Raw genomic sequence first — 121,576 nt, forward strand, 5'->3', positions numbered from 1 at the left:
TATTCTTGCCTCATTAAAGGAGCTTGGAAGTCTTTCTTCCTCTTGAATTTTTTGAAATAGCTTGAGAAGGATAGGTGTTAGTTCTTCTTTGAATATTTGATAGAATTTGCCTGTGAAGCCATCTGGTCCAGGGCTTTTGTTTGCTGTGAGTTTTTTGATAACTGTTTCAATTTCATTTGTTGTAATCGGTCTGTTTAGGTTTTCTGATTCTTCCAGATTGAGTTTTGGAAGATTATATGTTTCTAGGAATTTATCCATTTCACCTAGGTTGTCCAATTTTTTTGGCATACAAATTTTATAGTATTTTTTTTACAATTTTTTGTATTTCCGTGGTGTCAGTTGTTACTTCTCCACTTTCATTTCTAATTTTATTTATTTGAGTCCTCTCTCTTTTTCTGTTGATAAGTCTAGCTAAAGGTTCATCAATCTTGTTTACCTTTTCAAAAAATCAACTCTTGGTTTTATTGATCTTCTGTATTTTTTTTTTAGCCTCTATGTCATTTATTTCCACTCTGATCTTTATTATTTCTTTCCTTCTACTTCCTCTAGGCTTTATTTATTGCTCTTTTTTTAGTTCTTTTAGATGCAGGGTTAAGTTGTTTAATTGAGCTTTTTCTTGCTCCTTAAAGTATAGCTGTAATGCTATGAACTTCCCTCTCTGGGCTGCTTTTGCTCTGTTCTATAAATTTTGAATTGTTGTAAGTTTATTTTCATTTGTTTCAAGGAAATTTTTTATTTCTTCCTGATCTCATTGTTACCCCATTCATTACTTAATAACATGCTATTTAGCCTCCAAGTGTTTGAATGTTTTTCAGTTTTTTTATTGTAGTTGATTTCTAGTTTTATGCCATTGTGATCCAAGAAGATGCTTGATATGATTTCCATCTTCTTAAATTTATTGAGGCTCATTTTGTGTCCTAACATGTGATCTATTCTAGAGAATGTACCATGAGCACTTGAAAAGAATGTATATTCTGCTGCTTTGTGGTGAAAGGTTCTGAAGATATCTATTAAATCCCATTGATTTGGTGTGCCATTTAAGGCCACTGTTTCTTTGTTAATTTTCTGTCTGAAGGATCTATCTATTGACGTTAATGAAGTATTAAAATCTGCTACTATTATAGTATTGCTGTGGATCTTGCCCTTTATGTCCATCAAAATCTCCTTTATATATTTAGGTGTTTCTATTAAGTGCAAAGATATTTACAACAGTTATATCCTCCTGTTGGATTGCTTCCTTTATCATTATGCAGTGACCTTCTTTATCCATTACTATAGACCATCTGCTTCTCTCCCTTATTTCTTTTCCTCTCCCTCCCCCTTCTGTCCCTCTTTTCCTCCTACAGCCAGTGGCTCAGTTGGTTTGAACATGGTCCCGGGTGCTGAGGATAGCACAGTTGGTCTGAGTGCATCAACCTCAGGCACTAAAAATAGCTGAATACTCAAGCATTGGCCCAAGATGAGGTTGTCAAGTGGATACTAGATGGGGCACATGCAGGAGTATGTCTTATTACTTCCCCTCTTCTAACTTAAAAAAGAAAGAAAGAAGGAAACAAATGAACCTCTCATATTGTAATTGGCCCCAGAAGCATGTGGTCATCATTGAGAATCAAGGGTTGAAATGTATGGAGACAGGATCTATAAAAGTACTTCCAATATCAGACATGCAAAATGGTAGTGGGAGATTCAGTTCTCATCTATATTTTCTCAAAACAGAAGTTCTCTCCTATCAAGATTATATGCTCAATGATGCAGCATATATAATTATAAAAATGAAAATGGCATACTTGATAAAATCAACTGCAATTTGGCAAGAAGTATAGCTTAGTTTTTTTTTAAATAGTGAGAAATTACAATCTTTTGACTTGGTTTTTATATAAAGCATAACTTGTTTTATAATTTTAATTTATAAGAATAAAATAAATTGAAATTAATTCAATGTTGAAAAGAGAACCGTAAAATCTTTTTCAGATTATATCAAAAGCAATTAATTAAGATACAGTGATAAATTTTAAATAGAAGTGGGAGGATCCCAAGATGGCAACAGAGTAGGCAGATGTTCCAACTGCCACTCTTAGGATCAAATTAGATTACAACTAAATTTAAGAACAATCATCTTGCAAAAACAGCTTTGGACTAAATGAAGAGGAGTTCATAACCAAGAATCACAGAAGAAGCCACATCAAAATTGGCAGCAGAGGGCCCAGAGGTACTCTTACTGGGGGGAGGTATACCCGAAGAGGTGTGAGTTTTAAGTCCCAGATCCAGCACCCCATCCTAGAGCCCCAGAGCCTAGAAAAGGCACCCACACAGCACTTGGTGATGAAAAGAGCCAGGGTTTCTGTCTCTGAAAAAAAAGACAAGAGCTCTCAGAGATTCAGGCTCCATATTAAATGGCTCACACAGAAAATCTTGTTGACCTTGGCTGGTTGGCTCAGTGGTAGAGCATTGCCCCAGTGTGTGAAAGTTCTGGGTTCAATTTCCAGTCAGGGCACACAGAATTTACCATCTGCTTCTTCCCCTCTATCTTTCTCTCTTCCCCTCCTGCAGCCATGATTTGAATGGTTCATCCAAGTTGGTCTCAGGTGCTAAAGATGGCTCCATGGCCTTACCTCAGGTGCTAAAATAGTTCAGTTGCCAAGAAATAGAGTAGCAGTCCCAGGCAAGCAGAGCATCGCCTGGTAGGGGCCTTGCTGGGTGGATCCCAGTTAGGGCATATGTGGGAGTCTGTATCTGCCTCCCTACCTATCACTTAATAAAAAAAATTTAAAAACTTGTTCATAGCCACTTACCCTGGGCTCCAGTGGAGGCAGAGTTGACATAACTAGAGTTGCATGAGTAGAATGTGAAGTTGGTGGCCTAAGGAGAGACATTGTGGTGATGGCCACTGGAACCCTTGTGCTGAGTCATTCTCCAATACTGCAGTTGCCATCTTTCTTGAGTGGAGCAGTCTCCTCTATGCTGCATCAACCTGGGGGAAAGTAATTGCCCTACCCTCGAGAATCTCTCCTGTCCCATCCTATGGAGACTAGGCTGTTCTGAGAAGTAAGCCAGGAAGCAGGGGAGCCTTCATGACTCAGTTATTTGGCATTGAGGCTGGAGCTTCCCACATATACACACATTCTGGAGACTATGACTGGAGCTTCTGCCTCACGGGAGACTCAGTAGAAACTGTCCAGACTGTAAGCAGACCTCATCTCTGGGCCTCAGAGGCCACACCCACTGGCTTCTTGGTGGCCACATCTTATTGAGGTCTGTGAAAAAAATCTAGACAGACTGATACCTGAAGCCAAGGGGTGAAATCCACACCCACCAACCTTCCTAATCCCTGAACAGTCCCTAGGCTCTAGACTACACCAGAAGTCTTATTTCTGTGGTCAAGCCCAACAAGCAGCCAGCAGATAGAGGTTGCAAGATTCATGTCTCAGGGACCCTTGGCCTTTTGCTGACCTTCACCCAGGCCCAATGTGGGTAAAAACCAATCTAAGTGTGCAGCTTGGTATGTCCATGTGCACCTGGGCCCAGCAGAGGCAACCACAAGCTCAGATTGCTTGTTGCTGCAAGCAAGCTTCAAGAAGGTTGCTGAGGGTTAACGATGGGCAGTGTCCTGCACTGGTCTATGCCGGGTTCCCTCCAGGGAGGCCCAGGGAAGGCACATCCAGAGGTCAGAGGCCAACTGTGGAGAGCTGATATCAGTTCTGGACCTAACAACCCTTGCTGGCGGGATGTCCTAAGGGAGGGCTCAGCAGACACTGGGTCCAGCTGAGGCAAGTTCTGCTTTCTGTGATCAGCACCTTGTACATATTGGAGCTTCACAGTCAGCCAGCCTGGATTCTGGATAATCTGTCCCGCTGAGCTAGGTTCCACAGGGAGAAGGGAAAGAAACTTGGAACACAGACATTCAAAGCGTGAATCCCCACGAGCCCATTGTTGGGTTCGGTTGAGGGACTTAGCCACTTAGACTTGGGGGGGAGCACAATCAGCCACAAGGGAGGAGAATCTCATCCTTCCGCCCTCAGACCAAGGGCTCACCAAGTGGAAGAACTTCTGCAGAGAAAACTGTCGGCCTCACCCAATCAGAATCTGCTGCTCACCTGACTGGGGAGAAATAGAACTGGAGTATCTAGCACTGCCTGAAGGATTAAGCTCTAGAATAAGGGCCACTTTCTCCATACTGAGCTCCTGACCAAAAGGTCCCTGAAATAGGGGGTCTCACTAACATTGTGTTCCCAACCTCAGCTTCCCTAACCCACCAAACATGTGATCTGTAGAGGGGTTAGTGGGCTAAGGCCAGTCAGAACCCATACTACAGTCTTTCTACAGAAGACTCCATGGAAAGACCATGTAGCTGCAAGAGGAGGTGGAACTTGGGGCTTTTATGGAGATGCTGCTATCTCTAAGGAGGAGGAAGCTGATCTTTATACACAGGTTGGCCCCTCCCACACTACTCAGGCACAGAAAATGCAGACACAAACTGTGAACATAGCAGTAGCTCCAGACAGGTAACCCAAGGCAGATTACAAACAACAGTTGATGGCAACCCAAAAAGACCCAGAACCAACACAACCAGTAGTAGGTAGCAGATGGCACCCATGCTAGACTCAGCTAGCTGCACAAGCTGTATGCCAAAAGGAGGATTCCAGCAAGCACGAGACACTATGGAGAATAAATACGTGCAACAGGACAGACACTACACAAAGTCTAATACACATGATCTAGGTTGATCCTTAGAGCCAGTCAGCCTAAAGGGATAACCACACCCATGAAAGGGCCAACTGCTTTCAATGCTCACATACCACATGGGAGTAAATAATACCCTCATGAAGCAATCCTAGAGCAAGAAACTCAGGAAGCCTGGAGGTCAGTACCACTGAGCTCATCTTTCTTATGAAGGCACAACAACAAATTTATGTCAGAAAAGAGATACCTAATACACAGACAAAATGGGAAGACAAAAAATATGGCCCAAATGAATCAATAAGAAAAATCCCCAGAAACAGAACTAAATGAAATGGAAGTAACCAAACTACCAGATGCAGAGTTTAAAATAATGGTTATTAGGATGCTCAAGGATCTTAGAGCAACAATGGATGATCACAATGAGAAGTTAAACAAAGAGCAAGCATCAAAAAAGACTTTGAAGTCATAAATAAGAACCAGTCAGAAATGACAAATATAATATCAGAAATGAAGACTACACTAGAAAAAAACCAAGAGCAGGCTGGATGAAGCAGAAGATTGAATCAGTGATTTAGAAGACAAAATAAACATAAGCACAGTGGCAGAGCATCAAAAAGAAAAGAAGCTCAGAAAGACTGAAGAAACTCTAAAAGACCTCTGCAACAACATAAAGAGAAACAACATTGCATCATAGAAGTTTCTGAAGGAGAAAAGAATGAACAAGAAATAGATAACCTGTTTGAAGAAATCATAGCTAAAATTTTTCCTAAATTGATGAAGGAAAAAGTCACAAAAGTTTAAGAAGCACAGAGTGTCCCATTAAAGAGGAAGCCTACACCAGGACACATCATAATTAAAATGCCAAGTTAAGAGATAAAGAAAGAATACTGAAAGCTGCAAGAGAAAAGCAGTTAATTACCTACACAGGAGTCCCCCTAAGAATGACATCTGACTTCTCAACAGAAAGACTTCAGGCCAGAGGGGTTGGCAAAAATATTCAAAGTGATACAAAACCAGAACCTACAACCATAAGAACTTTATCCAAAAAGGCTATCATTTAAAATAGGAGAAATAAAAACTTCCCAGACAAAAAAAATGACTCAAGGAATTCATTACAACCAAACCAGAACTGCAAGAAATGTAAAGGGGCTGCTATCAAAACAACAAAGGAAAAAAAATTGAGGGAAAGAGGATTGTAGGTTAGAGAATAAAATGGCACTAAATAAGTGCATATCAATAATAGCCTTAAATGTAAATGGATTAAATGCTCCAAACCAAAGACATAGGGTAGCTGCATAAATAAGAAAATAGAACCTGTATATATGCTGTCTACATGAGACCCACCTCAGAACAAAAGATACACAGACTGAAAGTGAAGAGATGGAAAAAATATTTCAAGCAAATGTAAATTCAGGAAAAAAATTTGTCTTAGAAATACTTATATCTGACAAAATAGCCTTTAATGAAAAGGCTATAGAAAGGGACAGAGAAGGTCACTACATAATGATAAAAGAAGCAATCCAACACAAAGGTAGAACCATTGTAAATATTTATGCACCTAATATAGGAGCATCTAAGTATATAAAGTAGCTTTTGATGAACATAAAGGGCAAGATCAACAGCAATACTATTATAGTAGAGGATTTTAATACCCCACTAACATCAAGGATAGATCCTCCAGACAGAAAACTAACAAAGAAACAGTGGCCTTAAATGACACACTAGATCAACTGGATTTAATTGATATCTTCAGAACATTTCACCTCAAAGCAGCAGAATATACATTTCAAGTGTTCACGGTATATTTTCTAGGATAGACCACATGTTAAGACACAAAACAAGTCTCAATAAATTTGAAAAGATTGAAGTTATATCAAACATCTCTGATCACAAGGGTATGAAAATATAAATCAACTACAATAGAAAACTGAAAAACATTCAAACACTTGGAGGACAAATAGCATGTTATTAAATAATAAATGGGTTAACAACAATATCAAGGAAAAAATAAAAAAATTTTTTGAAACAAATGAAAATGAATATACAATAATCCAAAATCTATGAGACACAGTAGAAGCAGTCCTGAGAGGGAAGTTCATAGCATTATAGGCATACAACATTATAGGCATGCAACACTATAGTTTTTCTTAAGAGCAAGAAAAAACTAAAAAAAAAACAAAACAGCCTAACCCTGCACCTAAAAGTACTAGAAAAAACAACAACAAATAAAGCCCAGAGGAAGTAGAAAAAATAAAAAAAGATTAGATGAGAAATAAATGACATAGAAGCTAAAAGTCAATACAAAAGCTTGATGAAATCAAGAGCTGATTCTTTGAAAATGTAAACAGGATTGACAGACAACCTTTAACCAGACTTATCAAGAAAAAAGAAAGAGAACCCAAATAAATAAAATTAGAAATGAAAATGAAAAAGTAACAACTGACACCACAAAAATACAAAAGATTGTAAGAAATTATTATAAAGATCTATATGCCAAAAAATTGACAACCTAAGTGAAATGGATAAATTCCTAGAAACATACAATCTTTCAAAATTTAATCTGGAAGAATCAGAAAACCTAAATAGACTAATTACAACAAATGATATTTAAAATGTTATAAAAAGCTCCCAGCAAACAAAAGTCCTGGGCCAAATGGCTTCACAGGTGAATTTTACCAAATATTCAAAGAACTAACACCTATCCTTCTCAAGCTTTTCCAAAAAATTCAAGAGGAGGGAAAACTTCCAAGCTCATTTTATGAGGCAAGCATTATCCTAATAAAGGCACTACAAAGAAAGAAAACTATAGATAAATATCCCTGATAAACTTAGATGCTAAAATTCTCAGCAAAATATTAGCAAACCAGATCCAGCAATACATTGAAAAGATCATACATCATGATCAAGCGAAATTTATTTTGGGGAGGCAAAACTGGTAAATATTTGCAAATCAATAAATGTGATTCACCACATAAATAAAATGGATAAAAATCATATGATTATATCAACAGATGCAGAGAAAGTATTTGCTAAAATCCAGCACCCATTTATGATTAAAACTCTCAGCAAAGTGGGAATACAGGGAACATACCTCAATATAATAATGGCCATATGTGATGAACCGACAGTCAACCTCATAGTCAATGGCAAAAATGAAAAGCCATCTCCTTAAAATCAGGAACAAGAGAGATTACTCCCTTTCACCACTCTTATTCAAGATCGTTCTGGAAATCCTTGCCACAGCAATCAGACAAGAAGAAGAAATAAAAGGCATCCAAATTGGAAAAGAAGAAGTAAAACTGTCATTATTTGCTGAGGACATGAAACTGTACATAGAAAACCATAAAGTCTCAGTCAAAAAACTACTAGACCTGATAAGTGAATTTGGCATAGTGGCAGGATATAAAATTAATAGTCAATGAGAAAGCAATCAATGAACAACTAAAGTACCACAACAACAACAAAAAACATTGATGCTTCTCATCTCTCTCCCTGTCTGTCTGTCTCTATCTATCCCTCTCTCTGACTCTCTTTCTGTCTCTGTCAAAAAAAATTAATATTCAGAAATCAGTGGCATTTTTATACACCAACAATAAACTGTCAGAAAGAGAAATTAAGAAAACAATCCCCTTCACTATTGCAACAAAAAAATAAAATAAAGTACCTAGGAATAAATTTAACCATGGAGGTTAAAAACTTGTACTCAGAAAATTATAAGACATTGAAAAAAGAAATTGAGAAAGATACAAACAAGTGGAAGCATATACTGTGTTCATGGATAGAAGAATTGACATCATTGAAGTGTCTATACTGCCCTAGCTGGTTGGCTCAGTGGTAGAGTGTCATCACATCATATGGAAGTCCCAGGTTCTATACCAGGCCAGGGCACACAGGAGAAATGCCCATCTGCTTCTCCACTCTTCCCCTTCTCCTTTCTCTCTCTTTCATCCCCTCCTGTACCCACGGCTCCACTGGAACCAAGTTGGCCCTGGCACTGATGATAGCACCATGGCCTCCACCTCAGGTGTTAGAATGGTTCTGTTGTAATGGAGCAATGCCCCAGATGGGCAGAGCATCGCCCCCTAGTGGGCTTGCCAGGTGGGTCCTTGTCAGGCGCATGCGGGAGTCTGTCTTTCTGCCTCCCTGCTTCTCACTTTAGAAAAATACCCCCCCAAAATTGTTTATACTACTCAAAGCAATCTATTGTTTCAATGCAATTCCTATTGAAATACTAATGGCGTACTTCACAGATATAAAACAAATATTCCAGAAATTTATATGGAACCAAAAAAGAACCCAAATTGCCTCAGCAATCTTGAAAATGAAGAACAAAGTGGGAGGTATCATATTTCCTGATATCAAGTTTTACTACAAGGCAATTGTATTCAAAGCAGCTTGGTGCAGCTTGGTGTTGGCATAAAACAGGCATACAGATTAATGGAATGGAACAGAGAACCCAGAAATAAACCCACACCTTTCTAATCAATTGATATTTGACAAAGGAGGCAAGAGTAAACAATGAAGTAAAGACAATTTTTTTAATAAATGGTGCTGAGAAAATTGGACAGGTACATGCAATAAAATGAAACTAAACCAACTTAAACCATTCACAAAGAGAAACTCAAAATGAATAAAAGACTTAAATGTAAGTTGTGAAACTATAAAAGTCTTGAAAGAACACATAAGGCAGTAAACTCCGAAATCTCTCATAGCGATATTTTTGCCTATATATCTCCACAGGCAAGTTAAATAAAGGATAGGATGAACAAATGGGACTCTATCAAACTAAAAAGTTTCTGCACAGCAAAAGACACCATTAACAAAATAAAATGACAAGCCACTCAATGGGAGAACATATTTGCCAATACATCTGATAAGGGGTTAATAACCAAAATCTAGAAAGAAAGAAAGAACTTTTTTTTTTTGTATTTTTCTTTTTTCTGAAGCTGGAAATGGGGAGAGACAGTCAGACAGACTCTCGCATGCGCCCGACCGGGATCCACCCGGCACGCCCACCAGGGGCGACGTTCTGCCCACCAGGGGGCGATGCTCTGCCCCTCCTGGGCGTCGCTCTGCCGCGACCAGAGCCACTCCAGAGCCTGGGGCAGAGGCCAAGGAGCCATCCCCAGCGCCCGGGCCATCTTTGCTCCAATGGAGCCTTGGCTGCGGGAGGGAAAGAGAGAGACAGAGAGGAAGGAGTGGGGGGTGGAGAAGCAAATGGGTGCTTCTCCTATGTGCTCTGGCCGGGAATTGAACCCGGGTCCCCGCACGCCAGGCAGACGCTCTACCGCTGAGCCAACTGGCCAGGGCCTAGAAAGAACTTCTAAAACTCAACACCAGAAATGTAAACAATCCAATTTAAAAAATGGGTAAAGGAGCTAAACAGACACTTCTCCAAAGAGGACATACAGATGTCCAATAGGTATATGAAAAAAATGTTCAACATCACTAATTATCAGAGAAATGCAAATTAAAACCACAATGAGATACCATCTCACACCGGTCAAAATGGTGCTCATTAACAAATCAACACCCAACAAGTGCTAGCAAGGGTGTGGAGAAAAGGGAACCTTCCTGCACTGCTGGTGAGAATGCAGACAGGTACAGCCACTGGTGAAAACAGTATGGCGTTTCCTCAAAAAATTAAAAATGAAACTGCCTTTTGACTCAGCTATTTCACTTTTAGGACTATATCCTAAGAATCCCAAATCACTAATTCAAAAGAAGAAATGCACCCATATGTTTATTGCAGCATTGTTTATAATAGCCAAGATCTAGAAACAGCCCAAGTGTCCATCAGTGGACAAGTGGATAAAATAGTGTGGTACATATACACAATGGAATACTACACGGCCATGAAAAAGAATGAAATCTTATCTTTTGCTATGACATGGATGGACCTGGAGATTATTATGCTAAATGAAATAAACCAGGCAGAGAAAGACAAATATCATATGATCTCACTTATATGTGGAATCTAATGAACATGGTAAACAGAAATGAGATAGAGGCAGAGGTGGGGTCACAGGGAGCAGAGGGACAGCTTCAAAGGGAAGGGAGATGAGGAGACAAGATCAGAGAAGATGAAGGGATTATCAAAGTTATATATACACAACACATAGATACAGATAAAAGGACAACAAATCCCAGAAGGAAGAAGGGGAGGTAGTCCCAGGAGGGGGCAAAGGGGGTGTAATGGTGGGCACATTTTGGGGGTTGAGGGTATTATATTGAGTGAGACAGTTGAATCTATGCTGACTCAATAAATTAAAAAATTTAATTAAAAAAAGTAACTCGTAGACACTTGTTGAAAATCTAAATAATGAGAAAAGTAAGTCTTTGGAAAATGTTTTCAATTTTCTTTTTGCAGATTTGACATCTACAAAGATGTAGCAATAAATCAATAAAATTAAGACAGACACTAGTTTAATGTGTTACCAATTTAGAGTTATTTACAATTAATCTTTACACAAAGAAAATTTTAATGTACTGACATCTTTACACTCATAAATGAAAGAAATTTGAAGTATATATTTTTTAATTTGACAATGTTATGGATTAAATTATGTCCCTTCAAAATTCATATCTCAAAACCCTAACAACCACTCTCCCAAGTACCACCAAACATGACTGTATTTGGAGATAAGGACTTCAAAGAGGTCACTGATTTAAAATGGGATCATGGGGCTGAACCCTAATTCAGTGTGACTGCTGTCTTAGGAAAGGGAACCCCTATGTTCATTGCAGCATTATTTCCAATAGCCAAGGTCTGGAAACACCCGTCATTAATGAGTAGGGGAAAAAAGCTGTGGTGCATCTTCACAGTGGAATACTATACTACTCAGCAGTAAAAAAAAGAAAAATAGAAAATTTTCCTTTTGCAACAGAATGCATGGACCTGGAGAGTATTGTGCCAAGTGAAATAAACCAGTCAGCAAAAGATAAATATCATATGATCTCACTTATGTGTGGACTATAATGAACAAAATAAATTGATAAACAAAATAGAAACGGAGACATGGATATGTGGAACAGACTGACAGCTGTCAGAGAGGAGGGGAGTTTGGAGGACTGGATGAAAGAAGGTGAAGGATAAAGCAGAAATTATATATATATATATTTCTATATATATAAATATACTTATATATTTATATAACACATAGATACAGTCAACAGTGTGGTGGGGAAAGGGAGGTGGGAAGTAGATGGAGCTGGAAAAGTGGGGAAAACCAAGACAGAAGACTTTGCTTGGAGTGGTGGGCACATGATGCAGTGTGCAGATCATGTTTTATTGACTTGTATACTTGAAAGCTGTATCCCAATAAAATCAGTTTTAAAAAAGAAAGAGAGATTAAGACACAGACAATAAAGACAGAGTTGCAACCTTATGAGTTTACAGCAAGAAGGTAACCATCTGTGAGCCAAGGGGAGAGGCCTCAGGAGAAACCAAACCTGCTTTCATCTTGACCTTGGACTTTCAGCCTTCAGAACTGTGAGAAAATATTGTAAATCTTTGTTATTTAAGACACACAATCTGTGATGTTTTGTTATGGCAGCCCTGGCAAACTAATACAGGCAGCAATCTAAAAGTTTTACATACAGTGTGTCCGTAAAGTCATGGTGCACTTTTGACCGGTCACAGGAAAACAACAAAAGATGATAGAAATGTGAAATCTGTACCAAATAAAAGAAAAATCCTCCCAGTTTCTGTAGGAAGATGTGGTAGCATGTGCGCAGGCGCAGATGATGATGTATCACCGTGTATACAGCGGAGCAGCCCACAGCCATGCCAGTCAAGATGTGGACGGTACAGAGAAAAGTTCAAGTGTGTTCTGTGGCTCGCTAACTTCAAATCCGTGGCCAAAGTGCAACGTGAATATCGGTGCGTTTATAACAAAGCACCACCACATAGGAATAACATTACTTGGTGGGATAAGCAGTTGAAGGAAACCAGCAGTTTGGTGGAGAAACCCCATTCTGGTAGGCCATCAGTCAGTGATGAGTCCGTAGAGGCTATACGGGATAGCTACCTAAGGAGCTCTAAAAAATCTGTGTGTGAGCCCACATGGAACTGCATTGAATAGGTATGAAACTGGGAGAGTTTTCCTTTTATTTGGTGCAGATTTCACATTTCTATTGTCTTTTGTTGCTTTCCTGTGACCGGTCAAATGTGCACCATGACTTTACAAACACGCTATATATTACAAGAATTTGTGACACTGGAAGAAAGTTTTCTCAACTATGTACTTTTTTTTTTTTTTTTTACAGAGACAGAGAGAGAGAGTCAGAGAGAAGGATAGATAGGGACAGTCAGACAGGAACGGAGGGAGATGAGAAGCATCAATCATCAGTTTTTGTTGCAACCCCTTAGTTGTTCACTGATTGCTTTCTCATATGTGCCTTGACATGGGGCTATAGCAGACTGAGTAATCCCTTGCTCAAGCCAGAGACCTTGGGTCCAACCTGGTGAGCTTTTGCTCAAACCAGATGAGCCTGCTCTCAAGCTGGCGTCCTCGGGGTCTCAAACCTGGGTTTTCCGCATCCCAGTCCGACGCTTTATCCACTTTGCCACCGCCTGGTCAGGCATCAACTATCATTAGTAAAACCTAAACTTCAACGAAAGATCACATAATTGTTCTATTCTCTCTAAACGTAAGTCAAAAAGTATGAATCTAATCAATGTAAAATAGAACATATTAAAGAGTCATGTAAGGCAATAATGAATAAAGACATTTTATGGAATTTTTTATGTTTGTGAAATTTGTAAGCTTTTTAAAATTTGTAATTTATTGTGCTTTTTCTTTATTCTTCTAAAACACTTATTTTCTTACCTAATTTTGGATTATTTTTTCTTTAAAAACACTCCAAAATTACACAAACTTCAGGCTTCACAAAACCCAGACCCTCCCCTACACTTCACTATCTTAATTCTCAGCCACAAATGAAGCCATTCGAGCCACGCCCCTAGACCAACTGCATTTCCAAATCTGTCACGTGAAAAGTTTTTAAACTTTCCTCATGACTCCTTGGATATTCTGAGTTAGTAAGTCTTACGTGAGACCTGGACATTTGTACTTTTGAAAAGTTTCACCAGTAGTTTTTATGTTCGGCCCAGATTCAAAGCCACTATCCTGAGATGCTCGGATGCCACATTTGATGGTTCTTTACAGAGAGTGGCTCATTCTAATCATGTGTTGTGAGATCAACTTAGTGGTTCCCAGAATTGTTTTAACGGGATGGAATCTGTTTGTATGTGTCACAAGGTTAGTGGTTCTCGTCAAACTTTTGTTTCAAAAACAAAACAAAATCTGCAATATTTATATTGTACTGGGGACCCATTTCTTAATATCAGGATAAGTTTCACAGCATCTACAGCAGGAAAACTAGACACTGTTTAAGTCAAAAAAGAACCGTCTGGAATTTAACTAATAGTAAACAAGCCTACCTTGCTTATTCATTTAAAGCACTTGAGGGAAAAAAACTTCAGAATAAAACTATAAGTTCATAAGACTTTTTTTTTAAGAGATGGTGATTGTGGTGTGTGTGTATGTGTGTGTGTGTGTGTGTTTTCAAGTCCTAAAAATACTAAAATAGAAAGAGGAAATGCAACTTGAAATTTAAAAAAAAAATTATTGTTTTACTATGGAATGTGGTAAGGAAAGGAAATAGGAGTTTGGAAAAGCTTTCTTCATACAAGCAAAAGTTTCTATCTGTGTACTTTAGAAGAAAGCAATAATCACAGACAAAAGAACATGGTATAAAAGCAAATGGTGTGACATTTGTAAGTCAAAAAGACTAAATTCTTTATACTCAAAATAAAATGCTTAAGTTATGCTGTCTGGCAAATCCCACTGAGAGTTGGTAATGTGCTCATACCTGGATATCTTCGCTTCCTAGAGCCTCTAAAAATAAAAAGACATTCTATGTTCCATTTAGATTTAGTCAGCAACCAGCCCTGGACTGTTTTTGCTAAGAGGTTGCTGAGCTTTAATTTAGGCAGCAATGAATCACCTTTTCTCCTAGCATTTGTGAATGGATAATCCCGAATTTGGAAGACCTTGAAAATTCAAGGCAGCAAGTTTTTTGACAAGAAACTAAAATGTGGGTCAGTAAGAACTTCTACACTTTTCTGTGAGAAAGAGTATTTTCTGTGTTTCTAGTTTTATTACTGTGGGGCAATATTAGGACATTACACTATTAATTGCATTAGTGTTTACTGAAGACAGTATTGCAAATGCATTAAAGCATGAGCTCAGGGACCAGACCACTTTGGTGACAATCCAACACTGTACTTATTATCTGCAGGAAACTGTGCCTTCGTTTACCTATTTATAAGTGGAATAATAATTACTATAACTCATATGAACATTAAATGAATAATACAACATGCTTAAAATTGTTCTTGGCATGCAGAAGTATTGAATAAATTTTAAAATTATTGAAAAATTTAATAAACATTAATAGCACACACAGGAAAGTCAAGGAAGAGATTTTTATGCTCATTAAACATTCTTCTAACATTTTCGTCCCATTTCAATATATCAGAAACAAACAGTGTCAGCAAAATGGAACTATTATTAAAAAGGATCAAATAATGATTTTTAAAACAGACTAACACAATGATTCTCAAGCTGAGGCATTAAAGATTCTTGGCATTTTATTTAACAATTCTATTTTTTTAAATGCTTTTTTATGTTTTTAAGTTAAGTATGTTATCAGTAATTTTATTTATTACTTTGTTAACATTTTATAACCTAAGATTATTTGAACTATCCTAGGATAATCAAACTAGGAATCACTGGTATATAAGAAATGTTCCCCAGTAGAGGTGGTTGGGATTGAGGGAGGGATATCGGGAGGCAGAATTACTTGGAAAACTTACTCAGAGTACAAATGCCCGTGTTCTCTACCACTCCTGTACGTGGGGAACCAGTGACACCAAAGAGGTAGAGAAACAACTTCATAGTTGAAGTGTTGGGAATATAAGTGTAGTAGTCCCAAGTTCTCCAACTCTTGGAATTAACTTTTCTTTTAATTTACAAACTAAGGGATACAAACCACATTCTTCATATGATGGGCAATCCAGAGTCTTCTCCAGTGTTCTTATGATATGCTGTAAAACAGAGTTATATCCTCCTAAACAGACATTTGTTACTGCAAAGTCCTGCTTCTGCAGAATCTGGAATCCCCATTCCCAATCTCCATCCGTGTTCTCAATCACCGTAAAAGTAATCATCTCTGTGATTGTTTTCTCTTTATTTATTCCAAATACCACTATATACCAATGTCAATCGCCTTTACTTCTGGCTCTACCTCTCCTTTACTCTGCTTCCTTTATTATTGAAATTATCGGGGTGACATTGTTTAATAAAGTTATACAGATTTCATGTGTACAGTTCTACAATACACCATCTGTATATTGTGTTGCGTGTTTATCACCCCAGTCAAGTCTCCTTCTATCACCACTCATCACGCCTTTATCCTCTTCTACCTCCCCCAACCCCCTTTTCTTCTAATAATCACCATACCATTGTCTGTGTCTAGGAGGGTTATTTTTATTTAATTCCCTCATCTTTTTCACTCAGCCCCAAACCCCACTCTAACAGTTGTTGATCTATTCTCTGTATCTGAGTCTATTTTGTTTGTTTATTCTGTTCATTAGATTCCACATATATGTGAGATTATATTGTACTTGTCTTTCTCTAGCTGACATTTTTCACTTAGCATAATACTCTCGAGGTCCATTCATGCTGTAAGGTAAGATTTACTTCCTTTTTATAACCGAGTAGTATTTTATTGGATAAATGTACCACAGCTTTTTTTATCCATTCATCTTTGCATTTAATGTCATCTGGAAAATTATATATTGACCCCACTAGGACAAAAACTTGATTGGTCTGGTTTGCGGCAACATCCATAGTATTGCACCCCACCCAGTAAGAACTCAACAAATATGCGTGTGATGAACAAGTGATTGAATGAAGACTTTCATTATTATTATTATCTTATCTATGTAGCTGACTTTTACTGTCAGCTTTGGATAATTGAGGTTACTTATACCAGAGCTGAGAACAAGAAACAACTTAAAATGGGTCCTTAAACATCTGTTTTCCAAGGTCCCAAAGGGAATTTCTCACAAGCTTTCCTACTTAGGCCATGTTTGTGACTTTCTCGGGTCCTCCTTCCTCTTGCCTTTCAGACCCCATCCTGTTTCTCTTCCTGTCCCAGGTCTTAGGTTCTTCTCACTCCCGATGCTGATTCAACCAGAAACATCTCTGTACAACCAAAAGTCCAGGTGTTGTGTTTCTAACACTGGGTGCCTAAAATTTGACTAATCACAACACTTAGTCCATGACAGAGTCTCATTCTTTATCTGGGCATTGCTTTTATTTATTTACTTACTTAGTTACTTATTTATATACTTACATAGTTACTTACATATTTGTTTGTTAACAATAAATACCTGTGTATGTACCACCTAGCATGAAAATGAAAATATTTATATTTTCTAACCTACATTCTCCTCCCTATCCTGTATCCTGCTTTTTCCACCAGAAGTAACCACTATTTTACAACTTCTACTATTTTTCCCTTTGCCTTTTATAACTACAGTTTTACCACAATATAAATATTTCTTTCTTTTTTATTTTATTTTATTTTTTGTGGCAGAGACAGAGAGAGTCAGAGAGAGGGATAGATAGGGATAGACAGACAGGAACAGAGAGAGATGAGAAGCATCAATCATTAGTTTTTTGTTGCGACACCTTAGTTGTTCATTGATTGCTTTCTCATATGTGCCTTGACGGTGGGGCTACAGCAGACCGAGTTACCCCTTGCTCAAGCCAGCAACCTTGGGTCCAAGCTGGTGAGTTTTGCTCAAACCAGATGAGCCCACACTCAAGCTGGCAACCTCGGGGTCTTGAACCTGAGTCCTCCGCATCCCAGTCCGATGCTCTATCCATTATGCCACTGCCTAGTCAGGCAATATAAATATTTCTTAAAAGTATATGGCTACTTTTGTTTGTAACTTTTCTTAATAAGGTGCATTAAGATATATTTAATCTTTAAAGGCTTAAACTTTATTCAAACTATAGGGTAGATTTACATTCAATTTTTGTATAGAAAAATGTTGTATGAATAATACTGTGTGAACATACCACAACTTACCAGTTTTCTTGTCATTGGCATGTGGATTTTTCTTTTCTTTTTTTTTAGTTTTTGCAATTTCAAACAGCAATGCTTCTATGAACATACTTGTGTTTGGTTCCTAATGTACATACATGTACAAGACTTCTTTTGAGTACATATATCTAAGAGTAGAATTATTCATCATAGGATATATAAATATTCAACTTTAAAAGAGAATGCCAAATATTTTTCTAAAATAGTTGAACCAATTTATACTCTTACCAGTAAAGTATAAGCTAATTTATTGATCAATATGCTCCTTAATATCTTATGGTATTAGACTTCTTCAGTTTAACAATTTACTGGGTTTTAAATGATATCACATTATGGTCTTCTTATTAGCATGTAGATATCTTTTATATTCTTACTATCAGTTCTTTGTCAGAGTGTTACAAATGTTTTATCTCACTTTATTTTTTCACTTTCTTAAATATATCTTTTAATATACAGAAGTGTTTAGTTTAATATATCAAATCTATTATGTAAAAGAAATCTGCTGTCATAGATATTCAAGGGGTAGTCTTGAAAGAGAAATCCTGTAAATAAGCAAAGCTTTACTCAGCAACAAACAAGCAAACAATCCAATTAAAAATGGGGAGAGGACCTGAACAGACTCTACTCCTACGAAGACATACAAACAATAAATAAATATATGAAAAGATACTCATCTTCACTAGCTACTAGAGAAATGCAAATCGAAACTACAATGAGATACCACCTCACAGCTGTTAGAATGGCTATTGTCAATAGACAGGTAATAACAAGTATTGGAGAGGTTATGGAGAGGTTATTGCTGGTAGGAATGTAAACTGGTACAACCATTATGAAAGACAGTCTGGAAGCTTCTCAAAAAATTAAGAATAGAATTACCATATGACCCAGCAATCCCTCTACTGGGTAGCTACTCAAAAAACTTGAAAACATTGGTACACAATGATACATGCACCCCCATGTTCATATTAGCTTTATTCATTGGCCTAGACATGTAAACAACCAAAGTGTCTTTTTATAGAGGATTGGCTAAAGAAGTTGGGATACAGCTTAACCAGGCAGTGGCACAGTAGATAGAATGTAGGACTGGGATGCAGAAGACCAAGGTTAAAAACCCTGATGTCACCAGCTTGAGCACAGGCTTATCCAGCTTGAACACTGGCTCACCAGCTTAAGTAAGGGGTCACTGGCTTGAGCGTGGGATCATAGACATGACCCCATGGTCACTGGCTTGAGCCCAAAGGTTGCTGGCTTGAGCCCAAGGTTGCTGGCTTGAGCATGGTGTCACTCGCTCTGCTGTAGCCCCCCGGTCAAGGCACATATAGGAAAGCAATCAATGAACAACTAAGGTGCTGCAATGTAGAACTGATGCTTCTCATCTCTTTCCCTTCCTGTCTGTCTGTCCCTGTCTGTCCCTCTCTCTGTCTCTCTCTCTGTCACACACAAAAAAGAAGATGTGGTACATATATACAATGGAATGCTACATAGCCATAGGGAATGAGATATTGCCATTTACAACAACATAAATGGAATTTGAGAGCATTATACTAAGTGAAATAAGTATCAGTAAATCAGAAAAAGCTAAGAACTGTATAATTTCACACATAGGTGGAATATAAAACTGAGACTCAGGGACATAGATAAAGGTGAAGGGTTACCAGGGAGAGGGGAGCAAAGAGGGACAAATACACAGTGACAAAAGATGATTTGACTTGGGGTTATGGGAGCACACAATGCAATCAACAGTCCAAATGCTATAGAAATGGTTACTTATAACCTATTTTATCTTATTGATCAATGTGACCCCATTAAATTTGATTTCTAAATTTAAAAAACTGTTATGCATAAAAAATAGGCAGAGCTTCAGTCTATGGAAGCTCTAATTGCCCACTTTGTGTGAAGAGAGAAGTAGCCCAAGGTAGAACATACATGGACTGAAAGATGTTGGCAGATGCTTGGCCAGCTGATCAGGGACCATGTCAGTCTCCTAGAGTCGCCACACAAATGGCCACAAATTGGTTAACTTAATTTTACTCCTTCATAGTTCAAGGAGGCCAGAAGTCTGAAATGAAGGTGTCAGAAGAGTTGGTTCTTCTGGCGGCTCTGAGGGAGAAACTACCCCAAGTCTCTCTTATAGCTTCTGGTGATTTCCAAAAATCCTTGACAGTCCGTGGCTTATAGCTTTATCACTTCTATCTCTGCTTCTATTGTCACTCTGCTTTCTTCGCCCTCTATCTCTGTGTCCTGTCCTCTTCTATAAGAGCACCAGACATTGGACTTACAGCCCACTATAAATCTAGGATAATTTTAACTCAAGGTTTTTAACTAATTACATATATAAAGACAATATTTCCAAAGAAGTTACATTTTGAGGTTCTCAGTAGGCAGGAATTTTGGAGAGACACTGTTAAACTCCAAGGAGAAAAACTGGAATATCAGGGAAAAGGAAGTCTAGGAAACAGGCATACAGTGAACATTAGAGACTGAGCATGAGGCCTGAAGAGCTTCCTAATACAAGTAATACATGTGAACCCTCACCCAGGAGCACCAACACGGAAAAGTACTGAACAACCAGGTAGACAAAAATGACTCTGCCCGTTGACATTAACCATCCTCTGCCAACAGCCACCCACTGCTAGCACAGCAGCACAGCAGGCAAGTGGATGAAGTAGCCTTGAGTCAGAGAGAGAGGCTATGCATGTGTCCAGCTTATGCTCCTATTCTCCAATACTGATTCAGCTGCTGCCCCTGCCCACTATACAACCTGCAAGCAAGAGAGAGTAATGTTGAGGGCTCTATAAAAGCAGCACATTCTTCTGCATCTTTTTTTCCGTCTCAACAATAATTTACAGAAATTTCTGAGAATCATTTGGATTAGCTTTAATTCATTATTTTTAATGGCCACCTAATATTCCAGGGCATTCCAAAGTCTTTCATGCTATGGCCTCTTTTCACATCACAACTCCCTCAAATTTCCTCCTGTGGTAGGAAAATGGGACAGGAGCCAAGAGCAATCGATGGTGAGGACACCTGAGAAGATTCTGTCTGACTTATTTCCCCACAAACAACAGACTTCCTGCCCTGCTGCTCCAGTTTCACATTACACATCCAAATTTACCAGTTCAGAGAAAAGTTGGACTTCTGCAACTGATAAGTTTAATTCCAGGAATTGTTATATTTTTTAAGATCCATTTTTTTTGCCACAGGCTAATAAAGCTCCTGTTCTCTCAAATAAATGATGAAAACAGAGAAACTCTTTGAAGAACTTTTTAAGAAACTTGGCAGAAAGATAGTAGTGTTAGAAAAAGTTAGCTGTGAAAACATTTTTAGAGTCACTGTAAGCAGAGGAAGGTCAAAATCAAGTCTTCAAAACACTGGTGTGAAAGTTCACGTAAGTCCCTTTGAAGATCACTGCATATACACAAATTTTTTTTAATGATCAGCCTCAAATTCATTTAGGAAGGGGAAACGGAGAACACATCTGCTTTCAGTTGTCCACAGAAAAGTAGCAGCTACTACAGGATGTCCTTACATGGCATTTGTTTCCTGTTGTCCCTGAGTAAGGGTTGTGGGGACACACTAGGGCAAGTGGTACTTGCCATTTCCTGGAAGACAACCACAAGGCCAACTCTGTAATTACTCGGAGGTCCTGTCTAAGTACCACAGTGGTAATCAGTCATCGGTCACCGGAAGGAGAGAGTTATTGGGGCCCTGGGTAGATGTGTCGGCATGGGGAATGAAGGGACGGGTTACATCTGGTCAGGTCTTACCAGGGAAGCCTTGCCTCCACAGATGTTGGAAGGAATACTTTCATGTGAAGTGGTTGTCTGCCAACCAAAATCTCTGAAAGAGGAAAAAATTTTGTGGAAGCAAGAAAAGATTTTTTTGGAATGTTCAGAGACGTAGTTTATATTGGCAACAAATCCTCCGTTAGGCTAAGCTAAGTAGTTTTGTAGCTGTCTTGTCTTTCCTAGCAAGATTTCAGATTGAAAAAAAAATCAGTGCTACTAGCTAACTGCTAGCTTTAAATGACTTCTAGAAAGAGCCCATCAATGATTTCATTTCTCTGCACTGCAACAAGCAGTGTATTAGCTATGATTAACATCAGCGGCTATAATTTCATAGCAGACAAATCAATTCTACTACCATGTTTAAAATAATGTGGTTATTCACAATCACTTCCCTTAGAAGCTAAACCCTTTGTTACAATGAATAATCAAATTGCCTTCTAAAGCACACCACACTTACTTTTCTTGATTAAAAACTAAATGATTGCACATTATTTGATTATTATTTTCTCAAAAAATTTCTATAACCTTTTAGAAATGGTTTTCAAGCTTTATCGCAGAAGTTTTCTATTCATAAGAAATCTTCCCAGGGGGATAAACAGGAAAAAGCAGAACTGTTCTGGTTAAAGCAGTTGGGAATGCTCTCCCCTCCTTACCTTACCCTCATAAAATACAATAAAATTTCATAGTTGGTAAGCTAATGTAATCATTGTCTTTTAAATTTTATTTTTAAAGATTTTATTTATTTATTTTTAGAGAGGGGAGAGAGAGAGAAAAAGGGAGAGAGAAGGAGGGAGAAGCAAGAAGCATCAACTCCCATATGTGCCTTGACCAGGCAAGCTTTGAACCAGCGAACTCAGCATTCCAGATGATGGCTTTATCCACTGTGCCACCACAGGTCAAGCAATCGTTATTTTTAACATTTTTATTTTTAAATAATATAGATTAACAAAAAGTTTAAAAAAATAGTACAAAGAAGTGCTATGAACCCTTCACCCAGCTTCCCCCAAAAGTAACACCTTACATGAAAACCAGAAGCACTATTAAGTAGACTATAGACTTTACTGAAATTCCACTAGTTTTCATGTACACTTATTGTTTCATATAGTTCTATGAAATTTTATTACTGGTATAGATTCCATGACCACAAAGTAAACCTTCATGGTATCCTTTATAGTCACCATCCTTAATTCTTAGCAACCATTGATCTGTTCTCTGTTAATATGATCTCTATAATTTTCCTATTTCAAGAATGTTATACCCATGAAATCTTACAGTATGTAATCTTTTGAGACTGGCTTTTTTACTTAACATAATGCCCTAATCCATCCAAGCTGGTAGCTGGTACATAAATGATTGATTCCTTTGTATTTCAAAGTAGTGTTTTGTTGTATAGATTTACCTCAGTTTGTTTATTCATTCACCCTTTGAAAGACATTTATGTTGTTTTCAGTTAAGCCTATTATAAATAAAGCTGCTGAGAACATTTGTGTACAGGTTTTTGTGTGAACATAAGTTTTCATTTCTCTAGGATAAATGCCCAATAGTGCAACTGCTAGGTTGTATTGTAAGTATATCCTTCATTGTATAAGAAACTACCAACTGTTTTTCAAAGTAATTGCTCCATTTTGCATTTTCACCAGGAACATACAAGTGATTCAGTATCTGCATCCTTGTCAGCATTTAGTATTATTAATATTTCCTCCAGATTAATTGGTTTATAGTGGAGTACTCATTTCTTTTCAAAATAAATATAACCCTTCCTTTCTTTATGTCTAACTGAAATTGTGAACTATTTAAATAATGAAAAATAGTGTTTCCCGTGTAAAAACACAAGTGATTATATGAACCCAAGGATAGCTACTTTAGATGAACTCTCAGTAGATGGATTTTACTGAGGCCAGTAATATGGTCTCAGCTCTAAAGATTCAGAAACTTTATTTTATTCATTGACCTAGAAATAAAAAGCTATACAAGTATTAAACCATACCAAAAAAACTCCTAAGACACTTACCTGCAGGCTAGAATGTCAGACAATACCAGACAAACATGGCCTACAGAGAAGGTATTATCTCCTCCGACATAGTCTACCCAAGAGACCAAACCTCAGAGTGAATGTTTACAGAAGGAAAGCACAGGACGTGGACATTCTTACAGGTGTTTTGGTAACACATCGCTAGCCTGAGAGAGGCTCTCTTCACTTTAGTTATTCCCAAATGAATCACAATCTACACGATAAAATAATCCTTTGGCTATGACCATGCTAAAGAAAAGACCCATTTTTAATCCCCTCCAATGTTGAACCTGGACTGTCTCCACGATGCTCTGACCAAGGACAGTGGGGAGGAGCATGCTGACAGGGTCCCCTCAAGCTGTACCCAGGCACACCAAAAGGATTTGTGAGTCATAAATTGCCTGTGTGATTCTTGCAACTGACTTATGTGTCAGCTGTGTCTTTCATCCGGTGGCAGTTGGTCTCGGCAGTGATAAGTAGAATTCTCATAGCTGCCTCAAGAGTAGTCTTCAAGAGGCTGCCAGCCCTTCTGATAAGCAGGAGTGTCCCACTGTGCTGGGAAGTCGAATCGAGGATGCCTGAACAACATAGAGCTCAGGCTCTACTGGGACAGGCACACATCACTTCTGTCCCCATTCTTTTGTCAAGAACTTAGTCATAAAGATATATAGAGTTTCAAACAAATCTGGAAAATAGAGTACCCAGCTGAGAAGCAGAGTGTCCAGCTATGACCCAGCAGTTTTAATACAATAGACATTGACAAACAACTCGTAATTTCTCCCAAAGTGACCAGTTAGTTATTCCTCAATTATATCCAGCTTCTTACCTTTTCCATTATTTCCAGTATGTCACAAATTCCAAGTCCCAATGAAATAAACTGAAAAACAAGGGTTTTTTTTGCCTTAAACATGTTGTTCAAATTACAATCTAAGAAACTCCGTGAGTGCTTCTAGAGTCAAGAATCTGAAGGGTATTCTTTAATACAGTTTCTTGATAACATTCACTAATTTCTATTGATGTGATTATACTTGAGTGATAAACAAATGAATATAGATAGGAACATGAGGGAAAGTGTTTTTAAAAACTGTAAATGGAGCCTAACCAGGCAATGGCAACAGTGGATACAGCCTGGGACACTGAGGACCGAGGTTCAAAACCTCAAGGTCACTCACTGGCTTGAGCACAGGCCCAAAGACATGACCTCATGGTCACTGGTCTGAGCCCAAAGGTCGCAGGTTTGAAGCTCAAGGTCGCTCACTTGAGCAGGGGGTCATTGGCTTGACTGGAGCCCCCCAGTCAAGGCACACATGAGAAAGCAATCAATGAACAATTAAGGTGCCACAGTAAAGAATTGATGCTTCTCATCTCTTTCCCTTCCTGTCTTGTCTGTTCCTCTCTCTCTAAAACCAAACAAACAACAAAAACAAAACAAAAAACCTGTAAATGGAAGTCTCTTTGAGAGTAAATTTAAGGGTTTTCCCAACATTCTTATACTAATAGCAATAGTAATTGTAGTGGTAAATAAAATAATACAAGTTGCCTTTTTTTGTTCACTTGCCATGTGTCAGGTCTTTCTCAAGTTATTTGCTAAAATTATTTTGTTGGATTCTCATAACAATCCTAAGTAATTTGCTTGCTGATAATGAAACTAAGCCCTGGCCAGTTGGCTCAGTAGTAGAGCATCAAACCAACATGTGGATGTCACAGGTTTAATTCTAGTCAGGACACACAGGAGAAGCAACCATCTGCTACCCTACCTCTCCCCCTTCTCTTTCTCTTTTCTTCTCCACCCCCCACCACCTCGCTGCCATGGCTCAATTGGTTTGAACGAGTTGGCCACGAGGTGCTGAGGATGGCTCCCTGGCTTTTACTTCAGGCACTAAAAATAAAATGGCTCGGTTGCTGAGCAACAGAGCAACGGACCCAGATGGGCAGAGCAGTGCCCCCTAGTGGGCTTTCCAGGTGGATCCTGGTTGGGGCACATGCAGGAGTCTGTCTCTCTGCCTTCTCTCCTATTACCAAACATTTTAAAAAAGAAAAGAAAAGAAAAAGAAAAAGAAGCTAAAACAAAGTGAGGTAAAGTATTTTGACCCAAGTTGCATAACAAGTAAGTAGGAAAGCCAGAATTTTAATACAATATTTTAATATAGACAGTCTGGCTACCTATATCATAGGGCATTCTTAAGAGATATTCTTTATTTTATTATTATTTTCTTTTAAGTGAAAGGAGGAGAGATTGAGAGACAAACTCCCACATGTGCCCTGACCAGAATCCACCCAGCAACCACTGTCTGGGGCCGACATTCAAAACAATCAACCACTGGCTGCAAGATGGGAATAGGGACAGAAGGGGGAGAGGGAGGAAAAAAGAAGCAGATGGTCACTTCTCATGTATGCCCTGACCCGGGATCAAACCCAGGACTTACGCACGCTAAGCTGATGCTCTATCCCAGGGATCAGGAACCTATGGCTTGTGAGCTAGATGTGGCTCTTTTGATGGCTGCATCTGGCTCTCAGACAAATCTTTAATAAAAAAATAATGTTAAAAATATAAAACATTCTCATGTATTACAATCCATTCATTTCCTACCGCTCATGTTCATAGTTGCGGATGGCTGGAGCCAATCACAGCTGTCCTCCAGGACAACACCAAATTTTTATTGGATAATGTGTAACATACATGAGTCGTTGTGTGGCTCTCATGGAATTACATTTTAAAATATGTGGTGTTCATGGCTCTCTCAGCCAAAAAGTTTCTCGACCCCTGCTCTATCCACTGAACAAGCGGGCCAGGGCCAAGGTCCTCTTTATGAAGACACTATACTTTACATGTATTTTAGCTCATTTTATCCTCATAATAATCTAATGGTAATAATTACAGATGAAGAGACAGGGTTAAATGGATTAGATAACTCTCCTTAAGTCACGCAGCTATTAAGTAGTGGAGGCAAGATTTAAACCTAGGCAGTATGATTCCTATTCTCCAAACTGATAAAGCTCATGCTCAGAGCTATGTTCGCTCGATGCATCCTCACACTGGGCAAGAGAGCATAAACTAACATGACTTGATTGCCTTCTAGCAATCTTCCCATTTTGCCTTCTAAGTCAGCCAGTGCTACTGGAATATCAAGTTAAAACAACTTCCCAAAGGGAACAGGTGGGTTTGGGAAAGTACATTTGCTTTGTCTGATGATTCATCTTTGTCTTGTGTCTGGTAAAAATGAAGTTGTTTTGTCTCATTGTGGCCCTAGTTATATCCAGAGATATAGAGTTTGTCATCTTTGTCTGGTTATAAAAATAAAACTAGATGGCATGATGCAGGTGGGAGCACGCAGAGTAAATATAGAAATGGAAGGTCGGAGAGGTCAAGTGAGTGATAGGAAGTTCCTTAGTAATATCATTGCAATGCCTTCCTGCCCCTCTCCTCTCTCTCTCTCTCTCACACACACACACACACATACACAAATACATACACACACTCCTAAAATACAGGGTGGGGCAGAACCAGGTTTACAGTTGTTTGTATGTAAATTTATAAATAAAACTACAAGGATAAACTTTGTTTCACATACTCACAACTGTAAACCTACTTTTACCCCACCCTGTACACTGGAGGCAACTGTTTATGAGCACCTATATCCAATCATTTGCCTACACTTCAGATACCTGCCAGCAAGGTCAATCCTAGAAAAACTGTAAAGTGCAATATATATCACCCGCTCTCCCCCATCTGTTTGTCTTCTCTCTGTCCTTGTTTTGTTGTGTCTTCAAACTGCACTCTTGACATTTGAAAATTCCTCATAAAAGCCCCTGTCCTAACTACAGAATTCTGTCTCCACCTATGGTTAATGAACCTATTCATTTATTCAATAAATATGTCTGGAATGGTTACTGTGAGCCAAGTACTGTTCTGGGTTCTTGAGAGACATTAGTAAGCAAAACAGATCCATTTCTTTTTTCTTCTTCTTTTCTAAGTGAGAGGAGGGGTTATAGTCAGACTCCCACATGCGCCTCAACCGAGATCCACCCAGCAACCCCCATCTGGGGCTGATGCTCTGCCCATCTGGGGCCATGTTCACAAATGAGCTATTTTTAGCACCTGAGGTGGAGGCTCTACAGAGTCATCCTGAGCGCCCAGGGCTGATGTGATTGAACCAGTTGAGTCATGGCTGTGGGAGGAGAAGAGAGAGAGAGAAGGGGGAAGGGGAGGGGTGGAGAAGCAGTTGGTCGCTTGTCCTGTGTGCCTTGATTGAGAATAGAACACAAGACATCCACATGCTGGGCCAGTGCTTTACCACTAAGCCAACCAACCAGGGCTCAGATCAATTTCTTACCATTCAGAAGCTTACATTTTAGCAAGAAAAGGAAGAAAATAAATACAATGCATTATAAATAAGTAAATTACTTAGATTGTGAGAGCATTATTATTGTATAAAAATATAATATGTTGGGACTGGGAGAAAGATCAAGAGAACTCAGGGGCGAAGGCAAAGCTGTGGTTTGCAATATTAACTAGCACGGCTAGAGGAGGTCTCACTGAGGAGAAATTGGAACAAAGACTTGAGGTTGAGAGAGTGTGAGCCAAGTGCATAAACTAGAAAAGAACATTGGAGGTTTAAGAAAAAGCAAGTATAATGGCCCCAGGCGAGAGTATGTCAGAAAGGTTTGAGGAGCAGCAAGTAGGCCAGTGTTGTGAAACAGAGTGAGTAGCAGGAAATGAGGTCAGTGAGGAAGGCAGCCATAGCTTCTAGACCTTGTAAGCCAATACAAGGACTTTGGATCTTAAATTGGGTCAAATGGAAAATAAATTACACTTTCTCTTAAATTTAATTGCTATAGGCCCTGGCCGGTTGGCTCAGTGGTAGAGCGTCGGCCTGGTGTGCAGAAGTCCCAGGTTTGATTCCCAGCCAGGGCACACAGGAGAAGCTCCCATCTGCTTCTCCACCCCTCCCCCTCTCCTTCCTCTCTGTCTCTCTCTTCCCCTCCCGCAGCCGAGGCTCCATCGGGGCAAGGATGGCCCGGGCGCTGTGGATGGCTCCTTAGCCTCTGCCCCAGGTGCTAGAGTGGCTCTGGTCGCAACAGAGCAACACCCTGGAGGGGCAGAGCATCACCCCCTGGTGGGCAGAGCATCGCCCCCTGGTGGGCGTGCTGGTCAGGCGCATGCGGGAGTCTATCTGACTGTCTCTCCTTGTTTCCAGCTTCAGAAAAGTACAAAAAAAAAATTTAATTGCTATAGACAAACTATCTCTCCTCTTTTAAGAAAACAAATAAAAATCTAAGAAAATACATAATGGGGAGGACCAACGCCCTATCCAACTAAATCTTTTATATCTAAAGTGCTTCCAGCTTGCTGAATAGAAAAGCCGTGTGCAATATACTGATCATGAAGCTCCCTTTTAACATCTATCAGACACTTATAGAGAAATGCACATAATCCCATCTTAAGATATTGTACATTGTTTTAGCCTGACCTGGAGTGGTGCAGTGGATAAAGCATCTACCTGGAACCTGAGCTTGCCAGTTCAAATCCCTAGGCTTGCCCAGTCACGGCACATACAGGAAGCAACTACTATGAGATGATGCCTCCTGCTTCTCTCCTCTCTCATTCTCTCCTCTCACACCTCTCTCTAAAAATGAAAAAATAAAATTTTAAAAAATATGTATTCTTTTAGTTTGCATAAACAAGAAAGATGATCTGTATGTTGAGGATAGAAGGTTCCAACCCTTAACGCTTACCAATTGTGTCTTCCATTTGTAGCAGCCACTACGCCATGCCAACCTTCTGTCTCCATAACCCAAGATTCCTATAAAACTGAAAAGCAAACAAACAGTTTTTCCCAACAAGTTTGAGGATTTAGGTGTCTCAGACTTTAAGAACCTGGTTAAAAGTCACAAGGTTCTCTTTTCAGCACCAATAAATAATTCGATGAAATAATTCTTCTCTCTGGTTTCAATTTTGTACTAATTATTATTTATCCATTGCTTAATTGAGAAGGTCTAGGTGGATAAAATTATTAAACATTCAAGAGGAAATATTTATATTGAGAAAAAAAACATTTTATTCATGTTGTAAAGGCACTGTATTTATTCAGAAAAAAATGCTGATAAGCTATTTGGTGAAGGGTGAAATCTTGAGTAATAGAAGAAAATTGATGAAATGCCAGCAAATTAAGGGAGAAGGAATGAGAGGCTGGAGGAAAGCTATCCTCCAGTGGGAGAAAGGAGCCAGGCAGGCAGGCACAAGGACAGGGAGGAGAAACACTCCAGAATAAGGCAGCCCAGAGAAACAAATAAGAACAAACATGTCAGCTGTGATTTTTTTTACCTGGATTTCTGCATCTTGTGTTCTGTGATCTTCTCTCTCTGAACCCATAAAAGGACAGCCAACACATTGGTTTTTAGCTTTCCTAAATTATTTAAACTTATAAAAAGCAGCCCTGAGACAAAATAGCCATGAAATCTAAAGACATATAATTCTCTCCTAATAAATAGAAGTAACTTTTTTCCTTAGGAATTTTTAATGTTTAAATGCTTTATGATGCTTTATGTTCGTTATTATTTTCTCCCAATAAAGAAGGAAATAGGCACTTATTGTTAACCCTAGATTGTATGTGATGACATCACCAAAGCAACAAGAAAGCAAATGGTTTAGAAAGGAAAATGTTAACTGTGTTATAAAGCAGAATTTCTCAACCGTGGCACTACTAATATTTTAGAAAAAAAGAAAACCTTTGTCAGAATATAAGGGAGTAGTGGGGACCTATTCTAGGAATTGTAGAATGTTTAGCAGCATTACTGGCAATGCTAAGTAACATTAAGATGCCAGTAGCATCTTCCCCAGTCATAACCATCAAAAATAGACTTTGCCAGCCTGACCAGGCAAGTGGTGCAGTGGGTAGAGCATTGGTCTGGGATGCTGAGGACCCAGGTTTAAAACCCCGAAGTCACCACTTGAACGTGAATTCACCAGCTTGAGCATGGTGTTGCCAGCTTGAGCATGAGATCATAGACATGATCTCATGGTCGCTGGCTTGAGTCCAAAGGTTGCTGACTTAAAGCCCAAGGTTGCTGGCTTGAGCTGGAGCCCTCCAGTCAAGGCATATATGAGAAAGCAATCAATGAACAACTAAAATCATGCAACGAGTTGATGCTTCTCATCTTTCTCTCAATCTGTCTGTCCCTGTCTGTGTCCCCCTTCTTCTCTCTCTCCCTCTCACTTAAAAAAAATAGACTTTGTCAAAAGCACAATCATCCCCAGTCGAGGACTGGCTGTCATAGACAACCCTGTCATGTCATACATAACTCTTAGTTCATGTTCACCCTCAAAAACTATCCAAAAAACAATAAGGAGACTATTATCTCTGTACTTTTGAAAACTACAACTGAAGTAGAGATTGAAAGTCAGCAGAAATAAAAAATATATATGTATATTTCAGATTTCTGGTTAGATGCAATTTAACCTTATGCTTTTGCAATTAATATGAGGATATTTTGCATAAATAGATAAGAGACTACTTCACATAAATTTCTGTTTGTTGATGTGATCAAGAAATGTAACCCATATGAAAAAATGTTATCAATTGCTGAGGAACTAGAAGGCTGAAGCTTTTATTTCCTTGGTCAAAAGGTGAGCCTATCCATTCCCCTCTTCTTTTAAGTAAAATAAAGACATAGTTTGAAAACACACCTATCCATTTAGCTCAAAAGTTAAGTCTTGTCTGGCTGAAATGTAAAAATAGCTATTCCTCTGTCTGAACATGAAAATAGCACTTCCCAACAAAAACCTAATGTCTTAGAGCTGCAAAAGATGTTTACTTTCACACACACACAAAAAAAGCCTTTTCCTCTAGTGTTTATTTTGGAATCCTGTAGGTGTTCCAGTAGAGGTAAGCAGGTATATAAAGCTCAGAAACAAACCTATAAGAGTATGCTTCCTGCAGTAGCTGAGAAAGGCTTGTTATATTCAAAACTTTCTACATGTTAGGTTGAGAATATATGCTGGTGTGATGTATATCCTCCCCTTTTGAAAAGGTGTGGATCAGGCATCCCCAAACTACAGCCTGTGGGCCTCATGCAGCCCCCTGAGGCCATTTATCCAGCCCTCTCCATACTTCCAGAAGGGGTACCTCTTTCATTGGTGGTCAGTGAGAGGAGCACTGTATGTGGCGGCCCTCCAACAGTCTGAGGGACAGTGAACTGGCCCCTTGTGTAAAAAGTTTGGGGACCCCTGGTGTGGATCAATTGAAAAAATGATAATGACCATAACTAATTGTCTAATCTTTGAATTACATTTATATTCATTCATTCATTCATTCATTCATTCATTCATTCATTCAGCAAATGCATATTGAAGACCTACCATGTACTTTGCAGGCCACATAATCTTGCAGCTCTGCTACTGTAAGGCAAAATCAGCCAGAGTCAATACATTAACAAATGAATATGGTTGTGTTCCAATAAAACTTAATTTTCAAAAACAAAGGGTCATAGTTTGTCAACCTCTGAAATAGAGTAAAAGGAATCAGGAATTCAAATGTGTCATCAATTTTAAATAGGATGATCAAAGTGAGTCTCATTGAGAAGGTAATATTCAATAAAAATCTAGAAGTAAGTGAGCAAGTCAGACTTGTGGCTATATAGTGGAAGAGGATTCTGGGTTGAGGGAGCAACCAGTGCCAAAGTCCTGTGGCAGCAATGTGTCTGGTGTGTTTGGGGGCTTTGAAGCAGCTCAGTCTAACTAAGAGAGACTGTGGGGTAACCCTATTTGTAACCACTTCAGTTGGTATCTCTAATTCATTTTCTCTCTCTTCCTTTTTTCCCCCTTCTGTTAAATGAAACACGTTCTACTACATTGAGTAAGGATTCAGAAATAGACCTTTTCCTGACTAATAAAGGTAACATTGATATGTTTTGTTTTGTCCCCATTAATGCCTTAGTTTAACTCTATATCAAGACAACAATGATAGATGAAGAAAGAACACCTAACTGCCAAGGTTTCCGCTAGGAATCTTTAACCAGCACATTCTAATATGTAGCAAAGCTGGCAGAATAAAGGTTTATATTCAGAAAAGCAACTATCAATATAAAATACTGCCTTTTTGTACAGTTGCCCTTTTTGTTCCTGAATTGCTTTTAAGGGGCAGCTGTCCATGTTTTTACGGAATCAGAAGGTGGGCTATTTCAAAATATTAGAATTCTAAGAATCTTCCAAGAAGAATTCTCTGACTCTGGATCCTGATATGCCACAGAGGAAGAGTAAATGAGCCTCCAGAGCAAAGCCAATGTGTGTTCTCAAGTTCACAGGCTCATCCAGAGTGGGCCAGTCCACCTGTGTCCATAACTAAGGGCCTGCGGATGAGCCTTGTGGTGGAGATGTATGTGTGAAATTGTAATGCAACTTGGAATAACCACTTTTAATTTATATCCTATCTTGTTCCACAAAAGTATAGTTACTATGAAAGGATAACACAGACAAGAGAGAGAGAGAGAGTAAAACAAAAGCCTGGGTAAGATTAGCGAGCAGAAACGCGTGTACAGCTGCCAGCGCTCCTCTGCCCTCTCAGCCTTGCCCAGGCCTTCCTCGCCTTGTCCGGCCCTTCAGTCCCCCTGTGATTCTTCTTCCAGCTGCCAGATGCTCAATGGTGCTGTCTCCTTCTGCTCAGGAATGCTAGTGCCCCATCCCTATCACTCAGGTAACTCTTATTCATCCTTGGGTTCAAAAGGCACTTTTTTCAAATTAAGTCCAGTCCTCCTGCTTTGCACTCTCATGGTATAAAGCTTCCTTTTTTCATAGCACTTTTCAGTGTGTAGTTTACACATTTATCTGAGTGGTTAATAAATATCTATCTGTCTCTTCCACGAAAATGGAGGCTCCATAAGGACAGCAATCCTCTCCCTGTTTGCTTCCTGTGACTCCAGCAGTGCCTGAAATATATTGGCCACTCCATAAATATTAGTTAAATAGCAGAAGCTTCCCAGTATTCAAAGGAAATAAATAAGCATAAGTTAAAATAGTCATGAGGTCAATAAGTAAAAGCAAACAGCTTTTCCTGCATTCTGAGATTTGAGCAAAATTTCTCCGATGGGTCCTCAAAAACATAACATTATGTGATTTTGTACACTACATCTTTACATTGATATAATACATTTCAAACAACTATTTCTTACCCCGTCCCCCAATACAGGCCTATGACAACATTTTAATGACACCGTCCAATATGTAAAACAAGGTGATTTGAGAACACAGTTTTCTCAGGGTTCTGATGCAAAGGTTAAATAACGTTAGTGAAATTGAGGGAGAGGGACTGCACATCCTTTCAGTCCTTTTCCACAAATCTTTCTTCCCAATGAGATTATGGCATTATTGGACAGCTGAAAACTGAAGATTATATTCTCTGTGATGACATAAAGGGAAAACTCACGTTCATTCTTTGGCAATCAGCTGGAAGAAGGATGATTACTCAATGGACTATTGTTCAGAGTAGAACAGGCATTCAGCTGGTGGTTCATCGGGTCCATTCATTTGTGGAAGAAGACCATGGTTCATACTCCCCTCTTGTGGCCACTTGCAAGTATACTAGCTTGCACACAGGAGCATAGTAAGGCAAATGAGCAATCCCCATTTTCTTCTTTCAAGTCAGGTATCCTGAGAATGACTTATTCTTTTGTTCTCCAAACTGTCAGATCAATTTTTTTTAATTGGCATGAGGGTTTTTTGTTGTTGTTGTTTGTTTGCTTGTTTTTTAAATGAGAGGAAGAGAGATAGAGAGACAGACTCCCACATGCACCCCAACCAGGATCCACCCAGCAACCCCCATCTAAGGCCAATGCTCCAATCAACCGAGCTATCTTCAGCACCTAGGGCCGATGCTTGAACCAATCGAATCCCTGTCTGTGAGAGGGGAAGAGAGAGAAAGGGGAAACTGAGGAAAAGAAAAACAGATGGTTGCTTCTCATGTGTGTTCTGACCAGTGATGGAATCCTGGACTTCCTCACACCAGGCCAACACTCTATCCACTGAGCTAACAAGCTAGGGCAGTGATTCTCAAACTTTTGGAAGTCGAGGCACATTTAAAATCCTACAAATAATTGTAGGCACACTATATATAAATTTCTGAGAAATATGTTATAATAATTAAATCCAATATTAAATAAAAAATATGAAGTCCAACTGTGCTTTTATGATAATTAAACAAAATAAATATGACAAAATTAAATTTATTCTGACATTAAAAATATTTTTATGTTACATTTTTTGAGTTATGCTTTTTAGAATTCATAAAAAAGAAGGGTTAAAAGTAAAAAAAAACACAAAAAAGTTATCTTTTTATATATATAGATACATTCTTAGGAAGATTTAGTAAATTCAGGTCCCAGCATGAATGTGTTAAGTTTTTTTATAACTGAGTTTATGAGAAACATGAGCCTGATGTGTCCTAACAATTTCTTCAATGTTTGGGCATATATTTGAAAGGCAAATGCTCATTTCCTCATCAATACATGGAAGAATTCCTCTCTTTTTACTCTTAATTGTGTTGAGTGCAGAAAATCCCCACCATACATATCATCTGAACTTTACATCAAACAAAGGATATAAGAAACTTGCCTCCAGTCGTTCTGGGGAACATGAGGGGTAGTGTAAACAATTCAGAACCACAGCTTAACAGCTTTTGCAACCTAATCAGGCAAGTGAGGTGAGGGGTTGGGCAGATTGTCAGTTTACAGCCAAATCCCCACACCTCTGTCCCCCAAAAATCTAAACTCCAAAAGCCCTGTTGGTTTTTTGGTCCTCAACAGGCACATATTTCTCTGGAATACCATAGGGCATGCCTGGAAATCTTCTAGGGTGCACCAGTGTGCCCTGGCGTACACTTTGAGAACCACTGAGCTAGGGCCTAATAGGCATATTGTTTAATAGCATCTTAAAACAAGGGTTAATAGACATTACATAGATGATACTTGGGCCTGATCATCCCTTGCACATTACTCTTCCTTAATTATATTTGTCTTTTCTCAGTCTGTGCCTTTCAACTAACACACCAGTAGATTTGGAAATTTTAGAGAGTGTAGGAAGGAGTAATCTAGTGGATGAAGCAATCAATAAAGTCATAAAATGCTCATTTGACATATATTTTTTTGAGTAATTACCACTGTAGGGAAATAAGGTTTTATGAAATAACCCCTGCTTTAAAATATTATCTAAGAAGAAAGAGAGGACATTTTATAGTACTGTAACTATATTATATGATAAATGTCTTAAATGTCTCCCAAGTTAAATTAGTATGTTAGACGAGACCGGGCGCGTTCAGGGTGGTATGGCCGTAGACGCCTAAATTAGTATGTTATTTCCTTATTACACAGGACAAAACCAGAGATGGGAAATGAAGGAGGATAGATGATGTGATATTTCTTCTAAGTCAGTACATTCTAGTGCAGGAAAAATATGGACATAGCACTTAATCAATGTCAAGTGCTCTAAGCACTTTATTCAAAAATATGCTATTCCCCTCAGACCCATTAAGGTATGTGTATATTCTGTGCCATTGAATAAGCTCTAACTCCTGATGACCTTTTGAATGAGTGATCTACACAATGTTCTGTCCTCAGCCCTGCTCAACTCCTGTAGCATCCATTAGAATGGCTATCATAAAAATAAAAAGAAAAGAAAAGAAAAATAGAAAATAACAATTGTTGACAAAGGAGAAATTAGAACCATAGTATATTGTTGTTGAAAATATAAAATGCTATAACCACTGTGTAAAACAGTATAACCATTCCTCAAAAAACTTAAAATAGAGTTATCATATGGTCCAGCCATTCTTTTTCTGGATATATACCCAAAAGAATTAATTACAGAGTATTAAAGAGATATTTATAAAACTATGTTCATAGCAGCATTATTTACAATAGCTGAAATGTGGAAGCAATACATGTATCTATTGACAGATACATGAATAAGCAAAATATAGTATATACATACAATGAGATATTATTCAGCCTCAAAAAGGAAGGAAATTCTGACACATGTTACAACATGGATGACATTATGCTAAGTAAAATAAGCCAGTCACAAAAATACAAACACTGTATGATTCCACTCATATGAGATACTTAGAGTAGTCAAAATCATAGAAACAAATAAAAATGTTGTTGCCAGGGCTCTGAGGGGCAGGAGAGAATGAAGGTTATTGTCTCATGGATATGGAGTTTCAGTTTTACCAGATGAAAGAGTTATGGAGCTAGGTAGTGTTAATGGTTGCATGACACTATGAATGTATTTAATATCACTTAAAATAATGCAGGTGCTACATTTTATCTTATATGTATTTTACCACAATGAAAATTCTTTTTAAAAATATGCTATTCATCGGTAGAGCATCGGCCTAGCGTGCGGAGGACCCGGGTTTGATTCCCGACCAGGGCACACAGGAGAAGCGCCCATTTGCTTCTCCACCCCTCTGCCGCGCCTTCCTCTCTGTCTCTCTCTTCCCCTCCCGCAGCCAAGGCTCCATTGGAGCAAAAGTGGCCCGGGCGCTGGGGTTGGCTCTGTAGCCTCTGCCTCAGGCGCTAGAGTGGCTCTGGTCGCAACATGGCGACGCCCAGGATGGGCAGAGCATCGCCCCCTGGTGGGCAGAGCGTCACCCCATGGTGGGCGTGCCGGGTGGATCCCGGTCGGGCGCATGCGGGAGTCTGTCTGACTGTCTCTCCCTGTTTCCAGCTTCAGAAAAAATGCAAAAAAAAACCCAAAAAAAATAAAAATATGCTATTGAAACCAAGACCTAATACTTAACCTGAATTCAGTTTTAGCTTTTCCCAGGAAGGTCATTTAAACTGGTTAATCTGGAATTTCCTGGTCAATATCAATGAGGTAATTTGCCTAGTAGCTCCTAGAGTCCTCAAATGCGGTGACCTTTCCAGAAATAGTCTTTTTTTTTTTTTAGTTTGTGACTTCCTTGTCTCATCATGCCTTTAATGCCCTTTCTTTTTCTGTAGCTCCTTGAAGCTCTTTTCTACTTGCTAAATGGAATGCTTCCCAATTTGTAAATTATTCAGTAAAATTGATTAGATCTTTAACATTTAAAAAATAAATATGCTGGAGGAGTGGCAAGATGGCGATGGAGTAGGTGGACGTACCAACTTCCACCTCCCAAAACCAAAGTGGATTACAACTTAATTTTAAGAACCATCATATGGAAAAACCAACTTTGAACTAAACTAAGAGGACTTTTCAACCAAGGAACACTGAAGAAAGCACGCTAAGACTAGTAGGAAAAGCGGAAATGTGGAGAGGGCTGCCCAGCTCCCTGGAGCGAACGGCAGCCTAGAGAGACTTGCGTGGCAGGAAGTGAGTTCAGCAGAGAGGGGAGGGTCCTCAGCCCCAGGAAAAAAGCCCCAGCCTGCAGCCCCAGAGCCTAGAAGAGGCGTACAGACAGTATTTAGCTGCGAAACAAGTCAGGATACTGTTTGTGAGAAAGAGACAGATTTCTCAGACCCAGGATTCTTCTTAAAGGGACTGCACAGAAAACCTCTCTCACAACCACCCACCCAGAGCTCCACAGGATGGAGAGAGAGAAGAGGACCAGAGCAGCAAGAAGAGAGTGTAATCTAGGAGGCATAGGGAGAAACACTTTGAGGGACAGCCACCCTAACCCCTGAGCTGAGTCACTCCCCAAACCTGAAGTGAATATTTCCCCTGGAGACAGCAATACCAGCAAAGGGAAGCAGGACACCAGTCAAACAAGCTCTCCCCTGACACTCAGAGCAGAGTCACTTAAAAGGAGGGAGCTTTCAGCCCTGGCCGGTTGGCTCAGTGGTAGAACGTTGGACTGGCATGCGGGGGACCTGGGTTCGATTTCCGGCCAGGGCACATAGGAGAAGCGCCCATTTGCTTCTCCATCCCCGCCCCCCCTCCTTCCTCTCTGTCTCTCTCTTCCCCTCCCGCAGCCAAGGCTCCATTGGAACAAAGATGGCTGGGCGCTGGGGATGGCTCCTTGGCCTCTGCCCCAGGCACTAGAGTGGCTCTGGTCATGGCAGAGTGACGCCCTGGAGGGGCAGAGCACCCCCCCTGGTGGGCGTGCCAGGTGGATCCCGGTCGGGCGCATGCGGGAGTCTGTCTGACTGTCTCTCCCCGTTTCCAGCTTCAGAAAAATACAAAAAGAAAAAGAAAAAAAAAAAGGAGGGAGCTTTCAAGACTAGAGTATAGAGTGTTAGGGTCTCAGCTGCAGCACCCCCACACACACAGCTGAGGGCTTGCTGGAGGGCAGGTGGCGGTGGGACGCAGAAGCACGGTTCTGTCAGCAAAGGCAGAAGCTGATGGCCACAACTGAGGCCTGAGTGTAAGCTCAGTCTTGCCTGGTGGGGGCAAAGGGGATGTGGGAAAGCAGTCAAGCCCAGCTGTGGGCTCGCCTACAATCTCACCTGCAGGGGAAGGGCAGGAGCCCTTGAAGGGTCAGAGACCCGCTGCTGAGCAAAGGCATGCAGGCACACAACATCACCGGCCCGTGGAACTCAGGTTTGCCGTCCAACATGTGAGCCAGCTCCTCATGCAGGGGTGGGAAGAAACCCAGAACAGGTGAAGTCCCATGACTAAGCGCTGGTGTGCAGCCCTGCCCGGTCTGTGGAATCCAGGCTTGCAGCCTACCCCCAAGTGGGCTCCTCCTGTGGGGGTGGGGCAAAAGCTCAGAAGAGGTGGAGTCTCTGAGGCCCACAACTGAGCATGGGTGCACAGCCCAGCCTGACCCGTGGAGTCAAGGCTTGCAGCCCAACCACAAGCCAACTCCTCTTGCAGGGTCAGGGCAAAAGCCTAGAAACGGGCAGAGACCCGCAGCTGAGCAAAGGTGCTACCTAAGGCCTCAGAGCTGAGTCTTGAAGGCCCCAGGCATGATACATAACCCCACCTGCAGGGACGGGGTGAAGGAAAAGGCTGCCAAAGCTCATAGAACCAGACACGTGATCAAAGCCCTTCCCATGGAGAAAAGGCAGAAACCACAGCAACAGCCTACAACCCCAGCGGGCTGGAGCCGGTAACACCCATACCTGAATGCCCTAGGCAGCAGCAACAGAGGGGGTGGTGGGCCTGCAGACAGACCACACCTAGGTAACACAGAGGCCACAGCCATATGACTCCAGTGGCCAAAACCTTCTTATACACAGACAAAATGAGAAGGCAGAGAAATGCAACACAAATGAATTAAGAGAAATCCCCAAAAAATGACCTGAATGAGTCAGACATAACCAAATTACTGGATGCAGAGTTTAAAATAATGATTCTTAGGATGCTCAAAGATCTTAGAACAACAAAGATGGTCATTACGAACACCTAAATAAAGAGATAGCAAATATAAAAAAGGACATTGAAATAATAAAAAAGAATCAGTCAGAAATGACAATTACAATTTCAGAAATGAAGACCACAATGGAAGGAATTAAAAGCAGGATGGATGAAGCTAAGTATCGAATCAGTGAGTTAGAAGACAAGATAAATGAAGGCAGAGAAGCAAAGCAGGAAAAAAATAGAGACTTGGCCCTGGCCGGTTGGCTCAGCGGTAGAGCGTCAGCCTGGCGTGCGGGGGATCCGGGTTCGATTCCCAGCCAGGGCACATAGGAGAAGCGCCCATTTGCTTCTCCACCCCCACCCCCCCTTCCTCTCTGTCTCTCTCTTCCCCTCCCGCAGCCAAGGCTCCATTGGAGCAAAGATGGCCCAGGCGCTGGGGATGGCTCCTTGGCCTCTGCCCCAGGCGCTAGAGTGGCTCTGGTCATGACAGAGCGATGCCCCAGAGGGCCAGAGCATCGCCCCCTGGTGGGCATGCCGGGTGGATCTCGGTCGGGCACATGCGGGAGTCTGACTGTCTCTCCCCATTTCCAGCTTCAGAAAAATACAAAAAAAAGAAAAAAAAGAGACTCAAAAAGTCTGAGGAAACTCTAAGAGAGCTCTGTGACAACATGAAGAGAAATAACATCTGCATCATAGGGGTTCCTGAAGAAGAAGAGAAAGAACAAGGGATAGAGACTTTGTTCAATCATATCATAGCTGAAAACTTCTCTAAATTAATGCAGGAAAAAGTCTCACAAGTTCAAGAAGCACAGAGAACGCCATTAAAGAGAAATACAAAGAAATCTACACCGAGACACATCATAATTAAAATACCAAAGCTAAGTGATAAAGAGTAAATATTAAAAGCTGCTAGAGAAAAAAAGGTTATCACCTACAAAGGAGCCCCCATAAGAATGACATCCAACTTCTCAACAGAAACACTTGAGGCCAGAAGGGAATGGCAAGAAATATTCAAAGTAATGCAGAACAAGAGCCTACAACCAAGACTAATTTATCAAGCAAGGCTATTATTTAAAATTGAAGGAGAAATAAAAAAGCTTCACAAACAAAAAAAAAAAACTCAAGGAATTCACTAGAACCAAACCAATGCTGCAAGAAATGCTAAGGGGTCTGTTGTAAATAGATCAAAACAGGAAAAGAATATAGCAAAAGAAGAATGCAGCTTTAAAGAATAAAATGGTAATAAACAACTACATATCAATAATAACCTTAAATGTAAATGGTTTAAATGATCCAATTAAAAGACATAAGGTAGCTGCATGGATAAGAAAACAGGACTCATACATATGCTGTTTACAAGAGACACACCTTAAAACAAAACATGCACATAGACTGAAGGAAAAAGGATGGAAAAAAAAAATTTCATGCAAATGGAAATGACAAAAAATGCTGGGGTAGCAATACTTATATCAGACAAAATGGACTTTAAAACAAAGGCTAGGGGATGACGTCAGAGTAATGGCGGGGTAGGAAGCGATACCGATAAATCTACCCCAAAACTCAACAAGATCTTCAACCAGAAACAGAAAAACCTATACTTGGAGCTTCCAGATTCTTCGCAATACACCCAAAGGTATGATTGAGTGAAAAATTGGCTAAATATATAACCAAACCCCGAAGGAAATAGGGAGTAAGAAATGCTCTGCCTTCCTCACTAACCTAAACAGGGCGGCTTTCTCTGGTAACTGTGAATATAGAAACTGAGGCGGGCAAAGGGGGTGAATAGATCCAGGCCACCGCAGCACAAACGGCCGAACCAGGCTGTGGCTCGGAGATCCAAGCCGAGGAAAATCTGATCCTGTGGCAACCCGGGCAATACAAGCTAACACTCGCGCCAAACCCAAACAAAGAAAGACAAGCGGAGCGGCCATTTTACCCAGTCTCCTGGTCGGTGCGCAGTTAGTGGGAGAGAGATTTCTTCCTAAGCCCCGGAAGTGGGTGCCCGTGTTGCCCCACGAAGAGGCAGGGTCAGAGGCCTTTCTGTGGGCTGAGGGCAGAGTCTCTGGGCAGCCCCAGTGCCCTGGGAAAGCCACGCACGGGAGGGAGTGAGAACTAATTCCAAAGGTGGAGATTTTCCGTGCTGGAGGGTGTTTCACTCAGAGGGAACCGCGGCCGGCCTCATATCCTGGTTTGCGCGCGCAGATAATCATGCGCGTGAGCGATTCCTCTGAGTGCCTCCGCAGTGCGCGCATGTGTTATCGCACAGAGGGGCAGAGTCAGGGGCCTTTGTGTGGGCCAAAGCAGAATCTCGGGCCGCCCCAGCGCCTTGCAAAAGCCGCGCACGGGGACGGAGCGAGACTCAATTCCAACGCTGCAACTTTTCCCTGCGGTTGGGGGTTTCACTCAGAGCCTGAGACTGCTGGCCGGATATCCTGGTTGCAGACAGTGAGTGAGAGTTTCCTTCAAGTGCCCCGGAAGTGGGCGCCCGCTTGTGTTACTGGATAGAGTGGCAGAGCCAGAGGTCTTCGAGTGGGCGGAAAGCCCGCCTGATTATGCTAGCAGCTCTGACTGACTGAGCCTTACCCAGAGCCCTGTGCTGAGTGGAAATAGAGTGGGGAGTTGCCAGCTCTTTGAGCCTCTTACTATACAGGCAGAGGCAGCAGCAACCCCATAGCTGGATTATCAGGCTACTAATTGAGGAAGGAAAGACTAGGAGAAAGGCTCCAGGAACACGGACTCTCTCACTGTCGGAGCCTATAAATGCTAATGAGCCTCGACTCCCAACGAGACTAAAGCACAATACATGACATTGCCATAGAGACTTATCAACTGCAAACCTCTACCTGAGCATGCCAAAGGGGCAGAACCCGGGGTACAGAGTCACCGACCAGGAAGAGGGAGAGAAAAGAAAAAGCAAGAAGATAACCTCTCAAAATCAAGAATAATCTGCAGACTTTATAACCTATCCCATTTTATTATATTTGTTCGTTTGTTTCTCTTATCTTCATTCTTGAGACTTTTTTTTCCTCCTCCAATTTGGCCGATTAACTCTCTACCGGTCTTACTCTCTCCTCTCCTTGAACTACACTACCCATAAGTGTTACATCTCCCATTATCATTTCTCTTCTCTTCCTTTCTCTCTATGAGGGTTGCACTCCAAAACCCTTAACTCTCTCTCTCTCTCTCCTTTCTTTTTTCTTCTTTTAGTGGTTCCCTCTTTTTTTCTCTCTCTCTCTTTCTTTTCTCCCTCTATATTAGTTTCTTCCTTTCTCCTTTACATTTCCTCTCATTCAAACCTCAATAACAAACAAATTATCTTATCTGGGACTCAAACCTATGTTTGTGGCATTTTGGGGGGTTTTTACTTCACCTTTTTAACTCACTAGCAGTGCTCCCATCCCTGGCTCTCCATATTATCTAGTTCTTGTTCCACTAAATACAATAGTAAGTTTTTAATTTGTCCCCCCATTTTTCCATTTTCCTCTTATTCCTCTCATCATAACTCTTAGAAAACCAACACCTAAAAGCAAATCATTTTATTCTTGACCCAAATTTTTTCCTTATTTGCTTTTTGTGGGTCCATACGCTCTTTTCTTTTTCTTTTTTCTTTTTTTTTTTCTTTTTTTTTTTTTCTTTCTCTCTTTTTTGCCCCTTTATTACTTTTCCCCAATTCAGGCCCTCCATCACAGGCATTGTTTGTTATAACTCACAGTCCACCACAAGATTTTCTCAAGAAAGAGGGGAGAGGAGAGGAGAGGAAAAAAGAAGGGGGGGAATAATTTCCTTTTTAAAAAAATTTTTATTTTATTTTATTTTTCTTTATTTCATTATTAATTTTTTTTAAAAAAAAACAACTCTTTTCGATTTGTTATTTTTTTATTTTTTTTAACTTTTTATTCTTTATTAAATCTCATTAATACTATCAACAAAACCACCCTCAGATGCCATTAAGGAAGAGAAAATCGAATATCATGGATACAAAAGAAAGAGAGGTAACACAGCTAGATGAGGAAAAATCTATGGAGAAAAAATTTAATATATTGGAAACCTTGGAGCTAAATGACAGAGAATTCAAGATAGAAATACTAAAAATCCTCCGAGATATACAAGAAAACACAGAAAAGCAATATAGGGAGCTCAGAAAACAACTCCATGAACACAAAGAATATATGTCCAAGGAAATTGAAACTATAAAAACAAATCAAACAGAGATGAAAAACTCAATTCACGAGCTGAAAAACGAAGTAACAAGCTTAGCTAATAGAACAGGTCAGATAGAAGAGAGGATTAGTGAAATAGAAGACAAGCAACTTGAGGCACAACAGAGAGAAGAAGAAAGAGACTCAAAAATTTAAAAAAATGAGATAGCCCTACAAGAATTATCTGACTCCATCAAAAAGAATAACATAAGAATAATAGGTATATCAGAGGGAGAAGAGAGAGAAAATGGAATGGAGAACATACTCAAACAAATAATAAATGAGAACTTCCCAAGCCTGTGGAAAGAACTAAAGCCTCAAGTTCAAGAAGCAAACAGAACACCGAGTTTTCTTAACCCCAACAAACCTACTCCAAGGCATATCATAATGAAATTGACACAAACCAACAGCAAAGAAAAAATTCTCAAGGCAGCCAGGGAAAAGAAGAATACAACATATAAAGGAAGGCCCATTAGATTATCATCAGATTTCTCAGCAGAAACTCTACAAGCTAGAAGAGAGTGAACCCCAATATTTAAAGTCCTGAAAGAGAGGAACTTTCAGCCACGAATACTATACCCATCAAAGCTATCCTTCAAATACGAAGGAGAAATAAAAACATTCACAGATACAGAAAAGATGAGGGAATTTATCATCAGAAAACCCCCACTCCAGGAATTACTAAAGGGGGTTCTCCAATCAGATACAAAGAACAAAAAAAAACAGAGCCACAAGTAAAAGCTCCAAGAAGAACACAATAAAACCAAATTTAAACTGTGACAACAACAAAAAGAAAGAGGGGGAGAAGACAGAGATTAACAGTAGCAAAGGACGATGGAGTGCAAAAGTACTCACAAAATAGTTCACTACAATGAACAGGGTAGGGACCCTTTTCATTACTCAAAGGTAACCACCATTGAAAAAACCACCACAGAAGCACATGAGATAAAAAAGATAGCAACAGAGGAAAGATGTATGGAATACAACCAAATAAAAACAAAAGATAGAAAAACGAAAGAGAAGGATCAAACAAGACACGAAACTAACAGAAAGCAAGATATAAAATGGCAATAGGGAACTCACAAGTATCAATAATTACACTAAATGTAAACGGATTAAACTCACCAATAAAAAGGCACAGAGTAGCAGAATGGATTAAAAAAGAAAATCCAACTGTATGCTGCCTACAGGAAACTCATCTAAGTAACAAGGATAAAAACAAATTCAAAGTGAAAGGCTGGAAAACAATACTCCAAGCAAATAACATCCAAAAAAAAGCAGGTGTAGCAATACTCATATCGGATAATGCTGACTACAAGACAGGAAAAGTACTCAGAGACAAAAATGGCCATTTCATAATGGCTAAGGGGACACTGAATCAAGAAGACATAACAATTCTTAATATATATGCACCAAACCAAGGAGCACCAAAATATATAAGACAGCTACTTATTGATCTTAAAACAAAAACTGACAAAAATACAATCATACTTGGAGACCTCAATACACCGCTGATGGCTCTAGATCGGTCATCCAAACAGAGAATCAACAAAGACATAGTGGCCTTAAACAAAACACTAGAGCACCTGGATATGATAGACATCTACAGGACATTTCATCCCAAAGTGACTGAGTATACATTTTTCTCCAGTGTACATGGATCATTCTCAAGAATTGACCATATGTTGGGCCACAAAAACAACATCAGCAAATTCAAAAAAACTGAAGTTGTACCAAGCATATTTTCTGATCATAAAGCCTTGAAACTAGAATTCAATTGCAAAAAAGAGGAAAAAAATCCCACAAGAATGTGGAAACTAAACAACATACTTTTAAAAAATGAATGGGTCAAAGAAGAAATAAGTGCAGAGATCAAAAGATATATACAGACTAATGAAAATGACAATACCACATATCAGAATCTATGGGATGCAGCAAAAGGAGTGATAAGAGGGAAGTTCATATCGCTTCAGGCATATATGAACAAACAAGAGAGAGCCCAAGTGAACCACTTAACTTCCCACCTTAAGGAACTAGAAAAAGAAGAACAAAGACAACCCAAAACCAGCTGAAGAAAGGAGATAATAAAAATCAGAGCAGAAATAAATGAATTAGAGAACAGAAAAACTATAGAAAAAATTAATAGAACAAGGAGCTGGTTCTTTGAAAAGATCAACAAAATTGACAAACCCTTGGCAAGACTTACCAAGGAAAAAAGAGAAAGAACTCATATAAACAAAATACAAAATGAAAGAGGAGAAATCACCACGGACACCGTAGATATACAAAGAATTATTGTAGAATACTATGAAAAACTTTATGCCACTAAATTCAACAACCTAGAAGAAATGGATAAATTCCTAGAACAATACAACCTTCCTAGACTGAGTCAAGAAGAAGCAGAAAGCCTAAACAGACCTATCAGTAGAGAAGAAATAGAAAAAAACATTAAAAACCTCCCCAAAAATAAAAGTCCAGGCCCTGACGGCTATACCAGCGAATTTTATCAAACATTCAAAGAAGACTTGGTTCCTATTCTACTCAAAGTCTTCCAAAAAATTGAAGAAGAAGCAATACTTCCAAACACATTTTATGAGGCCAACATAACCCTCATACCAAAACCAGGCAAGGATGGCACAAAAAAAGAAAACTACAGACCAATATCTCTAATGAATACAGATGCTAAAATACTAAACAAAATACTAGCAAATCGAATACAACAACATATTAAAAAAATAATACATCATGATCAAGTGGGATTCATCCCAGAATCTCAAGGATGGTTCAACATACGTAAAACGGTTAATGTAATACACCATATCAACAAAACAAAGAACAAAAACCACATGATCTTATCAATAGATGCAGAAAAGGCTATTGATAAAATACAACACAATTTTATGTTTAAGACTCTCAACAAAATGGGTATAGAAGGAAAATATCTCAACATGATAAAGGCCATATATGATAAACCATCAGCTAACATCATATTAAATGGCACTAAACTGAAGGCTTTCCCCCTTAAATCAGGAACAAGACAGGGTTGTCCACTCTCTCCACTCTTATTTAATGTGGTACTAGAGGTTCTAGCCAGAGCAATCAGACAAGACAAAGAAATAAAAGGCATCCATATCGGAAAAGAAGAAGTAAAGGTATCACTTTTTGCAGATGATATGATCCTATATATCGAAAACCCCAAAGAATCCACAAAAGACTACTAGAAACAATAAGCCAATACAGTAAGGTCGCAGGATACAAAATTAACATACAGAAGTCAATAGCCTTTCTATATGCCAACAATGAAACAACTGAGAAGGAACTCAAAAGAATAATCCCCTTCACGATTGCAACAAAAACATAAAATAGTTAGGAATAAACATAACAAAGAATGTAAAGGACTTATATAATGAAAACTATAAACCATTGTTAAGGGAAATCGAAAAAGATATAATGAGATGGAAGAATATACCTTGTTCTTGGCTAGGAAGAATAAATATAATCAAGATGGCTATATTACCCAAAGCAATATACAAATTTAATGCAATTCCCATCAAACTTCCAATGACGTTTTTTAAAGAAATAGAGCAAAAAATCATCAGATTTATATGGAACTATAAAAAACCCCGAATAGCCAAAGCAATCCTAAAGAAAAAGAATGAAGCTGGGGGCATAACAATACCTGACTTCAAACTCTATTATAGGGCCACGACAATCAAAACAGCATGGTATTGGCAGAAAAATAGACACTCAGACCAATGGAACAGAATAGAAAGTCCAGAAATAAAACCACATATATATAGTCAAATAATTTTTGATAAAGGGGCCAACAACACACAATGGAGAAAAGAAAGCCTCTTCAATAAATGGTGCTGGGAAAACTGGAAAGCCACATGCAAAAGAATGAAACTGGACTACAGTCTCTCCCCCTGTACAAAAATTAATTCAAAATGGATCAAAGATCTAAACATAAGACCTGAAACAATTAAGTACATAGAAGAAGACATAAGTACTCAACTCATGGACCTGGGTTTTAAAGAGCATTTTATGAATTTGACTCCAATGGCAAGAGAAGTGAAGGCAAAAATTAATGAATGGGACTACATCAGACTAAGAAGTTTTTGCTCAGCAAGGGAAACTGATAACAAAATAAACAGAAAGCCAACTAAATGGGAAATGATATTTTCAAACAACAGCTCAGATAAGGGCCTAATATTCAAAATATACAAAGAACTCATAAAACTCAACAACAAACAAACAAACAATCCAATAAAAAAATGGGAAGAGGATATGAATAGACACTTCTCCCAGGAAGAAATACAAATGGCCAACAGATATATGAAAAGATGCTCATCTGCTTTAGCTATTAGAGAAATGCAAATCAAAACGGCAATGAGATACCACCTCACACCTGTTCGATTAGCTGTTATTAGCAAGTCAGGTAATAGCAAATGTTGGAGAGGCTGTGGAGAAAAAGGAACCCTCATACACTGTTGGTGGGAATGTAAAGTAGTACAACCATTATGGAAGAAAGTATGGTGGTTCCTCAAAAAACTGAAAATAGAACTACCTTATGACCCAGCAATCCCTCTACTGGGTATATATCCCCAAAACTCAGAAACATTGATACGTAAAGACACATGCAGCCCCATGTTTATTGCAGCATTGTTCACAGTGGCCAGGACATGGAAACAACCAAAAAGCCCGTCAATAGATGACTGGATAAAGAAGATGTGGCACATATACACTATGGAATACTACTCAGCCATAAGAAATGATGACATCGGAACATTTACAGCAAAATGGTGGGATCTTGATAACATGATACGAAGCGAAATAAGTAAATCAGAAAAAAACAGGAACTGTATTATTCCATACGTAGGTGGGACATAATAGTGAAACTAAGAGACATTGATAAGAGTGTGGTGGTTACGGGGGGGAGGGGGGAATGGGAGAGGGATAGGAGGTGGGGAGGGGCACAAAGAAAACAAGATAGAAGGTGACAGAGGACAATCTGACTTTGGGTGGTGGGTATGCAACATAATTGAACAACAAGATAACCTGGACTTGTTATCTTTGAATATATGTATCCTGATTTATTGATGTCACCCCATTAAAAAAATAAAATTATAAAAAAAATTAAAAAAATTAAAAAAAATAAAAATAAATAAATAAAACAAAGGCTATAGTAAGAGATAAAGAAGGCCACTACATAATGATAAAGGGAGCAATCCAACAGGAACATATAACCATTATAAATATCTGTGCACCTAATATAGGAGCACCTAAATATGTAAAGCAGACTTTGATGGATATAAAGGAAGAGTCAACAGCAATATCATAAGAGTAGGGGATTTCAATACCCCACTAACATCACTAGATAAATCCTCAAGAAAGAAAACTAACAAAGAAACAGCAGACTTAAAAGACCCACTAGATCAACTGAATTAAATAGATATCTTCAGAACCTTTCACCCTAAAGCAGCAGAATATATATTCTTTTCAAGTGTTCATGGTACATTCTCTAGGATAGACCACATGTTAGGACACAAAAGTGGTCTCAACAAATTTAAGAAGATTGATATCATATCAAGCATTTTCTCTGATCACAATGGCATGAAACTAGAAATCAACCATAGAAAAACTGAAGAATACTCAAACACTTGGAAACTAAATAGCATGTTATTAAATAATGAATGGACTCACAATGAGATCAAAGAAGAAATAAAAAAAATTCCTAGAAATGAATGATAATGAGCATACAACAACTCAAAATTTATGGGACACAGCAAAAGCAGTCCTGAGAGGGAAGTTCATAGCATTACAGGCATACCTTAAGAAGGTAGAAAAAGCTCAAATAAACAACTTGACCATGCATCTAAAAGAACTAGAAAAAGAACAGCAAGTAAAGCCCAGAGGTAGTAGAAGGAAGGAAATAATAAAGATCAGAGCAGAAATAAATTACATTGAGGCTAAAGAAACAATACAGAGGATCAATGAAACCAGGAGCTGGTTCTTTGAAAAGGTAAACAAGATCGATGGACTTTTAGCCAGACTGACCAAGAAAAAAAAAGAGAGGACTCAAATAAATAAAATTAGAAATGAGAGTGGAGAAATAACAACTGACAAAACAGAAATACAAAGGATCGTAACAAAAAACTATGAAGAACTGTATGCCAAAAAATTAGACAACCTAGATGAAATAGACAAATTTCTTGAATCATATAATATTTTAAAAATCAATCTGGAAGAATTAGAAAACCTAAATAGACTGATTACAACAAATGAGATTGAAACAGTTATCAAAAAACTCCCAACAAACAAAAACCTGGGCCCCGATGGCTGACATACTTCAAAGATATAGAACATATATTCCAAAAATTTATATGGAACCAAAAAAGAACACGAATAGCCTTGGCAATCTTGAAAAGGAAGAAAAAGTGGGAGGTATCACACTTCTGGATATCAAGTTATACTACAAGGCCATTGTACTCAAAACAGCTTGGTAATGGCATAAGAACAGGCATATAGATCAATGGAATAGAATAGAGAACCCAGAAATAAAGCCACACCTTTATGGACAACTGATATTTGACAAAGGAGGTAAGAGCATACAGTGGAGTAAAGACAGCTTCTTAAACAAATAGTGTTGAGAAAATTGAACATCTACCTGCAAAAAAATGAAACTAGACCACCAACTGACACCATTCACAAAAATAAACTCAAAATGGATAAAAGATTTAAATGTAAGCCATGAAACCATAAGCATCTTAGAAGAAAACATAGGCAGTAAGCTCTTCAACATTTATCACAGCAATATATTTGCCGATTTATCTCCATGGGCAAGTGAAATAAAAGACAAGATAAACAAATGGGACTATATCAAACTAAAAAGCTTTTGCACAGCTAAAGACAATAAGAATAGAATAAAAAGACAAACTACACAATGGGAAAACATATTTGACAATACGTCTGATAAGGGGTTAATAACCAAAATCTAGAAAGAACTTGTAAAACTCAACACCAGGAAGATAAACAATCCAATCAAAAAATGGGCAAAAGAAATGAAGAGATACTTCTCCAAAGAGGACATGCAGATGGCCAATAGGTATATGAAAAAATGCTCAACATCACTTATCATTAGAGAAATGCAAATTAAAACCAGAATGAGATATCACCTCACACCAGTCAGAATGGCGCTCATCAACAAAACAACACAGAATAAGTGCTGGCGAGGATGTGGAGAAAAGGGAACCCTCCTGCACTGCTGGTTGGAATGCAGACTGGTGTAGCCACTGTGGAAACAATATGGAGATTCCTCAAAAAATTAAAAATCGAACTGCCTTTTGACCCAGCTATCCCACTGTTAAGAAATATACCCCAAGAACACCATAGCACTGTTTGAAAAGGAGAAATCCCCCCCCCCATGTTTATAGCAGCGTTGTTCACAATAGCAAAGATCTGGAAACAGCTTATGTGTCCGTCAGTGGATGAATGGATTAAAAGGCTTTGGTACATATATACAATGGAATACTATGGGGCCATGAAAAAGAAGTAAATCTTACCTTTTGCGACAACATGGATGGATCTGGAAACTATTATGTTAAGTGAAATAAACCAGGCAGAAAAAGAAAAATATCATATGACCTCACTCATTTGAGGAATCTAATGAATAATGTGAACTGAGAAACGGAATTGAGACAGTGGAGAAATCAAAGGGACCAAAGAAAAAGAGGACAGAGGGAAAGGGGATGATAGGATGGGATAAACCTGAAGGGAAGGAGGGAGGGCACTACGGGGAGGAGGGGTAGAGATCTCCCTTGAGGGGAATACCGGGGAGGGGGGAATGCATTTGGGGCAACACTAGAATCTATGTAAATATAATCAATTAAAATCAATAAAAAATATATATATGCTATTGAAATTCAAAGATTAACTTCTTTTGTGTGACAGAGACAGAGAGAGGGACAGACAGAGAGGGAGAGAGATGAGAAGCATCGATTCTTCGTTGTGGCACCTTAGTTGTTCACTGATTGTATTCTCATGTATGCCTTGACTGGGGGGCTAGAGCCAAATGACGGACCCCTTGCTCAAGTCAGTGACCTTGGGCTCAAACTAGCAACTTTGGGTTTCAAGCCAGCAAGCTTTGGGCTCAACCCAGCAACCATGGGGTCATGTCTATATCCCGCATTAGAGCCAGAAACCCCGTGCTCAAGCTGGTGAGCCCGGGCTCAAGCCCACATCCTTGAAATTTCAAACCTGGGTTCTCTGCATCCCGGTCTGACATTCTATCCACTCTGCCAACACCTGGTCAGGCCAAAGAGTAACTTTTATCGGAAGTAGCACAGAAGGCTTCTTGGAAAGGATGCATCTATGTTGGACCTTGGAAGATTGGTAGGATTTAAGCATGAAGATGTAAGGCAGAAGAAACTCCTAAGCAAAAGCATCATGGCAGAAAATTACAAAGCAAGGAAAAGAGAATAAAGGGAAGATAATATCTAAAGTGGCAGATGGCTTTAAATGCCTAGCATATGAGCTCAGAACTGACTTGATAGGCAGTGACAGCTATTGAAAGCATGTGCAAGAGATATTTGTTCTGCTATTTTTGCTGAATCTCAACCAACTATTAACATACAATATGGAGAAATGCTAACAAGATCATAACTATGAAAATTTTGCATTTCCTCAGAAAATGCAACTATAATATTACCAAAAAGTTATTCTGACTTGTTTCTTTTTAACCTTTTTAAGGGTAAGGAATTCGATAAGTATAGTATAGAGTTCAACAGGAAAACATGAATGACTCAGTTTCTCCAACCATAGTAATTGTTTATACCACAATAATTAACTTTTATGCATGTATATTTTTATTTTTATGCATGAGTTCTGTTTCTGTCAATTGGTGAAGCTCATTAGTCAAGGGGGCAAAAGCAGTTCTTGGGAGGGGCAAAAAATCCTATTATGTTTAATACATATATATAATAAAATACAGCTGTAGATATGGTGCATAAGTGAATATACAGTATATCTGTGGTATTACAATTTTATGGAGCAGGATGAGGGTAGGGACACAGGAAAAAATATTCAAAAAGATCCCTTGGGAAAATGATGATGAAAAGAAATTTTTGAGAAAATTAAAGTGGAGAGAACAGGTATAAATAATGGTGCAAATCATGCATTTTGTCTCCATTTAAGTGGCCAGCAAGTTAATACCAGTGCTGGCTCTAACCAGTCCTAATCTCATTCTTCTACCACTTGTTAGAGCTTGCGCCTCAGTGCAGTGCCACCTACACTCATCTGCATAGTCAGACCACACAAAATCTCTATGACATACCCAGTGCTCTTTCACATCTGAAATACTGACAAAAATACAAATGCTACTGCTCAAAACCAAGAGGAAAGCACTACCACTGGGACAAATTTCCAGAATAGGATTGCTTCATTACGTAAACAGTACTTCTTAGTTTAAAACATCTTGCCCTGGGAACTTAATACAAGAGCCAAGAAAACATCAGACAGATTTGGAGCAGGACAGCTTTTGGCTAGCAACAGCAAAGTGACCTCACTCATGAGAAGGCTGAGTATAAACTTCAGTCTTGGTGAACAAGACACATCCTGCAATTCAGACGTGCAGAAACATTAAGAAGCCCAGCTGCCGCACACTTGAACAAGAGATCTGCACACCAGGCAGTCTGATGGATTGGGCTCTGTGTCTATCCCAAGGTGAGGTCAGAATGAGAGAGCAGCTACCCAGCTCACATCGCTAGTGTGTGGCCCACCCAGATTTCCCCAAATTCAATGCTGGTTCTGTCTGAGAAAAGACGGTGACATGGGACTCCAGGGATTGATGTGAGCAGCTGCTGTGTTTACAGAGCTTGAAGAAAAGGATATGTTTCATCCCTCTGCCTGGAAGCCATCGTCCCTCAGAGTATTTTAGCAATTTGTGTGGAAAGAGAAGGCATTCTAATTTCTGTTACAGAAGGCTTCATGGCAATCTCCAGCAACATTCAGCTTTCATATTAGTGACCTTCATCATCATCATCTTTTATTATTTATTATTATTATTTATTAAGCCCTAGTCCAGTCATGCATTGCACAAAGCACTATGCAAACATTATCTCTTTTCTTCAAAATTATTCTAAGAGGTAGGTATTATTATCATCCTCATTTGACAGATAAAGACATGGAAACACAGAGAGGTTAAGTAATTTTCCCAAGGTCACACAGCTAGAAAATCTCAGCTGGGACCTTAAATCAGATCTGTCTGATTCATTAATTCTCTACTATACTTCAACCAGAGAGAAGAAGGATTTTGAACATGTGTTCTATCCTTCAGTGACTTGGTTGGTACAATTTAGACTGAGAGGTAGTAGAATTCTTTTGGGCTACTATTCAATGGCATCAGTGATTATCACGATCTTATCAGGCCTGCCTGACCAAGTGGTGGCACAATGGATAAATAGAGCATTGGACTGGGATGCGGAGGACCCACGTTAGAAACCCCAAGGTCACCAGTTTGAGTGCGGGCTCATTCAGCTTGAGTGTGGGCTCATCAGCTTGAGCGTGGAGTTACTGGCTTGAGCGTGGGATCATAGACATGACCCCATGATTCTGGCTTGAGCCCAAGGTTGCTGGCTTGAGCAGGGGGTTATTCGCTCTAGTACAGCCCCCTGGTCAAGGCACATATGAGAAAACAATGAATGAACAACTAAAGAGACTAAGGAGCCGCAATGAATTGATGCTTCTCATCTCTCTCCCTTCCTGTCTGTCTGTCCCTATCTGTCCCTTTCTCTGTCTCTGTCTCTGTCACCAAAAAAAAAAAAAAAAAGCATGTCGATATTTACATACATGTAACTTTTTGGGTTGGGACAACTAGGTTCAAACCCACAGGCATTATGAACTGAAATGTGTCCCCCCCCAAAAGTTCATATGTTAAAGCTTTAACCCCCAATGTCACTGAATTTGGAGAAAGGGGCTTTAGAAAGCTAATTAATGTTAAATAAGATCATAGGATGAAGCCACAGTCCAAAAGAACTTGTGTTCTTGTAAGAAGAGGAAGAAACAGCAAGGGTGCATGCACAGATAAAGGCCATGTGAGCACACAGTGAGAAGACAGCCACCTGCAAGCTGAGGAGAGAAGTTGCAGAAGAAATCAACCCAGCTAGCACCTTGATCTTGGACTTCTAGCCTCTGGAACTGTGAGAGAATAAATTTCTATGCAAGCCACCCAGTCTGTGGTGTTTGTTATGGCAGCCCTAGCAAACTAGCCCACAGGGTAAGCAAAGGGGAGGGTCCTACAGGCCAGGTCCTAGCCAAGATCATGATGGACACTATTTTCATTGCAGCTTTCCTCAATCTACACTCACCCCCAGGGCTTTCCATTCCTCCAAGGGAACCACACCCACTTCTAACAGCGAGTGCATGTCTCACCTCTTAGACTCCTAATAAGCAGGAATGATGATATATCTCTCATATCACCCAGAAACTTGTACTGTGTATAACAAAAGGTCTTACTCAATACTTGAAGATTAACTTATGGGTTCTCTAGTCCTTCACTTGAATCAGAAGTTCTTCACTTCAGGAACCCCTGAGTGCGGAAGTTCATAGATGGACCTTAGGAACTTGCCCACAGCTTTCATCAAATTTGCAAAGGGAATCCTAGCACTAGGAGGTTAATAAACACTTAAGCTTTGATGTTGGCTTTTGTTAAACCCTTCTCTCCAATGCTGATGTTATCTAGGTCAGTTCATGTACAGTAATGGAATAAGCTTTTTATTAGTCAAAGTTCTCCCATCACATTTAGACACTGGATAAGCTTCTAAATCTGAGCTACAGCTCCATCTGCTAAATGGATATTGTTGTAGGTTTATTGTCCTTGGCTTCATGAGCTATATTTTATAAATGACAGCTTCAGAAACAATAAGAGTTTGGATATTTGCCCATGAGCGCTCCCAAAATAAAGCCATACTTAAAAGACATTGTGGATTACAGGTCCTTTTATTTTTTCCAAAAATTCCATATTTTTTCTTTACAAGAAATACAGTGGATCATTTTAATCATATTATAGACTAATAAGAACTAGAGAAAACATCAAATATAACAGTTAAAATCCTCAAGCTCTGCCACCAATAAATGAACCGTCCGTCTGATACATATTTACATTTAAGATATAAATCTAGTTTGCTTTAACCAAATTATTTTTATATTAACAGATTTCTATAAGAAATCTTATTTTGATCATTTCATAGAAACATAAAATACCAGTGTTAGTGTTAGAAAAAAATATTTTGGTTGGTTAAGTGTTTTTTCTATCTCCCTCTAGCTAAAGCTTTCTCTATATTCTCATTGAATTGGTTTAGTCACCTAAAGTAAACCTCATAGAACTATTTGAAATAAATAGGGAATGGAGTTAGAATAATGAGTTAACATTTTGAGTCTCTGAGAACATTTTCTTTAGCTAACCTTGGCAAAAGTCTTGAGAAATGCTTGTCCTACATATCCTGCAATAGTCCCACTACACCCTCGGGAGCTGTTGGAGAAATGGTGCTTGTGTCCCCCACACTTCTCAGACCCAGATGTGCACAGAGGCAGAGGAAAAGCAAAGTCAAGTACAGCCTACCCCTTTGATTTTTCCTCTGAGGCGTCTTAGCTGAGGAAAAACATCTCATTGTCTGAGGCAAAAGGACATCACGTCATTTCATCCTGTGCCTGGAAAGACAGTTTGAAACAAGTCATCCTGATTCTAGAGATGTAAGACAGTTCCCAGCTGCGCTGTGACTTGTTTTTGGTACCTAGGCAAATTGCCCGGTTTCCTCTGCGCCTACATTTCCCCAACTGCAAAAGAGAGATAATTCATGTTACCTTTCTTTTTGTGGTGTTCTGAAAAATAAAGGGTAGATGTTTGTAAGGTGCTTGGAGACAACTGTCTGTGGGCAGATTAACCTAAAGAAGTGGGATTTTTATTTATTTTTGTTGTTGATTTTCTTTTGACCTGACTTTGGCATAAATGTAGAATATCCAAATTAAATTCTATGACAACTATTCATCTCATGTTGCTGGAGCATCTACACTATGTAAACCTAAGCACATGGAGAGCACAGAGGGGATATGTTTCTACCACCAACGAGCTCATGGCTCACTCAGAAGGAGATATTATAAACTAGCAGTTGAATAATAAATACAACACACCCTTCAAGGAAGCTGGTTTTATTTTTTTTTTTAATTTTATTTATTCATTCTAGAGAGGAGAGAGAGAGAGAGAGAGAGAGAGAGAGAGAGAGAGAGAGAGAGAGAGAGGAGAGAAAGACAGGGGGGAGGAGCTGGAAGCATCAACTCCCATATGTGCATTGACCAGGCAAGCCCAGGGTTTCAAACCGGCGACCTCAGCATTTCCAGGTCGACGCTTTATCCACTGCGCCACCACAGGTCAGTTTTTAATTTTTTTTTAAATTTTATTTATTCAGAAGCTGGTTTTAAATCTCCCTCTGCAACTGATCAGCTAGAGACCCTGGGAGAATTACTCAGTTTCACCAAAGCTTTGGTTTTCTCATGCAAACCACAATAGCTGGGTAGTAGCAGGGGTTCTATGCACTAGAATTTACTTAAAGCAATAACTTTGATAAGTAGTATTATTGTCTTCATATTTGTATCTCCATGTTATAGGAATGGTTGCTGAAGGTTCCATAATTTGTCTGAGGTCATACAGTTAGGAAATAGTTAAGCCAGGATGCAAACCCAAGATGCGTGGCCTCAAAGTGTGCAGACTTTACCACTGTACTACAGTCAAGTGGAAACATGGTGATACCTCTTATAGACTTGTGAGGACCAACCAAAATAATGCATAAAAAATGTTAGTACAGTGTCTGAAGCATAATAAATGTGCAATAAATGCAGAAGTGTCAGTAAAAGAGATCAGACACCCATATAAATGACAGAATGTCAAGTCAAAAAACAAATGCATGCCTCTAGCCCATTTTAGAGGAAAACTTACAGATCAGTCATTATACAGGGGGTTTACAGTAGGGATTCGTGTTGGGGGAGGAATAGTTCATGAACTGCAACATTGTGAGTCAGCACACAAGTGATATGTAAAGTGAAGGGGTGGTGCTTCATACATGTGTAAATTTCTGAAGGTCATTCACAGAAAGGTTCAAGTATCTGAAGTACCATGCTATTATTAAAACTCAAACTGTTTTCATGAGGACAATTTCTAATGAAGCAATGTGAAAATGCATCTGCTACAGTTCTTCTCCCCTTCCTCAGCCCCACCCCCCCAATTTCCTTTAGGAAGAAATAACAGAATGGAGTTTCTTTTCCAAGTCTTAAAATAAAAATCCCCTAAAAAGGGATCTTGCTTATAAAACCTTTCAGAGTTGTTTGGGGAGGGGGGGGGGGAATTACATAAAGAGCCAAGCGCTTATATTCTGGCCAAGTTGTGAGCTTCTGGGAACAAGAGCTTAAGGGGAAGGCTGTTAACTCTTTCCCTGTTGGTCTGCACTGCTCCTGAAGCTCCTCGCGCGAGGCCAGCCTGCCAGAGAACTGCAGGATTCTGCGACAGAAACGATGACAGTCTGAAATACTCCCTACTGCTAACCTGCAAATCGGCCCACCACCTCAGACCCTGACAGAACAGTAGAATTTCAACTCCAAGCTCGAGTGTGTTTGTTTCTGTGCAAAGAAGCAAAGCTAACGAGGGAAAAGATTTAAAGAGTGTTGTGTATTTGTCAAACTTCTATTCCCTGGTTGTGAGCAAAGAGGGGATTCAACTCCCATTTTCTGCCAACACTCTGGATCCAGCCACCTACCTGAAGGTAAATTTTAATAAGTTTACTGTATCATCGAATTGCATTTGTTTAACTAATTTGCATGATCTAGTAAAGATAGCTAAGATTTTTGTCTAATACAAAGCCATTCATTTATTTTAAAAAAGAAAACTTTTTGTGTGATTTACAGAAAAGCTACCTAATAGAGGATTTTAACTATTCTATTTATATTTTCTTTTTGTCTCCAAGATTAAATAATAAGTACTAATAAATAATGGTTTTAGTATAGAGCAAGAACACAAATGAAGGACTATTGTCAGTTAGAATTGCATGCAGATTTTGGTTAAGTCTAAACCCTGAACTGTGTTTTGTAGAAATACTTTACTAGTTATATTAAATAAATCATAGGGAAAGTAATTTTTATAAAGAACTTGCAAATCAAAGTAATTTGCATGTTTTCCATGTCTAATTCAAGCAAAGTTATTCAGTCACCACCATTGTCCCAGTCTGTACCTAATAGCAATATAGAAATGGAACATTTTGCTTTTCCAAAAAGTAGTAAAATCTCTAATGCTATATTCTTCTTTGATTATTTTTTAGTTATTGTGACTATTATTCCTTTCCTGATTTCTTTTTTAGTTTTATGACTAATTATCTCTTGTCTCCTTCTTTTGTTTTTAAGATATTCAGACACATACATACAATTTCTCTAATTCCAAATGATGTCTTATTTAACAAGGGGAAATAGAAGGACAGGACTCAAAGAGCTAAAGAGATTATGATAACTCTTATATTGTAAGGGACTATCATTTCTGGCTCTATCTTCTAAAATAAAAGAAATAATGCAAGTCATGCTCATTCGTGAGAGGTCAGCCTGCAGGAGAAAACCATGCTTTCAACTGCAGATCGATGCTGTTGATACTATAACCAAGAAGCACTGCGGAAAGAATATCTCCTGTACGGCCTTTAATCTGTTAAGAGGTTAAATATGTCACCTTGGCATTGTATCTGAGCTGTCATCTGGCTCAGGGCCTAAGTACACTGCCTAGAAATATTACCTCGGTCCAACTCAGCAGAACTCATTCCTTTTTAAATTCCCCTTTCTCATGGATGACAGTTTTTGGTTTTAGTTGTTGTTGTTTTTTTCAGTTCACAGTTTCCTCAGCTAAACTTTGATTGTTGTGACCATTATTAACTATGACTATTTTTTTTTTAAAAAAGGACACCTATTTTAGGAATGATTTAAGTACATATTTCTGTTCATTCAACAAGATCTAGCAAATCAAAGCCATCTGTTTTATCTACTTACCATCCAATCAACTAATGCTGCTTTCCACATTTTGAAAAAGACTATGTAGATATTAGTAAATCTTGCCTTTTTTCTTTCAGAGAATTTTTGTCCAGCCATTTAGCAATTTGAGTACTAGGTTTCCTTTCCAAGTCCTTTAGGATTTAATCCCCAATTTCTCATGCACAGTGTCACCTGTCAACTAAGTAAAAATAATAAATAGCAATAATAAAAATAAAATGAATACTGACGTATCCAGGAAACTCCAAAACATTATACAGTTTATTTTCCTCCCAACTGTTTGTCATTTTTATTCAGTTGATTTGTAAGAGGACACAAACACTGCTATTTTAATGAAGTTTAGCACGATGGCTAGAACATGTTGGGAATCTTCCCACCATGACCATAAAAAACTGTTGTTAAGACTTTGGGTGCCCTTTTCTCTCACATATCATTCTGTAATGACCTTTAGTGAAGGAGAAGGGGCCCCTCAAAACCATGAGGAAGAATTTCCCCAGTAGGCCTGGCTGGGTAAGAGATGCCCAACTAGGCCAGGGTCTGGATCACGCAAGGCTCACAAGCGGTGGTGGGATTCAAATAACTTAACAACCAGTTTGCTGCCCTGATGACAGACTGTTTTAAGTATAAAAGAACAATATATCGAAAGATAGTTTATTATTTCATGCATTTAATACTTAAATAAGAACAATAAAAGAAGTATACAAAATTAGATTATGTTATAAGTTTTAAAGTATTAATGAAAAAATATAAAATAACAGCTGACAATAAACAATGACTGTTATTTAAGTAATTTCCACATTGTTTCTTGATTGGCCTCCTCACTTGCAATTTTTTTCACTTATGAACAGCATGAACATTACTACGGGCGCTTAGAACATGTTGTTGCTCAGATGAACATTAAAAAAGAGTAAGGAATGTAAATTTGTAATTTCCACATTGAGTGGCTGCCCAGGCGCCTACCTTAGAGAGAATCCTGATTACAAGTGCCATTTTAACAACTGGTTCACCAAACTCAACAAAAACTTAATATTAGTTTTACTGAACCAGTGCAAACCAGCTAAATTCCACCAATTGCCCACAGGGCTTTCCCCCCCAAAAGCTGAGCCTGCAATGGTGGTCCACCTGGGATAACTTGGTTTTTGTTCTGAGCATCAAAAAGGTAGACAGAATTCTGGAGGACAGAGTGACTACAAAGAGACGGTACAATACAGCGACTAAGACCATGCACTCTGGAAGCCTTGCTGACTGGGCTTTACCAGGCTCAGGACAAATGACTCTTTGAACATCAGTTCCCTCATTTGTGAAAATGGGGATCCTAAAATTAGCTGCTACCTCAGAAATTAGTTGTGATAATTTAGTGAAGAAAACAGCTATGCCTGGTACATATGAAGCAATCAGTCGGCTACAGCTAATATTAAAACCCTAACCCACCTATATGTCCTGATTGGAAATCTGAAGAAAGGGAATTTAAGCTAGGTTTTTCTTCAGGTTTCTTCTTTATACTTACAAACTCTGCTCTATAATAAAATGTCAATGCCAGGTCTCTGGCTCAGAGTCTGGCCCAGCAAAGTGGACAGAATTGGTTTCAGAGTCTTGAATTTGAACCCTGACTCCGACTCTTACAGGTTGTGTGAGCTTGAGCAGTCACATCTCACCTCCAGGCCTCAGTTTACCCATTTATTAAGCAAACAGTGATAATATTACCCACAAATGGGGCTGTTGTAGAAATTAATATTTTTAATGCTAAGTATAGCGTTGGCAGAGTACTAAATACACAGTGAGGAAGTGTTTGGTTATGCATTTAGAATGATTTTTTGGTAGTAAAATTGGGGATCAAGAAGGAAACATTTGCCAGACCTGTGGTGGCGCAGTGGATAAAGCATTGACCTGAAACATTGAGGTGGCTGGTTTGAAACCCTGAGCTGGCCCAGTCAAGGCACATATGAGAAGCAACTATGAGCTGATGCTTCTTGCTCCACACCTCCCCCTTCCCTGCCTTTCTCTCTGCTTCTCTCCCCCTAAAATAAAAAAATATCTTTTTTTAAAAAAAAGAAACATTCCTTTGAGTTAATTTTGTTTTATCTAAAGAAATAAAAAAATAAATCTGACACTACTGCATTCCCCTGGGGGCCTCAACATGAAGCATTTATTACTGTGAGTCTTTATGCTTCATCAATTAGTTGCTTCTTAATGACCAAGTCAAATGAAACCAAAGGGAGTTTTCTGTTTCAGATTGCCATTAAGGAGAGTGAGAGAATTTCTGCTTTGCAGTCCGTTCTCTCTCATTGGCCTACTTGGACAGGGGTGAAGGCCCCCAGCATTTTACTTTTCTTATCTTTTCTAAAGGCAATAGGGGTTTGACTTGCTCTAGGGGGTATTTTTCCTCTCTAACTGAAATTCAAATGAGAGGGTTTGTTTTTCCGTCTTTGTAAATCTCGCCCCTATGTTCCTATCATTGAAATGTCAGCTGCTTTTTCTGGCTAGATGTAGCAGGCGAAGCCTGTCGTCATAGCAATGAAAGGGTATGGAGAGACTAGAGTTTCATGACCCACTCTGTGAAATAAATCTTAGTCTGCTTTAAAACCCTTCTTTAGAACTGAAGTCTTTAGTCCTGGCTTGTTTCCTTCAGATCATGCCACCAACTTATGTATACCAATTGCGGTAGCTAAATGTTTCCTTTAAAGATTTAATGAATAGATGTTAAGCAAAAGAACAAGGAAACTACTTAAGTGGTGACCAGTTAACTGGGGAGTGCAGGGGAAAACAACTGGGAAGGCAACGAAAGAGAAACAGAAATGACCTCACTTCCTAGTACATACTTCACACTTCACAATAATTCCAGTTTCCAAGTTCCTGCTGCCTCCACCCAACTTCATGATGTACAGTGGATATCTAGGGGACTTTGGGGCCAGGCAGCCTAACCTCAAATTCTGGCTTTCATTTCTAGTTTGTTTTAATCTTGTCTATTCTTTGCTTCCATCTTTTAATATATAAAATGCATATGATAATAATAGTCATGAAAATGTCTTGGGAATTGAATGAGACACTGTATGTAAGGCTCTTATTACAGTATCTGAAGGTCATAATGGTTGGCTGTTAAGCTTGACAAGCTTAAGTTTCCCCTAATGGTTAAGTAGAGATAACAGCAAATTTATAAAATTGTTGTAAGATTAACTAAAATAACTATAAATGCTCAATAACTGGTAGTTCTTTTAATATTTTCCATCATGAAGTCTAACTCTAATAAGAATAGCTTTTTTCAACGTGTAATATCAGCCTCAGAAGTATTTTTGTATAAATATGAACCATTGAATTGCTGAAGAGAAAAAAAAAAAGAGATAGGGGTTTTTACATTTATAATGAATAAGGAAAAGTCTTCTTATCTTGATTAGCACTAAGGCAGAGGTATTAACACATCTTATCTTTCATTAAAATGTTTTTAGGCCCTGGCTGGTTGGCTCAGTGGTAGAGTGTCAGCCTGGATTATGGGAGGCCCGGGTTGAATTCCTGGTCAGGGCACAGAGGAGAAGCGCTCATCTGCTTCTCCATCCTTCCCTCTCTCTCCTCTCTGCCTCCCCTCCCCCCCACAGCCAAGTTGGCCCGGGCAGTGAGAATGGCTCCATGGCCTCTGCTTCAGGTGCTAGAATGGCTCTGGTTGCAATGGAGCAACACCCCAGATGGGCAGAGCATTGCCCCCTAGTGGGCATGCCGGGTGGATCCCAGTCAGGCGCATGCAGGAGTCTGTCTGACTGCCTTCCTGTTTCTCACTTCAGAAAAATAAAAAATAAATGATTTTTATTAATGTTTCCTTTTTAGTTTCTCTAGTGTCATGCAATTATGTAAATAAGTAATATTTTAATCTTCTGTTTCAAACAATTAATGTATTCAGTGTTCTATCTGAAATGCCAGAGACATTAAATGGAGCAAAAATTGAGAAGGACTGTGTTCCTGTACAGCTTACTTGCTATGTATTGTAGTTAGGGAGATAGTCATTAATCACATCATCGCATTAATAAAAAGCGCATATGCTCAAACATAAGGTGACCTCGTTACAAAGCATCATCATTTTTATGATGAAAAAAAATCCTCAGCCAAAGTCTTTAGCCAACCTCAACGCACATATAGGTAATACTAGGATTCTTACCCTGTTGTTACACAAACATATTTCAAATCTGTTTTATTTTAAATATTTTATACTTATAAAAATGACTTCTTCCATTCTCACATTTCCTGAAACAACTTTGTTAAAACTTTCGATATGCATCTTTAACATCAGTGTCTGTGTTCACTGGATCCACTCTGCAATTATCTAATACAGAATATATCATCAATCCTCTGAATGTTGTTTATAACTATGTCTTAAAAATCTGCTGATGTCCCACATTTGATCCCTAAGCAGGAATTCTTATCTATGGTGAGTTGCTACATGTTAGTTGCTTACTATATTGTTTTTACCAGTGCTCTTTAAAGGACTTATTTGAAACCACTTTAGTCTCTAAAGTGTGGCTTTCTAAAATTGTTTAATGCCAACATTTGCAATGAAGTCATACCTCAAGGGTAATTACTAAATCTGCTTTTAATATCTTTGTCTCCTTTTCTATTGTCAAGGTGACCTCTTAAGAACAAAAAGAAGCATTGTTTGAGATCATCTTAGCTGTTTTCTTGAAATGATAATTTGTTGCTCAAAATGAAGTATTTAGGAAAATGACTTTTAATGTGAGAGACCTTGGAATTGCTGGAATATAAAGCAAATTCCTCTTGTTTACAGCACAATTTTAGGGGGCAAAAAAATTCAAATTATATCCAACATGTATCGTATACAATTATACACTGAAAGAAGAGTTAAGAAGGCAAAGTACCTTTGTTCTAAGAAAGTACAGTGAGGAGCCTGACCTCCACTCAAGGTCAATGATGGCCTTTTTTGATCCAAAAATTAAATAGAGGTTAACTCCATGGGGGGGGGCGAGGTTGTGTATGTGTGTGTGTGTCAGGTGTCGGTAGTTGGGTCAAGTGGATGCTGGCAAGAGGGTTCTGAGAGTGTGAACGCCTTGCACAAAGACCTTGCAGCAGGAAGCATCATGACACATTCCAGGAATGGAGAGAAGGCTAGCATCCACTCTCCCCAACTACTCATCTAAGTTAGGGGTAGAGCAGTGCGAGATTCAAAGCCCATTATGTCCTCCTAGCTAAGCACTACAGGAATTTATCCCCTGCTTGATTCATGTTTAGTGTGTATCTTTAAGTTCTCTATTGAATTCTGGTTAGAGTAAAAATTCTAATGGGTATGAACCTTGTCTGTCCCTAGCTCAGACTCACATGGTGGTAGGTCCAGTTAGGAAAAATGACAGCCGGTTGAAAGTCAGAGTTCCAGAAAAGTCTGTACCTTTAAAACTGAGTATGTTATATACCCTCATAAGGCTGGTCATCTTGATGTCAGATGGTGGTGACTCAGCAGAGAACTCAAAATGGGAGAGCATATTTTTTAATCCTTCAGGTGACTTTAATCCCCAGCTATTGATCTCACCCAGGAGACTCATTAATACTTTAAAAGCCCTGAAGCATCAGTATTAACCTTGGATCAGGTAACAACATGTCTATGTGAGCCAAAATAGAACTACAGGATTTGCTCTCTGATAACAAAGGCTTTGGCTATCATGTAAAATAAGGGTGAAGAAGAATGTTGTTTGGGTCTGATTATGAAGTATGTATAATAATCATTTTGCTTACTACATTTCCCTGAAAGGAGATTTTTTCATAGTTATAGTGATTACTAAAAATAGCAACCTGCAGGCTTACTCTGATATAAACAAAGTCGACAGAAGATACCTGTCCTTATTTGGAAGTGTGGATGTACATGCTCTAGGAAATGATGTGCCAATATTAAGGAGAAAAATAAAATAACAGGGAAAACACTCAATGCAAGCCTGTCCTTCTAGGGTATGGGGTATGTCTTCCTCAGGTCCTTTGCCTTAAGGCCAGATAGGATGAACAGATCAAGTACTAACCATCTGTCTTGAAAACCAACTCTCTGACACAAGTGTCCTTGGTCCAGAAGGAAAGAAAGGAGAAGGACTTGTAAGTTTGGATGAGGCTGCCAGCCAAGGAGCCAACGACTGGGGAGTAATTCCGGCAAAATGAAGAAAATTCTATTAGAAGCACTTGGAGCAATAACTACCAGCACTAAAATTTCCAAGGAGTCATTGATAGAGCCACAGCAAGAGATGGAAAAGAGTAGACTTTAAGTGTGTTCTTCCCTTTAGAGGTGTGGATGGCCATGTTTACCCAGACATTCAGTAATCAGACAGCTTGTTAAATGCTTAGCAGAAAAGGAAAGAGAAGGAAGAAATAAAAAGAGAAGAGGTATAGTGAGAAAAAGTGATCAGTGGATGGTTAGGTTAAGTAGATTTAAGTGGCAATACAACACACGGACCTTCAAAATTAATGTTTGCCATTTTAAATGTAAATTTAAAGATCTAAATTAATTATATTGATATTTTTAAAAGCAACAGGAACTGAAAAGAAGTCAAATACTTTAATCTACTCTGACCTAATTTTATTCTAATTTAAACTTCTAGAATATATTATGAAACCAATTACAAATAAGAACTCAAAATCAACCAGAATACCCAAAGTCTATTCTGGTTTTTGTGAATTTTTTTTTTTTGGTATTTTTCCAAAATCAAAAGTGGGGAGGCAGTCAGACAGACTCCCGCATGCACCCAACCAGGATCTACCCGGCATGCCCACCATAGGAGCCATTCTAGAGCCTGAGGCAGAGGCCATAGAGCCATCTTCAGCGCCCAGGCCAACTTTGCTTTAATGGAGCCTTGGCTGCAGGAGGGGAAGAGAGAAACAGAGAGGAAGGAGAGGGGGAGGGGTGGAGAAGCAGGTGGGCACTTCTCCTGTGTGCCCTGGCTGGGATTCAAACCCGGGACTTCCACACACAGGGCTGATACTCTTACCATTGAGCCAACTGGCCAGGACCTCTTTATGCAAATTTAATCCTAAATCTAGATGGAGAATGATATTCTAGATATGCCAAATTTTTCTTTTTTTAGGATGTGCCCCTCTAGGACAGGGGTCCCCAAACTACGGTCCGCAGGCTGCATGTGGCCCCCTGAGGCCATTTATCCGACCCCCGCTGCACTTCCGGAAGGGGCACCTCTGTCATTGGTGGTCAGTGAGAGGAGCGCATTGACCATCTCATTAGCCAAAAGCAGGCCCATAGTTTCCATTGAAATACTGGTCAGTTTGTTGATTTAAATTTACTTGTTCTTTATTTTATATATTGTATTTGTTCCCATTTTGTTTTGTTTTTTTTTTACTTTAAAATAAGATATGTGCAGTGTGCATAGGGATTTGTTCATAGTTATTTTATAGTCCGGCCCTCCAATGGTCTGAGGGACAGTGAACTGGCCCCCTGTGTAAAAAGTTTGGGGACCCCTGCTCTAGTAGATAAAATTTTTAGGGCACCAAGAGTCAGAGTTTTATTCAGAGGAATATCCTATGTTCCCTACAAAATGCAATGGCTAAGCAATACTTGCTATTTCATGCACTGTTTTTCATGCACCTGGAGAGCCGTGCATTCTGTCTTGGGGCCCAGAGCTGATACTGCTCTGTCAGAGATCAGAGGTGGCTGACACGCAGAGCCCTTTCTGACAGTGCCTTTCAGACCTGTTGCTGCGGGTTTGACCGTGTTACCTTTCCAACTAGAGGGAAAAAATATTCAGGCCCTTTTCCTTGTTTTTCCAGGGACAGAACTTGTATACCTGCTGAGAAATCTAATTATAATGTCCTTGTACGGTGAAATCCAATTACAGCCTCTTTCCTGGTGGAAACCAGTCCTTTTGATGCAAAAGGAAACAAAGCAAAGGAGTTTCACGCAGGGAATGTGCCTGTGTTCTGCCTTCTCTCTTAAGCAACTATGCGAAAAGGTTGCCGTGACCTTGGCTTTCTCTGCTTGGAAACAATGGTCATAATCTATTACTACTATTCTCATAAAAAGGACAACTATCTTCATATCTAATGCCAGGATTTGGAGGAATTTTTCAAGGATTCATTTCTGGGGAAAAACAAATTTTGAGCCACCCTCTACACACCCATTCTTGATTCAGTAAATTGACTTCTCTTATTTATTTGACTTGGAATGTAGTGTTACACAGGAAAAATGGTAGTGAGTCACTTAAGCCTCCTGTAACCTGTTTCTGACATTTTTATGTTCTGTGCCACCCTTTCCGCCAATCTCTTTTCTTGAGGATAATGAGAAAATGCAGAGCTGCTGGGAGAAATGTCACCCAAAATTTCTAGCACCTAATTGATATAAATGGAGACAGTTATCAAAATAGTCACTTATGAAATACCCATTTTACAAGTACCTGACATAAGCCTATAACTGCTGAAACAATAAAATCACCAACAGCATTCTAGTCAAATCTGTGTTCACTATCACACAATTACAGTTATCCACTGAATAAGTATGAAACCCAGATTTGCAGCTTCTCCCCCCAAAAATGGGCAACATTTTTAGAAGGGGCATTCAGTCAACCAATAAGTTTTTAATTATGAGTGGAGTGAGCATTGGCAAATGTATTTTGGTTTTGGTTTTGCTTTTTAATAGGATGAAGTTTAATCTAGATTTAATAAAAATGCTATGCCTGTATCGTTAATAAAAGTAAATAAACAAGGATAAGAATCCATCATTCAGAGTGACCCTCAAATAGCTCTGAAAGCAAAGCATTTTCATTATCATTAATTTAGCTTGAGTTGCTTAATCATCCGCATAATATGACAGGGAGCCGATGCAAAAGTGGCCTGAGATCTACAAAAGTCAGAAAAATTGAATCTTCCAATATTAGTGCCAAAGCAAGCACAGAAAAGTAGAATCTTGATTATGGCTCAGTGAAAACTTATAATGGGTTTCAAGACACTGTGTGGTCAGATCTTCATACTCACTGATAAAAACAACTAATCAATATCTTCTTATGGGCTGAAAACAATTTATTTTGAGAGAGGAAAGAAGGGAAAGAGAGAGAGAGAAGAAGGGTGATAGAGACAGAAACATCAACTCATTGCTCCACTTAGTTGTGCCATTGATTGCTTCTCATATGTGTCTTGACCAGGGAATGAACCAGCAACCTTGGTGCTCTGGGAGGATGCTCTATGCACTGCGCCACCTGCCAGGGCCTGAAAACAATTGAAAGCAGTGGTGGGATTCAGCCAGTTCACACCAGTTCAGCAGAACCGATGCCTAATTTTTTGTTGAGTTCTGCGAACCAGGTGTTAAAATGGCACTTGTAATCAGGGTTCTATCTAAGGTGGGTGCCTGGGCAGCCACCCAATGTGGAAATCACAAATTTACATTCCTAACTCTTTTTTAATGTTCATCTGCACAACAGCATATTCTAAGCACCATAGTAATGTTCATTCCATCCATAAGTGAAAAAAATTGCAAGTGAGGACATCAATCAAGAAGCAATATGGAAATAACTTAAATAAGAGTTTTATTGTATTTTGTCAGCTATTATTTAATATTTTTATTTATATTTTAAAATGCATAACATAATCTAATTTTGTGTATCTCTTTTATTTCATGCATGAAATAATAAACTACCTTTTGATATATCATTTTTTATACTTAAAATGGTCAATAGGGCAGAGAACTAGTTGTTAAATTATTTGATTCCCATCACTGATATAAAGCAATTGATTTCAAAAACAAATATTTCCCTTATAATTTAAAAAATACTGCGGGTTGAAATGCAGGAGGTTATTATACTGTGAGGTCCAAATATGATTACTTCTTTTTTTCCCAAAAGATGACACACAAAACTCTCGCCTATGCTTACACCATGTTTGGTATGTACTTTGCTGTTTTATTTTTCTCAAATCCGGTAAGAGTGGATGAAAGCTACAGTAAGGTCTGAGGCTGTGGTCATGGCTCAAGGTGGCTGACTCACCTTAAGCTTCCCAGCCTCTTGATAACAGGGCTAATATCCCTGGGGCTCCATAACCTAGTTATTAAAAATGGTGTGTACGTTTTAGTGTCATGAAAACAAAATGAGTTGTTGTCCAAACAGAATTAACAACAGATTCCCTCAGACACTGTTACCCAAAATACAACTTTGACTAATTAGACTACTTTTGATTCGGCAAATTTCTACATGTTCTGGGACTACCCACTTAAAAACAGTGGTTTTACAGTGTAATGTTTGAAATGTTCAGTCAAAAATTTAAAAAAAGAAAACCAGATGTTCGGTCAGATTGTGCTAATGCATTGGGTTCCCTCTGGGGTGTAGGGAGGGAAAAGAACAGAGATTTACTTCCCAAGGTTTCAGATTAATCTTGGTGTCATAACATTCTAGAGTTTGTGTGAAAAGAGAAATGGATAGGTATCGTACAATGAAAGGTGCCATGTTCTAACACGAAATGCTCCCAGAACTGGTTGCCCATATTCCTTCTAAATCTCTTTGATTGTATAGCACTTAAAATCTTGTGATTATAAGTTACATTTTAATACCTTCTAACTTTTTATTTTCTCCCAAGATGAGTCCTGTATGCTCCATCTAAAATGAAAAATGAGCACCCATTACGGCAATGTAACTAAGGAAAAACTTTTTCCTCTGCACTCGTATGTTCAGTAATTGGGCCCTGCAAATTCAACTGACAAGACAGGTTAACAGAAGAAAACCACGCATACATATACTCTTAGGAGCCAACAAAAGTACTGACTCCCTAAACTGTTAAAGTCAAATGCTTATATACCGCCTGACCTGTGGTGGCACAGTGGATAAAGTGTCAACTTGGAACGCTGAGGTCACCAGTTCGAAACCCTGAGCTTGCCTGGTCAAGGCACATATGGGAGTTGATGCTTTCTGTTCTTCCCCCATTCTCTCTCTCTCTCCTCTCTAAAATGAATAAATAAAATCTTAAAAATATATTTTTTTTTAAAAAAAAGAAATGCTTATATACCTAATTTAGTAGGGGGAAAGCAAAGGAGAGAAACAGCTTCTTGGAAAGACCAAAATGATTTCGTTGGAAAAGACAAATGGATGTTTAGAAAAACAGGAGATAAGAGTTTGTGATGTTTGTCTATAGTTGTATAAGTTGTAAGGTATTTTTCCCCACTGAGGAAGAAGGAAGGGCGTAGTCATGAAGTGTGGAATAATAAAAGCTTTATTCAGAGCGCTTCTGGGACGATGTTCTCTGGTCTGGGGGACATGGGCCAGAGAAGTCGCAAGGATTCTCCCACGTGGGGGTAATTTATAAGGTTGGGAGGGTGAAAGCGAGTTGATATGATGTGATGAAATTTCATTGGCTGACAGACGGTCACTCTTTTCCAAAGGACTCTTGGGAAGTTTCTTTTGGCGCACATGGATGTGGGTGGTTCCAGCCAAAGTTCCTGGGTCTGGTTCCTCACATGACCTTCCCCCATTGCCAACTTACCTCACATTCCGACCTTTTATGTTAGATAGGGTAGCCACTGTTTGGCTACTTCCTGCTGGTTAGGGGCATCATGGGGAAGGGAGGTCAGAAGGTGGTGGCTCTGAGGAGGAGTCGCATATATGGGTGTAGGGACATCTGGTTGATCGTGACTCTAGAAACTTTGTGGATGCAGTCCTGTAAAAATTTAAAACAAAAAAGGAGCAAATATGAGTAATACGCTGATAAGTAGAAGAGGACCTAGGATAGGGGCAGTCCAGGTGAGGATGGTGGCTGCCACTAGGAGTTAAGTGGGTTGTAGAAGGAGAGGTTCTTGTGCAGTTTCTCTTGCAGACGGTGGAGGACCCTGATGCTTTCTTCCATCAGGCCAGTCTCATTGAACAGCATTGCTCCCTGCTTTAGCTCACTCTGGTGGGGGGACAGGAACAACGGGGGGATCTGCAGGGCCCAACCTTTTGGTGAGCTGGAGATGGGTAGGGCCCAGGGATTCCGACTGCCAGCAGTCCTGCATGGGGGCAAGCTTGAAGCAAAACTGCATGTCAGGGATGGCATGTGAAGAGGAAAAGAAGGGGTCCCATCCGTTCCCATAACTGAGACCTGAGAGGGAACTAGAGGTCCAGAGTGTGATGGCAAAACAGAGAAGGTAGCCCCCATGTCCACAAGAAATGAGATGGACTTCCATTCCTGCAGCATTACCCAGAGCTCGGTGAGGGTGATGGGAGTCTTCGAGTCGGGGCCATGTCAGTCATCCGTGAGGCCTAAGAGTTCCAGCAGTGAACCCGCCTGACTGGCTAGGCCTCCCATTTGGGTGGCTTGTCTTCCACGTAGAGGCGCTGAGGACGAGTCTGTTGCCCAAAGGGGGCAATCGTTCCACCAGTGGCCAGGCTGCTTGCAGTCAGGGCAGGCCTCAGTGGGAGGCCTCGGGCAGGGGCATTGCCAGGCCCAGTGACCCTCCTTGCCACATTTCGGCCCGCAGTTGGGTTGAGCACCTCCTGTGCCTTGCCCCTGTTGCTCTGCTGGCCTGAGGGCTGCCACAAGAGCCTGGGTTTAGAGCATTACCTTCTGCTGCATGTGAGCCTGGCGAGCAGCCTCACCTTTTTCTACTAGTTGTGACCATTAAAAACTTTAAATGCCATGTTCACAGGTCTCAGATAGGGGTTTGGGGGTTGAGAATAAGAGGAGGGGGGCTCCTCAGGAGCCCAGCACCCAGATCTGGCTAGAAATGCCAGAGCCAGAGGCAGGACAAGGCCAGGCCTTCCTGCAAGAAGATCAGGGTTGGGCCATGGGGTCAGGAGCCCTGCAAACCCGTGTGAAAGCCAATGGCCAGAGGAGGGTGGCCTGATGGGGGAGTGGCTTAAGAACACAGTGGAGAAGGGAGGGGCTCCTGGCGGGCAGGGGAGGGGACTTCCTGGAGGGAAGATATCCAGCAGAAGAGGTCCACAGAGGGACCAGAGAGGGGTCCTGAGAGAAGAGCACCCCTGAGGGTCAGGCAGGAGGGGGAGAGAGTTGGGGGTCAGGCAGGAGGAAAGATCAGAAGTGGAGGGTTTAGGTGAGGTTTCTCTGGCCAAAAAGGGCCTATGCCATAGAACAGGCAGCACAGAGATTAGAACGGGAGCACAAATACTAGAAGCCCTGAATGTAAGGGATCTCCAACCGTTTCCCAGGGTTTTTTTTGTTTGTTTGTTTGTTTGTTTTTGGCAATAGTTAAATTGGTAAGGATATTAAAACTGAAAGTCCCTTCAGGAGGCCACCTGGTCGGTTATCCAGTGGGTTCTGTGGCCTGGCAACAGTGGAGAAGAAGAACAGTTTCTTCTTCTTTAGGGAAGGAGAGATTTCAGATAAGGCACTCCAGGATTGTTTTTGGATTAGGTTTAGATTCCTGTGCCTCTATGGCTGCCCTCAGTTCTCGGAGTGATCAGAGATAAGAATTGGTGTCCCTCAACTCAAGCTCTGGCCATCGGATGGTTAGGTAGAGTGGATGGGTCTGGGATGTCTCCACAGGCACACACTCACTTGGAACAGATAAGAGTTCCCTGATGCAGCTGCGATTATGGACAGGGAGTCTCGGCGGAAAGAACTGAGGGGAGGCTGGAGGCAGGGGACTTACCGCACTGTGTGCCGAAGTGGGTGGAATTTAGGAGATCCTGGTTCTTTCTCGGAAGGAAAGTGGAGGGGAGTGGCTTCAGCAGGCTTCAAACTCCTCCCAGGTTTCAGCACCAAATGTAAGGTATTTTTCCCCACCGAGGAAGAAGGAAGGGCATAGCCACGAAGTGTGGTATAGCAAAAGCTTTATTTAGTAGAGCGCTTCCCAGAGGATGTTCTCTGGTCCACAAGACGGGGACCAGAGAAGTAGCGTGTGTGTGGGGGGGATCCACGTGGGAGGGTGAAGGTGAGTTGATATGACGTGGCAAAATTTCATTGACTGACAGACGGTAGCTCTTTTCCAAAGGACTCCTGGGAAGTTTCTTTGGGCGCACATGGGTGTGGGTGGTTCCAGCCAAAGTTCCCCAATCTGGTTCCTCACATGACCTTCCCCCATTGCCAACATACCTCACAGAAGTGATCTTTTCATCTTGTTCTGGATCATACAGTTCCCCTGGAGAGGGATTCATAGTAGGTTTATTCTTATGGTCTCTCTACTGCAAGTAGAAGACACCCCAAAGAGGAAATGTATGGCAGTTCTTCTTTCTCAAAAATTTCTGCTTTTAATTAGTTAAGGGAAGCTCCATAAAGGCTTCCTCCTGCATCTGCTAAATCTCAAATGTCTTCATCTTAAAATAGTTTTCATATTAATTCTAAGACTTCGCAGCAACTGTAGAAAGACTTGAAACAAGGCAGCACTGAGGAGGAGGAGGCAGCTTTGTAAGCTGAAGATCTGAAGATATCAAACCCATGAATCCTAACCTTTAAATCCAGGGTTGTATTAGTCCAGGTCCCAGCAAAGAAATTATGGTTCCAGGCCAAATAACAACATGAATAATAATATTAGTAAATGTGGGGATTGGAGGAGTGTAATAAAGGATTATTTACTAAGTGTAGGCAGGGTATGGAGAAGCTACAAAGGGTTATAAGAACAGGCTAATAAGAGGTAAGCTTGTAAGCGCCGAGGAAAGGAGCATTTTCTGAACTCAAACAGAAAATGCTGTGTGGAAGTCATTGGGAGGGGCTGTGATCTTCAAGAGACACAATAACAGAGAGGGAGCTAAAAAAATATGTACCCTGATTTTATTCTTCTCCTTCCTTCAAATCTCTCCTGCCAATGTTTCCCATTGCCTAAACCCACCAGAAACCATGAGGCATGAGAACCTGATCATGCCATTCACAGAAGCCCTGGGACAGCTCAGGGTGGATAAGGCTGAAGAGTGAACCTAGAGTGAATCTGGAAGAGCAAATATCTAGATATTCAGAGATAAAAGTCTCCTCCCCATAAGGGAGAAACAGGATTCACAGCTGCAAGCCAGCTGTGTTCTTTTCTTGCTTAAACGAATCTTCTAGTGCTTATCCTCTGAAGGCATAAATAAGCATAGGTTTTCTACCCTATTTTCAAAGAACTCTTTAATCTCCAGCCACGAATTTTATTCACGTTAATTGTAACTGCTTCTTTCAGAGAAGGCAAGTAATGAGTAATGTTGCACCACTGGGCAAGCAATTGTGTCTCCTCTTCAATGTGTTGGCCCTCAGCAAGACACATGAGAGAAGTGCCCATCGTGTGCTGAATCCTGGAGGGACTTCTGCTTAAACTGAGTGCTTTCATTAGTGGTTCACACAAGAACTACTCATCAAAGCCCACCATTGTTCCCCCATGGGTCCCAACACCATGAGAATGAGGCTACTTGGAACTGTTCTTAGGTATGATTTGCTCTTTTTCTTAATTCCTGAAAGACAACTACCCCAGTGAATAATTCTTCGTGCATTCACGGAGCTGAAAGCTCTTGAAATTCTTCTCCCAACTAACAGAACTTAACAACCAACTTGCTCTAGTAACAAAAGAAGAGAAACAATATCCATTGAATCCAGAGAGGTTTTATATTATGTTGGCAGAGTTTAAGAAATAAGGGAAATTCAAATAAGAGTACTCAGAAGAGAAAGCTAAGAACCTGGAATTCAGGGGAAAGAAATTCCAGAGAGAAGAGAATGAAATAAATTAAGGGGTAGAGTGAAGAGCTAAAGGCAGGAAAAGAACAGGATTACTGAGCAATCACTTCAGTGGTGAGACAGGCTTCAAAGGTGGGTCGTCAGGCTATTCACACTGCAGTAAATCATTCAGATATCATTAGGTCCTGCACCCTAACAATGCCACAGGCCTTCAGGAATGGGCTCAGAATTGATAAACAGGAAGTTTATACAAAATGTAGAGGCATCTTTCATAAAAAACAATCTAGATATTCAGATAAAAAATAGAAAATTCAAAGTCCGGTACAAAGTTTTGTAAGGAGCTTGGACAAATGAGACCTGAGACTTCTTAGATTTCTAATCCATTTACCTTGGGCCATATTCAAATGTCTGTACCCCAAAGAATATGCCAAAAGGGGAGGGGGAGGAATAAATAAATTTAAATATGAGAAAACCCTCCATTTACAAAGAAAGAGGAAATGAAAAGAGAAAAAATATGATGTGAGCAAAGAAAAAACAAATACAGTCAGAATAACTTCTTCCACAACACAGAGGGGCAGGGTGTGGTGACTTTCTGAAGGGCTGGCAAATGCCTGAGGGGAAAAACCAGAGCACCGCCTCCACGGACCCATCCCATAGGAGTTGTGCAATGACACCCAGGGAGGTCAGGGAGTGGCGGGTGGTACAATGAGAAGAAAAACTAGGAAAGGAATGATGAAGTGTGGAAACATGGCTATTGCACAACATTGTCAAAGATACGTCATGGGGATCCTCTAAATATATTAAAGTTATCCTTCCTTTACACATTATAGAAGACCGAAAATGTACTAGTTTCTCCTAAGCTAGAGAGAGAGAGAAAGACATCTTTGAGAATGTCCCTGAAAAGCTCCTTTTTAAATCCTTGCATCCTAAGGCTTTCCTGCTCTTCATTCGTGACTGGGCACAGTGGCACAGAAGGCTGTTCAGGAAGCTCTTACTGGATGTATATGATGTGGAGATCAGGTGACACGTGGGAATACATGAGTGCACATAGATGAAGTGCTTAGCATTATACTTGGCAGCAGAGGCTGATTTAACAATGGGCACACCAGGCGCACACCTTGGTCCCCGACTTCTGAAGGGCCCTGCAAAACCCCAACTTTACACTTTTTTCTAATGACACTAAGTTTGGTTTCATATGTGTAATTTTAATATTAATAGCTATAAAGCCAGTATACATGGCCACCATTATAGCCGCCTGGCCCATGCAGGTTCGCATTATATTCGGACAGATGGTAATGAAACAATGGAGCCAAGAACTGGTGGGCCATCATCTTTAATCCTAGCTTGCACCCGGTGGGCAAGTAAAAACACACATTGGGCTCCAAAACCCACTCATTCAGTGCTCACAAAGCTACTGACTTATCGGAGTTTCCTAGAATCAAAGGTGTCTACCTCACCAGACTTATTCACCTCTGTTCCCCATCTCCTTCCTTCTCCCTGCACAAACTCTGGGCAAACTGGCTTCTCCTTTAGCACTCTGCCATCTTGGCTGCCTCTCCTGGCCTCCCCCACGTGGCCTTTCTCTGCTCTCCTCTCTAATGCTAATCTCAGGAACTGAGAGAGCAAGCTCCTGGTCTGCCCCACCTTATAGTGCAGAAATCAAAACCTTTAATCCAATATACAAAATAGGGAAATCTATAATACAAAGTCACTTATCTGAAGCATGTTGAGGTTGCACCACCCCACATCAAAAAGGGTGGGAAAGGCTTAGTCCTAAAACCAAGCTCCAGGCTACAAGGATCCTGCCTGCCCACAGTCCAGCCCAAACACACATTAATATCACCTGAGTGACGGGCTTCCATGTGGGCAGCACCATCTTTAACAAAGTGAGCATAATATACAGTGTGTCCATAAAGTCATAGTGCACTTTTGACCGGTCACAGGAAAGCAACAAAAGACAATAGAAATGTGAAATCTGTACCAAATAAAAGGAAAACTCTCCCAGTTTCATACCTATTCAGTGCAATTCGATGTGGGCTTATGCACAGATTTTTTTAGGGTTCCTTAGGTAGCTATCCCGTATAGCCTCTACAGACTCATCACTGACTGATGGCCTACCAGAATGGGGTTTCTCCACCAAACTGCCGGTTTCCTTCAACTGCTTATCCCACCGAGTAATGTTATTTCTATGTGGTGGCACTTTGTTATAAACGCACCGATATTCACATTACACTTTGGTCATGGATTCAAATTTAGTGAGCCACAGAACACACTGAACTTTCCTCTGTACCATCCACATCTCGACTGGCATGGCCGTGGGCTGCTCCACTGTATACACAGAGTTACGTCATCATCTGAACATGCGCACATGCTGCCACATCATCCTACAGAAACTGGTGGTTTTCCTTTTATTTGGTGCAGATTTCACATTTCTATATAGCCTTTTGTTGCTTTCCTGTCACCGGTCAAAAGTGCACCATGACTTTACAGACACTGTATTTTATCTGCCCAATAATAGCACATAATATTTTTTATTTATTTAAAAATATAGTTAACATGTATTTTTATTTTCCCTCTCTCTCTCTCTCTCTCTCTCTCTCTCTCTATTTTGAGGGGCCCAATATTTTCTTCTGCACCCGGGGCCTCAACCAACCTTAATCCGCCTCTGCCTGGCATATAATAAAACCTCAAAAACTATAAGCCATCACATTAGCTACCATATTCAACAGGCAATAATAAAACTTACTTTTTCAGTAAAATAAGACTTCGATGAACATAAATGACTTACTATTAATGAATACACTTGAGTGCTATTTTACTCAAGATATTTAATGTTTATTCTAATTCATTACTGCGGCTTATCAACTTAGTGGCTTAAAACAGCAACCATTTTATAATGTCTCAAGATTGTATGTGTCAGGAGTTTGGGCAGGCCACTCAGAGGAACTGAGCAGCTCTAGAGGGCCTAAGAGGATTTCACTCACATGTCCTGTGCCCTTGTGAGTACAGATAGAAAGCTGGGATCTTCAGGGACTGTTGAACAGTGTCTTCTGCAGCACGACAGTCTCTTACAAAATGACTCAGGGATCTCAAAATGAGTGTTCCAAGTGATCCAGGTCAAAAATCCAAGGCTTGTTATAACTAACCTCTGAAATTCCAGAGCATCACTTCTGTCTCAATGATTTGATCTAGTAAGTTACTAAGGCCAGTCCAGACTCGTGGGGAGGAAAATTTGACTCCACCTCAATGCAAGAGCAGCAAAGAATTTATGGCCGTCTTTACTATACCTGAGTGTTTATACATATTAAAAGGAAAATGTTAGAAATTGTCTCACAATAGCTACCCACATGACCTAAATAGAGTTGATGGTTATCGATGTTTGGTTCTTAATGGGAAAATGTTTCTGAATGCCAAATGTTTCATCTAGACATTTGTTTTGATGGCATATGGTTCCAGCCAATAGAAGAACTCTAGGCATTTGAGATTCCAAATCCTGGGTTTCCCCAGAAAGGCCATACCTAAAAAAGGCTGTTTAGTTGTCATCTATCAAACTTCCAGGTGAGGTTCTCCTGAAAGTTTGTTAATGAGACACCCTGTTCCTAACAGGAAAAAAGGCTCTCCTCAAAGTTTCTACTGCCTCTCATCTTTCACCCCTCCAGGCCTATGGAAAGAAAGTGGTACACTGGAAAAAATAACTTAAGAACTCTAAGAAAGGGATGAATTCAAGTCTCTTGAAGTAGTAATTATTGAGGTAATCAAGCTGTTTTTCCTTATGAGTCGCTCACAGAAATACCTTTCATTTCTACAGTTGGTAAAATCTCCCAATGACTATATGTCTTCAAACAACTCTAGAAAATAAATAAGAAAGGTACTGTTATTCTTTCTGGTTTGTAGATAAAGAAACCTGTCACTTGACCAAAGTCTCTTGGCTGACAAAAGGTAGTTCAGTCTGGAATTTAGATCTTCCAATTCTATACCAAGTGTTCTTTCAACCATGCCACTGGCTTTTCATAAATTCATACATTTGGGCAAAATAGTATTTATCTAATTTCACATCAACCCTGCATATTTAAGTCTTTAAGAATAAGTCCGTATTCCAAAAATGTGTCAAATTGTTGCATTTTTCTCCAAGAATTTTACTTGTTCTTCTGGCAAAATACAATCTGCAATTGTAGAAAGTGCATAAAAAATTTGAATGTCTCAAAATATACGACTTTTTGCTTATCTAAGAATAAATGGGTGCTCATCCTACTGAGCAAGAACATCATGAGTTTCATTTTCAAGGTACGTTGCAAGCAACAGCTAAGTAAGCCTCCCTATAGTCTTCAGTATGACAGTTCTCAAAATATCTCTTGTTTCCAGCATATTTGTTTAGTTCTTAAAATAAGACCTAGAGGCCGTGAAATTATTTCGATCAATGTGTGGCAAATACAATTAGCTCGTGAGACAAAAATGCCCAGTGACTGGTCTAAAGGACAATGTAGAACTCAAGGCCTTATACCTTCTAAGTACTGGATTGTTGTACAAAGTCTTATCTTCAAAAATGCAACACAGCATCTGCTTTATAATTGAAAACTTTAGGTGGTTTTCCTCTTGGATCATTATAAATAATAATTATATTCCATCTTTAAGTTTTGTTTTCAATTTCTGGATGGAAGTATAAATAAACATGATATCTTTAAAAAAAATTCTAAGTTGGGACACAGTAAACCAGGGGTCCCCAAACTACGGCCTGTGAGCCGCATGCAGCCCCCTGAGGCCATTTATCCGGCCCCCACCGCACTTCCATAAGGGACACCTCTTTCATTGGTGGTCAGTGAGAGGAGCACAGGATGCATCCTGTGCTCCTGGAGTACTGTATGTGGCGGCGCCACAAAGCGCGGCATTGCTCACGTACAGTACTACTTCCAGTGACGCGGGACACACGCATCACAGCTCCGGAAGCAAGTCATATCACTTGTTACAGCTATCAGTGACAAATATGAAACCGGACATTGACCATCTCATTAGCCAAAAGCAGGCCCATAGTTCCCATTGAAATACTGGTCAGTTTGTTGATTTAAATTTACTTGTTCTTTATTTTAAATATTGTATTTGTTCCCCTTTTGTTTTGTTTTACTTTAAAATAAGATATGTGCAGTGTGCATAGGGATTAGATCATAGTTTTTTTTTATAGTCGGCCCTCCAACGGTCTGAGGGACAGTGAACTGGCCCCCTGTGTAAAAAGTTTGGGGACCCTTGCAGTAAACAACCAGGGACTCAAAAAAAAAAAACTAAATTATTTTCTCAGGATTATGCAAATTAAGTATTAGAGCCCAGAAAGTCTTGTTTAAGAGCCTATGTCATTCATTGCTATACAATATTAGCTACACAATGAGTCAGGCAACTTCGTTTTTTTCCTCTATTTCAAGTATCCCTGCATAACAATCCACCCCCAATTTAGATGGCTTAAAGCCAATCCCCTTATTTGCACATGATTTTGCAGTCTGTACTAGACTCAGCTTGGTGTTTCTTCTATTAAATTTGTCTGGAGTTACTCAAGTGGTTCCAGCAAACTGGGAGCTCAGCTAAGGCTGACCCATCCCAGATGGTCTCTCATCCTCCAGGGTTCTCTGCATGGTATCTTATCACTCAATGATCCAAGCTAGTCTCCAGTCCACGCTTTCTGATAGTATGTGAATGCTTTCCACAGGAAGACAAATCCTGGTGTGCAAGAACTTGCCATACCTCTGCTGGTGTCATGCTTGCTAATGTCCCATTGGCCAAATCAAGTCACAAGGCCAAGGCCAAAGTCTAGGACGTGCAGCTCAAGAGTTTTGGGTTACTGGGATGATCACTGCTTACCACATTTTCTCTCTTCCCCTTTATCTTCTCATTTGGGTTACTTATGCTTTCCCCTAAGCATAAAAAAATACTTGGATGACCATCTCTTTATTTATTTATTATTATTTTTTTTGACAGAGAAACGAATAGACAGACAGGAAGGGAGAGAGATGAAAAGCATCAATTCTTCGTTGCCGCACCTTAGTTGTTCACTGATTGCTTTCTCATATGCACCTTGAGGGGGAGGGGAAGGGGCACTACAGCAGAGCTAGTGACCCCTTTCTCAAGCCAGTGACCTTGGGCTTCAAGTCAGTGACCCTGGGTGAGCCCATATTCAAGCCAGATGAGCCCGCACTCAAGTCAGAGACCTCGAGGTTTTGAACTTGAGTTTTCTGTGTCCTAGTCTAACGCTCTATCCACTGTGCCACCGCCTGGTCAGGTGGATGACCACCTTTTAATACAAATAAAACATTCCTGTGATCGTGCTTTCCCCTTACTCTTTGTTCTTTCAAAGACAACCATCTTAAAAGAATAATCTATACTCACAGTCTTTACTTCATCACTGTCTGTCTATTCCCCAATCACTACAGACTGACCTCCACCAACATTATTGCACCAAAACGACTCTCCCTCAACTTTCCAGTAAACTCTGTATTTCCAAAAGCAATGGATAATTTACTGGCCTTGTTTACTTTGAACTCTCTGTAACATTTAACACTTTCTTCTTGTTATATGACTCTCCTTTCTCTCATTCTTTACATCCTCAGTTTCTCCCATCCTCTAATGGACTTAAGTCTTCATTCACCATACTTCTGGCTCTTTCCCTCTGTTTTACTCATTACAGAGCTTCCCATGCTAATAGCACCCAAATTATATCTTTAACCCCAAACTCTGTGCTTACCTGCAGACTCGTTTATTCAAGTATATCTCTACTCATGTTCAGCAAGTCCAAAACTAATTCATCACCCTTCTTCTAAAACCAGATCTTTCTATAATTCCTTATATTAGTGATTAATACCACCCTTTACCCACTTGCCCAAGTTAGCAGTGTGATAACCTAAGACTCTTCCTTCTCTTCTTCTCACAATATCCAATTGGTCATTAAACTTTATCTGTTCTGCCTCTATATATGTCTCAGAAATATTCAGTGGTATGTTGATAAATATTTCCTTTAGTTTATTGGGGTGACATTAGTTAACAAAAACATCACAGGCTTCAAGTGTGCAGCAACTCAATATGCTGGTAACTGTTTAACAACCAGATTGGGGAGGGATGGGGAAGGATTGGGTAGCATTTGATGATTGTCATGGTATAATCCTCCCACCATGGCTAATTTCGAACAACTAGCATGACATCACGGAATAAAATTGAGAACAGATGCTCAGTAGCACACATTATATAGGATTTCCACCTACAGATACAACACACATAAATAACTCCAAGAGATTAAATAACAGTAAAATGTAGTAAAATTAGTAGGAAGTAATGAGTTTTGAGTATATATTTCCTTGGTTTTAATATAATTAATTGAAGTACATGTGTATAATAATTTAATTTTTAATAATGACTTTATTTAATAATCAGCTTACAGAATTCCTGGAAATTGAACAGTTGACTCTCACCAGCCAGTACACACTGGATCTGTTCTTCTCTTTTCCATTTCCAAGACCAGAGCCAGCCCAAATGTAACACTCTAACAACCTTTCTCTTTAATATTACCATTTCCTCCAATTGCATCTTTCTACCGGTCTGTCCTTCACAACTGTCTGAGAAAGCATTTGTCACATGCTACAAGTTTTTACTTAAACATGTTTTTTATTCAAGCAAAACTTAATTTCTCTGGTTTTGTCTTATTTAGACTATAAAAAGCATTATTGAAAGGCACTTTTGATATCAAATAATCCAACCAATCTTTTATAATCAGCCTTTTTTTCCTCAACACACACAAAAAATGTTTATTTGCCACATATGCAAAACCTTAAACTTTAAAATGTTTGGAACTCCTTATTTAAAAACTCAACATTAATTCTGAATTTCTTCCACTACTGGTTTTGGGGTGTTTGTTTGTTGCTCCTTCCCAACATCTTTGTGTATGAGGTAAATGAAGATCTTTATTTGCAAGAAAGCTGGAAAAGTTCCAGAATAGGAGCCAAGAAAACTGGGTTTTTTTCCAGTTCCCCTTCTTAATAGTTCTTTGACCTTGAGCAAGTCTTGCTACAGCCTTTCTAGGCCTGTTCATCTGAGACATCAATGGAGTTGTTGCAGTGATCAAATAAGATAATATCCCATTTATAAATATGCTTGGCAAACCCAAGGCAATTTGATAATATAAATGTGCAGTGTTTGTTATACACACCACTACTAGTTCTAAATAATGCTTATCTAAAGTTTATAATAAATGTAACACACATTTTAATGTTAGTACTCTGAATTTCTATTTAACTTGTGAATAGTTATTTTCAGAGGGGTTCCTGAGACAAATTAAATTTAAATCTCCAAGCAAAGTACTAGTTATTTTTATTAAAACTGGAATAGATTAGTTATTTAAGGTTATAAAGTTTTCCCCTACGCTCCACCCCAAATCACCTTCTATGTGCAGCTTTACTCTCCATCCTCCCAAAGCACTCTTCCATAGTGCAGGTGGCCTACCTTTGAGGTTCAGAGAGTGAGATAGGTGAGAATGAGTTCTTATTTGTTTTGAACATGATAAGAAACAATGTAGCCTCCCTTTCGTCAATAAAAACTTTATTTTCTAATAAAATTAGAACCAAATACCCATAGTAATTCTTATAACATCTTAAAAAAGTAAAATATAAATCAATGAAGAAATGAAAATCTCTGTTGATTGAATGGGATAGACAAAACATATGCATATATTTTTCACTCCCTGCTAAAATTCCAGTGTAATTATAAGAAAAGAAAAAATTTAATAAACCTCACAATGACAAAAAAAGAGAAATCAAAGATAAAAGATATCAGCAAATTTTTAGAAGATAGAAAACAGCTGGAGAAAGAGAAAAAGCTTAAGCTTAAAGGTTTTCAGAGAAAAGTTCATAGACAAAGAAGCCATTTCGCATTGCAGAATCGGGGAAAGTTTCCAGAAAAGGGTGCACCAGGTAATTTGGAAGACAAGGTGAGGGTAGAGGTTGAAGTCAGGAGGATTGAATGAAAGCCTATCAGGTAAACAAACATGAGGTCCTTCCTTATGCCTGCACAGATAGGAGACTTATGCCCATTTCACCCAAAACAGGGAGGAGGTTATTCTCTGGCCCTGGACAGGTAAGCACAGTGGAGTGTGACATGTGGTGCCGCCCAGAAACCTGGGGAACTAAGTGAGACTCAGTTTCTGCAATGAGAGGTCTCTAGTTCCTTCACGCGTTCATCACAGAATGCTAACAACCAGGCTTTACCTACCTCCCCAAGATAGGAGATATGAAGATCCTCTCTAGAAAAAAATATCTCCCCAAGAGAAAAATCTGACAATGACATGTAGTGTATCTAATCAAAACTATTAAGTTCTTGCCTCAGCCTCTCCATGAAAGCTCTCCTAGGTGACTAGTCTGTCCATAAACCTTCTAATTGGCTTTTTAGTGACTCACTACTAAATATTACTGGACAATCAAAGATATTAGACATTTGAGAAAAGCTTTCAACATGAAAAACGAAGACCAAAACAAACAAACCAGAAAAAAAGAGTGACAATATGGAAACAGAAAATGTAGAGCACTAAAAATTTTTTCAAAATGTTTGACTAATGTCTTCCAAAATAGAAAAGTATTAATATACTAATGGAAAAATAAGAGAAAACAATAAAAAGGGGAGTATAGGGAAATAAGAAATTAGAAGCATATGAGCAAAATGTTCAAGAAATCAATAGAGTAAAGGAAAGATATAATTGAGGAAGTTTCCCACAATAATAGAAACAAGATGGAAAAGAGGAGCAAAAATAGCAAGTAAATTAGAGACTCAATCTAAGAATTCTGACATTTAACTAATGTAAACTTCAGAAAGAAAAAAAAGTTTTCAAAAATAGAAAGGCAAAAATTATTGAAGAACTAACAAGTAAAAATTTCCCAGAGCTGAAATATAAAAATTTTCAAATTTGAAGGACTTAATGAGTGACTAAAATAAATTAAAACGATCCAAACTAAGGCAGAGATTGTAATATTCAGAGCACTGGGGTAAACAGTAAAACTTAAAAATCTTTCAGAAAGAAAGGAAAAAAATAATTCTCATTACAAATAATTAAGGGAAACTGATATTGGAGTTCTTACTAACAATGCTGAACTCTAAAAGAAAATGAAACATGCTTTAAAATTTAGAGAAAAAAAAAATAATTCCAAATTAAAATTCTGTATCCAACCAAACATCAAGGGAAGAAAAAATGTGGATGCTTTTCTGATAATGTCTCAAAACTTTTGTCTCCTCTATGACTGTTTCTTGGGAAGCTTCAGGAGAATATGCTCTATGAAAATGAGGAAAAACACACACACACATATATATGACCCTGGAAGCAAGAACTGAAATAAAAAATGAGAAAAGGGGATTTCCAGTGTGGGGTGATTAGAGATTTCAGGAGAAAAGCAGTCAAATGGAGCAGGAGAACTGATACTCTGCGAGGAACGTCTCCGAAGGAGAAATAGAACCCAGAGATTTCTTTGCGGGTTTACTGTTGTGCTTTTCTTATGATTTCTGTTGTTGTCATATTAAAAGAAAATTTTAATTCTTGTATGGAAAATTGAGGAAGTGGTGGGTACATGGAGAAGTACATTAAAAAGAGAAGCAATTTCTAGGTCCAGGCAAAATCAAAATACTGTTCAAGAAAAGAAATTTAAGTATAATTCAACATAGAAAATTGCCAGGTGTAGTGAATGTTCATTGTCATAAATGTTAAATAATGATTTAAATAAGATTTGTGATACAATTAATTTAGAAAGGGGAGGGGAAGGAAGAAGAGAAGAATTTGTGTGTACACGTGTGGGCATGCATGTAAGATGTGTGTGTGTGTGTGTGTGTGTGTGTGTGGTGTGAAGTGATAGTGGTTACAGTATTAAATCAGTAAAATAATTTATAACATATTTTTTTAAATATCCACTCAATCATGTTAGTTAGAAATATCGAACCAGACCAGGTGGTGGCACAGTGGATACAGCATCAGACCTGGATGCAGAGGATCCAGGTTCAAAACTCTGAGGTTGCTAGCTTGGGCATGGGATCATAGACATGAGCCCAAGATCACTGGCTTGAGCAAGGGGTCACTTGCTCTGCTGTAGCCCCCCAGTCAAGGCACATATGAGAAAGCAATCAATGAACAACTAAAATGCCACAATGAAGATTTGATATTTTTCATCTCTTTCCCTTCCTGCCTGTCTATCCCTATCTGTCCCTCTCTCTGTCTCTGTTGCTGTCACAAATATATATATATTGAGGTAACTAGTAGAAAAGAGCACTCTCTTTTATAAATCTCAAAGTGTCATTTAAAGCTCTGTGGATGCATTTATATATAAAACTATGATTGTAAAAGTAAGTTTAAAGAGTTAATTTACTCTTTCTGTGAGTTTCAGAGGTAGAAAAATCTCTATTAAAGACTAAAAATGATATCCCTCATCTCAGTCAGAGTTCAGATTACCATGCTTAAGGATACTGTGCAAGAAAATGTAGACCAACCTACTCCTTTTCAGAGTTCAACTAGAGGCCAATTTACTTGGCCTCGTAGCCTCATTTGTCTCATCATAAAACTGAAAAAGGTTGTTTGGAATGAGCTAAATTCAGTTGGAAGGGAAATGACAGAAGTGAAACAGACCAGGTACAAACGCCAGCATCCCTACACAGAATAGTCTCTGCTCAGATCCAGCCAACTGCCGCCTTGAAAGCCTGCTGTTGCTAAGAGGGCCAATAGTTCAAGAGAAAATGCAAATCTGAATTTTTTACATGAAATATTCAGATTTTTAAATGCTAATTTAAAATACACAGTGCCTAACAAGCCAAACCCATTTTCAGGCCACCACCAACTCAGAGATTGCCAGTGTAAAACCTCTCAATTCGGTGAACATTGATGGTCCCTTGAGGTCAGTGCAATGTATTTATATAGTGGTTTTAAACTTTCTTTTTTTATTTTAATCATATTTTTCTTTACCCAATCAAGGAATAGATAAGTAGAAAACTTGAGGTAAGGTATTTTTTTAAAAAATATTTCTTTCAAATCTATCAAGCTCTATAAGATGCCTAAAAATGACCTGTGAATGTACAGGTGTTTTTTTTTTTTAAGATTTTATTGATTTTAGAGAGAGAAGAGAGAGAAAGGGAGAAGCAGGAACCATCAACTTATAGTAGTTGCTTCTCATATATGCCTTGACCCAGCAAGCCTGGGTTTTTGAACCAGCAAACTCAGCATTTCAGGTTGACACTTTATCCGCTGCGCCAACAGAGGTCAGGCTAAATGCATGGGTCTCTTCACCACCAAAGAGGCATTCCTTAAATAAATAAATAAACAAACAAACAAACAAATAAATAAACTCTGTTACTTCGCTTTGTAACTTCTGTTTTCACTCTGAATACTCACAAGTCTTAAAACCCAAGTTTTGCATAGAACTTTCATTCAAGGATGTACAGTCATAAACAGAGACAGCTTCCATCAAACACAGCTGGACCAAAAATTCAGGAGTCCTTCTCACAAGTACACAACTGGGTAAAAACTGTTATTAATCTGTCTTTTCAGACATGTTAGTCCACAAAGACAGCCATCAGCTTTAAATACAAAGGACAGCATCGAGATCAATACTTGCTAGGATTATCTTTTAACTTTTCATAAGGGAACTTTGCCTATCACTGCTAATTATCTTCTCGGTTCACAGGTCTAGAAAACATGAAGATTGTACTTCTCTTCCTGTGTGTTGTGGGAACTGTAGCTGCAATCCCGGTAAATGTTCTTTTTTCAGTTATTACATCTCTTCCTCTTGACATTTAGCTTAAAGAGTCTACATTTAAAAATAGTTCTTACATAGTGGTTTTAAACTTTATTTATTTATTTTATTTTATTCATATTCTTTTTTACCCAAGCAAAGGATAGATAACTAGAAAAATTGAGATAAGGTGCCAGTACTTTTTAAAAAATATATTTTTAAATCTATCAGGTTCTATGAGATGCATTAAATATATAGTTAAATGTGTTGGTTATCAGTTTATTAGCCAGGAAATATGCCCAAATACCAAAGAGAATAAGAAGAAATAAATTCTCTTATGGAATCTCATCACATTGATAATCTCAGGCATTAGAAATCTAAGGAATTTGTGTGAAAAATCTTGGTATGCTCATCCACACTCTCCAGCAGCATTTTCTTTAAGATTAAATGCATGCTGGATGAGAAACACTCAGTTTGTAATAAAAAAAAAAAAAAATGAACCAATGGGTAAGTGGCAGGAAATGGTACGGTAACCACAAATCAGTTCTTAACTCTCCTTGGGGGTTTGTTCATCAAACATGCTGAAAGCAGGCAAGACTAAAACATTCTCTTCTTCATGGTCAGATATACCAGCAATAGATCATCTGTACAAATCAAATTATTTGAGACATATCTGCATCCTCAAGATATCGTGAATACACAAATCTTTTAGTTTGATTGAGGTTGGATGATATGGATCTATATATATGGTCTACCGGAAAGTTCTGTTCGTTTCTATCTCAACAAGTTTCGACACGTAAGCACATGTTTATTTGGCGCATGTGTGCCTCTCTATTTTTATCACTTAATGTATACATACTGACGTAGCAAATTAACTAAAACAAAGTTGATTCACGTTAGTCTTATGTGTGAAGCGATAGTGTACCCATGGCTACTGCTAAAGTTTATTTACGCCACTGTAATTTTTACGAATTTCAACAATGAAGAAATGCTTCAGAAGCATGTCTGTCGCATCCACCATATTCCTCGGACTTAGCACCCTCCGACTATCACTTGTTTTTGTCTTTACAAAATTTTTTGAAGGGCAAAAAATTCAAAAATGAAGAAGATATCAAACAAGCACTGGTTCAATTTTTTGCATCAAAAAATAAAACATTTTTCAAAAATGGGATATACAAATTGCCTTCACGCTGGCAAGAAATCATTAATAATAATGGCAATTATATTATTTAATAAAGTTTATTGACGGTAAGAAAAATTTGTATTTTGTTTTATTCCAAAAATGGACAGAACTTTCTGGTAGACTATATATATATATAACACCATGGTTGGATGATCATTTGAATGTCCCCCAAAGATCCATATCATCCAACTTCAATCAAACTAAAAGATTTGTGTATTTTTTTTCTTTTTACCAAATAGAAGAATGAGGTTTCTTTAAACAGACAAAGCAATTTATCTTTTGTCCCTCCTCTCCCTCCTTCTCTACATCTAAGATTCTGTCCTTGCTTTTTAGATAGCTTCTGGTTGACAGATATGTCAGCAAATATGAATGCCATGACACCAGACCAAGAAGTTCTTAAGAAACAGAATTTATGACCACTGCTAAGAATCGTATTGAAGTAATATGAAATTATACATTGTCCTCAGAAATTAAAAACATGAGATAAATTGTGTTCAGCACAGAAAAGAGCTCCCATGGAACCACTGTCTTCACCAGAAAATGTATTTTGCCCTCACAGCTGTTGCCACTATATAAACAGGCATCAAAAGTGTCTTTGAACAAAATGCTTGAATGACATGCCTGCATATAGATACATTCCAGTTATTTCCTTTTTAGGACAATTTATTATCACACAGACCCAGGAAATGCTTAAAATATTTTCTCATAGATTTACCTATTAGAAATCTTGTATTGTTTCATGCCTGACCTGTGGTGGCACAGTGGATAAAGCATCGACCTGAAATGCTGAGGTCCCTGGTTTTTGAAACCCTGGGCTTGCCTGGTCAAAGCACATATGGGAGTTAATGCTTCCTGCTCTTCCCTCCTCCTCTCTCTCTTTCTCTGTCTCTCTCCCCCTCCCCACTCCTCTCTCTAAAATGAATAAATAAAATCTTTAAAAAAAAAAGAAATCATGTATTGTTTCCCCCTTCTGCCGGAGTTCTCCAAAAGTCAGTGAATTGAGTCTGTGTAGTTAGAAGATTTGTGCAGATTTTCAGAGGGTATGTTGTTATAACTATAGATGTGAGCATAATGATAAAACAATTTCATTTTTAAAAAATAAGCTGTTTTATTCTTGTGCATTTCTTCCATTTTGAGGAGGGGAAACTGAGGAGGAAGAGCTGTTCACTAATAAGCCTAAAATCTCCATCCATTGACTTACATGATGCCCCTTGCCGGCAACTTGCCAACCTAGCCACCATTCTTTCTCCTTTTCCCTCTTAAAAATGGCTTCTTTGGAAATTTAAAAAAATATTATCACTCTTCTTAATTGAAAAGATAATGAAGAGCAAGAAAACAAACCAATCTAAAATAAATCCTCCATTCCAAGCCTTTATTTATATTACACAATCAGCTCTATGGAATCTGCTAATGGAGTAAAGACAAGACAATCCAAATAGAATCTGAGTTTTATGCTTACATCTGGCTCTAATATCTGAGTATACACAGCATCTCTTTAATAAAGATCCATTGTGAATACCTGTCAACAATATCAGACACTTTATATTATTACCACTGCGAGATATTTCTACTAACCATGGTAATTTTTCACTTATGTAACTCCCTAAAATGTATAAAATATTTTAATGTACATAACCTTGTCTTGATATTTGTGCTCACTTTACCTTGAAAGAAGACAGGAGAGATAGAACAAAACCACCGATAGATGGTAAATAAGAGAGTCAAGATTTAAAGGGAGATGTCTTATCTCAACTTCTCCATTATGCTTCCAATCTTGAAAGAAATAGATAGAGCCATCTCTCTGGGGAAAATAATATGTCATAGTTGCTCTTCCTTACTAGACTTAGTGCCCTGTCCACAGGTTTTTAATTAGTTGACATTAAATTGTTTTTATTAAAAGATCATTTGATGACTATGGGCTGATAGTGTTAAGAAAGTAAACAAATATTGAATAAAAGGTTTATAACCTTTCTGCTAATTATCAGTGAGTAATTAACTAAGAAAATATACAATGCTATTATACCTTAAGGAAAATACACAAAGCTATATCATATGGTTAATTTAATTTAACTTCAACTTCTGCTAAGCAATATTTTTCAAAATTATAAAGTGTGAACACTTTGTAAAAATTTAGAAAACACAGAAATAATACCAAAACTCAAAGGTCAATATTATTGAAATAATTTTTGCTCTATTTTCACCCAGTCTCCGCATATATAACTTTTTTTTTAAGTTAAGTGAGAGGCAGGGAGGCAGAGACAGACACTCGCATGCACCCGGACCAGCATCCTCCCAGCAAGCCTCCTACCCAGTGATGCTCTGCCTATCTGGGACTGCTGCTTTGTTGCTTGGCAACTGAGCTATTTTAGCATCTGAGATGAAGTCATGGGGCCATCCTCAGCACCTGGAGCCAACTTCTTCAAACCATTCAAGCAATGGCTGCAGGGGAGGAAGAGAAAGAGAGAGAGAAGGGGTAGGGGTGTAGAAGCAAATGGTAGCTTCTCCTGTGTGCCCTGACCGGGAGTCGAACCAGGGACTTCTACATGCCTGGCCCATGCTCTACCACTGAGCCAACTGGCCAGGGCCATAACTTTTTCTTAAATATGATTGGAATTCTGTTTTCACTTAAGATTATATTGTAGATATTTGCTTATATCCTTACAAATTCTAAGGGAATTTTCTAATTGATGTTAGAACTGAAGTGTACTGCTACTACTAATAATTGTAATAAAAGAGTAACTAAAACTTTTAAACATTAACATCCATATGTAAAAACACAAATCAATTTTTTCTTTTTTAGACAAATGCAAGGTTTCTATCTGATCATTCCCAACCAACTGCTGATCCTCTGAGTTCCAGCCAACAGGATGAAATGTTAGTAACACCTGATGCCACTACAATGCCCATTTTAAGGGTTGAAGATGCAGAAAATGCAAAGGAAACTACAGTATCTGCAAAAGACCAACCCAACAATAAGGTAAAAATCACATGGTTATGCTAACATAATTTCAAAATTTTCCAAAGTTTTCTATTTCAAAGCATGGTCAAAGAGATCACTTCCTTCTTATGTCAGTTTAATTTTTTTAAAGATGGTCATATCAACTGCCTCCAGTCTCTAGAAGAATTGTGACAATTAATGAGTTTTACTCCTGGACTGAAATGCTATATAATTGTTTCATTTCACAAAGTTCAAATCCAGGAAACCTTGTAGCTATAGAATGTGAAGGACATTATAAATTTACATGTTATTATATGAAAAAAAGAATAATAAATATTAAATGTTGGCTTATGAATTATAAATGTGATATATATATAAATATTAAGTTATCAAATTTGTTTCAAAATAAACTTTTTTTCTTTTAAGGCTGAAAAACCATCAGTACAAAAGTCAAAGGAGGAAGACCATGACCAGTCAGCAGATCAGGGCCAGAGCTACAGTCAAGAGCCAAGATTACAGGATCAAGAGGAAGATGAAAGTGACTTAAGTGAGAATTTGGACTATACACCCACTGAAGGCACATTAGACATGAAAGAAGATAAAAATGAGCCTCAAAAGAAAAAACTACCAGAGAACATTGATTTTCTTGCTCCTGATATTAGTTCCACTGTAGAGTCTAACCAGCAAGAACACATCATAAAGACAGAGGAAAACCAAGAACAGCCTATAAATGATTCACACCCTCAGTTGAATGGGAGCAGCAACCATGGTGGAGACCGAAGTGACAAAGAAAACCAAGAGCAGGATCCAAACATTCCCAATGGAGAAGAGGAAGGAGAAAAGGATCCAGGTGAAGTTAATACCCATGATGATAACCAAGAAGGGGAGGGAGAATTTCCCCAGGAGCATTCTAATAGCCAGCAGGAAGAAGACAGTACCCAATCTGATGATATTTTGAAAAAGTCCAATCAACCAACTCAAGTAAGCAAGATGCAGAAAGATGAACTTGAGCAAGGTCAGCAAGAACAAGAAGAGGGTAACTCCAGTGAAGAAATGGAAGAGGAAGCCGCATCAAAAATCAATAAGCATGATCAAGATACTGAATGGCAGAGTCAGGAAGGAAAAGCTGGCCTTGAAGTTATCAGCAACCCTGAGGAGATAGAGAAAAAGACTGTTTCTGAGGCTTTGCTCATAGAGCCTACTGATGATGGTGATGACAGCCCCAGGCACAGTGCAAGTGATGAAGACTTTATCCCAAGCGAGGCCTTCCAGGAGGCTGAAAAAGCTAGTTCTAATTACTATCACATCGAATATGAGGAGCAAAGAGAAAGAGCACATGAGAATGAGAATGTAGATCCCAGTGAACCTGAAGAATCCCAAGGGGTAAGGTTATTTACAGTGATGTTAGTCTGATAAAGCAGCTGGCTTTATCAAGAAATAGCCATGACCTTTCTCTGTGCTCTTCCAGTCTCCCATGCTTATCTTTATCAGTACATTATGAAATATATTACAGCTATTTCTTTTCCTCCACATCTTCATTGTCAGGCTAAAAATGAATGCTTTATTTGGGTTCTCCTAGAAGCAGACCCTGAGTTTTAGTGCAGTTTTGTTGTTGTTATTATTTTAGTTCAGGGGACAACGAGAAGTGGAGAAGACATAGAAGGAGGTTAAGGAAACTAATCAAAGGTACCTGGTGAAAGCCATAGAAAGCACAGTCCCCTCAATTGTCCCATTTGGAGAGTGAGAGCTGGCACTTTAAGACAGGCTGAGAAACCAAGAGGGTGTTAATTTCCTAGAACTTGCAGTCCGTCCTTTGAGTCAGTTTTGAAGCCTCAAAGGCAGATACTGGCAGTTGAAAGTCCCTAGAACTAACTAGAATGGTAAACTCTGACAGATACTGACAACTGCTGCTCCTAATGCCTTGAAAGGAGGAAGGTGTCATGTCAAAGCAAACTGAATTACTAATATCTAGCAAAATACCTCTAACATAAGAAGAGATCCAAAAATGTTTGTTGATTTAGCTATAAAGATTAAAAAGGAAGACTTCAGCTATAACTCGAGTAAGCAAACAAGCACAAAATGACCATTGGGATACAGCAGAGTGAGAGTAAGGGAGAAGCATATTGTTATTTGGTTGTTTAATAACTTAGAGCTTTCATTCAAAACCCTGGCAACCACCCACCAGGAGGTCTTGACACAGCATTTGGTGGGGAAGGTCAATAATATTCTTCCCTTGATCTTAGCGAAAAGGTCGAGAAGCGATATTAATAATATTCTTGATTACTAAGAAATCTGCTGTCATTTTAAGGCAGTAGTTTTCTTATGGTAAGAAACATTTACCAGTAGCTTCATAAAGATTACTGAGGTAACATTACTGAGGATTGCATGATAATATTGCATTTCTACTGTGTTTTCCCAAATCTAAAGGGGAAGTTTCAACTTTGCTCCTGATGTTAGTTCCAACTTTTATTGAGTGAGCCCCAGAGATACAGCACTGAATCCAGCTGATGAAGATAGAAATAGCTTCTGTTCTCAGAGGATTACTATTTATTTCCACAGTTGTGACTGGTGTCTCTTTTCCTTTTTTTTAAATTAAGTGAGAGGCAGGGAGGCAGACAGACAGACTTCCACATGTGCCCTGACCAGGATCCACCTGGCAAGCCCCCTATGGGGCGATGCTTTGCCCATCTGGAGCCACTGCTTCATTGCTCAGCACGAGCTATTTTAGCACCTGAGGTGAGGCCATGGAGCCATCCTCAGTACCTGAGACCAACTTGCTCGAGCCATTCAAGCCACGGCTGCAGAAGGAAAAAAGAGAGAGAGAAGGGGGAGAGGAAGAGGTAGAGAAGCAGATGATCACTTCTCCTTTGTGCCCTGGCTGGAAATCAAACCCAGAACTTCCACATGCTGGGCCGATGCTCTACCTCTGTGGTGTCTCTTTTTGAGATCTGAAAAGATTTGAGTGTGAAAAGCCCTGCGAGCCCTGGCCAGGTAGCTCAGTTGTTAGAGTGTTGTCCCGATAAGTCAAGGTCACAAATTTGATCCCAGGTCAGGGCACATATAAGAATCAAACAATGAATGCATAAATAAGTAAAACAATACATTTCTCTCTCTTTCTCTCTCTCTCTCTCTCATCCTCCCTTCCTAAAATCAATAATAAAAAAATTTTTAAAGAAAAGCTCAGTGAAGGTTTGCACAGTAGAAATATAAATTGTGTAACAGCTTTCCAATAGACTTAAACTTCTCCTCTTGTTATTATAAAGGCCAAAATAGCAGAGAGCTCACTAAATGAAGATGAAAGTTCAAGTGAAGACAACATGAGAATGTACAATGTTGGTAAGTATGGACTAAGAAAGCTGTTTGGGACTCTATCAAGGAAGAGATGGAACTGGTCCTCCCCCATCCCTTCATTTGTGACTGCACAGAATTCTCCTCTCCCCAGTTCTCCCCAAGGAAATGCTCTCATAAACTGTAGACCATCTCTTGCACACATTTGATATACAGTAGTCCACCCCATTTGTGGTTTTGCTTTTTTGCAGTTACCCTCAGTCAATGGAAGTCCAAAAATATTAAATTTTCCCAACCATCAGTATCATCTGCTCCTGGTTTGGGATCACCCAAAACCAATGATCTTCCTCTGGATGTGTCATCATAGGTCAATAGTAGCTGAACAGTGCTTCACAGTGTCTAATTTATAAATTATACTTTATCATAAGTATGTATGTAGAGTAAAAAACATGATATAAAATGTTTAGTACTATCCATGGTTTCAGGCATCCCCTGAAGGTCTTGAGTAAATAAATGTGTTTACAAACGAGAAGTCCTGTTGCAATAAATATTACTGTGAAAACTAGAATTTTTTATATCTAAATCCTTTTGCTTCTGAGAATAAGTTATTCTAACTTCTTGATTCTTAAACCCATAACTTACTAGTCAATTTACATCTCATGTTTAATTAATATCTAATTCCTAATCACAAATATTTTTAATTTCAATACAACAAAATTCTCATGGCTTATTTAACCTCTGAACAACTTGTACGAAACTGCACTATAGACTTCAGACTGTGACCAGTGCAGGCAGGCCACGAAGAGCTGTTTGTTCATTCTAAATCTCTGATCCAAAGTGCACAGCAAATCTAGACTATTGTATTAAATAGTCTGATGCCAGAGGGCGCCACCTGAGAACTAACATTACAATGGTTTCTGCTGTTTTCCCAGTTTTCTCCTATTAATGGAAATGGAACTAATGGTCTGGATGAATTTGAGTTTACATATTCAATTTAACTTTTCCTGTCCAAACTTTTCTCTTAGATTCTTGCATGAACTTCCAGTGTAAAAGAGGACACATGTGTAAGGCTGACCAACAGGGAAAACCCCACTGTGTTTGTCAAGATCCAATGACTTGTCCTCCCACAAAACTTCTTGACCAAGTAAGTATTCTACAAACTGGCCTCTAAGGTGCAATAAGTAGTGATTTAATTGAAAATAGCAATTGAAATTTTTGTTAAAAAAACAATTAGGTAAAAGCCCAGGTTGTCATTCAATATTTGCATTAATATTAAATAGGAACATATGCCAACAAAATCAAAGAATTCCACTTGTGCCCTAAAAAGGTAATGATGGAACTGATCTATAGAAATCATTTCAAAATTCATTCTATCCTTGGAACATCTTCAGCTTTCATTCTACTGAGCCTCTCTAAAGCTAAATTGTCATCACCACTGGTACAGCTTAGATGATTTTGTGTGTGTGCCAAATGGGATTGTTAATATAATTGTAATAGCCTCACCTGACCACATGTGTGGCACAGCACAGTTTTACCAGACAGGCAGTAAGAAGCAGAGTATTTTCCTGATGAACATTCAGAAACATGAGCCTAATCTCATGCTTGTCTTTCCTAGGTTTGTGGCACTGACAATGAGACCTATGCCAGCTCTTGTCATCTGTTTGCTACCAAGTGCAGACTGGAGGGGACCAAAAAGGGGCACCAACTGCAGCTGGATTATTTTGGACCCTGCAAATGTAAGGTTTCATCACTACTGCCAATCACCAATGCTGGGAGGGTTTGTGGTAAATCTGTGCATATCTGAATAATACACTTATCTGTACTCATACATTCCAAACAAGAGCAAGTTAATATATGATAGTTCTGCACCCAGGCTGCATGTTAAAAACAACTGAGCAGACTTAAGAAAAAATAAGAAGAAAAATGACCAAGCTTTAACTATAAGAGATTTCAATTTTATTGAACTAGGTTGGAACCCTGGCATTGTTTTTTCATTTGTTTTTAAAAGTAACCTAGACAATTCTAATGTGCAGCCAGGGTTCAAAACCACTATCTAATATTATCCACTTCATAATTGAGATGAATTATTGGAATTTTGCTAATTTATTTGTCCTTTTCCCTAGTCAAGATAAGCTTCTGCCAAGAAGTTTTATGACAACATATTCTTCTAGAAGCTTTGTTTAAAAAAATCGTCTTCCTTTCTCAGGATATTCTCAACTGTCTCTGGATCCCCTCCCTGCTAAGTGATTCTCCACATTAGCAGTGCTCACTCATATTTCCGGTGCTCCTCTTCTTTCCAACCCACGAGAGGATTAAACTTTTCAACCTCCTTGATTTTAGATGTGACCATATGGTTTACTTTGTCCAAGGAAATCTGAGCAAAAATCATCCCTGTGAGTTCTGAATAACAGTGTTTCAGAACCGGTGGATGGTTCTCCACACTCCTTTTCCCTTGTGTTGCGATGGTGGAGTCTCCATCGTACTGAGCCTCAGAGAGACTGCAGTGAGCGAGAACCCGCCAGCCCACTTGTACTGGGCTTGTAGCAGGATCAAGAAATAAGCATTTGATGTCATGTACAGCATGATGACTGTATAGTTATATTCGAGACTCGCTAAGAGACTAGATCATGAAAGTTCTCATCACAAGTAAAAAAAATTTTTGTAAGTATATGAGGTAATGAACATTAACTAAAATTATTGTGGTAATCATTTCACAATATTTGTGTGTTGTGTTATGCTGTACACCTTAAATTTAGAGTGTTGTATGTCAATTATATATCAATAGAACTGAAAAACAAACTTTTGTTCCTTTAAGCCACTAAGATCTAAAAGTATTACATTGTGACCACAGTATAAGCTACCTTCAACCTTTTTATCTTTTCCCCTAATAAATAACTCTTGTGTCCTCTGCCTCTACATCCCAGCTCTGGTTCGAAAGACATGGTTCCCAACCCTGGCTGCCATGAAAATCACTTTTGAGCTTTTGAAACATCCTCATGCCCAAGCTCCACCCCAGAGCTATCAAATCAGAATTCTTCTGAATGGAAGCTGGCATCTGATATGTTTTTTAACCACCCAGGGAAATTGTTGTGTGGCCAGGGTTAAGGGCCACTGCTGTGATGACTGGGCAGTGAGGATGCTGTTAGTCACCACACTTCCTATAATAAGGACTCGCCATAGGACAGGAGTAAGACACAAAGGTTAACATTGTTTTACTTTCTGCTTGAAATAGCTATTCCTGTTTGTACGGACTTTGAAGTGACTCAGTTTCCTCTAAGAATGAGAGACTGGCTCAAGAATATCCTCATGCAACTTTATGAGCCTAACCCTGAACACGCTGGATATTTAAATGAGAAGCAGAGAAATAAAGTAAGTTATCCACAGGTCAGCTCCCTAAGTGTCTGTCTACAGGGCCTGAGGAAAAAGGTGTCAGGGACGTGGTGGGGTTTCTACCTCCCACTGAGTATATAGCAAAAGCCCACTTTGCCTCCCCATGCCTGGTTAGCACATACGTATTAACTGAATAGTAGTGGTCACCATTCATGCCACAAGGTATGGGACACGACCAAACCACATCATTCCTACACAAAGGGCAGTAGCCTAAACAAGGGCTCTTCAACTCATACCTAGAACAAACGCCTGGGTAAACAAACTAAACCTCGGTTAAGGCCCGGACATATTATTTAAATCTAAATGAGGTTTTTTTCCCTCATAGGCCAGACATAAAGTTATGATATACGAGAATTTATTACTCACAATGTCAGTAATATATGAAGATTAAAATGTGCAAAATATTATTACAGAAGTTCCCAAGAAAATGTTGTTCATCGCATAATTATTGAGTGCACCCTAGGTGCCTGAAATTGATTTATGCGCTGGAGATAAGGCAATCAATAAAACAAAACTCTCTGCTTTCATGAGCTTATATTCTAGGCAAAAAAACAGACTCTTAACTAATAAGTATATATGTGTGTAATTAAATATATGTATATGTATATATTAATATACGTATATATGAACATACATGGAAATATATAAATATATGTATAAAATATGTCAGGATGAAGTGTACTATAAAGAAAAAATAAAACAATAGGGAGGGTGTGTATAAACTGTGTCAAATGCTGTTTACAGGTTCTAAGATGAGGACTAAGAGTTGGCCACTGATCTGGCATGTGGCAATCATAGTTGACCTTGACAAGAGCTGTTAACACAGAATAGAGAGAAGACAAGCTTGATTGGAAAGAGTTTAAAATAGAATAAAAGGAAGGATATTGAATCATTAAGTACAAACAATATTTTCAAGACGTTTTGCTATAAAGGGGAAAGGTGAAATAGGGTGGAAGCTGGAGGGGAATGTGAGTTAGAGTTCAGTCTCCCTGTGGGACATGGTGGAGGATATTTGTGTGTTTCTGGGAATAACCCAGTATAGAAAGAAAGATGCACAACTGTCATAGGGTATTCTTGAGTAGATGAGAAGGGATGAGGTCCTGAGCATCAGTGAGGGATGGGCTTAGATCAACAGCAAGGAAGTTCATGCATAGTAATAAGAAGTTGGTAGATGCACTCATGAGACTGGGTAAAGGTTCTGTTCTGATTGCTTCCAATTAATTATGCGGTGAAATGATGAGTAATGTCACCAGCTAAGAGTATTACACACATTGCCCCCAAATAATTTCTATCCCCTTGTTTTAATACATCATCACAGAGAGCCTTGAGAGCATTAGAAACTAAACAGAAATTTTCATGAGGATGACCAAACAGTATCACACGAAGGTTGAACTGAAACTGAGCAGGCAGTGGGTGGAATTCACTGAGGAGTAAGGATGGAGTATGCCAACAGGGAAGAGCAGGGCTGGTCACTTACTAACCAACAATTTTGCTGAAGTCAGTTTAGCCCTTTTCATTAAAACCTCTCATTGTTTTTAAAAATGTCATAAATATTACTTAATTAAAAGAAAAATCAAAAAAGACTATTCTTCTGAAAACTAAGTTTTTTTGTTTGTTTGTTTTAAAACTAAGTTTTTTAAATGTTAGCTATTATTCTGTGTAGAATGAAGAAAGAGTATGGCGTTGATTAGAAGGCATTTCATTTACTCTCATACAAAGGCCTGGGCTTGTTTTCCTCTGTCATGTTATTGTTACTCATGTTAAGGTTTAGTAAGTGATAATTTGATTACACTTCTCTGATTCTCTGATGATCTATCTTCTCCCTTCCTAAACCCAGGTCAAAAAAATTTACCTGGATGAAAAAAGACTCTTGGCTGGGGACCATTCCATCGACCTTCTCTTGAGGGACTTTAAGAAAAACTATCACATGTATGTGTATCCTGTACACTGGCAGTTTAGTGAACTTGACCAACATCCTGTGGACAGGTAAAAACTCTTACTTTCCTATGACTAGGTCATCTCCTTGATATAATGTCTAATTTTCTTTACAAAGAGAATTCTAAACCATTTTAGGACATTTCTTGGGTTCAGTCTAAAACACTGAAATGCCAAACAAATGAAGTTAACTGTCTACACAAAAAGCTGCTTTGAAAATAACAGATTGGTCCTGGCCAGTTGGCTCAGTGGTAGAGTGTTGGCCCAGTGTGTGGAAGTCCTGGGTTTGATTTCTGGTCAGGGCACACAGGAAAAGTGACGATCTGTTTCTTCACTCTTCCCTTTGCCCCTTCTCTCTTTCTCCTTCTCCCACTCTCTCTCTCTTCCCCTCCTGCAACTATGGCTTGATTGGAGAGAGTTGGGCCTGGGTGCTAAGGATAGCTCCATGGCCTCATCTCAGATGCTAAGAGGAGCTCAGTTTCTGAGCAACAGAGCAACATCTCAGATGGGCAGAGAATTACCCCCTAGTGGGCTTGCTGGGTGGATCCCGGTTGGGGCGCATGCAGGAGTCTATCTCTGCCTCCCCTCCTCTCACAGAAAGAAAAAAGAAAGAAAGAAAAGAACAGATTAAGGCCCTGGCCGGTTGGCTCAGTGATAGATCATCTGCCCAGCTGTGGAAGTCCTGGGTTTCATTCCCACTCAGGGCACACAGAAGAAGCAATTATCTGCTTCTCTGCCCTTCCTTTCTCTCTCTCTCTCTCTCTCTCTCTCTCTCTCTCTCTTTCTCTCTCTTCTCCTCCTGCAGCCATGGCTTGACTGGTTCAAGCACATCAGGTTGAGCACTGAGGATGGCTCTGTGGAGCCTCCATCTCAGGTGCTAAAAATAGCTTGGTTGCAAGTGCCCCAATGGGCAGAACAGTGGCCCCAGAGGGGGGTTGCCAGGTGGATCCAGTTGAGGTATATGCGGGAGTTTGTCTATCTCCCCTCCTCTCACTTGGAAAAGAAAAAAAGAAAGAAAAGAACAGATTATGGCCACACCCTAGCTCCCAAGTTCACAGGTTCGGGTCCAGCCCACCACAGAGGTTCTTCTCTTTCTCAGTCTAGATCCTGAAGTCCCAAGGCAATCTGATTGGCCCAATTTGGGTCAAGTGCCTATCTCTGGAACAGTCAAATTGTACAAACATGATGGCTGAGGAGCACCCCTATAAATGTAGGGTGGAGGGAAGATAGTTACCAGTGAAGAAAAAAAACTTGTGAATTAATACCCCAAAAGCTATCTATCTTACCCATAAATAGTTTATTTCATTTGCAGCTCTTCATGATTGTACTATTTATTGGGCATACCCAGCAACCTTGTAGAAAAAAAAAATTGCCCTTGATAATTCTAAGAGTTAACTTTCACACACAAGTTACTCAGTTAATAGGCTGCCATGTATTTTATTACAGAGTCTTGACATATTCTGAGCTTGCTCCTTTGCGAGCATCTCTGGTGCCCATGGAACACTGCATAACTCGCTTCTTCAATGAATGCGATCCCAACAAGGATAAGCACATCACCCTGAAGGAGTGGGGTCACTGCTTTGGAATTAAAGAAGGTAAATCCATCATCATTCTCTAGACAAACCCTAAACCCTGTAGTCCTTATAGAGAGATCCTGCTGTGTGTTCAAATTGAAACCTAGACACAGCAAGGTGGCAGCGTCCCAGGGAGGACTCCTTCAGAATAAGTGCTCTCATGGCAAGGTTGTTTTCTACTCCCTTTATGATTCTCTGTTTTCAAAGAGTAGCTAGTGTGAATATTTAGGAGGTACCTGTATTGAGGTCTCATCCGTTGGTTAAGCCTCAGAAAATGATGTGAATCCAGAGTTGTGCCTACTTTCAGAGGGCTTCTTTTTTTTTTTAATAATTTTATTTTTTTAATGGGGCAACATCAATAAATCAGGATACATATATTCAAAGATAACATGTCCAGGTTATCTTGTCGTTCAATTATGTTGCATACCCATCGCCAAAAGTCAGATTGTCCTCTGTCACCTTCTATCTAGTTTTTCAGAGGGCTCCTTTAGCCTGGGTATTGGGCCAAACTTTTAAAAATTGTATGTGAAGAGTAAAACAGCCAGCCCAATTCTGCCAAAGGGAGACATCAGAAGACTCAGAATTTATTACCAACACACTGAAGATTGGGTCTTACATCACAAAAGTGATCCATTACTTCATCTTCAGTAACAAATGAAATAAAAGAGGTTCTTTCTTTATTCCCACAGTGGAGTAATTTAAATTTAGATATTTGTTTTGCTAGGTTATGTCTTAATCTACTTCCCTTTCCTTTCCTAAGTTAGAGTTGACTTTTATGAGCAAGCATGTTTTGAATAATCAAAATTTGAAAGATACTTTAAAAAATAAGCAAGCAAAACTGCTTGCAAAATGTAAATGAATAATGATCAAATCTCTAAAGGAAGATTTTACACATATATTCACAACATCCATGTAGGATGACATGCAACCAAGCAGTAAAGAAAGAAAAGGTCAGAATTTCCCAAAAAGAGGTAACTTGTGTGAACTTCACTTTAAGAATATTCTTTATGCATCTGTATAATGCCTTGTAATCAGAGAGAAAGAGCTGAGAGCATGATTTAGTTATTATTGATAAATAGGCAAGCAGAAAAGATTAGTTCTTTTTCTCTACAATAGTATTCTGTGAAATAAGCACAACTGTAATGAGCAAAGAATGTATATTTTTGTAAGCAACTAGTTCTATGCAGTTATTGTCTATTGCTGCATAACAAATTACCCTGAAGTTTAGAAGCTTAAAGTCCCTCTCACAGTTTCCAAAGATCAGAAATCCAGGGATAGTTTCCCCGGTGGTTCTGTCTGAGGATCTGCTCTAAGCTCCCTCAGGTGGCTATTGTCAGGACGCTCCAGTTCCTCACCACGTGGTCTTCCCCATAGGACTGCTCACAGTGTGGCAAATGGTTTCCTCCAAAGTGAATGATCAAAGAGAGAGAGCGACTGCAAGACTGAGGCTCTAATGTCTTCTATAGCCTAATCTCAGAAGAGACATATCATTACTTCTGCCATATTGGGCTGGTCACATAGACCAACCCCGCACAATGTGGGAGGAGTTACAGGAGGAGGGGGTTGTTGAGGGCCATTTAGAAGTCTGGCTACTGTTAGCACTGATAGAAAAATTAGCAAACTATTAAGACCCAGATTCATACAAATAATGCCAATTTCCTTCCTAACACCTATTCTTCTATATACTTATAAATTCAAATATGTTTGTAAAAATGGTTAAAACCGGTTTTTCTGATTCCCATGTTAAAAGGCACCCAAGTACATCTTCCCTGCCCTCCCTACTTCACCATTTTGAAGGGGGAATAAATTAGTTGCGGCAGTACATATTATGTAATTAATCCCTTTAATCTGGCGCTTGATTTTAAAGAGGAATCAAAAGGTGAATCTGAACTGAGACCATTTATCTAAAGAAACCAATCAGGCTTCCCTGTTCCTTTAAAACGTGGGGCAGTTCTGCAACGCTGAGGCTGGCTCAAGCTCCGTACTGGGCGTTGTCGGGGAGAAGCAGGAATTACTTCTAGTTCAGTGACTCGCAGAGCTGCTAATGGTCTTGTTTGCTCACTGTGGTTTGGCTGTGATTATGTTATTTTGAAGAAGGAGAAAAATGATCACATAACAAACCAATAAAACAAATACGAAACATCCACTCAGAGGAAGTAAACAAGTTACTGTTTTGGGATGCAGATAGGGAAAGCAAAACGTATATATACTGTATATATCTCTATTTGTAGATCTACCCTTCCTTCCCTGGGCTGAGAAATCAAAAAAGGGGCAAGGTAATTTTAACCAGGGTGTTTCTGAATTCTAATTGCCTTTGATTCGAAGTAAATGTGCTCAAATATTCCAGCTCTGTCATTAACTAGCTCTGTGAATTATGGCGTGTCGCTCATGCCCAGCAGGTCTCATTGTCACTTTGTGTACAAAAAGGGATTCAATTAAGAGATGAAGGAGTCTTACTTATTTTCTGCCCAGGACATAACATACTGTAGTCATTGATATATATCCACGCTAATCTTTAGAAAAGTCTTCCAGATGAGACTAATAAACGAGTCAGATCCTGCAGGTTCTACTAAGCCGGTTAAAGACATTATCCTAGGAGCACGGATGATCATCAAAATGTTTGCAAGGGAGTGAGTTCATTGAATTTGTATTTAAGAAAGCTTCTTTTGGTTACATTGTGAAGAAGCCAAAGAACACTAGAGAGGTTGTAAATTCAGGTAAGAATTGATAAGAACTTGAACTAGGGCAGTTACATTCGGGGGAAAAAAAACCATATTCAAGATATGTATTAAAAATATGAATGTATTCAAGATATATTCAAAAATATAGACCTATTCAAATATGTGCAAATATTAAGTAAATTTATAACTAATGAGACCATTATTCCAATTTTATAAATGAAGCAAGTGATCAAAAAAATACATACCAAATCTCATAATCTTTCCCACTCTTGGAGTGAGAGGAAGATATTTATAATATATTGGGCAGGAAAGCTACCTGGTGCACCCAGACAGGGTAGTAGTTTAGTATGCTTCATATTAATCTGCTTTAAGTTACTGAGTGAAGGTGGGTTATACTGGTAAAGGGTAGTCATATAGTCCCCAGAGGATTTTGCCTTTTTCCGTAGATGCAGCAACAAATTCTTTTCCAATTGATTGAAGTGGCACTATACCTCTAGTTATTTTCACAATGTTTTAACGATTCTTATAGATTGCTATACTTGGCACTACTTGACTGGGTCTCCCCTCTGCATCCTCTATCAATAGTTCTCCACCCTACATCAGAACTACCTACAGAGCTTTCTAAATATATACATGTCATTGGCCCATCCCTGGGGACTGTGATTCAGGAAACCAGGGGTGAGACCTGAAGTTTTGTGTTGTTGTTTTTTTTTAAAGCTTCACTTAGGTGATGTTGATGCCCTACCAGGACTGAGAACATTCTTACTGCCTTCTTAATAACTGCTCTAATCCTTCAACTCTAACATTATTTGTTGATACTTCTCAGGGTACTTTCTAAAATGTGATTTTCTTTTCATTTTTTACAGAAGACATAGATGAAAATCTCCTGTTTTAACTTAAGATCTGAAATAATTGAAACTTTTCAGCAACCTCCTCTGTTCTGACTACATCTGAAACATGCAGCCGTGATAATTGTAGATTTCATTTAGCAAAAAATGTGCATGTCTAAGAAGACAATGAGGGTAATTACTTAACTGTATATGTACCCAGCATTTAACATTAACTTTGGAAATAAAAAATTTTAAAGTAGGTCAATGTATACAAAATACTGTATGCTGTTTATAAATAGTAGTTTAACTTAATCACTCTGCATACATTTATGAGATACGTTCATTTTGTCTATAATATCATGAAAATGGAAAAATGTTCTTTTGATGTGAATGTGTATTATCTTCAATGTTTTAATAGCCTAATAAAAATCCATAAAATCCTAATGCTTATTCAAGTTTATTTCTAGTCATTTCTTTAACAATTGTATGGGAAAGACCAACCCAGGAATAACACTTCATATCAAATTATAATTGTGCTTCCTGGACCCTACTACTTAAAAAAAAAAGTGTGAGTGTGGTTGAGAGAGACATTTCCTATGGGAAACAAATTATTCAATTGTTAAATAGTAGTTGCTCATGAATGTCTTTTGTCATAATGTAAGTTTAAACAAAAAAAATTGAATTCAAGTGCTCTTTACCAAATTCTATTAAAAGTGTGATGGTTATGCCCTGCCTGATACAACTAATTTTAGCTTCTATGCAGGTATTCATGTGTGTTGGAAGTCCTCAAAATAAAGTAATATAAAGAGAACACAGAAAGTAGAGGTTCCTGAATTGTATTGATGCCCAATATGGTCAGAGATAAATATTACTACTGTAAGTTGCAAACAAGAACATTTATCATAAGAGAAAAGGCGTTTTATTTTAGCTCTTTCTTGATAACTATAATACAGTAAAACCTAAATTGCAAAAATATTTTAAAAAACCATAATAGAGTTTTCCAAAGTCTGCAAGACCCTGTCACCCACTTTATTCTACTTAAAATATTTGAGAGAAAATAAAATGGTTTTTAAATATGTTTTTCTACATGGAATAAGACATCAATACAATTATCTTCAATTATTTCTTCAAATAATCAAAAAATGTTGTTGTTAAGATCCTTACCTATAATAATCATTGAGAGAATGTACCCCAAAGAATTTTATCTGAAGGATACTATGGCAGAGTTTATTTATCATAATATTCTTTGATTAAATTCAAAATTGCATTTATCTCTTTTCTTAGCTCAGTGAGTCACTGTTTTTAACTAAACCACATCACACCATGTGATGTCTAAATAAGTAAATTCAATTTGATTAATCAAAATCTGATTATTTATAATTTTTTCCAAGTAGGGAAATAATTTCTGAAATTATTCCAAAATTGAGAATGTTTTTATCTGTAGCTCCAAAGAGATCTCATGAGAGGTTTTAACAACTTACAAACCAAGTTTCTAATTATGAATTTGCTGGGAACAGTGAATTGTATTTAGAGGTATTAATTAGACCTAAATTCCCATTTTAACTGTTTTATGTTTTAAAGTAGTGAAAAGTAATTTCAATGTTTAAGACACTAGCTAAATATCCTGACCAGGTGTTGGCGCAGTGGATAGAGCGTTGGGCTGGGATGTGGAGGACCCAGGTTCAAAATCCCGAGGTCACCAGCTTGAGCACAGGCTCATCTGGTTTGAGCAAGGCTCACCAGCTTGAGCCCAAGGTCACTGGCTTGAGCAAGGGGTCATTCAGTCTGCTGTAGCCTCCTGATCAAGGTACATATGAGAAAGCAATCAATGAACAACTAAGGTGCTGCAACGAAGAATTGATGCTTCTCATCTCTCTCCCTTCCTGACTGTTTGTCCCTATCTGTCCCTCTCTCTCGGTCTCTCTCTGTCCCTGTCACACACACAAAAAAAAAGACACTAGCTAAATATTTACTGAAAATGTTTTACTTGAAAATAAGTTGGATTTTAAAATGAAAACTATTATTTAATAATAGAACATTTTAGAGGCGTACATTTTTCTATTCATTAAGGTTCCTGTGTGTATCAATACCCTAAATGATATATTACAGGAGCACTTTAATATTCTTGGTGGTCACAGTTTTTAATTGTGGGTTGTGGTACATTACTTTAATTCCAACCAAAGATATGAAATTATTTTCTCAGTAATCAGTCTTTAATACTATCTCTGTGTAATTCAGACACTTTATAAGTTGGAATTTCTAGTTTGGAAACAACTATTCAGTTTAGCTTTTAATTTAGTGACTCATGTTGCCCATAACCATAAAGGCATTAGTAACACAGTTTAAATACTAGACGGGAATAGAGATTCTAGGAGATCCCAGTGCTCCTTGAATTCTTGCTCCGAGGGCCATTTGAAGCAAAGGTAATTTTAAAAAGATATACCGTATCATTTGGGTGGATTCTATTGCACAAGGTAAAAGAATGTAATATATTCTTGTGGTGGATAATTTAATGATTTCTAGTAGTTCCAGTTAACAAAGGAAAAAAAATTCCAGGGTTTGAATCTAAAGAAGAAAAATACAAAGGAAAGATGCAAAAAGAGGGAAAGAGGTAAGTTGTCTAAATTCAGACAAAATAAAATAGCACAAAGGTAAATCAGATTTCAGTTTCAAGTACATATAAAATAGTTGTAATTATTTTTATTTTATTTATTGATTTTAGAGGAAAAGAGAGAAACACTGATTTTTCATTTCACTTATTTATACATTCATTGGTTGATTCTTCTGTGTGCCCTGACTAAAGATAGAATCCACAACCTCTGCGTATTGGGATAATGCTCTAACCAACTGAGCTACCCAGCCAGAGCTGGGACAAGTCTTAATAAGAATATGATGAAGTTGATTTCTCTTCCAAAATTCAATTCCAAAGTTCAATGATTTAATTGGTAACTCACAAGTTAAGATAATTTGAATTTAATGTGATTGAGGACCACAGAAACTTTTGCTTTCAGAAACAGCTGGTCAATCAAGACCACATCGATTTGCTTTATGGAATCTACTCATATTGTGTTTATTGTCTACCAACCCATTATGCCTTACAGGATTTTTCCCATATAATTTCCTTCTTGAGAAATTATAATTGTCAGTAACAGCATCCATATAATTTCCTTCTTGAGAAATTATAATTGTCAGTAACAGCATCCACATAATTTGCTTCTTGAGAAATTACAACTGTCAGTAACGGGGGTAGAAGCTCAAGGTAGATTTATTTGTATATTACATAAGAAATCTCATTTGAGCCAGTAGTGGTACATTCCCAATACTAAGTAAGCATGATATGACACTGGTGTTTTAAGATCCATGCATACTGATCACAAATTCAAATAACTTCAGGGGCCAAAAAGGTATCGGTTAAACTATGAGATTATGAGGAAGACTAGGAAGTGTGTGCAGTGTTATGAACCAGAGACCGCATGTCTTATCTAAAGTCATTCAAAGTGTTTCAAAGCACTTGTCTTGGCTTACAAAGTCTGAATCTAGAGGCAGAATCTAGCTTGACTATGATTTCAACACCTGTAACTAGACAGTCTATTTACAATGGGAATAGGACTTAGATAGAAAAAATTGAAAATGATCTCCTAACCCTTCCTTCCATTCCAGCCTCTTCCTTCAGAATGAGAGTTCTCATCCTGGCGGGCCTGTTGAGCACTGCCGCTGCTCTGCCCATCCCGGTGAGTACTCCCTGTCAGTGGTCCACTGCATTTCCATTCTAGAGACAGTATTTCTGGGAAGACAGCATTCCTATGTTTTTACTTCACCAGACCCAGAAATGTACCAATTATCCTCAGCTCAAGGATCTTTCCAGTACAAATCTCAGCTGCATGTGCCATTTGCCAAGTGCATCACCTTGAGCAAGGAACTAACTCTGGCTTCCCTGACTATAAATTGAGTTAGAAGAACTACCTCAGAGTCTTGCAAGAATAATAAAATCTATCTAAGGCACTGAAGAGTCCTACCTGGAACAAGGGAAACCCTCAAATAAAATTAGCAGTATAGAACAAATATTCTGCAGTGACCTACGTTTTAATTACGAAGTTTGAATTGAGGTTTTTTTTTTACAAATATCCTTACCTCAAACCATCTCATGTTGACTGTGGTCATGCTTTCTATATCTATACAAATGAGATCTATGAATCTAATCTGTGTTTATTATAGTCTTCTGAATATATAAGACACTCTCTTCCCTGCACCTTTTTTTTTTTTTCTTTTGTAACAAAGGAGCTTTCAAAGAAGTAAGGGAGCTTTCAAAATTTGTGTTTAGGTATACAAAATTTAAATATACATTTCCATACTCCCTTTACTTTAAACTTTTATTTATTTATTTGTTTGTTTGTTTATTTATGACAGAGACCAAGAAAGAGGGAGACAGAGAGAAGGACAAATAGGGACAGATAGACAGGAAGAGATATAAATGAGAAGCATCAATTTTTTGTTGCAGCCGTTTAGTCTCCTTAGTTGTTCGTTGATTGCTTTCTCATATGTGCCTTGACCAGGGGGCTACAGCAGAACGAGTGACCCCTTGATTAAGCCAGAGACCATGGGGTCATGTCTATGATCCCACACTCAAGCCAGTGACCCCACGCTCAAGCTGATAAGCCCGCGTTCAAGCCAGGGGGTTTCAAACCTAAGTCCTCTGTGTCCCAGTCCAACGCTCTATCCACTGTGCCAATGCCTGGTCAAGCTTCACTTTGAACTTCTAAATGCTGAGAAATAAATTAAGAACATGGTTGATTCAAAGATAGAGACATGCAATATATACTTAATCAGAAGAAATGTGAATAAAAACAATATTTGGAAATAAGGTTAAAGGCAAAAAGATCATGTTCTGAACACTGGGAAAAATTAATTCAACTTTTCCTTATTAGATCCTGTACTCATCTGTGTTTTTTTTCAGAGGTAAAACTACTGCTCAGTGGTGTGGCTTGTTACCTATTCTCATTTAGAATAAAATTTTTGAAATGAGTGATGTATTGCCATATTTTGCTTCACCTTTTGTTACTGTTTCACAAGCTTGAGCAATCTGGAGGCAGTTCCAGTGGTCAGGTAAAGCTTTAATTGTATTTTCAAATGTCATGTTCAGCATTTTAAAAGTATACACTTGTCTGCAATCACTGACATTATTTTTTTAAAAAAGAGATTTAACTTTTACCCACAAGGAATACCATTTTTTCCTCAGTTCCCATTTCTCCCACCTCCACAGCTGCCCCCAGTAAGTATGGGTTTGGGAAATCTCAAACTGTAAAAAGTATTTATTAGTTAGATGATGATAATAAAAATTTCCAAATTGTAATAGAGAGAAATGAACCTTTCTGAGGTCGCCAGGCATCAGTGACTCACACTCCCCTCGCTGCCTAACTTGTGCAGTGTGACAGGGGCTAGCAAAGTCCCCCTCGAACCTTCGGAGACTTCTTCCAGGGCTTCTCTCCACCTGCCATCAAGGAGGTGTTTATCTTGAACTTCTTTAACTTCTTTAACTAATTACTCTTCAGGAAGAGACTAACATCTTTATATAATACCCTATTTCTTTTTCTAAATCAACTTGTTGTGCCTGACCTGCAGTGGCGCAGCAGGTAAAAGCGTCGACCTGGAACTCTGAGGTCACTGGTTCGAAATCCTGGGCTTCCCTTGTCAAGGCACATACGGGAGTTGATGCTTTCTGCTCCTCCTTCCCTTCTCTCTCTGTCTGTCTCTCTCCTCTCTCTAAAATAAATAAATAAAATCTTTAAAAAATAAATAAATAAATCAACTTGTTGCTTTCTTTTCACTATAAAGTTTTTTTCTAGCCCTGTTTTTCTCATAGATCAAGCAATATTAGTTTGCTCTTCTTATTGGATCGTCACCCATCTTCCTAATATCTAGATTCTTATAACACTTTTTAATAAAGGCCAAAACAATGCTAAATCCATACTTGAATTGCCTTTATTCTGTATGTAATACTTTTGTTGGTACAGACTGCATTCATCTGGTTAATATTTACTAAATGTCTACATTATAATAGGGTCTATAGGGAGGGCTGTAAGTACAAAAAGTATGCACTAAGCTCACAGTCTGATGAGCAAGATTCATAAACAAAAAATCTAATTTGATAAGTGCTGCTAGTTGCAAATACAAAGGCTGTGGGTCACAGACTTCATTCACAGAGGAGACGGGATCCGAGCCAGGTCATGAAGGATGAGAAGTGGGTGGGGCACTTCAGGCAGAGGGAACTGCAACTGCTTGGGACAGACCTAGGAACGTGGCAATGTGGGGGATGGATGACCAGTAGTACCCTGAGGCTGCAGCACAGGTTGGAAAGATTACATTAGGGCAGTATTTAAGCAATGATAGTTTGGAAATGTTCACACACATTTTAAAATAGCACCTTGCTTAACTTTTTGTTTATCAGCTAAGTATTTTTAAAGTATAAACAGAATTTTACATTTTATTTTTATATCTAAATGTAACAAAGACCTTCCCTTTGCTTGTACTGTACTTAATTTCAAACGGTTTTATTTTCTCAACTTTAAACGGGCTTTTAGAAATATGTCACTGAAGTTACAGTCCTCAACGGCACATTCTTTCTTCTTAATATTTTCACATGTCCTCACTGAATCTTAGCCACTAAATTTCTAACGACTTCCATTTTAACTAGTTGCTAATTATTTTGGTTCGAGTCAAATCTAGGCTTATTGTTTCCCTTTCTGGGGGCTAACATTCAGTAAGATTTGTTTTAAATTAGTGTAAAATCCTGCAGTCTTGTTTTATAATTAGATATGTATGTTAACACTTATTTATAAAATTATGTGAATCTATGTGGCAAAAAAAAAAAAATCACTCGTATTTGAAATGGAAACATTTCCTTCCACCAAGAGGCAGAATAGTATTAAATATCAGGCAAAGTATGACCTCTAGAAAAACAGATTTGCAATTATCAACACATAGAATGGATTCTTGGCTTTAGGTTTGACTAATTGAGTAAAATAAGCATAACTCTTGAAAGAAAAAAAAAACTTAAAATCCACTAACATCTAACTTCCACCAACTATAAAGTGGGCTCCCTGAAAGCACATGCTTGCTCAATAAATACTGGATGGATGGATGCACGGACAGGGCCGACAGACAAGCAAAAGGACAGATGGGTGGATAGATGAGCAAATGGATAAATAAATAAGAAAAAAGCCAAAACAAAAATGTTCACATTTTATTCACAATTTCTTTCTTTCTTTCTTTCTTTCTTTCTTTCTTTCTTTCTTTCTTTCTTTCTTTCTTTCTTTTTTTTTTCTGTAGATTCCAATTCCTTTTCCTTTTCCATATAATCCAAATCAGGTAATTACACTTAAAGTTCCTTTTTAAAAAGTATTTAAATGAATACAAAACTTTAAAAAGTCTTGGAAAATTTAATCAGAGAGTAAATGATACCAAGAATTAATGGTTAGCATTCCCTTTGAGGATCATTAGTTATTGATATTTTCTCTGATTTGAGTCCTTTAATGTACAAATCTCATCTACCCTTGAAAACTGAACTACATAGAGGGAACCCAGGAGACCAGGAGAAAAAGCACTTGAAGTCAACCTGGGGATACAAGCTCTGCCATTTAGTACTTTGGAGTAATATCAAACTTCTTTGAGCCTTACCTTCTTCTAGAAGATAAAAGTGAAAATTATTGATTTATAGTCTAGTTTACCTCTTATATTTAATGTTTACATTTGCAATGGATGAGTGGGAAATGCATTCTTATTAAAATGGAACCTGTTCTAGAACCTTTGAACTAGATTTAAGGTTATAGTCATGGTATAAAATATTTAAAGTGTACTTTTGAAGGGATTTTATTGAACGAAGAATAATTACTTATGACAAGACTGACTCAGTCACAGGCCAAAAAATGTTATGTATATAATAGCAACTTTTTCTAAAATTATACGATATGACATTGAAGTTTTCTTTCATAAAGAGGTGACCATAGAATATAGCTTTTTCCAACCTGGTAAACATAAGTTTAATGATCTTTCCAAAAAGTCCCTGCTATGTCTGGAGTCCCCCCCCAAAAAATAGGGAATTTGACTATGGGAGCTTAATTCAAATATTAATAAATATGAATCTTAATGACATAATTTTAGAAATGCTAAGTATTCTTTTAAAAGTATGTTTTCATTAATCAAGTTAATATAAAATGTATAACATAGAAACGATAAATAAAATGCTGAATTACACCTCAATTATTTGTTTCCTTCATTTTAGGTCCTGACATCTAGTGATCTTATAGCGGTAAATATATTCTAACCTGCTAATCTGCAAAGTTTATAAAAATATGATATTACATTCAACACTCTACATAAGATGAGCCAGTTCATTATGAAAATTACAATTGTTATTATTCCAATTCACTTGGAAACAAAATAAAAGACAGTTATTAAACTCAAAGACAAAAGCAATCTCAATGCCTACAAACAATTCCAGATTTAATTTATTCAATTCATCCAAACTATAAATCAGGGGTAGTCAACCTTTTTATACCTACCGCCCACTTTTGTATCTCTGTTAGTAGTAAAATTTTCTAACCGCCCACCAGTTCCACAGTAATGGTGATTTATAAAGTAGGGAAGTAATTTTACTTTATAAAATTTATAAAGCAGAGTTACAGCAAGTTAAAGCATATAATAACAATTACTTACCAAGTACTTTATGTCAGATTTTCGCTAAGTTTGGCAGAATAAATTTTTATAAAACAACTTACTATAGTTAAATCTATCCTTTTATTTATACTTTGGTTGCTCCGCTACTGCCCACCATGAAAGCTGGAACGCCCACTAGTGGGCGGTATGGACCAGGTTGACTACCACTGCTATAAATCAACAAAACAACCTATTCTACCAAGGATGAGGATGAACATGTCAAGTCAAAATGTTTTAAAGTTACAGAGTAGATTGCTTTAGGAGAGATGAAATAGACTTATTTCTTCACTAACAAAGCATTACCATAGACATATAATACATTAAAGATTATCAAATCTAAATCCTAACAGATAATTTTTTACTGAATTGCACATTATTCAACTTTTTAAGGAAGACTTTTATTGATACAATAAGTCATTTAGAATCTTAGTTTACAAAAACACAGGAGAAACACTTGAATATCGAGTTACAAAAGATAACTTTTAAAAATTCTATTTTCCAGTGTAAAAAATACTTTTCACACTTAAACATTTTCTGAAATCAAGGCACATCTCACAACAGATACCTCCATTTCATTTAGGATCTCCTCTTTCTTTAAGATGCTGTAGTTAACTAAATGGTACACTTTACAGTTATTGTATTGAAGAATTAGGGGCATGCAGTGTTTTGTAAAAATGTCAGAAAGTTAGGCCTAAATCATTTCCAAGATTCTTCAGTACAGACCATTTAAAGTCAACCATCTTGAAGACTACTGAAATATCCCAGAAACTTAAAGGTCAAACAGCTAGCTTCTGAGCCTAACTAAGTAAGAACCTTGTGCTTTTGAGTTCAAATAGCTAAGTGCTCTTCCCACAATCTATTCTGTTGATGCATTATAATCCAACTCCAAACTGTAAATAAAAATTTTAACATATTTCTAACTAAAACTGTTTTAGGAAAGTCAATAATTAATTATTGGTAATTATAAAATTAGCTAGTTTATCTTTACATCAAAACTTGGCTAAAAGAACACTGGCCTGTGGTTGAAAAGCCTAAATTCTAATCTCATTACAATTAAATTATCTAAGTAACCTTGGGCAAGGTATGTATTTAGCTTCAATTTCCCTCCCAGTGAAAATATGGGCTCCTCAGATATGTGTCTTATTCAAATTACCCAGATCTAAACACTTAACACCTTATTTATATTTTATTTCCTTGGACTTTTTTTTTTTAAGTGCTGTAGGCCACAACCCATCCTGGAAAGAACCCTGACAGAATAATTTGTAGAACTGCCGTATCTTCACGGTCATAAGATTTGTTTTCTCCTAGTGGTCGTAGTTAAGCAGGGAGTAGGAAAAGAAATCTTAAGATAACAAAAACCACCTCAGGTCAAGAACAAGTTGGGATAGTATTTAAGCTGACTGCTCCACAAATAGATTTGTCTTCTAGGTAGAAAGGTTAATTCCTTGAGCAAGCTGCCAGTCTCATAGAACAGAAGGGCCACGTGAGAGCTACGAAGCAATACTTTCCCAGTGAAACCGGTTGTGTAAACAAACCCACAGAGCAAGTATTCATAGTTGTCCTACAGTGTTGGTTTAAGTATCATTCACAGAGAATTTGCATAATTTAAAAAAGCACTTGCATGGAAGTGTACAAAGGGAGTTTTTTAACCAGTCACATTAATTTTCTATCTTTTAGTTATAGTGAATACAGTTATAAGGCAGTTATAAGAAATTATTTCTGTGAATTAAGGAAATTTTTTTTGTTTATTCATTTTTTTTCTGTTTATTAGCATTTATTAACACCAACAGTATTAAGTGAAACAAGTCTCTAAATGGCCTTATGTTAACCAAGATGTTAAAATGTCTCTGGCATTGCAGGTGACATTTATTTTTACTAATTTCTCCATTTTTTTATAATAGTTGACAGAATCAAGAGAATTTAAATCTAGATATAGTATATTCATTTTAAAATCTTGTATCATGTAAATAAAAAACTAAGCAGGAAAATGGAATTAGCTTTTCATTAAAAACAAAGATTTTCATACAGGAAATGTTTTAACTTATGTATATACTAATTTAAACATAAGTAAAAAAATAAATTCAAATCCATTAACAGCACTGATCTCTGACTTTTCTTCTTTCCCAGTTGATCACTTCTATTTTGAACCAACTCCTGGTAAGTCTGTATTAACTTTTAAGCTATTATAAACTGTATATTTACTTAATGCACTGAAAATAATGTCTTATTAGTGTTTTTATTTTTAGGGCTTCCTTGGGGTAAGACTTCATTTCTATGATTATATTGAAAAATGTAAGTGACATTTAACCTCAGAAAAGGTAAGAAAAATTCTTGGGAACTGTTGGGCAGATAAAATATATTATGTTCACTTTGTTAAAGATGGTGCTGCCCACGTGGAAGCCCATCACCCAGGTGATAATATTAGTTGCTCTTCCCACTTAGGATGGGAGTGATTATGTTAATATGTGTTGGGGGAGGGCTTTCCTGCCAAAAGGTTTTAAAAGCAAGAGAGATCACGTTGTTCCAGGGAAAAATGATAACGTTCTAGGAGAAGCCCATGTTAGAGAAGAGCAGAGAAAGGCCACATGGAGGAGAGGAGAGGCAGCCAAGATGGCGGGTGTTGAAGGAGAAGCCAGTTTGTGCAGAGTTTGTGCAGAGAGAAGGAGATGGGAAACAGAGGTGAATAAGGCTGGTGAGCTAGAAACCTTTGATTCTAGGAAACTCGGATAAGTCAGTGGCTTTGGGAGCCCTGAATGGAAAGGGAAGTGTTTTCCCACTGTGTGTATTACTTGCCCGCCGGGTGCAAGCTAGGATTAAAGGTAATGGCCCACCAGTTCTTGGCTCCTTTGTTTCATTACCCTCTGTCTGAATCTAATGTGAACCTGCATGAGCCAGGCGGCTGTGATGGTGGCCGCAGCTAATTACTGGCCATACAAGAACCATAAAAACATAGCAGAATCAAATTCAACTGATCTACCCAAATTAGAGATCATGAATTATAAACTCAACTTCCTCCAAGATCTTTAAGATCAGAATTTCTGCAGGTCTGAAAAGGTATTCTTTTCATAATGACCATGGTATATGACAAAATTTCAGTTTCCAGAAATGTGTGCAATGCTAAGAAATTTCAAACAGCACATTTAGTCTCAAGCTTATTGTTGTCTCATGAACAATTCATAATCAGTAGTTAGCAAAGCCTGCTGCAAAACTACCAAATCCAGAAATGCCCTGATCTCAAGACAAGGCAGCATCCCTCAACACAAAAGCATAACTCATCTGATTAAAAGACCACAAACCTTTAGACTTCCACTTTGATTCTCACCCAAGTTTGCTTTCATTTAAACTACACTATAAAAATACAGACTTAAAAAAAGGTATATCCCTTTTTTAAATATCTGAATTGTCAATTAAAATTATATACAGTATGTATTTATTTTAATCTACTTAAAGAGAAGCTGTTAAACCAAAATACTCCCAATTCTAATCTTGAGAAGGGAATTGGATTTCACCCACGTTTTCATCCTGACAAGTTTCATTGCCCTCAAGAGCTCCTTTAGTGTATCCTACCACTTTAAATCTTATTCGGGCCATCAAGGCCAAGTGGGAGGAGTAAAGCTCTCTCTGTTACAGAAAAAAACAGCTGAGGACTCAGTTTATCAGCATTTAGGTATAACAGAACCACATTATTCTCTACCTCTTAACAGACATGGATATGCCAACATTAACCCACCAGCAATAAAATAACCCTACAATGGGAGACATGGGTAGAGGTGAAGAAGAAACAATGGCAAAATTACCCTCATATAATAACTATAACCTGTATCATTTATTTCCACAGAGATAATTCTCACTACTTTGTCAAAAGTTATGAGGTTAGTAAAATCTCCAAATATCTTTCAAGGACTATTATACATTTTAAATAGTTTTATCTTAAGAGTTTAATAGCTTCATAATGTGTACATATTGGTAAATTAGTATGATGGAACTAAGTGTAAACAATACCAAATTAATACAAATGCTTTCTTCAAAAGATGTACTTCAAAATACGTTTATTAAAACTTCACAAATGTTTTAGAAAATACCAATCACATAAGTCTTTAAACTGTAAAACAGAGTAGCATTTAGCTCCTAAAGGAGTTAGAATTTTCAAGTGCCCTTTTTAGGTACTAGATATTTAGATTTTTCGATAGTTAAGCTCTTATGTAAGTTTAGCATATGCCTCTATTTAGATTTAAAACACTTTCAAATCTCAAGAGTACCTGCTGGCAAGACAAACACTGATTATTTATCCTTAGGTTAAGATGTTATCAAATAAATTGCCTTTGGGCCAAATTACGCAAACCAGTTTAACAATCAGATATGGACTTTAATATCAAGTCACAAACCATACTGTATTACAATGGGTAACACTACTATTAAATAATATGTAATCTTCCAAACTGTGTACTTAAGTAACAAATCATAAAAGCTTCATAACCTTAGCAAGGACTACAGTAGACAGGGAATAAGTTTTGGAACCAAGTCAACTAGGATTCAATCCCAGTCCTGTCCCTTATTGAATAAACCTCAGGGCATCCTTTCTACATTACATTCTCATTTGTGAAATGGGACTACCACCCAATAGTCTCACAGGACTGTTGTGAGTATTAAGTGATATAATGTAGATTCAACAAATGGTATCTATTACTACTATTTATTTTATTAAATGTCTCCAAAATACAAACATATTCCTTACATCTAAAATGTAAGAAAAGCAAATTGATAAGGAGTATCACCTAGTGATATAGGAGCAGATATTCCTCCAGAAATGTCTTCACCAAAATCTTCATCTGGTTTTTCTCTATTATAGATGGTGCTGGATACTTACAGTTGCCAGAAGATTATCTACTTCTAGCCTAGCTATAACTTAGAGTCACAGTTTTATAATTTTGTATACTTTGTAAATGTTCCAGTGAAAATTCCAAAGTGCCACAAAGAATGTGCTTTAGTCACTCTTTACACAAAATGTTAATAACCTTTACTATTGTTAGTTTAAATGTATCAAAACTATTAAACATAAGTAAATATTGTTCTTGAAGAAATTGTTCAAGATTTCTCAATAGCTTTGTAAGCCGTTTCGATTTTAGAGAATTCTGTTCAGCGCCAGAAAGAAGAGATTTCCTCCTGCCAAACAGTAAAGGTAGAATAAGACTTGTTCACACGGGGAGAAGGCCATCCTACTCATCTGATGAGCATGTTACTCTTTTCAGGTACAATTCCCTTATATACCCAGGGACCAAGATTTTTATGAACTTTAGAAAATTAACACTGCATGTAAACCTTATACCTCTTCCAAAGGGATTTGAGAAAAACATCTGGAATCCCAACATTCTAATGTTTCTCAACAAAACTAAGCCACAGTAAGAGGTAAAAACGCTTCCTGTCAATTAAGTTCAGTTTTATGATCAAAGGAGTTTTGACAATTGTATGGCCAGTAGTCACTGCCATTGTGGCCATGCACATGCAGGTTCCCATCGGATTCAGGCAAACAGTAAAGAAACAGTGGAGCCAAAAAATGGTGGGCCATTCCTTTATTCAAGACTCGCACCGGTCCACAAGCAAACATGCAGGGGAAAACACTCCCCTTTCACTCAGGGCTCCCAAAGCCACTGACACATTCTCTGGTTTCACAACCAGAAGAATCTTCTCTGGTTTCTCCTAGAATCAAAGGCCTCACCAGTCTCAGTGGAGCTCGCAAAAGCCCCTCACCTCGGTTCCCCATCTCCTCTTTCAACTTTCTGCACAAACTCTGCAAAAACACGGCTTCCTCCCTTCTCTTTTCAATACTCTCAGGCATGAAAACCTCTCCTCCAACACACATTAGCAAGAAAATGGCCCTTCCTAAGCAGGAAGGTAATTTGCAATTTCACAGATCACATACCTGGCGCTGCCCAGCACCATTTTTTAACACTAAAAGTGAGCAAACTCAAAAAATACAAATTTTACAAACTCATTTGCCCAACAGGCATTAACTCAAAAAATAAAAAACTTAAAACCTTTTGATTTACCTTAACCCTAGCTCTGTCCTCTAGCTACAGCATAAGCCTAAGATCATTTTCAAATATCTAAAGAAAAGATAACAACCCTATCTCTAGCTTATAAATCTCTTCTCTTCAAACGCCCCATCTGTAGTCCAACAGGAATAAAGATGGGGTTATGACAGACAGCAGTGCAGGTTGGCAGGAGTTGACATCATGGGACCTTCCCAGTGGCAGGTCTTAGCCAGAGTGCAACACACACACGTCCCCTGAGACAAGCTGTGTTCTTCTCCCTCCTACTCCTCCCTGCTCCCAAGAGCACCGAACACCAACCCTTTTCCCTTTGTCTGGGAATTAGAATGTCAACAGTATGGCCCTCAAAAGGCTATTTCAATCCCTAATATGCCCTACCAATTCCTTTTTGAACATCTATTTTAATTCATTTATAACATATAGTTACAAAGTAAAATAAAATATTAATTTAAATTACAAATTTCCTGGACATATTCTTAACTAAGAATTTTTGAAAATGAGAACACAAGTGCCTACTTATTTTTATTGAGTAAAA

The 121,576-nt window shown here is 38.6% G+C and overlaps 1 protein-coding gene across 1 annotated transcript; it reads left to right on the forward strand.

The window, feature by feature from the left end:
• The first annotated feature begins 58,557 nt into the window (after positions 1 to 58,557).
• On the forward strand, positions 58,558 to 106,723 carry SPARCL1 (SPARC like 1). Its single transcript, XM_066280772.1, has 11 exons — positions 58,558 to 58,940; positions 88,413 to 88,477; positions 92,444 to 92,620; positions 93,008 to 93,964; positions 95,845 to 95,917; positions 96,895 to 97,013; positions 97,485 to 97,605; positions 99,102 to 99,238; positions 101,097 to 101,245; positions 102,641 to 102,789; positions 106,316 to 106,723. The coding sequence occupies exons 2-11, from the start codon at positions 88,424 to 88,426 to the stop codon at positions 106,342 to 106,344; spliced, it is 1,965 nt and encodes a 654-aa protein (XP_066136869.1). The 5' UTR covers positions 58,558 to 58,940; positions 88,413 to 88,423; the 3' UTR covers positions 106,345 to 106,723.
• Positions 106,724 to 121,576: the final 14,853 nt, after the last annotated feature.

This window comes from Saccopteryx bilineata, chromosome 5 (assembly GCF_036850765.1).
Source record: "Saccopteryx bilineata isolate mSacBil1 chromosome 5, mSacBil1_pri_phased_curated, whole genome shotgun sequence".
NCBI classification, from domain to species: Eukaryota; Metazoa; Chordata; class Mammalia; order Chiroptera; family Emballonuridae; genus Saccopteryx; species Saccopteryx bilineata.

Coding starts and splice junctions, on each gene's coding strand:
- SPARCL1 (XM_066280772.1), top strand. CDS start 88,424: ATGAAGATTGTACTTCTCTTCCTGTGTGTTGTGGGAACTGTAGCTGCA. Junction 101,246..102,640: donor GACCAACATCCTGTGGACAG/GTAAAAACTCTT, acceptor ATTTTATTACAG/AGTCTTGACATATTCTGAGC. Junction 102,790..106,315: donor CTGCTTTGGAATTAAAGAAG/GTAAATCCATCA, acceptor CATTTTTTACAG/AAGACATAGATGAAAATCTC.